Source organism: Pituophis catenifer, unplaced genomic scaffold (assembly GCF_029215685.1).
Source record: "Pituophis catenifer annectens isolate HBS135680 unplaced genomic scaffold, rPitCat1.0.hap2 SCAF_3, whole genome shotgun sequence".
Lineage (NCBI taxonomy): Eukaryota > Metazoa > Chordata > Lepidosauria > Squamata > Colubridae > Pituophis > Pituophis catenifer.
Window position 1 is genome coordinate 200,111,504 of NW_027256883.1, and position 144,179 is coordinate 200,255,682.

Here is a 144,179-nt window from a genome sequence, read left to right on the forward strand (position 1 = left end):
TCAGATGCTTCCTTCTGGTGTTCCAGGATGAATTTAGATACCTCCTAAAGCTATTTATAAGAATAACCTTTTCTCTCAACTGACAAGACAGTAATTTCTTCAAAAGAAGAATGGTTTTGTTTACACACTGAACTTGCAAAGAAATACTGGGAGGTGATATGCTCAGCCTGCCAAATATTTTTTTCAACATAGTTTCCATTCCCGACTCCCTTCCAAACTTTAGACAACCCCAATAGCTAGACGTATTCCCTTCATTTGACTGAGAGATGGGAATACTTCCTCTGCCCTTTCTCATTTCCTAAAATTTTCTATAGTTCCACAACAGCATGAATCACTTCCCCCTTTGTATCAAGGTGCCATTTGGCATTGGAAGTGCCATTTTGACTACATAAACGTCAGAATTTAGAGTATTTGTTATCAGCATGGATGTGTGTGTATTTGTGTGAAACACATAACTTAAAGGTTTCAGGAAAGTAAAAAATAATGCCCTTTTATCATTCCAAATGTAACTTAGGATGCTGCTACATTTATATCCTGCTTTATATCCTTGTCAGCCTTGTGAGGTAGTCCAGACAAAAAGCATACTCAGAAGCACTTTATTGTAAGGTTATATTAAGAGAATCTTGCAAATCTGAAAATACATCTCACCCCAACCCTGTCTTTATAATATAAGAAACTAGGAAAGGCCCCTTCTAAGATGTTTGCATGCCAAACAAATCTTACTTCATTCTTTGATAAAATGACAAAATTAGTGGGCCAGTGAAATGCTGAGGGTATAGTATGCTTGAATTTCAGTAGATCGCAACCTATTTCTTGATACGATAGAAAATGTGGATAGACCGCATCCATCAGATGAATTTGTAGCTGGCTGACAAACCACACTCAATGTGTAGTCCTCAATAGAAACCACATCTATGTGGAAGGAAGTATGCCTTGAGGTACTATCTTAGCCCCAGTACTCTACAACATCTTCATAAATGATTTAGATAAAGAGGTAGAAGGGGAACTCATCCAATTTGTAGACGATATCAAACTAGGAGGATTAATCAACATTTTAATATATAGGCTCAAGATCCAGAAAGATTTTAACAGACTTGAACACTGGGCCCTACTCAACAAAATGCAATTCAGTGGTTAGAAGAGTAAGGTACACTTAGGCAAGAAAAACCAAATGCACGGGTATAGAATAGGTGGAACCCAGCTCAATCGTAATAACTGACAGTTATCCACTATCCACTAAGTCCTAGTGGTTGACCGCTTAAATGTAAGCCAGCAATCTGCTACAGCTGTCAAAAAAGCCAATGCAGTCCTTGGTTGCATCAACAGAGGGATAGTATCAAGATCACATGAAGTATTAGTACTGCTATATACTGTCTTGGTAAGACTACACCTGGAATACTATGTTCAGTTCTGGTCACCAGAATACCAAAAAGATGTTGAGACTCTTTTCTGGAAAGAGCAACAAAGATGATCAGGGGGCTAGAGGCCAAAACAGAACAAACAGTTGCAAGAACTGGGTATGTCTAGTCTAATAAACAGAAGGACCAGGAGTGACATAGCAGTCTTCCAATATTTGAGAGCTGTCACAAAGAAGGGGACAACCTATTCTCCAAAGTATCTGAGGGCAACAAACACAACGGATGGAAACCTATCAAAGAGAGAGATCCAACCTAGAATTGAGAAATTTCCTGACAGAACAATTAAGCAGTAGAACAACTGGTAGTAAGAGCCTTGGTAGTACAGGGGTTTAAGGCACCCTGTTATTAAGCTGGTTATTAAGACCAGCTGCCTGCAATTACTGCAAGTTCAAATCTCACCAGGCTCAAGGTTGACTCAGCCTTCCATCCTTTCTAAGGTAGGTAAATTGAGGACCCAGCTGTGGGGGCAATAAGCTGACTTTGTATAAATATACAAAAGGATGAAGGCTATTGCTGAGCACATTGTAAGCCGCCCTGAGTCTTCGGAGAAGGGCGGCATATAAATCAAATTAAAAAAAACAAAAAAAAAACTTGCCTTCAGAAGTTGTGGGTGCTTCAATACTGGAAGCTTTCAAGAATATATTCCACAGCCATTTGTCCAGAATGGTATAGGGTCTCCTGCTTGGGCTAGGGTTGGACTAGAAGACTTCCAAAATCCCTTCCAACTCTGCTATTCTGTATTCTGCTGTGTCTTCATGCTTTCTGCAGACCCAGGTGCCATTTGTCTGGCCATGGTCTAATACATGGATCTTTCTCCTGTCTCTCAAGTCATCCCCACATATTACATTCCTCCAACACATACAGACACATAGAGAGAGAGAGAGAATAACAGAGTTGGAAAGGACCGTGGAAGTCTTCTAATCCACACACCATCAACTCTGTGAACTAGGCTGGACTAAGAGCAGAACTGTCCCAAGGGCAACCAGGGAGCTTCTTGTCCACGTAACCAATTTAATTAACAGGTGAAGGCATTCATGTTCTGCAGCCAACTTCATAAGATGAGTAGTCTGGCTAAGGTTGATGTTGAACCCTAAGGTACCACCATAGATTTGCTTTGGTAGCTCAAGTAGACTTGAATGTTGGGATTTCTTTTCCCAATTCCCTAACTGTCACAGCACACTAGATATCTCCTGTAGCTCTGGCACTATGTGAGATATCTGTGGGGTATGAGCATTTTGAGACATTATATACTCCAAACCAGGAACTGGTTTGCAAATGATACAATTTAAAGAGTCTTCAAACTTGGGAACTTCAATTCAACATTCTGGGAGTTGACGGCCACATATCTTAAAAGTTCCCAAGTTTGAGAATCACTGATCTGAAGGAATTGAAAGACAAAGGAACGGTCTACATAAGCACTGAGTAATTAATGTCTTCCTGAGCTGAATGCATATGCTAAGTAATTAATCATGAGGAGAAAATCTGTTCACTTTAGGAAGGCAACAGTGCCAGCTGTTGCATCTTGTGCTTGACCTACAAATGATATTGCAAGACCAATAATATGTACCAAAAGTTACAAGCCTGGGAGGGCAAGAATCGCTTAATCTACATTAGTGGCCTTTTAAGCAGTGTGCAACCGCCGCCAAAAAAGGCTAATACAATCTTGGGTTGTATAAGCAGGGGCATAGAATCAAGATCATATGAAGTATTAGTACCGCTTTATAAAACCCTAGTAAGACCACCACCTGGAATACTGCAACCAAACACCAGAGGGCAGGACAAGAAACAATGGTTGGAAACTAACCAAAGAGAGAAGCAATCTGGAATTAAGGAGAAACATCCTAACAATGGGGACAATTAACCAGTGGAACAACTTGCCTCCAGAAATCATGGGCGCTCCATCACTGGAGGTTTTTAAGAAGAGACCAGACCAGTGATGGTTAATCTTTTCGGCACCGAGAGCTGAAACTGGAGTACGTGCGTGCATGCGTGCTGGAGCACTGTAACCCAGAAGAGAGCAGCTGGCCAGGGCGCATGTGCAGCGGCCAGCTGCTCTTCCGGGTTCTGTCATGAGCATGTGCGCTGGCTATCTGGTCCAGTGCGCATGCACACCAGCAGCTTCTCTCTTCTGGATTCTGGTGCATGCCACCTCTGGCAAATGTGCCATAGGTTAACCATCACAGGATTAGACAGTCATTTATCTGAAATAGTATAGGTTCTCCTTTTGGAGCAGAGGGCTGGACTAGAAGACCTCCAACGTCCCTTCCAGCTCATTCTATTCTATTCAAGCAACTAGATTATTTTTGTAGGTATTACCATACCTCAACTGCAAACACCTGAATGCTCACGAGATGGCAGTAAGAAGACACTAAAACTCTCTTTGGTGTCATTCAGGGCCACTCAGCTTTTTGTAGCCCAAATATGCTATGCCTGTTTTTTCCAAAACGTGTATTTATGATACTGTATGTAATACAGATAGTCTTTGACTTACAACCATTCGTTCAGTAACCAGAGTTACAATGGCACTGAAAAAGGTAACTTACGACCATCTTCACACTTACGACCGTTACAACATTCCCATATCATGTGATCAAAATTCAGAGGCTTGGCACTCGGCATGTAGTTCAGTGGTGGGTTGCCCCCGGTTCACACCGATTTTATAGAACCGGTAGTAAAACCAGTGGGAGGCTCCGCCCACCGACCCCGTCGTCATCAAAACGCTTCTGTGCATGCACAGAAAAGCACACACGCGCGCAGCCCTACTACAAACCAGTAATAAAGGTAAGTAGAACCCACCCCTGATGTAGTTATGACAGTTGCAGTGTCCTGGGATCATGTGATCACCTGTTGTGACCTTCTGACAAGAAAAACCAATGGGGAAGGCAGATTCACTGTTTCACGTTATTAACTAACAACTGCAGTGATTCATTTAACAACTCCAGCAAGAAAGGCTGCAAAATGGGGCAAAACTCATTTAACGATTGTCTTGCTTAACCACAGAAATTGTGGGCTCAATTGTGGATGAGGGCTACCTGTACAAACTCCTAAAAAGTGGAACATAAAAATGTAACAAACCTGGGATCAGCTGGGTACCAATGTTCAGCAAATGCTCATAGATAGTAAAGGCCCTTTTTCTGTGCAGACATTTGGGGCAAAATTCGGCTTGATTCCGTACAATGCTTGGAAAGAGATTTCATCATACAGGTATGACCTGTTTTACGACCACAATTGAGTCCAAAATTTATGTTGTTAAGCGAAAAAATTGTTCAGTGAGTTTTGCCCCATTTTACGATTTTTCTTGCTGCATTTGTTAAGTGAATTACTGCAGTTGTTGAACTAGTAACAAGTTTGTTAAGTGAATCTGGTTTCGCCATTGATTTTGCTGAATGTAAATCATAAGACCATGAGGATGCTGCAACAGTCGTAAGTGTGAAAAATGGTCATAAATCACTTTTTTCAGTGATGTTGTAACTTTGAACATTCACTAAATAAACTGTTGTAAGTCAAGGACTACCTGTATTTATAAGGCTGGTTTCATAGTTCATGATCAAAGCATTTTAAAGTGGCCTAGTTTAATATATTCAATCCATGGAATAATGAATTTTAAATCTTTTATCAATTGTACATTCTGTATTTTATTTACTGGCATTTTATTTACCATCCACTATGTCCTTTTTCTGCTGTCTTTTATTGTAGTCTCTCATTTTGTTTCTTATTTTTTTTTTAATAAATGAAAAAAAAGTGTTTAAAAGCACATAGACACAGACAAATAACAAAAGAGTTGTGGAAATCAGCAGAACCCATTTAAAAAACTATTCTGGCAAAGATCTAAAACTCAGCAGGAATGACAGTTGCTTTACATCTTTAGCATCTCCCATTAAAAAGGTCTCCAATTGGGATGCTGGCTGGCTACAAATTCTGGAAATTTCTAGCCAAAGGATTGGCACAGAATCGAAGGCCAATGAAGAATGGGACAGAATTATTGGGGAAGCTGGTCTCAGATTGTGCCCTGTCATTTTACCCATCCAAATAAGGTAAAGCAAGATAAGGAAATGAAAAGAAAATTGACAAATTCCATGTGAGCTTTTAATGAGTGTACTCATTAGACATGGGCTGCATATTGAGCAGATCCTGTAGAGAAATTGAGAGAAGACCTTGGGGAAGATATGAAAGAGACATTAAAGGAGGGGAGAGGGAAGAAGCCTTTAAGGAGGGATTTGAAGATGATATTACACTCTCCAGAGCAGTGTTTCTCAATGGGGCAACTTTGAGGATGTGTGAACTTCAACTCCCAGAATTCCCCAGCCAGCATTGCTGGCTGAGGAATTCTGGGAGCTGAAGTCCGCACATCTTCAAGTTGTCAAGGTTACGAAATACTGCTCGAGAGATTGAAGTGAGGGTGAAGAATGTAAAATAACTCTGTCTTGTGTCAGGACTGGAAGCCATCTTTTGCCTTGGGCCTTCAGGCCTGCCATATTTAGCACTGTGGGAAACTGGGAGGGGGGGTTGTATGGAGCAGGGGAGATATATAGTCATAACAACATTCCTTTCTCAGAGAGTCAAGGACATCTTGCCCTGCACCTGTAAGGGTGTGACTGGGAGGCATCTCCAGATGGGACGGTGCTTTTATTGGACCATGTGATGGACATGTGGGTGCTGGGCAGGGACTTGGACTTTCCTTTGGGTGGGGAAAACCTGGAAGCTTTCACATTCGGGTTTTCCCAGATTGCCAATATGACATCTCCAATAAAATGGAACTTTGAGATAAAAGAAAAAGAGGAAACAGAATATTACGTAGTATGGGAGAAATGGTATGAATGGCTGGAGGAGAGAGATAAAAGGCAAGGAAAAATTAAATAATGATTGAAATAGGAGTAGAAGTACAGTAACAAATATGAGGAAACAAAAACTGTAGAAATAAAATTGTGTACACGGGTATTTATATGTATTTATGTAAATAAGTAAATTAATATTAGAAATATATGTACAAAAGATACATTAGAATAAGGGAGGAAAAAAAGTATGAGTAAGAAATTAGTTACCAATGCGAAATGTTGAAAAGGAAAAATTGTGAAAGCTTTCTTTTTGTTTTTTAAAAAAATGTTTAATAAAAATATTTAAAATAAAATAAAATAAAATGGAACTTTGAGGAACTTCAAGCCTCGGAATCTTCTTTCGTTGGGGGGTGTTACTTGGAACCCTGACACCTTGATTTTTGTTTTGACAGATTTTGTTTGAACAGGCATTCAAGATTCTGTTAATAAATTTTACAACAATAATAAAGCAGCATTCCTAGAATCCCTGCCATGTATTTCTTGACCTGGCCTACCTCAAGGCTTGTTTCTCCCTGTTATGACCTCATCTACCAGGTCTTTGGCCAGCCATCAAAATTATACCTAAAACCAATGGGATGCATGAATTTAAGGAAAGCTGCTCTCTCAGAAAGAAAATCTCAAAAAGCCTCATTTTCACTGTTCAAGAAGCGCTTTCTGGCATTTCAGGAGATAATAGCATCCCTCTAGCTTTTGGGACAAGAATAAAAATTCTCAATTTGTGATAACATTTTCTCCTTCTTCCAATGAGTTTAGGATGATAAGAAGCATCACTTCATTAGGCTAAACAGGAATTGTCCAGTGGGGAAATTCAGCCGGTTCTATCCGGCTCAGGAGAACCGGTAGCGCCGGCGGCGGGAGGCTCCGCCCACCACCCAGATGTCATCACGTCCAGTTTTTGACCCTCTGTGCATGCGTGAAGAAGGAGCGCACGCTCACATTTGCAAACCGGTAGCAAAGGTAAGTGGATTTCACCCCCGGAATTGGCCCCAAAGATCCATTTCTCCAGTATGATCTGGGAATAAATATCATATTTTTCTGTGTATAAGATGATACTTTTTCTGGAAAATGTTTACCTAAAAATGGAGGGATGTCTTATACATGGGGGGCTGGGAGGAGAACCGTGGTTGCAAGACTGCCAATACTTTATCTCTGCAAACTACCCTCACAAGCGAAACTTCTGATTGCAGAGACAAGCTAACAGGTTTCCTCCAATCATGAGCCTTATGTAACTGATATCAGCTCATGCTGCAGAGAGCGTGTACCCAGTGCCCACATGCAACAGGCAGCGGTAATGTCAGAGCGTTCTGAACCCATACAAATTAGTGGTGGGTTGCCCCCGGTTCACACCGGTTCTATAGAACCGGTACTAAAACCGACGGGAGGCTCTGCCCACCAACCCCGACATCATCAGAATGTCTTCTGCGCATGCGCAGATGAGCGCACGCTCGTGGCCCTGTTGCAAACCAGTAGTAAAGGTAAGTAGAACCCACCCCTGATACAAATGTCAGAAAACAAAAAAATAGGTACCGGTAAGCAAATGTCTTACTCTGCAAAATAAATGTCTTCTATTTAATGTTTAAAGTATTGATTTCTGAATTTTGGGTAAGAAAAATAGGGGACGTCCTAAATATGGGGGGCGTCTTCTAGATGGAAAAATATGGTAAGTGAACATGACGCTTCCTCCTGGCCTCAATGGTTCAAGTGATGGAGTTCTTGACTGAGTATGGGACGTTAACACAGCCGCTACAGCTTAGCATGATTTGAAAAGAACGTCACCGTAGGTTGTCCACCAAACCTTAGGCTTCAAAGACTTATACGGTGTGACCTCTATCCAATGGATGAAGGCCTCTTGTAGCCTTGTAGAAGACTTCTGATTGGTCAACCAAGACAATTCTAGCTTGACTCACCAGTGAAGAAATGACACAGGAATTCTGTCACAAAGGCTTGTGCAGAGGCTTGGACTCATCCACCCTTTGGAGATTTTCCACAGCTGCAGCTGGCGCTGTGCCTGCAGCCGGCAACACAGCCATGACAAGGAAGATGCTCTTCTGATTCTCAACTTGCCCATTTTGGTTTTGTTTTTTCCCCTTACCAACCATGGCCGTGCCGGGGGACAAGATGTACAACAGTTGCCTCCCTTTTGGTGAGACCCATCAGAAGCTCTTAGCCACCATTCTGATTGTGTTGGGCCTTTTTGCTTTACTGGAATATGCCGTTAAACTGATTGCCTTGGTAAGCAAAATGAATCAGGTGGGTGTTAACGCATGTCCTCACAAGCTGGATGGGCTGCAGGGAATATTTGACCTTCTGAATTGTGGGCATTGGGTGAGCATCACTGGGCATTAAGGCTTCTATGAGCTTCTCTACTGGATCTAAGAGCCTCTTCTGAATATAAGCTTTTCTGCTGAGATGCTTCTTCTCCAAAGCAAATGATCATAGTTAAAACAAGGTTTCTTCTTTCCTGAGTGATGGTGGTGAAAGCGTGAATTAGGTCTAGGTTTACAAGACAAGTAAATAGTGAGCACTAAAGATGATCAAGCTGCAGCATGTTCCAACAGGAAGCCAATTTGATTAATTCCAGAAAAAAAAAAATACCGTATTTTTCGGAGTATAAGACGCACCTTAGTTTTTGGGGAGGAAAATAAGAAAAAAGCTGATTGGCAGGTGGATCGGCCTCCCGGAATATCCCCAATCAGCTGTTCTCAGAGGTGAATTTTAGCAACAGGTTCCTTGGTTGTGAGCTTTGTGCCTTGTTTTTTTTTTCTGCCTCTGAAACTTCTGAAACTTCCGGATGCGCTTTAAGGTGTTGGTTCTCACCTTTAAAGCGCTCCATGGCTTACGGCCAGGGTACCTACGAGACCACCTGCTGCTACCGATAACCTCCCACCGGCCAATACGGTCTCACAGAGAGGGCCTCCTCAGGGTGCCGTCGGTCAAGCAATGTCGGTTGGCAGCCCCCAGGGGGAGAGCCTTCTCTGTGGGGGCACCCGCCCTGTGGAATGAGCTACCTCCTGGAATACGACTGATCCCAGACCTCCGTACTTTCCGTAAGGCCCTGAAGACTTATTTATTCCAGCAAGCCAGCCTAGCCTAAATGGTTTTTTAATGGGAATTTTTAAATTTTATAGACTTGGGGTTTTAAATTGGGAGGCCGATTGATTTAATTTATTTTAGCTATCTTAACTTTTGTATTGTATGTATTTTAATTTTGGCTGTCCACTGCCCTGGGTCCCTTTTGGGAGAAGGGCGGTATACAAATTCAATCAATCAATCAATCAATCAATCAATAAATAAATAATAAACTCTGTTTCAGAAAAAACTTTTTTTCCTAACTCTGAAAGCCTCCGAAACAGAGCTTCAGAAAAAAAGCCTCCGAAGCTCTGTTTGGGGGCTTCTTTTCTGAAGCTTCATTTCTGATGCTTTTTTCAGCCTCTGAAACCTTCCTTTGAGAAGCTGGGCGGGGCTACATTCAGAGTATAAGACGCACCCAGGTTTTCACTTTCTTTTTTTGGGGGGAAAAGGTGCATCTTATACTCCGAAAAATATGTTAAGTAGTCTCAACCTGATAGCTACTGGGATAAGATATCACCAGAACAGGGGTGTCAATGTGACGTATCAGAACTTTTTTTCTCTTCACTAAAATGGGGGTGGGGGTGGCCAATGCATGATGTATCCAGCCCGTGTCACAGCTTGACACCCCTGTGCTAGAAGATCAGCACAGTAGACTAGAATGGGGAGCTAAAGAAACTTTGCAAGATGGCAATGAAAACCACTTCTAAATGGCTGCCAAGAGGGCAAAGGGGACTTGAAGTCCCAAGTATCAAGTTGACAGAACAAAGTTTTACTTTTTAAACAAACAATAAGAAGAAAAAAGGGTTCTGCTAAAAAGGCCTGTTATAAAGGTTTTCCTTACAAAGAAAATCCTTGGGGAATTGCCTCAGAATCAAAAGAAATGAGACATAGACGATACAAACACAGATCCCCAATAATTCAATTTTCTAAAAAAACAAAGCCACTCAGGACTGACTGACTACAAAGTTACCTATTACACTTGGCTTTCTCCTATGAGAGTCAGAGGGACGTACATTTAATATTAGTGAGAGTATGTTAGCCTTTAAAAAAGGGACGAGGTGGCTCAGCGGCTAAGACGCTGAGCTTGTCGATCGAAAGGTCGGCAGTTCAGCGGTTCGAATCCCTAGGGCCGCGTAATGGGGTGAGCTCCTGTTACTTGTCCCAGCTTCTGCCAACCTAGCAGTTCGAAAGGACGTAAAAATGCAAGTAGAAAAATAGAGATCACCTTTGGTGGGAAGGTAACTGTTCCATGCACCTTTGGCATTTAGTCATGCCGGCCACATGACCACGGAGATGTCTTTGGACAGTGCTGGCTCTTCGGCTTTGAAACAGAGATGAGCACTGCCCCCTAGAGTCGGGAACAACTAGCACATATGTGCGAGGGGAACCTTTACCTTTACCTTTACGTTAGCCTTTCAACAATTACAAAAACACTATTCCTTTAACCCACAAAAAGCTTCTAACACAGCAGGCTTCTATTTGTCAGCATTTTGGCCCTGCAAAAATGTGTATATGAATTAAAGTGACAAAAAACAGACCTAGATAAAGGAGAGGAATATAAATTGATTGCATTTATACAGCTGCCCAACTCAGAGAGACAAATAGCAGATCTGGGTAAGGGAGGAGAATATATACAGTATTTATTGATTTATTTATTACAGGGATTTACCCAGCCGCTGAACTCAAGAAGCATGGGCAGCATACAAAAAACATTAAGCAAGAAAAAAAGAATCCCAAAGCGTACATCGTTTGTAAAAATAATTCAAATATGCAAAATGACGAACTGACAGAATAGATTAAAACAACGGATGCTATAGGGCATGAGTGTCTAACCTTTTGGCTTGCCTGGGCCACATCAAGTGAAGAGGAATAGTCTTGGGCCACATATAAAATACATAATATAGTTTTATAATATACAATCACATAATGTTAAAACTTTATGATCTTGTGGGGTCACATTACCTGAGATCCATGGTGGCATGTAGTCCGTGGGCTGTGGGTTGGCCGTGCCTCCTGTAGGGGATTCTACTCATCTAGACCAATGTTGAAATGTAAAATTTGTTACTACCAGTTCTGTGGGCATGGCTTAGTGGTGGTGGGGGTAATGTGACTGGGTGGGTGTGGCCAACTTTTTTTTTTTTTACTTTTAAAAGCATTTTTTCTACAACCTTAAGAGGTTGCAGAAAAAAATGCTTTTAGAAGCCTCTGACAATCAGGCAACTCAGCTGGGATCACCAGAGGCTTTTAAAGGCATTTTTTTTTTCCTAGAACCTCTTTGGCCGGAGGTTGCAGAAAAAAAAATGCTTTTAGAAGCCTCTGGCAATCCCAGCTGATCCGCGCGATCATCAGAGGCTTTTTTTTTTTTTTACTTTTAAAAGCATTTTTTCGGCCGAAGAGGTTGTAGAAAAAATGCCTTTAAAAGTAAAAAAAAAAAGCCTCTGATGAATGCACGGCTCAACTGGGCATGGGGGGGGAGGAGCAGGGATTTTTGCTACCGGTTCTCCGAACCACCTGCCACTATCACTACTGGATCCAGCGATCCAGTCTGAACCAGGAGCATTTCACCCCTGATCTAGACCCAAATGTCTAGGAAGACCGCAGTCTTCACTGCCTTGCTAAAGGCAGCAAAGATGGAACCAATTGTACATTGGAGAGAAGACAGTTCCATTGGAAGGTGACAACCACACAAAATGCACATCACTTTAATATCATGACATGGCAACCCTTAAAAATGAGGGGACCAGCACCATGGCATCCCCAAGGGAATTTATGGTGCAGGCAGATAATCTTCTGAACAGATGGTCCCACAGTTATCCCAGTCCTATATCATGGAGGGTTTAAGGTGATAACCAGCACCTTGAATTGCATCCTACTGGAATGCAGCTCTCGGAGCAATCATGTTACATGGGTGTAATGACCTGTGCCCATAAGTACCCAGGCTGCTGCATATGAACCCCTGGAGGCTTCTAAAGGACCATCAAGAGCAGCCCCACATAGAGAACAATGCATTAATCGAATCAGGAGGTAAATAAGGCATGAGTCCCTATGAGCAAGGTCTCCTGGTGTCATTTATTTGTAAAATTTATTACACGGTGTAACTCTTATCCAGGCACTACTAGACCCAGATTGAATTCCTCTTCACCAAACTGCTGTCATGGCCCAATTCTAGGAGCCCTATAGCTGTTGAAAAACTAAAAGTAGAAATTTCAAAGATGCTTTTTCAAGAGGCAACTGGACTTTCTGGTTTTTCTTTGAAGACGTTTCGCTTCTCATCCAAGAAGCTTTTTCAACGCTGAAGAAGCTTCTTGGATAAGAAGCGAAACGTCTTCAAAGAAAAACCAGAACCTCCAGTTGCCTCTTGAAAAAGCATCTTTGGGACAACCATGACCTGGAGGACCAAGAATCTCCATAGACATAAATGTAGAAATATGGGAGAATCCAAACTGTGATTTCCTGAATTCCCCAAGTTTTGAAACTACATAATGACTCTTGCTAATGACTCTTCTTGATAAGTAGAACAGGTTGTGAGTATTCATTTAGTAGGAAGCTATGAGGAACCTTTACTGTCTCAAATTTGGGACAGCCACTGATACTCAGAACAGCAGTGTCAAGCAGAGGGATAAACAGGCCAATTGCAACCCATGCATTGGGTTTAAAAGGACATATATAGAGAGAGGCATCCTGCCCCCGAACTACACTTTCCAGCATCCCTTCTTATACGCTATACTGTTGGGGAATCTGTGGATTGTAGTTGAATCCCCAGTCCTATTCTGGGCAGTTGTGGATGTGGTAGTTGTGTCTATATGCAATGACTAATGTCTTTAGGATTCCATATTGGTTACTTTCACCGGTATCCAAAAGAATCTATATTTTGTCCTTTTTATTAGAAGATGGTATTTGCTTTCCACCCAGGCAATGAATAGGAGGAGGAAGCCTTCAGGAATGTCCAACTAAAGCATGGAAGGCACCCTCTGCCAGGCCACCCATAGACCAGCAAAGGCCTGTTCCCTGGGCTGCCCATTCTTCCTATTCCAGCTAATTCTCACGTTATAATTGCAGGAGTTCAGGGCAGTCACCTAGATGGAAAATAACCACAGCATCATCTCATATAATTTGACTTAAGTTCTTCCAATTTTACTCAAGAGGATCAGAAAATGTGGTTGGGGGTCTGATGAGCAATGAACCATTGGGGAAGACCCAAACTATTTCAGTATGTTAAGTTACTTAATTTAATGCCGTATTTCTCTCTCTCTCTCTCTTCAGTTATGGATTACCTTTCCCCCATTCCTGAGGAAAATATATGATTTTTTCTTCAAGAAAGGTATTTTATAGATGCATAAAAAGTAGGAGGGAAACAACCAAATTCCCTTTTTTTCCCCCCCAGCCAATTCCTTTTTCTTCAGCCTTCACAAATCACCAGCTAAACTCACATATGACACGGAGTTGTAATGAGCTCTAGTTGGTTTTGTTTTAACATGCTTGCACAAAACCACACAACCATAGCTTATTCAATATAGTATTCGGTAAACTTGGCTTAATACAAGCTATGAACTAGGTCACAGAAAACTGGAGTAATTCATAATCAAAAATACCAAAAGATCCTACTCAAAGAAACAGTTGTGGAGTGAAAACTCTCAGTAAATTATAACATTACTTTAACCATGGGTAAAGCTAAGGAAAACCCAAGATGAGGGGTCCTTGGTGCTTTGAGCTTGGTTGTTTTCTTGCAGACCTTTCATTACCCAAAATATTAATCAGAGCTAATAATCCAGCCATCCACTCTCCACTACAGAACACAGAATTCTATAGAAAGGCCTCAACTATAACAACAGGTGATGTCAATGGCCTGAATTTTTTTTGTAGCCTTAGAAGGAACATTTAAAACGGCTAAACTTCCCAGAGGCCCAAGAAAACTTCAGACAAACTATCATTCCACAGACAGAAGGAGATGAGAACAGGATCGATTTACAGCAGAGGATAGAGAAGCCCTCAGAAGCCTAAAAAAAGGGCCAGACCAGTGGTGAAATTCAAATTTTTTTACTACCAGTTCTGTGGGCGTGGTTTGGTCGGTGTGGCCGGTGTGGCAGGGGAAGGATACTGCAAAATTCCAATTCCCTCTCCACTCCAGGGGAAGGGTACTGCAAAATCCCCATTCCCTCCCCACTCCTGGGGGAAGGATATTGCAAAATCTCCATTCCCACCATTCTCTGGGGACAGCCAGAGGTGGTATTTGCCAGTTCTCTGAACAACTCAAAATTTCCGCTACCGGTTCTCCAGAACCTGCTGGATTTCACCCCTGGGCCAGACCATCATTATCCTACCAGCAAACCCTGAACCACGATTATTGTGGACAGATCATAATATCTACAAAAAAACAAAAAACAAAAAAATTAAGACTACTATTACTGGTGCTTTTACCTAGTTTGGGTAATGAAACATCTGCAAGAAAACAACCAAGCTCAGCGACAGCAGCCTCATTTCACCCCCTGAGCTGAAAATATTCCTCTTTATTGAAAACCCAAAACGATCCCACCCTTGAACTGAAAACAAAATTGAGGCATCCTGGGGAACTTGGCAGAAAACAATGGCCAACGCATGTTTGTGTCACCATTAGGTGTAATGCATTAGGGAAAATAACCTGAGGGCCTTTCTCTACTGCTGATACAAAGAGCTGTTGCTTGAAATGGCAAAACAAAATTAGGCAGCTATCCCTATTGCTGATCCCCATCCTGCCTCTGCCTTGACTCACTGCTGAACTGTGCCATCCTGATTTTGCCTCTGCCGTGTGATAAGCAGGAATTGGTTGATTCCGCGGGCTTTGCTCTTCTCCTCCTGCTTACGTCCACCAATCATGGGGCTGCAGAACAGGAGAAATGTGGCTGCAGGACCCTGTCATCTTCAGTCTCCCCTTCACCCCATTCTGGATAAAGCTGGCTTGTTTGAAAGAACAAGAAAAATAGGTCAGAGTAAATAAGGCAGCTGAGTCATAGGGACGCTTATTTAGAATGCTTCCATTCACATCCAAACACACACCTTTCTTCAGATAGGCAACAAATGCCAAATTCATGGGTATTTTGGCAATGGGGGGTGGAGGCCAGGAGGGTTTGGTCCTGTTCATTCCATTGTTACTATTTTAGCTATGTCCTAAAATGGTAACGGCTGTAGATTTAAAGCACTTATCACACAGCCAGCTGAACAATGTAATGCTACTAACATCATCATGTTTCTACTCTATGGAAGTAGAATAATGGGGCAGATGAGGCTGGTCAGGGAGTGTGGGGGTGGAGGAGCTCTTCCCATTAGCCTGAAAGAGTAAAGTTTAATTCCAATCCCACCCACAGTTGTTCACGTTGGACAATGATTGGTGACAAAGCATAATAGATCATGCACAACTTCTATCTGAATAGGGGAAAATACTGTTCACCGCACAGCTAAGGATGGCCTACAGTTGTCTCACTCATGAGCCAGAGAGAAGATTGGAAAAGTTCTAGGGGACAAAGCAGTGGTGGGATTCAAATAATTTAACAACTGGTTCTCTGCTCTAATGTGACAGAGTGCTGTCTGTCACAGGGCGTGTGACAGACAGCACTCTGCCTCTTGCACCCCCTTGGGAGCAATAACGGGCCGTGGGGGGGCTGCCCCCCCATACCCCATTTTGGGCCTTGTAGGCCTCCCTGCAGCCCCCTGGGAGCCAAAATGGGCTGCAGGGGGAAGGGTGCCGCACCCTGCCCCCGCACCCTGTTTTAGGCCTAGTAGGTCTCCGTGCAGCCTCCTGGGAGCCAAAACGGGTTGCACGGGGAGATGTGCCACCCCCGCCCCGTTTTAGGCCTAGTAGGCCTCCCTGCAGCCTCCTGGGAGCCAAAACGGGCTGTGGAGGGACTCCTGGAAGGGGTGGGGCTGGCCAGCCAGCGATTTAACAACCGGTTTGCCCAAACCGGCCTGAACTGGCTGAATCCCACCACAGGGACAAAGCCAAGGGAAAAAAAGGATGTTTGACAATGTTGATGTTGTGGTTAGGTGCAAATGGGAAATGGCCTTAAGATTAGATTGTGAACTAATTGTTAAGATCCACTTTTTTTGCCACACTGATGTGCCTTGCAGATGTTTAGACCACAATGCCCATCCTAGCCAGCTGACTGGTTAGAACAACAAAATAAGCACATGAGTGATTCAGAGAGAGTGAATAAGGAAGTATCTACATTGTACTTGCTAATTTCCCATGGTGGCTCTCATAGCCACTTTCCAGAGTCAGCAATTAACCCCATAGCTAGGGGTCATCGGTATAGGAGGTGGCTTAGCACATGATCCCGCCAGGTCCAGGGAGATCCCTTTGCTGAGCCTATGGATCAACTGTGGGTTTGTTTCATGTTCTCTTCACTGTTTTTCCAGAGAATTCTAGGAAACTCATCTTTCCTTTCTCCCCACCCCCCACCCCCATCTCACATTCATTGCTTCCATAATAGGTAAAATAATAGGACTAGCTCTTGACTATTGCTCGGTCAAGAATTCAATAAATTGTGGGTACAAAACAGAGTGAGCCACAACTCTATCAGGCAAGCTCCCAGAGATTCTGGGAGATGTAACTGAGCAAGGATATTGCTGAATTACGCCTCTAGCTATTCCAAAAGTGCTTTTTTTTTTCCCCAAGAGACAACTGGACTTTCTGGTTTTCCTTTGAAGACATTTCGCTTCTCATCCAAGAAGCTTCTTCAGCTCTGACTTCCATTTCCCACTATCCTGTCAGAGCTGAAAAAGCTTCTTGGATGAGAAGCGAAACATCTTCAAAGGAAAACCAGAAAGTCCAGTCGTCTCTTGGAGGAAAAAAAAGCACCTTTAGGACAACCATACACCTCTAGCTGTGAGATGCCTTTCATGATTTTTCTTGCCCTTTTTTGAGGTTTTTAGGCTGCTTCTCCTTGGTTTGCAGGCAGTCGACTGCTCAAAACCATGAAGATTATCTCCAGCAGCAAGAGGCTATGGAAAGAATCAGCCCTTTTCAGGAGCCAGAAAAAGTCCTCAACCCTGCGCTTCCGTTGCATTGTAGATCCTGTGAAAGTGACTGTGAAAATCGGCAACCCCCACGAGTCCAAAGCCTTCTCCACTCAGCTGGGCAGGAAAAACAAGGCCTACTATTCTGGGGAATGGTCAAGCCACCATGACACGGATGACAAGAAAGCCAGTTGGCACAAGAACCAACACCTCCAGGACAGCCAAGGAAGCTCCCACCTATCTGACCCCGAGACTCCCCAGCCGGCGTGTCCTGTGGGATCGGTTGCTTCCTGGGTCCGTTTCAGCTTCAGCTCGCCAGTACGCACCCCTGACACGGTAAACAGTTCGGCCAACTATGGCGTTTTGGCAAGGAGCCACCAAAGGGCCACGGGCGATAAGCTGCAGAGTTCAGAAGTGACAGGAGGTAGTTCCCACGGGCAACGCTTCTTGACACGCTCTGTGGGCCTAAACACAGATGGGCCTGCTCCCCACCACTTAACTCAGCCCCACGAGCCCTTTCATCATCCAAACAGTGAGACCAATTTCATCCCCAGCCCAATCTTACCTGGTCCCCGGCGGGTGCTGTATTCTACCTATGCTCCAGATACGGCATCTAGGACCCACCTTAATGCTGAGGAATATGTCTACCCACATTCTCCCAGAGGTCATCAGCCCCGTCTTGGCCTAGAGTGGCATCAGCACTTGCCAACAGCACAGCAAGCAGAGGTCTATGTCTATCTGGTCAGTCCACCCCACCCTAGAGCAGAACACCGTCCTGAGCAACCCAACCAAGCATTCCCAACCTCTCAGGCCATCTCCAGGAAGGAAATGCTGGAGAACAGAATCTCCCTTAACCAAAGCAGGGGTGGCAGCAATCAAGGCCCTGCGGTCCAAGGGGGCAGCGATTCCAATAAGCCACGCAAAAGCATCTGGGAGAGAAAGCGCCAGAGAAGATCACTGCAGCCAACCTCAGACCATGAGAAGTTAGTAGGGAGCAACGGTGGAGTTAACATCGGGACCCATGAGCCGTTTTCTCATAGCCCATCTCTCTTGGTTGATAGAGGGAAGGAAGGTCTTGATGCAACTCCACCCAACATTGCCAGCTGAAGATACCCAACGGTCCTTTAGGGCTCTGGAGATCAGGTGGAATTCTTGAGGAAGAAACAGCCTTTCCTGCTGCTTCCCTCAACACTTTGGCGCATATCTGGGGTCATTAAAATAAAGGCAAAGCACAAAGCATTTATGGAGTGTAATTCATAAAGCACCATATTGGTCTGGTAAAGGTACAGAACCTGTCCTGTTGATAGGCTAATCCAAAATGATAGCCCAGATCCTCAACAACTAGGTCCCAAAGGAGCTTCCCCGCTCCCCCCTCCCCGCCCCCAGGAGGCAACTGGACTTTGTTTTTCTTTGAAGATGTTTATCATCATCTGAAGGCATCATCCATCTCCAGTCTACAACACAGTTCTTTCAACAGTTCCAAGTAGGCTCCACACCCGTTTGCACCATTCAGGTGACCCTGATGACACAGATAAACCTCCAGGTGGCCTTAACAACTCGACTCGCTAAAAGAATGCAAAAATGGCCAGCTGTCTACAAGGTGTATAAATCTTTCCATTCCCCACCATCCAATCAGAGCTGAAGAAGCTTCTTGGATGAGAAGTGAAAACTCTTCAGAGAAAAACAAGAATGTCCAGTTGCCTCTTGAAAAAAAAGCACCTTTGGGACAACCATGACCTGGATGACTGAGAATCTCCATAGGTCCTTTGTTGCAGAAGTTATTTGACGGAAAGGGAGACTTTGAAGGTTTTAAAGAAATAATAATAACCTCCTCTCCAACTTGTAAAAACATACGGAATCCTGCTGTATTAGGCTAAAAGACAATCCAACTCAGCATTGTGTCTCACACTAGTCAACCAGATGCTTTCAGAAAGCTCACAAATATAGGCAGCAGGATTAAAAACCTCTCCTCCATGGGTGCTTCTCAGCTGCTGGTGTTCCAGGAATGCCTATTTTTAGAAGGGAAAAAATAGAATAACAGAGTTGGAAGGGACCTTGGAGGTCTTCTAGTCCAACCCCCTGCTTAGGCAGAAAACCTTACACCACTTAGACAAATCCAACATCTTTTTAAAAACTTCACAACTTCTGGAGGCAAGTTGTTCCACTGATTCATTGTTCTAACTGTCGGGAAATTTCTCCTTAGTTCTAAGTTGCTTCTCTCCTTGACTAGCTTCCATCTATTGCTTCTTGTCCTACCTTCAGGTGCTTTGGAGAATAGCTTGACCCCCTCTTCTTTGTGGCAGCCCCTGAGATATTGGAAGACTGCTATCATGTCTCCCCTAGTCCTTCTTTTCATTAAACTAGACATACCCAGTTCCTGCAGCCATTCTTCATATGTTTTAGCCTCCAGTCACCTAATCATCTTTGTTGCTCTTTTCGTGATATGAAACAGGTGTCAAGATCAATAGCTACATGCAGCCCCATCTCGCTTTGAAATCAGCAGATTCCACTTGACCATAGAATTTTAACTTCTCTTTATTGATCCTACAACTGTCCACACCATCAACTAACCCTAACTTCTAACTTTGGGGAGGGGAGGGGGAGGACTCTATCCATGTTTTCTACAGCACAGGCTATTTTGTCCTATCTGATGCAGAACTTCTCACATCACCAAATAGAGGTGCTTTCTGATGGATATCACTCATTGCTGGCATGCATAGAACCAGAACAACTGAAGCTTTTATTTTCTACCAGAATGAGAAAAGGGAGTTCTATACAGTAGTCTTGGTTTAGTTTTTGAATGTAGCAAAATAAAGGTAGTCCTTGACTTATGACCACAACTGAGCCCAGAATTTATGTTGGTAAGTGAGAAATTTGTTAAGTGAGTTTTGCTCCATTTTCTTGCCACATTTGTTAAGTGAAATCACTGCAGTTGTTAAATTAGTAATATGGTTATTAAGTGAATCTGGCTTCCCCATTCACTTTGCTTTGTCAGAAGGTTGCAAAAGGGAATCATATGTCACTGCAACCGTCATCAATACGAGTCAGTTGTCAAGCATCTAAGTGTAAATCACATGACCATGGGGATGCTGCAGTGGTCATAAGTGTGAAAAATAGTCATGTCACTTTTTTTCAGTGCCATTGTAACTTCAAACGGTCACTAAATGAACTGTCGTAAGTCGAGGACTACCTGTAACACACATTTCTGTTTAAAGATCTGCATGGAGTCTCGATTGCCAGATTTCCTAACTGAGCCATATATTCAGCTGTCAGAAGTTGGCAGTTGTAAAATGAGGTTGGGGGATGAAGCCAAGGAGATTCTCAGCTGGATACTCCTAAGTTAAAATTGTTTCTTCCTAGTGGAACTGGTGAAATCACCTGCTTCCCTCACATTAAGAAGGCCAGCAAGCAAAGAAACCACAGGGCTCTTTGATTTTCAAATGAAGACATCTCAAATTGCAGGAACCATTATTGGTCCTCTGTGAAATGGCCCTTGGTGGCACATTCCAAATCAGATAATAACAGACATGAGATACAGAATTCAGAAGTTCTGATTTGTCATAATGCTACCCCTACATATTCCCATACCCAAAAGTCTATACCCGTGATGGCGAACCTATGGCACAGGTGCCAGAGGTGGCATGCAGCGCCCTCTCTGATGGCACGTGACCATCGCTCCAGTTCAGCTGTGTGCCCCTCCCGCCAGCATGCTGCTCTTTAAGTCTCTGCCGTGCATTCCACAGGGGGGGTGCATGCAGGGGGGCCATGCGCACATGCATGGGGGGGCACATGCATTGGGCCGCACACACATGCGCAGGGGGGGCTGGGGCATATGTGCAGGGGTCATGCACACATTGCATTTTGGGGGTTCGGGCGTGTGCACATTTATGCGTGTGTGCGCACACTGGGCATTCGGTCCAGAAAAAAGTTAGCCATTACTGGTCTATACTCATATTCTACTACATCTGCTCATCTGTCTTAATTCTAGGTAAGTAAACATACCCAACTAAGCAGTAGATTGCATCCATCCATCCATCCATCTTTTTTATTTATTCAGAAAGCTTATAAAATTCACCTTTCTTTTCATATACAGGTAGTCCTCGACTTACGACCACAATGAAGCCCCAAATTTTGGTTGCTAAGTGAGACATTCGTTAAGTGAACTTTGCCCCATTTTACGAACTTTCTTGTCGCAGTTGCTACGTGAAACTGGCTTCCCCTTTGACTTTGCTCGTCAGAAGGTCACAAAAGGGGAATCACAGCATCTTGGCACACTGCAACCATCATAAATATGAGTCAATTGCCAAGGGTCTGAATTTTGATCACGAGACTATAGGGATACTGCAAAAGTCGTAAGTGTGAAAAAAATGGTCCTAAGTCACTTTTTTCAGTGTTGTTGTAACTTCGAACAGTCACTAAATGAACTGTTGTAAGTCGAGGACCACCTATACAATTCAAGGTGGTGAATATACCTAATACTTCTTCCTCTCCTGTTTCCCCACAGCAATCATGTGAGATAAATTAGGCTGGGAGAATGACTGGCTCAAAGTCACCCAGATGGTTTTTCATGCTAGGCTAGGATCTTAAACCACTATACCAAACCGACTCTCGTTTTGCAGCATGCCAGCTTGTCAATTTGTTAATTAAAGTAATTTAAAGAACTAAAAAAACAGCAAAGGAGGGGGGTCCCAGGGAGATACTGGGATACCACCCATAATCAGTCAGTTCTTCCGTATGTTCAGTATGGTTTATTTTTCCTAATGTCTTCCCTCCATCTTTAGAGGACTTCTCCAAAAATAGAATAGAATAACAGAGTTGGAAAGGACCTTGGAGGTCTTCTAGTCTAACCCCCTGCTTAGGCAGGAAACCCTACACCACTTCAGACAAATGGTTATCCAAACTCTTCTTAAAAACTTCCAGTGTTGAGCATTTACAACTTCTGGAGGCAAGTTGTTCTTCTGATTAATTGTTCTAACTGTCAGGAAATTTCTCCTTAGTTCTAAGTTGCTTCTCTCCTTATTTAGTTTCCACCCATTGCTTCTTGTCCTACCCACAGGTGCTTTGGAGAATAGTTTGACTCCCTCTTCTTTGTGGCAGCCCCTGAGATATTGGAACACTGCTATCATGTCTCCCCTAGTCCTTCTTTTCATTAAACTAGACATACCCAGTTCCTGCAACCGTTCTTCATATGTTTTAGCCTCCAGTCCCCTAATCATCTTTGTTGCTCTTCTCTGCACTCTTTCTAGAGTCTCCACATCTTTTTTACATCATGGTGACCAAAACTGAATGCAGTATTCCAAGTGTGGCCTTACCATCTACAAGGAAATTTCACATGTTCACAGCCCCAAATTCTAACGCTAGATCTCTTTCCTAAAAAGGAATGTAAGACCATAATGATGTAATAATCCCAGGGGCAGCAGTTATGAACTCCACGACGAGATTTAGTGGGAAGAACATGAGATCTAGATGAATGCTAGTCTCCAGGCTATGAGGCATCTTGAAAAAAGGTACTCTAAATCCTTTTCGGTTTGAAGCAGCAGCCATGCTGTATCCAAAGGATTTTTCTTTTTGTCTCTGCTTTTCTGATTGCCTTGAATGCACTATGCCCTTTGAAATCTCAATGCTGCTGCTATAAATAATGATGGGGGGGAAATCTGGTTTGTGAACTAGAAAGAGAAAAAAAAAGCATTAAAGAGATCTTAACTTGATTCAGCTATGCTGCTTCTGAAGAAACTGGTTTCTTCATCCAAACACAGTCATTTCAGGCTATAAATCCCAGGAAGGTAGATTTAAATGAAAAATTATAAAGATTTGCAGCCATGAATGTAAGTACATTATAAGCACTCTTTTCTGCTGAACACAAAGTCCTAGATTTCTGCCACACAAACCGTGCATTATGCAGATGTGTAAAACTAAGAACTACAGTAATTTGACATGGTTTTTAGCCTGTCTCAAAAGTCTTTGGCAAGCAAACTATTTAGATCTCCAATTAAACATTGTAATCTGTCCTTCCCATAGCAGAGGAAAAAATAACCTCTATGATCTCTCCATGTTGGGATCTTGGCAAAATAGAGAAATTGTTATTTTCTTCTAAGATGTTCCCCCATCCACCCAGGTCAGGGGCGGGTTTCAAAACCAGTTTGCTCGTGGGCGCGCTTGCAGGACACTTCTGCGCATGTGCAAAAGTGCCCGGGTATGCCTGCAGAGCCTCCCGCCACTGCTGCTACCAGTTCACCCGATCCAAGGCGAACCGGTAGCAACCCACCACTGACCCAGGTCCAGTTTACCTAATGATGTCCCATATCCAAATTCTAATCAAGATTTGAAGCTGTGCCCGATTTTTACTTATCCTTTTACTCATCCATATTCCAGATCCCATAGCTGCCATTTTGTAACATGCATAAGGGCAGGATCATCCCAGGAAATTAAAATTGCAAATTAGATTTTTTTTTTATAAGTCGTGCAAGGCAATAACTAACCAGAGCCTCCATATTAAGTTAGTTGGTTAGTTTAGGTGCTCCAAGTCTGTTCCATCAATGTCTGATGCAGTGGTGGGTTGCTACCGGTTCTCCCCGGTTCTTGCGAACTGGTTGTGAAAATTTTGAGTAGTTCGGAGAACCGGTAAATACCACCTTTGCCTGGCCCCGCCCCCAATTTATTCGCTGCCTTCTGAATCCCAGATGATCGGCTAGAAGGAAAAAATCAGGGCTCACTTGACAAAGAAGAGCAAGTCCCAACTAATCGGCTAGAACCGATCTGCTCCTTGTAAACCGCTCGGTGGTGGTAGATTGACAATTGAGGCCAAGCTGCCTGAAAGCGGTTTCTGATGCTCTCAATGGTGGCAGATGCAAAAAACTGTTTAAACTCTTGCCACGGCACTTCAAAGGGTTGCCCTACAGCTGATCAGCAGTAAAAGGCAGTGTGGTGGTAGACCAGTGTGCTCCAAAAACAAATGGGTAGACCGGTATGGCTCTGCAAGCAGTTAAATGCCTGGTAGACCAGTACCTCTGCTAAATCCTAAAGAATTGTTTGTCACATGACCATCAAACCACGCCCATAAAATAAGCCACGCCCACAAAACAGGTAGTAAAAAATTTTAGAACTCACCCCTGGTCTGATGGCTGCAACTTTTCTTTAAGCTAGACAAAAGAAAATAAGTTTGAAAAGTATCTTCCCACAAACTAATGCAAACGGTTCAAGGCAGTAAGCCATGTATCACACTAAGTCATAGTTTCTTAATCATAGGTTTGAATTAAGCAAAAATGAGTTGACACAAACCACTGAGTGCAAAAGCTGTAACTTACAAAAATGGCTGGACATTACAAGTGGAACAGACTAAGATAAAACTAAATGTGTTCTGTTACTGGGTTCATACATCAGGCTAAGCCAAACAGCAGCTTGGATTTACACACAATCAACCACATCATTTAGCAATGCTAAGTTTAGTCAGTGCTCAACATCGTCCGTTTTTTTTCCTAGCCAGGTGTGTGCACTTAGGTCATGATTACCTTGTGGTTTTAGAGCACCGTGTGAACCCAAAGAAAATTAAGAGGAAGTGCTATTCTCTTAAAATAATTTTGGGTTTCTCTCTCTCTCTCTCTCTCTCTCTCCCTCCCTCTCTCTGTGTTTGTGTGTTTCTTAAAGTTCACATGATGTGAACTTAACGTGATGTGTACTTTACATGAATCACGTGATGTGAACTATCATTAAGTGTTGTACTTTATGATTCTTGATGAACGTATCTTTTCTTTTATGTACACTGAGAGCATATGCACCAAAGACAAATTCCTTGTGTGTCCAATCACACTTGGGCAATAAAAAATTCTTTTTTTTAAATTTTTTTTAATTGAAATTCCAACATTTAAAAACACAATACAAAAATACAGAAAGAAAAAAAAACATAGAAAAACAACAAACCAAAAATTTTCCACTAATAACAGCTTTTCTCTATCGGTATCTCTATCATAATGTACGTATTTACAAAATTTCTAATTCTATATATCTCTATCTTATATTACATCCTTATTTATATTTACAGTTACTTCTGTTCGTAGTTCAATTTCACATCTTATATTTCTTCAACAATTTTTACCTTCTACATATTATATTTAACAAGTTATCTCTTATTTTTTTCCGTCTCCTCTCAAGGCAGGAGTTCTATCAAATTTGGAACAGATGGCCAATAAAAAAATTCTATTCTATTCTATTCTATTCTGTTCTGTTCTGTTCTGTTCTGTTCTATTCTAAATTCTATTCCATTCCATTCCATTCCATTCCTATTCTATTCTATTCTATTCCATTCCTATTCCTAATTCTATTCCATTCCTATTCCTAATTCTTTCTATTCTATTCTGTTCTTTTCTGTTCCGTTCCGTTCCTATTCCATTCCATTCCTATTCCTAATTCATTCTATTCTATTCTATTCTATTCTATTCTATTCCATTCCATTCCTATTCCTAATTCTATTCCATTCCATTCCATTTCTATTCCTAATTCATTCTATTCTATTCTATTCTATTCTATTCTACTATTCTATTCTATTCTATTCTATTCTATTCTATTCTATTCTATTCTATTCTACCATAGTAAGTTTATAAATAATTGCAGCTCTTTAATGCCAAGCCCTATAGGAAAAATGAGCTTTGGGCAGCTTCTCCCTTCGTAATTAATTTATAATTAAAATGGCAAATAAAAAAAGAGGGGGGGGGCAGAAGGCAGCCTCTCCTCGCGATCCCCGTCCCGCCAAAATCTCCCTTTGACCTTCTCCAAACGCCACCGTTCTCTTGCAAATATTCGGCATCACGATTTCCGCAAAAATCCACCCCGCCCCCCTCATCTTTCATCTACTTTATCAAAAAAAAAAAAATTGATTTCAAACAAAGCCTCTCCTAAGGCGGTTTCCACCGGCGGGCTTCTCGACAAAAAAAAACACCACAAACATTTGCTTTGCAAAAAGTGCATTTCTTAGTCAAATTAGGCGCGCCTTCCCCGCCTCTTCTTCTCCCGCCTCCTTGCAAATGGCTCGGCTGATTTCATATTCGCGAAGGGGGAAAGGAGACGAGCGGGCTCTCGCGGTGGCTGCTGGGGAATGTAGTTTCCGCGGGAGAGTCCGGGATCCGCAGGCGGGAAAAATCCAACCGTTCAAATCGTTTTCGGTTTTAAGCTGTAGGTTGGAGAAACGTCCCACTACTTGTTCAACGTGCTGACATGATCTGGCAGGCGTATAAAGTCAATTGTCTCCTTTTTCCCCCCCTGTTCACATAAACCAGAGGTCTTCAAACTTGGCAGCTTTAAGACTTGTGGACTTCAACTCCCAGAATTCTCCAGCCAGCTATGCTGGCTGGAGAATTCTGGGAGTTGAAGTCCACAAGTCTTAAAGCTGCCAAGTTTGGGGACCCCTGACATAAACTCTCGTTCCACAAAAGGGAACTCTTCTTCAACCTTATAAAATGTAAATCTGATCGAGGAGAGATTCAACCTAGAAATAAGAAGAAATTTTCTGACAGTGAGAACAATCAACCAATGGAACAGAAGTTGCCTTTGGCAGTTGTGGGAGCTTCATCACTAGAAGCTTTCAAGAAGAGACCGGACAGCCATCTGTCAGAAATGGTGTAGGGCAGGGGTCCCCAAACTTGGCAGCTTTAAGACTTGTGGACTTCAACTCCCAGAATTCTCCAGCCAGCATAGTTGAAGTCCACAAGTCTTAAAGCTGCCAAGTTTGAAGACCTCTGGTGGAGGGTCTCCTGATTTGGGGGAGGGGGGGTTGGACTAGATGACCTACAAGGTCCCTTCCAACTCTGTTAATCTGTTAAATCTGTGTAACTCTACATAAATCTCCTCAGAAGGTTCTCATGACCATTTCCTGCACCGTCTCCTTAATCTATCTTGTGAAATAGACAAGGCTCAAATAGCACAGAGGGCGACTTGCAGAGGATTAATGGGGGAATTGTGTCAAATGGCCAAAATTGGCTTAATTTTTCAGGATTTTTTTCCCCCGTTTTATTTTTTTTCTTCCATTTTTTTTTCCTGCATCAGTTCTATTTTAGAGCATAGAGTTTGATTTACCAAGGAACCTCTGTGATCCAACTTGGGCACCTCACGGAAACACGTCAGTGAAGTTTGTGTGTCATCCAGATGGGAGTTTTTCCTTACAGTGAGGACAGTTAACCAGTGGAACAACTCGCCTTCAGAAATTGTGGGTGCTTCATAACATTCTTAGAGACTCTTCCCATCCTGCTTACAATCTTTTTGGACTGTTGCCTTCTGGCAGAAGATACAGAACAATTAAAACTCGGACCACACGTTTTCTGAATAGTTTTTATCCCAGAGCTATAATTGCACTCAACAATGAACTAAAGGGCCACCATCAGTGAGCTGTTGGACAGCATTACTTGGTCTGTTGTGTGGATGTTTGGGTGGTTTAGGGGTAGGGAATTTGTGGTGGGTGGGGGGGTGTTTGGGAATTGTTATGTATGTTGGACCTGGTCTTTGGGTGTTAAGTGAATTTTGTTGTAGGGATATACTGTGTATACACGTACAATGCAGGTACAATGCAGCTACTTATCTTTACTACCGGTTCGCAATGGGGCTGCGCGCGCTTGCTTCGCTTGCACACATGCGTGCTCCACGCAAGTGCAGAAGCTTCTGCACATGCGCAGAAGCATTTTGGTGACGTCGGGATCCCGCCGGTTTTACTACCGGTTCTATAGAACCGGTGCGAACCGGGGCAACCCATCACTGGTACAATGACAATAAAGTTGTTGTTGTTGTTGTGCAACCCATCACTGGTACAATGACAATAAAGTTGTTGTTGTTGTTGTTGTTGTTGTTGTGCAACCCATCACTGGTACAATGACAATAAAGTTGTTGTTGTTGTTGTTGTTGTTGTTGTTGTTATTATTATTATTATTATTATTATTATTATTATTATTATTATTATTATATACACAAAAATGACAGTATAAACAACAAATGAGATAACCATGCTGGATTTCGTATCACAAATCACTAGTCGAACAACTTCCCAAGCGTTTAGGACTGCGTGATGTATCGGCGGATTATGTCAGGAGATCCCAGTATTATTATTATTATTATTATTATTATTATTATTATTATTATTATTATTATTATTATTTAATCTTTAGTGAGATTCACAGCCTTTGAGGCTGGTTAATAGCTCAGCAGCTCGAGTCCTAACCAAGGACCTAGGAACTGTTAAGGTATCATCGGAGGATGTAAGCTGTTCCGAGTAAGGTGGTGTTTTGTAGAGTCAAAATGTTCAAGTCCGGCAAATTTAGAATTTCTAAATAGCGGGGTAGCCCTTTGGGTATTGCTCCAAGGGCTCCAATTACAATCGGGACAACACACCATTTCTTTTTCCACAGTCACTCAACTTCAATTTGCAAGTCCCGGTACTTTGTGATTTTTTTCTTGCTGCTTATCTTCAATCCGTGCATCACCAGGTATTGCAATGTCAATGAACCATACTTTTTTCTTTTCAACTATTGTTATGTCAGGTGTGTTGTGGACCAAGGGCCTGTCAGTCTGAATCCTAAAGTCCCACAAGATCTTGAGTTTCTCATTCTCTAAAACTTTCTCAACCTGATGTTCCCAGTGGTTTTTGCTGTACTCAAATCCAAACTTCTGGCACAATTTCCAGTGAATGATCTTAGCAACACGGTCATGGCGTTGTAGGTAGTCAGTTTGTGAAATTTTGCTGCACCCACCCACCCACCCATTTTATTATTATTATTATTATTATTATTATTATTATTATTATTATTATTATTATTATTATTATTATTATTATTATTATTATTATTATTATTATTAATTATCATCATCATCATCATCATCACTGGAGGTTTTTAAGAAGCGACTAGACAGCCACTTGTCTGAAATGGTATACTTGAGCAGGAGGAGGCTGGACTAGAAGACCTCCAAGATCCCTTCCAGCTCTATTCCTTCTATCCTAGCTCGGCCAGGAGCATTTTAAGAGTCTCGTGCCCATTGCCCTTGACCGAGAGCGGCGAACTACGAAGCCCAGGGTCCTCTGCGGCTGACTCTCTCTCCCCCCCCTCCCTCCTCCCGGCCAGAGCATGGGGAGGCGTGGTTGACTCTGGGGTGGAAGCGGGCGGACGGCGGGGAGGGGAAAAAAAAAAAAAAAAAGAAGGATGGGTACAAAGCCCGCTGGTTGCATCCGCCAGAAATTACTTTCGCCCTCGGCGGCTCGGCGCGGCGATCTTGGCGGGCGGTGCGCTTTTTGCAAAGGGGCGCCGATGCTGCTGCTGCTGCTGTTGTTACCGCCGCCGTCTCAGCCCGTGCATGGGACGCGGGGCTGCCGGTCCGCTCCGTAAGCCTTGCGCCCGATCTCCCGGGGGAGCAGGTTTGCCTTCCCCGCCGTGGCCCGCGTGCCCGAGAGCCACCAGCTGGGCTGCGTAGCGCTTTTTCTCCACCCTGGAACTTTTCCCTCGCGTCTCGGTTTCCCCGCGCCTCATTTGGATGCTTTTTCCAGCCTCTCCTCTTCCCCAGCACCCGCCGCCGCCGTCGGCGTTTTCTCCTCCCAGAGCGACAGCCTCCGCTGGTCCCGCCGCCGGGGTTGCTCCGCCATGCACACGGTGCAAAAGGACACTACCTTCACCAAGATCTTCGTCGGGGGGCTGCCCTACCACACCACCGACTCCTCGCTGAGGAAATACTTCGAGGTCTTTGGGGACATCGACGAAGCCGTGGTCATCACCGACCGGCAGACGGGCAAATCCCGAGGATATGGCTTTGTAAGTGCGCGGGGCGGAGGGTGGAGCGGGATCGCTGGCTGAGGGGCCTTTTCCCACCCCGGACTGTCCCATGAGCCGTCGGACTGGCCAGGCACTTCTAACAAAGGGTCCCGCGGGGGGGGGGGTGGAAACCTGTGTGGCGACGTTACTGAGTTGCCTTTTTCCTGTAGGGATGATTTGATGCTGTAACCTATCATCCCCAGCTGTGCATGTCGGGCTCGCGCCTTTTTGCACATCTGTACCACCTGCCCTTTGGATGATGAAAAAAAAAAAAAACTGATTGGTCCAGAACATGGCAGAAAATGCCCTCTCTGAATCTCCTCTTCAGCTCCCCATCTGGGTTTAAGCAACCGCTTTCTTCCTCCTTTTACTTGGCTTCCCTCTTTACACCATTTAGGAAAACATCACTCTTTTCTTCTTCCTCTTCCTCAGTCGTGGATTTGAAGCAAATGGCCTTTTCATTGTGAAGGGCTTGTACATACAAGAGATCCCTCAGCTTAACTCAGTGTTTCTCAAGCTTGGTAGCTTGAAGATGGGTGGACTTCAACTCCCAGAATCCCCCAGCCAGCAACGCTGGCTGGGGGATTCTGGGAGTTGAAGTCCACCCATCTTCAAGCTTCCAAGCTTGAGAAACACTGGCTTAACTGGATCACATTTTCAGCCTGATGAATGCTAACTTTGTTCTGTTTTGCTGTGGCTTAGTTGTCTTGTTTCTTTGTGGCTTGGTTTTGTGAACCCACCTCACCTAGTTACGACATCTAAGATGGTTATAATGAACTCAGAGAGTGAATGCAATCTGTACAGGTATAGTCCTCAACCTACGACCACAATCGAGCCCAACATTTTATGTTGCTAATTGAGGCCTGTTAAGTGAGTTTTGTCCTGTGTTACGCCTTTTCTTGCCACATTGGTTAAGTGAATCGCTGCAGTTGTTAAATCAGTAAAACCGTCGTTAAGTAAATCTGGTTTCCCCGTTGACTTTGCTTGTCAGTAGGTCGCAAAAGGGGTTCATGTGACTCCGGGACACAGCAACCGTCATAGATATAAATCAGTTGTCAAGCATCCAAACGTAAATCATGTGACTCATAGGGATGCTGCAACGATCATAACGGTGAAAAAACGATCCTAAGTCACTTTTTTCAGTGCCGTTGTAACTTCGAACGGTCACTAAAAGAACTGTTGTAAGTCAAAGACTACCTTTACTTAGATTAAACATGTGGTCTGAACATAGACACATGTTTCTGAGCCCTGACTGGACCGTGTTTCTTGTAGTGAACTTTAAGCAGGTAGAAAGGGAAGGAGGAATGAAATGTAAAACATGAGAAAGAATACATTGTGCGTTAAGCATCCCCAGAGCTGCAACCGTCTTTTTCAAGTTTTCCGAAACGGATTGAAATGAGTCTCTAGAGAATGAGTTTCAAAAGTGCCTGTGGTTGGCATAACAGAGGTAAGATGAATCATTGATGCCGGGTGGGGTAGAAGAGAGAATTGGTGAAGATAGTTGGCTGCCAATTTTAAACAGAATAGAAAGTTGAACAGTTGGATTCAGCAATGGCTGTTCTTGAGATTCTTTGGAGATCAGAAGCAGCTCCCTAGATCTGAAGGGTTGAATTCAAAACTGCTGTTTATAGTCTCTCCAGGTTCCATTTAATTGTAGATCAGAATTATTGTCCGCAATAATAGGAAGGAGACCTGATGACAGAGTGGGGCAGTTTGGTAGTCTAGTAAGTTTCTGAATAAATAGAAATATTTGGTTCATTGCTGTATCATCTACAATCAATATATGCAGCCCTAGGAGCACGGTCTATCTTCTGTGAGGAAGTTGTCTTCTGAAATATAGAGTCTTATGAAGAAATTCCTTCTGATGTTTCCAGATAGCAACTGAACTCATTTTGCAGAACGGTAAAATGATGGATCCCTGGGCCTCAAAACTGGACAAAGAGATGGGATAACGTCAAATATGGATTCTTTGTGATGGTATTCGCTTGGAAATTAGTACTTTTCTTCTTTTGAAAAATAGAAATGTAACTGTAAATTGCTGCTTGCTGTCCCTGATCTCTGAACAATTGAAAGACATTTTTTTGTGAGACGGGATGACTTTATATCCTCCTTGTTGCAGTTGTATTCCAGTTTTGTAAACACTGGGGGTGTCGCTCTTCCATATCTCACAACTGTCAATTCTAAGCCATGAAGTTTTTGTGGATACAACGCTGTACTGAAAATAGGTTCCTTGCCTGTAGCGGCTCTTAACCATTTTCCACTACTGTTTCAAAAAAATAAATAAATTACAGGATAGGAAATAAAAACTGTCTCCAAAGTGAGTTCTCGATCATTCAAAATGGTTGGATGGCAACTGCTTATATATTACTGTTCTATCTCTACATTGTTGAGCCTCCAAGGAATTAATTCCAAGGACAATTCAACCAATGGAACAGAAGTTGCCTTCTGAAGTTGTGGGAGCTTCATCACTTGAGACTTTCAAGAAGAGATTGGACAGCCATTTTGTCAGAAATGATGTAGGGTCTCCTGCTTGGGTGTGTTGAACTAGATGTTCCAACTCTGTCAATCTGTTAATATCAGGAAAGTACACTGCTCAAAAAAATAAAGGGAACACTTAAAACAACACAATGTACTGTATTTAGACCCTATGGTGAGGGAGAAACTCCGTATGCCATGAGATGTTAATTTGGGGAAGAAAATACGTCTGTCCTTTCAAATATATAAGCAAATACAGGAAATCTTATTTGAATAGTTTGTTTGGAGGCTACAGGGATATTCCTATTGCTGCTTTCTAGGATATATTTTCACCTTTTTGAAGAATCTACAGCTTGGAGATTTCCTAACAGCCTCCCACCCAAGTACTATCTGACTCTCCTTAGGTTTTTGATGTTGGCCAAAATAGCCTGGTATTCTCACCTAGCTGAACAATAAGAAGAATGGACACTTTAATAGCCACTAGAGTATTAGAACAAAAGTTTCTATTGGAAGTTTTTCTCCTTTTCTCCCTGGGAAGAAGGAAACAAAAATAGCCAACCCTCAGAAGGGAGGAAGATGCTAAATCTGATTATTGGAGAAGGGAGGAAGTGTAGGAAGCCATAAACAGCCAGTAACAAAGGTTTGCTAGAGAGGAAGGAACGTATACCATACTTCAGTTTAATTCCAAAGAGACAGTAACAATGCAAATGGTTGACTATTTTTTTGATAATTAAATCATGACTAAGGAAGCACTGAGATAACCTAAAATCAATTTGCAGATTCAAATGCATCACAAAGAGGCACAAACACATGCAGAACGCGTTTAAGCTCTTTTTTCCCTTAAATGCACTATGTAAAACAATTGTAGTCAGCCAACACAAATACTGTCACTTGCTTTTGATCCAATCCAGGACAGAAGTATGAAATCTGTTAATGGGTTTAACTATATAGAGAAACTGAATGAAAAGTAGCCATATTACAAACATCGGCCTCTAGTATCTTTATTTACAAGAATGTCTCTGGACTTCCCCTGAGCATTCCTAGAAATTTTTTTAAAAGTTAGGTTTTCTTTGCCCTGTGATTTCTTTGGAAGGGTGTCATCTAGCAAATTCTCGTTACTCTCTAATCGTATGTTGATCTTTTTTCCTAGCAAAGATCAATGTAAAATTAGAGAGTAAAGAGAGTGGCAGGGAGTATCTTTCGCAGTTTACCTTCTTGGTAAACCAGTGTTTTGTGACTGGACATGTCCACCTTGATGGTCATGTTTTAAACAGGCAGGCCCCCCTCCCTGCAGCTGCCATTTTATGAGCGCACCTGTGACATTCTCTCAAACTTCCAAATCTGCCTACAGAAATGGCCACAAAGTCTACCCTTTCCCTCTTCCTTGATCAGCTATAAGTCTATAATTTCACCTACTTCTTCCTTGACATAATAACACCTGAAAAGTCAGATCTTATATGATATTGCTATCATTATATTTCCACATAATTATTAGCAGTGACCAAACTTACCTTTATTGTGAGCATTGTAGCCAAAGGCCAAGTAAAAGAGTGTCTTATCGATAGACTTACTGGAATGTGGAAAGCAAGAATGAAATTCTCCAGAATATGGAGTTTGATAGGAGATCTAATTTTTTTTCAATAATGCTAAACTATTGACCTTCACACCTTTCTGCTGTGAATTGAAAACCTGGCTATTTATGTCCCCCGGCCTGGACTGATGGGGTAGTATATTTTAATTTTTTTTTTAAAAAAAAAACTTTCTTGATTTTTATGTAAATTCATTGTTTTTAACAGTCACTTGGTTGACTGTTGTTGTGAGCCGCCCTGAGTCCTTGGAGATAGGGCAGCATACAAATTTTATAAAATAAATAAATAAATAAATAAATAAATAAATGCACTGACTGCTGGCTGAGTTTCTGGGGAAAAACTCAAAAGCATGAAGGCATGAAATGTGTAATGACATGGAATATCCTAGGATAGAGCAACTATGTTTTGCAAGCAGCACTTGCAAAGAATGTGCTCCACTATGCTGTGTTGTGACTGTCCCCTGGAATTTTTTTTATAGAGCAAATGCTCTCAATCAGTCATTGGTGTCAAAGGGCAAGAGACCGGTTCTTCCATGCATGAAGAGAGTACAAATTATGGTGATGTACTATCCCAGGTTCAGAAATAGCACACGTGTAGGCATGAGTTGTTTGGAATGTGCAGAAGGAGACAAAATGTAGCCTTGGATGCTGCTGTTGGGCTTCTCAGAGGGTTTAATTACTGGAAAGAAGATGTAGTTAGAAGAGCTTCATTCAAGGAAGCATGCTGAATTAGGAAGGTGGAGCAGACTGCAGCATCCGTGTTGATCCCTTCCCCATGTTGTTCTATATTTTCTCTGTTGATCTTGTCCACATAGTATGTAACCTGGTCAAATGTCCTAGTTCTGCAGCTTATAGCCCCAGTAACTGGATCGAAAGTTGATATAGTGCAGGGGTATTAAACTCAAGGCCTGCTGGCCAGATCCGGCCCACAATGTGGTTGGATCCAGCCTGCGGGGCCGTCCTGGTCTACCCAATGCGAAGAGGAAAGATCGGGCCAGCGTGGCTTCGGCCCAGTCTACCCAGTGCAAAGAAAGATCAGGCCAGTGTAGCTTTGGCCCAGTCTACCCAATGTGAAGAGGAAACATGCCAGCAGTTTGGGGAGTGGTATCAGGCTGGCCACACCCATCCAGTCAGCCATGGCCACCCAATAGGCCATGCCCCCCCCCCCTGAGGTCAACCACAGCCCTGATGCGGCCCTCAGTGAAATTGAGTTTGACACCCGATATAGTGGGACTACAGAGCCTTCATCTGTTTTCTTCAGGAAATGCCTGCTAACCTATCCAAGGTTGTTGGATGCTTGTTCATTATTGGCAACATTTTATCACTCCTCATCAAACACCTCTTCCCAATAGGCATGGCTTGACCATGACTGTTGAGTCAATCGGTGCTTGAGAGGGGTGACCCCTGGGTGCTCTCTGGTCTTGACAGAAAGTTCAGCAACATAAAAGCTTCTTTGTGTTCAGCCAGTACATATTGCCAACTCTTCTTCTTATCACAGTGTTTCTCAACCTTGGCAACTTTAAGATGCGTAGTAGACTTCAACTCCCAGGATTCCCCAGTCAGCATGGTGTCTTAGCAGAACGACTCGATAAGGGTTGTGAAAAATTGCCTACTTTTGTTCCAGCAATAATGTTCATACAATGTAACTGGACCAGATGAATGTAGCTTAACCCTGACAAACTCAAGGCTGTTGGGGGATTAAAATAAACTTTCTCCCACCCCACTGCTGACTGAGATTGCTGTGATTGTGTGACTCATCCCGCAACTGATTTGATTTAAGTGTGTTCTGCAGAAAGAGAGCCAGCTTGCTAGCAATTCCGAAAGGAGCATTCCCACCCCCCACCCCCACGCCTTCTTAAAAGATGCTGGGGATTGCAGCTAAAAAGGCTTTTTGTACAGTTCATCCCTTGTTCTGATTGTTTTCTTAAAACTCCTGACCAAAAAAAAAAGATTGTGAAGAGGAAATCTGTTGTTAAGAGCAACAGGTGAGGCTCAGTTTCCTGACCAGCAAATGAACTCTCTTACCTCACCCCATGCAACTGTAAAGTTCCAACGATTAAAGTTTCACTTTCTTGTCTTGCTGGGGGAACTTGTATCTTGGAATGAATAATGAAGCAATTTGCTGCTCTTCAGACCTACCCAGTGGAGGATACTTAATCTACTACAATAGGGGACGGATGTGTGCTCTGAGCTTGTTGTTGACTCCTAAAGACTTCCTGGACTACTATTCTTGGCAAGTTGTTTAGCAGTGATTTTTCCCTTGCTGTCTTCTTTCTAAGGCAGAGAGAGGGGGACTGACTAAGGTCCCCCAGCTGGCTTTGACCCTAAGGTGGAACTAGAGCTCACAGTCTCCTGGTTTCAAACTTTGTGCCTTAACTATTACACCAAATTGGCTGTCATACCTAAATAGCACTAGCAATAGCTCTTAGACTTATTATATCGCTTCACAGTGCTTTACAGCCCACTCTAAGCAGTTTACAGAGTCAGCATATTGCCCCCATCAATCTGGGTCCTTATTTTACCGACCTCAGAAGGATGGAAGGCTGAGTCAACCTTGAGCCGGTCAGGATCGAACTCCTGGCAGCGGGCAGTGTCAGCCCTCCATACTGTATTCTAACCACTGGACCCCCAGGGCTCTTTGAACCATCAATGTTTTATTGATATCATTTGCATTTCAACAAGTGCTTATGTCTTGTTCATGCAGGACCAGCCATAAATCACGGTTTATAAATGTAATGCTTAAGTTATCCATTGTGCTTAGCTCAGATCAGTGATGCACATATTAAGCAATATGGGGACCCAGGCAACGTATTATGCTATAAATGTCCTTTTTAAAATTCTAGTTCTAGGAGCAGACCATATGGTTTTAACTTCTAATTTATTCAAATTTGGCTTGGATTTCTCAAAAATAAATTTTAGCAGATTAAATTTCCCTTATTTGCCTCATCACAATCTTTATTTAATAATAATAATAATAATAATTTTATTTCTATACCGCCCTTCTCCCGAAGGACTCAGGGCGGTGTACAGCCTGTTTAAAAACACAAACAAAACAACAATATAAAATTTAAAATAATTAAATAAAGTGGCTCAGATTTAAAACCCCAATAAATTTAAATATCCCAATTTAAAAGCTATTGTGTTGTTAGTCCGGCCTGGCGGAATTTAGTATATTATAATAATCTTACAGATATAGTATATCTTGATTTCCACAGATTATTTGACAAAGTAACTCATGACATTCTGCTGGCAAGCCAGTCAAAGTGAATGGCTTAACCAATAAATGGATGTATACTTGGCTTTAAAAGCATATTCAGAGAGAACTCATGAATGTTAAACTGGACTAAAATATTGACTAATGTCACAAGATACTAATCAGGTTTCACTAGCTTTTTCAGATCAGCCAAATCAGGCTCAAAATAAGCTTTTAAGATATATTTGAATTGTTTTACCGTGTTTCTCCGAAAATAAGACCCTGTCTTATATTTTTTTGAACCCTGAAATAAGCGCTTGGCCTTATTGCCATGCGCTCAAAAGCCTGATGGGCTTATTATCAGGGGATGTCTTATTTTGGGGGAAACAGGGTAGTAAATCATAGTTTAGCCACTACAGTTGAAGGTTTGAAAATCATTTTGAGCTGAGTAATAAATTCCGCTCGGCAAACCACAATACAGGTAGTCCTCAGTTTAGAACCATTACTGAGCTCGAAATTACTGGCATAAGTCATTGTGGTCATAAGTAAAAAGATCACATACATGGATCCATTTTTTTGGACACTTTTTGGTGGTGGTTAAGCAAATACCATAGTCATTAAGTGATTCCTTTTTACATAATGGGCGATTTTTGTTGGAAACTAGAATTAAATGCCGGAAACCAACCCGCACCCCCCAAAAAAAAGTCAGAAATCATAGTCATGTGACCGTAGCATTGCAAATAGCCATAAAGGTGGCCATAAATACCCAAACCACAAGGGATGCATCCATTATAACCTCAAGAACAGGTCATAAATACCTTTGCAGGAGGGGTCCATTGTAAACTTTGAACAGTCATTAACCAACCAGTTGTAAATTGAGAACTACCTGAAGTCCAAAAGAATGTATAGGTGTTTCAGGTCACAAAATAGTATTGTAATTAAAAATGAAGGAACTTTCATTTTCTCAGGGGGTCATACCTACTGAATCAAAAAACTTGAACTGCATTAGATTAACATCACCTTAGAATAGAATAGAGCTAGAAGGGATCTTGGAGGTCTTCTAGTCCAGCCTCTTGCTCAAGCATACCATTTCAGACAAGTGGCTGTCCAGTCGCTTCTAAAAAACCTCCAGTGATGAAGCACCCACAATTTCTGAAGGCAAGCTGTTCCACTGGTTAATTGTTCTCACTGTTAGGAAGTTTCTTCTTAATTCCAGACTAATCCCCTTGGTTAGTTTCCAACCGTTGTTTCTTGTCCTGCCCTCAGGTGCTTTGGAGAATAATTTGACCCCCTCTTCTTTGTGGCAGCCCTTCAAATACTGGAATACTGCTATCATGTCACTCCTAGTTCTTCTTTTCTCTAGACTAGCCAAATCCAAACCCTGCAACCGTTCTTCATATGTTTTAGTTTCCAGGCCTTTGATCATCTTAGTTGCTCTTCTCTGAACTTTTTCCAATGTCTCAATATATTTTTTGTAGTGTGGTGATCAAAATTGGTTGCAGTATTCCAGGTGTGGTCTTACTAGGGTTTTATAAAGTGGCAAAATCACATGATTTTGATTCTATGCCTCTGTTGGCTATTGCCGCAAACTGCTGGCTCATCTTCAAGTGATCATCCACTGTGAGGTCCCTCTCACAGTTACTGTTTTTGAGCCAGGTCTCATCTAATCTATAATTATACCTTTGGTTCTTCCTGCCTACATGTAAAACTTTACTTTTCTCCACATTAAAAATTCATTTTGTTGGATAGGGTCCGTTGTTAAAATCTGTCAAGATCTTTTTGGATCCTGAACTTGTCTTCTGGGTGTTCCTGTCAGATGATTACTGGTAAACAGTGTCCAAAGCAAGCCAATATTTACATGCACGGGGGATAATCAGGTTAAGATAATTTTCTTAAAAAGCCAAACTGGGATGGGTATACGAAGACCTGTCTGGTTACAATACTGTGTTCTGTCAAAATGGACTTTTGTGTTAAATGTCTTTGATCTTTGCATAGTTTTTGACATTAACTCATTGCCACAACACTACAGTGAACAGATTAGTATGGGTCTTATCTGCAAGTTTTCATCAGAGTTGATCTGGGGAGGTCTGAAAAAATCAGGGTGGTGGGTATAAAAATGGGCAGGGCTTTGATCATGCTGTAGCACCCATCACCTTGGGTTTAATTTTCTTTTTATTACATCATATAAGACTGTATAATTTACAAGAATACCTACCAAGCATACACAGAGACGACTCCTGTGGACTCCCTGATTCCACCTTATTTGAGGGGAGGTACACCTGTGCCATACCAACACTGTATATGAAAAAAATGTAAATTTTACATTTATCCAACGTAAAACCGGTTATGCTTTAATTTTAAGGTTGCTTTTCCTACATCTTGATTTTAATTGTTGCATACATCCCTGTCCGATCCATTTGGAGTGAAGTTGTGCTACGCATTTCTAAAACAAAATCTGTGCTTGATCTGTATTTCTACAAAGGGAAATTGTCTGCTTCTTTCCAGGTCACCATGACTGACAGAGCTGCAGCTGAAAGAGCTTGTAAAGATCCCAACCCTATCATTGATGGGCGGAAAGCAAACGTCAACCTAGCGTATCTGGGAGCAAAGCCAAGGAGTATTCAAACTGGTGAGACCAATAGCTCTTCTCTTACCGTCACTTAAGTTATTTCATCTTCCATGCCAGCATTTCTCAACCTTGGCAGCTTTAAGATGGGTGAACTTCAACTCCCAGAATTCCCCATCTTAAAACCTGCCAAAGTTGATAGACACTGTTTTATATGGAGTTCAGTAGAGACAATCCAGTATAGAGCTCTAGCCTGCATTTTTCAAGAGGCAACTGGGCTTTCTGGGTTTTTTTCTTTGAAGACGTTTCGCTTCTCATCCAAGAAGCTTCTTCAGCTCTGACTTGGATGGTGGGGAATGGAAGGATTTATATTCCTTGCAGACAGATGGTCATCTGCATCCTTTTAGGGAGTCCTTGAGGCCACTTGGAGGTTTATCTGTGTCCTCAGGGTCACCTGAATGTGGAGCTGCCTTGGACTGTGTTGTAGATTGGAGATAGATGATGTTGTATCCCTTCCCCTTTGTTGAGAGGGAGCTGTTCAATTTTATTCCACTCTCATGCTTTATGCGGCATTCAAGTAAATCCTGCAGTCTTTTCTTCCTTGTTTTCTACTGTCAAGATTTGGCAGTATCCAAAGCCACAAACTGTCTATCAGTGGCTATCAGTGGAGGTGCTATTATGGAGGTGCACTGCAGCAGAAGCCCCAATAAATAGCCACAGATTAGGTTCAGACATTGCACTAAGCCATTGTTTCTCAACCCCAGCAGCTTTAAGCCGTGTGGCCTTCAATTCCTAGAATTCCCCACCAGTATAGCAATAGCACTTAGACTTATATACCGCTTTACAGTGCTTTACAGTCCTCTCTAAGCGGTTTTATATTGCCACCAACAATCTGCGTCCTCATTTTACCCACCACGGAAGGATGGAAGGCTGAGTCAACCTTGAGCCTGGTGAGATTTGAACTGCCAAATTGCAGGCAGCCGGCAGGCAGCAGAAGTAGCCTGTGATACTGCATTCAAGCCACTGTGTCACCATGGCTCACCAATATGCACTCAATACAGCTTAAAGTTGCTGAAGTTGGGAAACTCTGCACTAAGTTAGGGGTACCCAACCCCCAGGTCATGAATCGGTGCTGGTCCATGGCTTGTTAGGAATTGGGCTGCACAGGTGGAGGTGAGCGGTGGGTGAATGAGTGAGGCTTCATCTTTATTTGCTGCTGTTTCCCAGTGCTAGCATCACCACCTCGGCTCCACTTCAGATCAACAGGCATTAGATTCTCATAGAAGTGTGAACCCTACTGTCAACAGCACATACGAGGGATCTAGGTTGCTCCTCCTTGCCCCTCCCTGGTCTATGGAAAAATTGTCTTCTACAATGCCAGTCCCTGGTGCCATAAAGGTTGGGGCCCGCTACACTAAATCATTATGGAGTTTTCCTGTTTTCTGGCCTAGCTTAATTGATTTATTGAAATATTTATAACTTGCCATTCTGTGTAGGAAGTTTCAAAGTGATGTACCAGAGGATTCAAAATGCAACCTCCATCTACAACCGTAATTTGCGAAATACAGTCAAAAATTGTATCACTTTGTATGAAGCAGACCACTGTGGATTGTTCAATAAGCATGGTTAATAATCTTGGTTTAGCTTTGTGCATTGCTGACTGGATTTACACACTTCTCTAAGCCATGGTTTAAGTAATCCAAAGTAGCTGGATCTACATATGTACATACATACCTATTATACTGTTCCTTTAGGGGATAAGCAACATTATTCCACGCACAGAAAAAAAGACTAATAAAAAGTAATAAAACAACAGAAATTAAAAACAAAAATAAAATAGAAAGCAACTCAATCTAAATTACACCTTTATATTTTTCTATTCTTGCAAGCCATCCTTACATCCATTAAACCTATAAAGGTAAAGGTTCCCCTCACACATATGTGCTAGTCGTTCCTGACTCTAGGGGGCAGTGCTCATCTCCGTTTCAAAGCCGAAGAGCCAGCGCTGTCCGAAGACGTCTCCATGGTCATGTGGCCGGCATGACTAAACGCTAAAGGCGCACGGAACGCCGTTACCTTCCCACCAAAGGTGGTCCCTATTTTTCTACTTGCATTTTGTACGTGCTTTCGAACTGCTAGGTTGGCAGAAGCTGGGACAAGTAACGGGAGCTCACCCTGTTATGCAGCACTAGGGATTCGAACCACTGAACTGCCGACCTTTCGATCGACAAGCTCAGTGTCTTAGCCACTGAGCCACTGCGTCCCATCACACCTATATATTGATATCAATATATAGGTGTGATATATTGATATCAATATATCACCATTATATATTGATTCAAACATTCCCTTTTGTTCCTCAAATGCCTCAGTTCTATGTTTTTGAGAATCGCATCAGTTCCATCCCATGACACAACTTTCTCCAGCTTCCCTTTCATCTTGACTCATTAATTTTTCATACGTTTGTTTTGCAATTGGATTCTTCTGCATTTTTTCCTGCAATGCCGCATTTCATGTCCTTCATGACGGGACATGTGCAACTGTATGTTGGCTTGTAAATTAGACCGTAGGTGAGAGATTCTAGCTTACATAGATTAGTATGAGTGTGCATGGTATAAAACTGAGCATTGTTTTCACTTGTGCAACTTGCACTTGTTCCTCATCTAGAGTCACTGGGTTGAGATGGGCAGCTATAGAGATTAAGTTTAAGTAAAATACTTAGCAAAATTGACATGTGTGTCTATACTGTTAGTAGGGAACGTTGCCTGTTGTAAGGAATGAAGCTGGTACGACTTGAGAAACATTTCTCAGATGATAACAGAAGAACAGGAGCCTTCCAAGTCATCAAGAGAATAGGCAGTATCTTTTGAATCAGAAAGTTTGGAGTGAAAAACCTAGAATTTTAACCCAGGAGCATAAGATTTATACATATTTATTGATTTCTGAGTCTTGAAGTGGATATCTTTTGCTTATATGTGACTTTGTTCTTATTGGGGGAAAAAAGAAGCTAATTCAGCCAAATCATGTCTTAATGCTTTCTACTGAGTAAATTGTTTCCTGAATAAGAGGTAATCTATCTGGAGAGCTGAGTTTTATAGTTGAGCCTGGCATGAAGCTTAACAGACTTGAGACAGGAATGATTTAAGACTGGTAACTTAGTATGTATCTTTTTCTCTGTTTTACTAACAAGCATTATATGAAAGCTCAGTTGACTAAAATCATGATAGGGAATCAAGAACAATGTTCACAAAAACAATATCTGGAATTTATGCTTAAATAGCAAAGCTAGACAAGTATTTTGTAGCAGTTGACCAAAGTCAGATGGTAGAAAGGGATGTGAATGTTCCTTTTTTCATTTTTGGCCAAGCTTTGTCCTTTTTTTTGGTTTGCCTTAGTCATAATTGGTCATGCCATCCAAAATGGACACATTCAAAGCAAAGCAGAAATTGGAATAAGTGCATCATCCCCATGATCTTATCAATTTGATGCTTTAAAATTACTCTCCTTTAGATAGTGTTCTTGCTAGGTATAGGCAAACATTTCAAATTTAAATTATCTCACGCTCTCTGTTTTTAAGTACAAACCAGTTGTTTCAGGTGTGACACAAAACTGGTTTTTTTAGCCCTTTTGACAGGCATCAAGATTGACTGTTGTTCTGAGCATGAAACTCTGTGGCAAACTTGAAATGTTTCCAAAATAATTGAAAGGGCTGTTTTGTGCTCAAAACAGGGTGCTTTGAATTTGGGGAGAGTTCAGTTTGCAATGCTTTGCCCATCCTTCATTTGCTGTTCAAGAGAAATTAAAAACCCGTCAAAATTCCAATGAGATGCATATTTTAAAACATGCACGTATAATTGATTTTCCACAACTTGCAGAGCTAGTGTGCAAATTTGAACTGGTGAGGGCATGTCACAAGCACTTTCACAAAATGGCAGCCACAATGAGCGAAACCAATCACCTATCACTCATTTCTTGGAAGGCAAGCTGTCTGGATTGCTTCTACCAATTTATGTAATTTCCCAGAATCCTCTGCACCACTTCCTCTTCCATCTTCTTTCTCCTGGTGGGGAGAGCAGGCACATTTCCAAAGAGAAGACAGCCTAAAAGTCCTGTCAGTGTATTTTCCAAGAAAGCTTCTCCAGAAACATTCCTGGAAATGATGATAATATTTGAGTTGGCATTTTGCTTTGATGCATGTTAGCTTCTCACTTAATTTCTTAAAATTAAAACAATCTTACTTTTGACTTTTCCCCCACTAGTAGATGAACACACATCCTAGCACAGTTTTGAGCTGTAACCAAGCTACCATTTTAATTTCTTGGAACGCCCCTTGAGGGGGTGAGAACTTATTTGGACTCTGGTCAAAAATTGAGAAAATAACCTAATTTGACTCTGCTGGCATTCATTTATTTAAAAAACACAGTCCAATCATGTATTATATAAAGAAATGTCAAGTAATTACAAAAAAATGAAATGCAAGTAAAATAAACTCATTTTCGGAAAGACCAGAGACCGTGCAAAAAGTACACCCCATTTTCACGTAGTCCCTGCAGCCTCCAAAAATTGTGTTGAGAACCAGGAATGCTTCTGAAAATAATTGTTGGGTGTTGGGGAATGTTGGTGTGTCACCCAAAACAGTGTGGCGTTTCATCTTTGACACACGCGTCATAGGGTCACCATCACTGGCCTAGCAACATTAAGGTGAGAACCCATGGGCACCAGTAGGAGGAATTGAAGGAACTGTGTATGTTTAACCCAGTGGTGGTATTCAACCGGTTCGTACCACTCCGACCGACCCAGTTGTTAAACTGCTGGGTGGCCCTGCCCCTTCCAGAAGTCCCCACGCGCCCTGTTTTGGCTCCCAGTTAAGTGTAGGGAGTTCTACTAGGCCCAAAACAGGGTATGGGTATGCAGCGCCCCCCACCCATGGCCCGTTTTTGCTCCCAGGAGGCTGCAGGGAGGCCTACTAGGCCCAAAACAGGGCACGAAGGGGTGGCGCCCCCTGTGGCCCATTTTTGCTCCCAGAGGGTGCTGCCTGTCACACCCATGGCCACGCCTACCCAGCCGGTCATTAGGGCAGAGAACCGCTTGTTAAATTATTTGAATCCCACCACTGATTTAACCTCAAGAGTGAAGGGGGATATCATATAACTCATTCTTCAAATATCTCTGCTAGACAGAAGAACATTAGAACTTTTTGATTGTTTCAGATGCAGGACACAGAATAATAAATTTAAATTTCAGTATCAATTGAAATATCTTTGAACCCAGAGAGGTGCTGACTTTCTCTTTTTTGGTGTGGACTTGATGGAGACTTTAATTTGGATTCTTGCATGAAGCTGAGGGTGGAATTTTGTGGATTCAATAGCCCATCCCCTTCCAACTCTATGTTTCCATGTCCCATGGAAAGTAATAGAGCTTACTGCTTCATTAATAAAAAGTTCCCTCCTGTGAAGAATGCTAAATTGTGAGGTTCCTGAAAACAAGAGGATTACTGGAAATTTCACACTTGTAAATAAAGCCAAAATGAGGGGAAATGATAGATGCCGATGGGAATCAGCAACAGAAATCTTGAGCCCTGCACTTCAATTTAGATTCTGTTTCCTCGTTTTCTAGCATTGTGTAAGAAATGAAATAGAAACTGCAAAGGTATAAGCTGAAGATCTTAATTGCTTTAAAAAAAGAAAACAGAAAGTATGTTCAAATATATTTTAGCGTGTGCAGTATATTTGAATATATATCTGCAATTTTGAATATGAATTAAAAATAATTGTATTGCAAAAACAGAAAGAAATTTATGCATAAAGATGCAAATGATTTCAATTTGTATACAGAGTTGAAAAACTACAGCCAAATATTTTCCAATTAGGTAGGAGTGGTTTTGTATAAATCAGGTTCATGTCAGTGTTGCATTTATCTACCAAAGAAAGGGTCATTTATCTGAATAATACTCTGTTCTGCACAATTTCTTCTTTAATCATCTTTTTAAAAAATGTACAGAAAAAATAACATCAGGCAGATTTTGAATATGGTTTTCTGCAATACATGGATTTTTCTCCAAAGCATAACCAGCTCTTCTCATGGTATACATTAGTTAAGTTCACAAAACATACTAAACCTGATTACTGTACTGAATTAAATTATTTTTGTTGGTGTGCACAGTTTGCAGAACTATGAGTTAACACAGTGGATGGAGTTCACATCATAGTAAATAATTAAGGAAAACCTAATTAAGAGTGAGGCTAATAAAGCTTAGGCTGTGATTTAGGTACATCTCCGCAGTACGTACTATTTCACCCAGGGGACGATATTTTTGAAACTTTCTTTGCCAAAAATAGAGAAGACCAAAGAAGACCCTATTTTGAATTAAAACACTGCAATAGTTCATACCGAAGTTATTTTTAAATGTTTATTACTCTGCTTCCAGAAGGTGTACCACAAGGAAACAAAGATGTAAATGTAATACAATCTCAAGGTGAACATTAAGAGAATTGAATTTAATCACAACCTAAATAAATAAATGAACTGGAGGCACTTGAGTAGAAAATAATAAAAGATGCAAATGTGAACATCAATCTGGACGTTTGGGGAGGATTGGTCAACTGCAATACCATTATTCTACTCCAATCATGTTGTGTAAGAGAGGATGAAAAATTTTAAAGAAAGGGAAGACATGCAATATTATTATACATCTTTCTAGCACAGTCCAAAACAGCTTAGTGCATTCCAGGGGTGAAATCCAGAAGGTTCTGACAGGTTCTGGAGAACCAGTAGTGGAAATTTTGAGTAGTTCGGAGAACCAGTAGCAGAAATTTTGAGTAGTTCGGAGATCCGGCAAATATCACCTCTGGCTGGCCTCAGAGTGGGGTGGGAATGGAGATTTTGCAATATCCCCCAGGAGTGGAGAGGGAATGGGGATTTTGCAGTATCCTTCCCCTGGAGTGGGGAGGGAATGGGGATTTTGCAGTATCCTTCCCCTGGAGTGGGGTGGGAATGGAGATTTTGCAGTATCCTTCCCCTGCCACACCCACCAAGCCACACCACACCCACCAAGCCATGCCCACAGAACTGGTAGTAAAAAAATTTTGATTTCACCACTGGTGCATGCTAACAATTGAATATGTGAAAGTGATAAAATGCACAGTCCTATAGTTGGGTTACACTGTTGAAGAAGCCGCCAAATTGCATGATTTAGTTTAACTTTCCTTCAACTATTTTTTCCCCAGGTTTTACCTTAGGGGTGCAGCAGTTACATCCAGCTCTTATTCAGAGACCCTATGGGTAAGTGGAACTTTTCTTTTTAACTGTGTTAACAACCAATCTGGGTACGAATTCACAAAGCATCAAAGAAAGAGGAAACAAGCTCTGGATTACAAAACCCATGGTAGTATGGCTACAGAATCTCAAACAAGAATTCCTGATCCTCACTTAGAATATGAAGCAGACTTTTGGAAAACTTGCTTGGATTGGGTGATTTATTTGTTTATTTGTTCATTCGATTTGTATGGCTGCCTATCTCAGCAATTGACTGTTAATAATCTTAAAATACATTAAAAACTAATTTTCTTCCTGATACAGCTCAAGGACACGGTTTCTATTTCTCTGGTTCTCTTCATTATGTCCGAGAAGTGTTATGGTGACAGATCTTCTGTAAGATTGTTCCACGATCTCCACTTTTGCTAAATTGAATTCCTTTATTTCATGAGTGTAGGTGGAGATGAAACAGAGCAGTGGTTCTTACCCTATCTTGGGAAGCAGAGCAGCTAGATTCATACATGTTTATTTATTTAATCAAATAAAAAAAATTGAGAGTTAGACATTATACTAAGCTCTCATATGTTTTGTTATTTATTTAGATAGAATGAATGTGTAATGTGTAACCAGTAGGTACCCATCCAGCCTTCCCATAATGCTTCCCACATGACGAGTCTAAGATTGGATTTGATCAGAGCCTAAAATCATAGTTTAATTATTGTTTATTTGAATGAACCATGGTTGACTGGATTTATACAGGAAAAAATAAATAAACCCATTCACATCATGGCTTAGCTTTTAATGCCCACATATCTCATGCAAAATGATTGCATTCACATAAAATGCTAACCCTTAAAGTGGCTTGTTCTACTTTAGCCTAACATGTTATATCCTCCCAACATGAAAAACCTAACCGATCGATGTTTTTTCAGCCAACTCATACCTTAGCCTGACATGCAAACCCATGCATTTGAACTTCTATCTTATCTCTGGAGTTGAAACAATCCTTTATAAGATTCTCTGAGATTGTGTTTCTTATGGACTACAAGACCTTAGGCAGGTCTCTTGTCCAAGGTCCTTGTCCCATAGGACTACGGTGTCTCTGGGCTTGAGGCACCTAAAGACCTCTTACAAGGACATGCCGTGTGAGTTTTATATAAAACCCAACAAAAACTTTTGTTGTTTGTTTGTTTGAGTCCTAATTTAAATGGTGCCGATGCAGGAGGCCTTGGCAGCGGGTTGCATCTCATTGCTTTGGGCCCCATGTGACAATTCCGGGCCAGAGAACAAATTGCATTCAGATAGTAAATCTAATATTCAGTGAAAAGAAACATTAGGTCAAAAATTGATTCTGGACAGATGTTATACAGGACTTGAGGAGTTTATAGAAATCAGCTATTGTCTCCACTTTTCAATAGAATATCCCAGTTCCCTTTGGTCTAAAGCATCCTCTTTTTATACATCTAATAGGATCTGGCAGCTGCTTTGGAAAAGCCAAGAGTGCTTAGAGACAACAATAGCAACTGTCATCCTAACTTCATTTAACTGTTTAATGATTGATGTAATTCTCTGAATCGCTTCTCTTTAGCTCTCCAGCACTGCGTTTCTGAAAATGGAAGCTTGTGGGTATTTGTGTGTCTTTTAAAGAATTTGGGAAAATTCGGTTCTCTTGGGGAGGGGTGGGGGGAGAAAAAACTTTGGAAGGCTGGTTTCTGATGGTTTCAGAAACAATGGACCATTTTTTTCTTTGCCAAGAGGAATTAATATTTAATCTCCTCTGTGTCTCCCCCCCCCTTCCCTCCTCCAAAAGCCCACACATTGACTGTCTTTAGAGCTTCCCTCTCCAACTTTCCTGCTCTGGATTATTCAACTCTTCTGAGTTTATGATTCCAGTGGTGGTGATGTTTTTTCTCTCTCCTCTTGCTGGTCTGGTGGCGACATAATAGGGAATTAATAGGGAGCCATGGTGGCACAGTGTTTAGAACAGAGTATTGCAGGCTAACTCTGCTCACAGCTAAGAGTTTGACCGGCTCAAGGTTGACTCGGCCTTCTCTCCTTTCTAAATTGGTAAAATGAGGACCCAGATTGTTGGGGGCGATATGCTGACTCTGTAAATGGTTTAGAGAGTGCCGTAAAGCACGATGAAGCGGTGTACAAGTCTAAGGGCTATTACTATTGCTAATATCTGTATGGTTTCTATAGAGGGTTCAAACAAGTTTTTCCACACCATTGTTAATGCTAATTTTGGAATCCTCCTTTTATTCTGGAATAAAAGTAAGAAATATTTTTTTTTCTTATTCTTAATAACCAAGTGTGTGTCTTCTTATTTTTAGCAGCAGCAGCATTTTTGTTCAGTAAAGTCTGTTGCAACCTAGAACTAAGGAGAAATTTCCTGACAATGAAAACAATCAGTGGAACAACTTGCCTCCCTCCAAAGCTGGAGGTTTTTAAGAAGAGATTGGACAACCATTTGGTTGAAATGGCATAGGGTTTCCTGCTTGAACAGGAGGTTGGACTAGAAGACTTCCAAGTCTTCCAACTCTTGTTATTCTGTTATGGTGAAAAGGTTGTTGAAAATTATAACAAGAGCTCTGTTCAATTAGAGTAGAATAGAATAGAATAGAATAGAATAGAATAGAATAGAATAGAATAGAATAGAATAGAATAGAATAGAATAGAATAGAATAGAATAGAATAGAATAACAGAGTTGGAAGGGACCTTGGAGGTCTTCTAGTCCAACCCCCTGCCCAGGCAGGAAACCCTACACAACTTCAGACAAATGGTTATCCAACATCTTCTTAAAAACTTCCAGTGTTGGAGCATTCACAACTTCTGCAGGCAAGTTGTTCCATTTATTAATTGTTCTCACTGTCAGGAAATTTCTTCTTAGTTCTAAATTGCTTCTGTCCTTGATTAGTTTCCATCCATTGCTTCTTGTCCTGCCTTCAGGTGCTTTGGAGAATAGCTTGACTCCCTTTCCTTTGTGGCAACCCCTGAGATATTGGAAAACTGCTATCATGTCTCCCCTAGTCCTTCTTTTCATTAAACTAGACATACCCAGTTCCTGCAACCGTTCTTCATATGTTTTAGCCTCCAGTCCCCTAATTATCTTTGTTGCTCTTCTTGGTGCTTTCACTTGGTGCTTTCTGTAGCTGTGTTTTTGATAGCCACATTTCTCAATTGTTGATGTTTCCTAATTCTACAGTTCCTCTGAAGAAGCCTAGACAGGCATTTGCACAATGACTTTGCGATGTTGAATCCTGACCTGTCTATGAATATGTGCTTTAAATTTATAGTGCCCAGAAAAAAAGAGGAACAGTAAGATGCTATGAATATGAATCTTGCATTTGTTTAAAACTTCATTTTAGAGCCGCTTTTTATGGCATATTTCTTATTATGGCAATAATAAGAATTGGCTCAGTCCCAATTTTGAGGGCTTTGGTTATATAGCTGATGAAGCAGCAGTGGCAAGAGGGACCTGCAGAGTAAGAATTGTAGTAAGAGGGGAAAATACAGGTCAAAGGTCACTGTAATTTCCAGTCTACCCTGAAATCATCTAGAAATCAGGTGCTGCAGGTGGATTTGTTGGTGGGCAAACATAGAAAAGGGGAGAGTGTTTGATGTTGGTGAGAAGAGTACTTACAGAGGTAGCTTGCAGGACCGGAAAAACTTGGGGAATATTGTAGAAGACCTAAACTCTATTTAATGAAAATAGTGCAAATCTATTCTCCATCAGCAAGAGTGGGATGAATAGGCTAGCCTTCCCTTCCTTGTATGACCTCCATGGATAAAAGCAAAGATGGCATCATGGAGAGCTTCTTCATAACTTTGAAGGCTGAAGATTCATCACCTGCAATCCCATTCAGAGTCTCCAGTGATGACGAAGAGTAGCTTGCTTACCTCCTGGATCTGAGAGTTTCTGTAACTGGACAATCTAGTTAACATTTGCAAACAGCTTTTTCTTTCCCTTCCTGCAAGCATTTTGAATCTGTTTGGTGAGTCTCAGTCTCTCTCCCTCCCTCCCTCCCTCTCTCTCTCTCTCTCTCTCTCTCTCCCTCCCTCTCTCTCTCTCTCTCTCTCTCTCTCCCTCTCTCTCCCTCTCTCTCTCTTTCCCTCCCTCCCTCCCTAGACTTACGTTCGCAATTGAGCCCAACTTTTCTATTGCTAAGCAAGACAGTTGTTAAGTGAGTTTTGCCTGGTTTTACGGCCTTTCTTGCCATAGTCGTTAAGTGAATCACTGCAATTGTTAAGTTAGAAACACGGTTGTTAAGTGAACCTGGCCTCCAAATTGACTTTGCTTGTCGGAAAAAAAATTGCAAAAGGTGAACACGTGACCTCGAGACACTGCATCCGTACATGCCAGTTGCCCAATGTCTGAATTTTGATGACATGACGTGGCGATGGTGCAACGTCCTTAAGTATGAAAACACCATTGTAATTTCAGACGCTCATTAAATGAACGGTTGTAAGACAAGGACTATGTTATATATATTTTTGCAACTGAACCCAGGATACATTTAGTTAAAAGAGTCTGCATTTTGCTTTTTCCATCAGGAAAATAGTATTTTACTTGGTTACAGCAATAGAGTATGTACTGTGTTTCCCCGAAAATAAGACTGGGTCTTATATTAATTTTTGCTCCAAAAAGTCCTTATTTTCTGGTTAGGTCTTATTTTGGGGGAAATACAGTACTAAATGCATCCATCTGGCTGACAATCTTAACTGGGGCTTATTTTGGGGGTACGGCTTATATTACGAGCATCGTGAAAAATCATGCTAGGGCTTATTTTCCGGTTGGGTCTTATTTTCAGGGAAACAGGGTAGCTTGGCATGTAAATTCTTTAAACTAGGATCTTCCATGTTCTTTGTAGCATACCATACAAACCAATTCCAGTGTAGATACCACTTTAAAATGCAGTCATTTGTGAGAGTCCGAGAAGAGCAGCACTTTTCTAGCAAGATTCTATGTTTAACTGTACTGTATACAAGCTACGACTGAATGGACTATGTGGTGAATAGCTCTACTGCTGCTCCTTGTTTCTAATGATTAATGGTATGACAATGTGATAAGGGTGACTCTGAGCAAAGAGCAGGCATAACCGTTGCGTAACCATAACAATCATTTCCTTCAATAGCAGCTTTCATTAGCTCCAACGTATACTTTGAATGTAAATAAATAAAGCAATAATCAAGCTTTCTTTACAACACCCTGGAGAATAGAATCAGGCGGTCATGCAAATCCTGCCCCATCGGCTGAATGAATCCCAGAAATCCCATTCATAACTGGACTTCCAGCATACTGCAGAAAGTTGGACAGGGTGATCATTGTGGTTCCTTTCATTTCTATGGCTATGTGCATCTTCAAAGTGCCAAGAGTGACTTGAATTTAATTTGTCCCATTTCTAGGTCACTCAACTCTCAGACAACTCTTCCTTGGAAGCTTTCAAAGCACACAGAGACTCCTGTACGCTAGTCATTGTGGCCACCCCAAACGATTAAATAACAGGGCAGCCAACCTAAGCTATTCTTTCAGAAGGCTTCTTGGCATGAAACCTCCCAAGGAAGACAGGGAGAAAAGGGATTGAGGAGGATGAAGACTTTGGAAAAAATAGCTGAGTTGAATCCCTGAAGATTGGCTGGGCTGCCCTGACAGATGGCTTTAAGATAAGAAGAGCCATTTTAGCTGAGGGCAGAAAAGGAATAGCCGAGGGGAAGCACTTACGTAAGAAAAATGTGACAAATAACTACCAATAGCTGTATTTCCCCCCCAAATGGTGTGATTCCTTTTTAAAGCTGTCCTACTTTTTAAGAACCGTATATAGTAGTAAATAGATTGTGCAGTGCTTCAGATAAGTTTCCAAAAAAGTACTTTGTTTGGAGCATATGGGGACCAAACACAGCACCTGTCTGCATCTTCTTAAGTCAGCTGTAGGATTGCACAGCTGCCAGGTGATTCCAGGAAAAAAGCCCAGCTACTATAACAAGTTGCAGACCGATACTACATTTGCATTCCTGTGGGATCGAATCTGAAAATCCATAGTAGCAAATTCTTCTTCTTCTTCTTCTTGTGCCATATCCGTCATTGGATGTTGGCGATCATGTTGGCGATCCTATTTTTATCAACAGCCGCACGAAAAAGTTTTGTTGAGTTTTGTCCAAACCAGCCCCTTAAATTTTGGAGCCATGACATTCTTCTTTTGCCTGGACCTCGTTCTTTCAGTCTTTCTTTGGAGGATTAAGTGAAGGATGCTGTATTTTTCTGGGTGTCGCATCACATGTCCAAAATATTCTAACTTTCGCTTTTTTATTGGTTTTGATTATTTCCCTTGGCTTTCCCAGGCAGTTTATCACCTCCTCATTTCTGATTTGGTCAACCCAACTTATACGTAACAGCCGCCTGTAAATCCACATTTCAAATGCTTCGAGTCTCTTCAAGTGGCTTTCTGTCAGAGACCAACTCTCCACTCCGTAGAGCAGGATAGAAAAGATGCCGCATCTGACAAGCCTGATTTTCAATTTTAGGCTTATGTCGTGACTGCAGAAGACGTTTTTCATTCTTTCATTGAAGAATGCTGTTTGAACTTTCTCTATCCTTGTCTTTACTTCACTGATCATGTCCCAGCTTTCATGTAAATTAGAACCAAGGTACTTGATCCTTTCAACTTTTTCTAGTGGTATTCCTTCCGAAGTTATCAGTGGTAAATTAGTGGGTTGTTTGCTGATGACCACGGTCTTGATTTAGAGTAGCAGCAGCAGCAGTAGTAGTAGTAGTAGCAGTAGTAGTAGCAGCAGCAGCAAATACCATAATATATTTATTCACTGAAAAAAGGCTTCTCCACCCTTCACTTCACTGGATGACACAGGATGACAATTCCATCACTTGATACTTTTTTTTTAATCGCATCCAACTACAATACACTTACCATAGCAGAAATTACATCTGTCCCTTGATCTTTTTTCTCCCAGTTTCTTTTTCATCTCTTTGTCTCTACTTCCAAGCACCATTTGGCTTCAAGTGCGAGTAGACCCAGCTAAAGCAGCTGCCAGGATGTATTTGCACATGATTGCACAGATTGTTCAGTGTGAACAACAGTCAGCCTAAATAAGGCAATCCTAGAACATGCTGAGAATTCATACATGGTTGTGGACAGATCTTTCTGCTCACAGGTTCAAGATTAGGGTGTCAGGGTTTTGACGGATGCCCTAATTAAATCATGAGTCTCGAGCCAAGCTTCAAAAGAAATCCAGTTATTTATTAGGAGCTTCATGTTGGCATGTTCCCAAGTGAAGCCAGTTCTGACCCTATGTAATTTACACTCCAATTATGACCTTGTTTCCCCCCTCCCCCCAGGGAGTGTCATCAATCACATTCGCAATGGAGCAATTTCACGGGTTGTAGAGGTCACTCCCCTTGGCTGCTGTAGGTAACCTGGGATACAGCCTTGAGAGAGATAAGTGTGGAATGTTGCTGCTGTGCCATTTCACCGGTTTCCCATCCCCCCCGGCCTATGGCAACTCGAGAGCAGGCCAGGGATGCTTTGCGAGTTGACATAGGTATTGAAAAGGGAAACAAATGCTCTTTGAAGGAAAAGTGCACCAGCCTTCACCTGGAGCTTATCACTTGTGGATAGGCTTGGACATATAGTAGGCCTCAACATACAATCACAATTAAGCCCAAAAGTCCTTTTTCCCCCCAAAAAAAGCAATTGGACTTTGTTGGAAAAACAAAGTCCAGTTGCTATGAAGGTTCTCAGTCATCCAGGACATGGTTGTCCAAAAAAATGCTTTTTCCAGAGGCAACTGGGCTTTCTGTTTTTTCTTTGAAGACATTTTCGCTTCTCATCCAACAAGCTTCTTCAGTGCAAAGGAAAAAACACCTTTGGGACAAAGCCCAGTTGCCTTTTGGGGGAAAAAAAAGCACCTTTGAGACAACCATGACCTGGATGACTGACAATCTCCATAGACAATTGAGCCCAAAATTTCTGTGGCTACACAAGACAGTTGAGTTTTGCCCTATTTTACAACCGTTCTTGCCACAGTTGTTAAATGAATCACTGATCTGGCTTCCCCGTTGACTTTGCTCGTCAGAAGGTCGCAAAAAGGCGATCACATAACCCTGTCATAAATACATGCCAGGGAACTGGCATCCAAATTGTGACCATGTGACCATGGGGATGCTTCAGTGATTGTAAGTGTGAAAAATGGTCATAAGTTTTTTTTCCCCAGTGCTGTTGTAACTTTGAACAGTCACTAAACAAATGGTTGTAAGTTGAGGAGTACCTGTATTCTTGTAAGGGAGCTTAGCATGTTCTAGAAATGATTTGTGACTTCCTTCTTGGATGTGTTTTGACTTTCCAGTTGAGCCAACAAGCTTGGAGTTCCCAGGCAATCTTCTTTTCAAGGACTAACTGCGTCTTTCCTTTTTCTTCTTAAACTGCTTCTTAGGTCAGCCAACATTGGCTAAATATGCCCACCTTCTCAAGTACATTTGTACATATATACACTTATAAGTTTACTCTCCTAGCATGTAATTAAGGATTCTTGCAACTTTTTTTCTATTCCTGTATGCAGAAAACTTCAGTGCATGAATAAGAATTGTTCAGGCATATATTTATGTCTGTATAAGAGACAAAGTGGCTCAGTGGCTAAGACTCTGAGCTTGTCGATCGAAAGGTTGGCAGTTCAGTGGTTCGAATCCCTAGTACCCCATAACAGGCTGAGCTCCCATTACTTGTCCCAGCTTCTGCCAACCTAGCAGTTCGAAAGCACTTAAAAAACGCAAGTAGAAAAATAGGGACCACCTTTGGTGGGAAGGTAACAGCGTTCCGTGCGCCTTTGGCATTTAGTCATGCCGGCCACATGACCACGGAGACGTCTTCGGACAGCGCTGGCTCTTTGGCTTTGAAACGGAGATGGGCACCGCCCCCTAGAGTCGGGAACGACTAGCACATATGTGCGAGGGGAACTTTTATCTTTAAGAGTGTGCACATAGCCACAAATACCCATACGTATGCCTTTAGCAATTACCTTTCTAGATTTTAGACAACCACTTCCCCAATCGAAACCATCCCAGCTTCCCCTTGGGCCACTTGACGGTGTTTGTTATAAATTATTTATTGGTTGCTGAGAGATGAATGGAGGCAAGAAAGCGGGGGATATATCATTAGTATGTATCATTTGGATCAGTAAACAAGAATTTCGCCACATTCTGTTCCAGCAGTGGTTTAATTGTGAGAAATGCAGATTGGCAAGGCCCGTGCCATTTGCTTGAGCAATCTCGGTTACTATGGTGCCTTTTTTTCCTAGCAAAGCATCAAACATTCCCTTAGCAACGTAGACTTGGCAACGGGCTCTATTCTTGTCCAGTTGGGACAATTGGTAATACATAGGCTTCAACATTAAACCAACATTCCTTGAACTCCCCTTCTTCAGTCTAGCAAAAAAAAAAAGATCAAAATTTCTAAGCATTGTATGGGTACAGATCTTTTAAAACAACCGTTAAAACAAATTTGTTAAAGCGATGTTTTTCGTGCGTGTGCAAGTATGTATAAGGAAGGAACCAGATTTTGTCTCTTCCGAGTCTACTTACTCATCCCATTAAACGGATATAACTCTTCTCTTTTGGAAGTCCCTCCGATGCTTGTTTTCAAACAAGGGCTCAACACATTCATGATTCCAAAGAAAGACAAATGTGTGTGTAAAGGCGGAGAGCTTAGTTGACAGATCAGGGTGGTTGCAATGGCTGGATCTTTTTGTCAGTTGGTAGATTTATTTGCTGCATAAAGTGATATTGTTGCAATTGTTTTATCATTAATCAGTAGGAAATAGAAATACTGGAAATGGAGCTCTTAACTTTGTTGTTAGTTGCGAAGTCGTGTCCGACCCATCGCGACCCCATGGACAACATTCCTCCAGGCCTTCCTGTCCTCTACCATCCTCTGGAGTCCATTTAAACTCATGCCGACTGCTTCAGTGACTCCATCCAGCCACCTCGTTCTCTGTCGACCTGTTCTTCTTTTGCCCTCAATCTTTCCCAGCATTAGGCTCTCCTCCAGTGAGTCCTTCCTTCTCATTAGGTGGCCAAAGTATTTGAGTTTTATCTTCAGGATCTGGCCTTCTAAAGAGCAGTCAGGGTTGATCTCCTCTAGGACTGATCAGTTTGATCGCCTTGCAGTCCAAGGGACTCGCAGGAGTCTTCTCCAGCACCATAGTTCAAAGGCCTCAATTCTTTGGCGCTCAGCCTTCCTTATGGTCCAACTTTCACAGCCATACATGCAACTGGGAAAACCATAGCCTTGACTATATGCACTTTTGTTGGCAGGGTGATGTCTCTGCTTTTTAGAATGTTGTCTAGATTTGCCATAGCTTTCCTCCACAGGAGCAAGCGTCTTTTAATTTCTTGGCTGCAGTCCCCATCTGCTGTGATCTTGGAGCCCAGGAAAATAAAATCTGTCACTACCTCCATTTCTTCCCCATCTATTTGCCAGAGGGCCGGATGCCATGATTTTAGTTTTCTTAATATTGAGTTTCAAGCCAACTTTTGCACTCTCCTTCTTCACCAGCATCAAGAGACTCTTTAGTCCCTCTTCACTTTCTGCCATCAGAGTGGTATCATCTGCATATCTGAGGTTGTTGATATTTCTCCTGGCAATCTTAATTCCAACTTTTGATTCATCTAGCCCCGCCTTTCTCATGATGTGCTCTGCATATAAGTTAAATAGGCAGGCTGACAGTATACAGCCTTGCCGGCCTCCTTTCCCAATTTTGAACCAATCAGTGGTTCCGTGTCCAGTCCTTACTGTTACTTCTTGACCCGCATATAGACAAGAGACAAATAAGATGATCTGGTACTCCCATCTCTTTAAGAGCTTGCCACAATTTGTTGTGATCCACACAATCAAAGGCTTTAGCATAGTCAATGAAGCAGAAGTGGATGTTTTTCTGGAACTCCCTAGCTTTCTCCATGATCCAGCATATGTTGACAATTTGATCTCTAGTTCCTTTGCCTCTTCGAAATCCTGCCTGTACTTCTCGTAGTTCTCGATCCACATACTGCTAGAGCCTAGCTTGTAGGATTTTAAGCATAACCTTACTAGCATGTGAAATGAGTGCAATGGTGCGATAGTTTGAACATTCTTTGGCATTGCCTTTCTTTGGAATTGGAATGTAAACTGACCTTCATATCTCCAATTTTCTTGAAAAGATCTCTGGTCCTCCCTATTCTATTGTTTTCTTCTATTTCTTTGCACTGTTCATTTAAGAATGCATTCTTATCTCTTCTAGCTATTCTCTGGAATTCTGCATTCAACTGGGTGCATCTTTCTCTTTCTCCCTTGCCTTTAGCTTCCCTTCTTTCCTCAGTTTTTGCAAAGCTTTCTCAGACAGCCATTTTGGTTTCCTGCATTTTTTTTCCTTTGGGATGGTTTTAGTTGCTACCTCTTAGCTCTTAACTAGGTAATCTAAATTCTGAGGAGAGTAGGAAGTTGGCCCCCATAGCAATTTCCATACACTTATTAGCTCCTTGTAGATTCTGGTTACATGTTAGGAAGAAGCTTACTTAAGAATAGTGTGATGATGAAGCCAATTACTAACAATGGGGCCCTTCTTTCTTTCATTAGATATCTTCAAGCAAAGGCTGTACAGTCATTTTCCAGAAATGCTTTCATTTGGATTCTTGTAGTGATCAGGGACTTGGACTTGATGATGTTGCTACCTTATTCCAACTATGATTCCATAAAAACCAACTACAGTATTTTAAGTTGCTTTTCCTACTTGCTGCATGTGTTGGGCTCTATCATCCCATTTTCCCTGCTAGAGTATTGATTGGTTATGTTTCTTGAGAGATTTTGAGCGTTGTTGTCCAATACTTTAGAAATGATTAATGTAGCTTCTGTAGACAGCATTACTCATAATGGTAACTTCTTAGTGTTGCAGGTTCAAAGGAAAGCTTGCTACCAACATTTTTGATTGAACTCTGTAGTTATGTTCATTTGTTGTTGTTATTGTCGTTGTCGTCATCATTCTAATGTGAAAGTTCTTTCTGAAGTGCAATAGACATAAAATAATGAGTGAACATTTGCTTTTTGCTATTCATTTACTGTATATAAACTGTAGAAGGTTTGCCTATGGAGATTCTTGGTCATCCAAGTCATGGTTGTCCCAAAGGTGCTTTTTCAAGAGGTAACTGGACTTTCTGGTTTTTCTTTGAAGATGTTTCGCTTCTCATCCAAGAAGCTTCTTCAGCTCTGACTGGATGGTGTAGAAGGGGTTGTAGCTCTGTGGCATGTATAAAATAGTAGATTAAGAATTCTAGAAAGTAGTGAAAAATCATAAAGCCGGTGGGCACATTTGAAATTTTCAGAAAATACTGTAGATATATTCATAAAACGATTGTTGTAGATGGCTTGCCTCTGTATAAAATCACTGCAAATAGCTCTAGTTCATATTTCAATCCTTATTCTTATATCTAAAAGCAATACAAGACCCCCAAAACATCCAGAGATGTAGGTTAAGCTATGGGAGAGTGACTGGACCAAAGTCAGAGAGAAACTATATTAAGCTAAAAGAAAATCAGTTTTCTGGGACCTAAGCACACCATCTTCAAAATGCAAAATAATCCTTTTGATCTCTTAGGCCTCCTTTTGCTCTTCAGTTTCAAGAAGAGAGTCTAATTCTCAGAGGTTCAGAGTGAGTTCAAGGAACAGCCACAAATACCAACTGTTTGCTCAACAAATCCCCCATTTTCCAGAAAATGGAAAAATACTAAAAATATTAATATTTCTAAAAATGCACATGTACACATATGTGCACAAGTTCTACACTCATCTAATTCTCTCCTTAGGAAGATTCAGTCCATGAATCTAAAAAAGAAGATTTGCTGGTGATAATAAGTGCATCTATACCAGGGGTGTCAGAGTCGATTTCATTGAGGACCGCATCATGGTTGTATTTGACCTCAGGGGGTGGGAGTGGCCAGAGTGGTGATGTCACTTATGTTGGGGGCCACTGTGGCGGCCCTAGAGCTTTGCCAGAGAAAATGGGCTCCCAAGCTGCATTTCTGGCTGCAAAGGCCTCCTGCAACCCTATGCCAGCGAAAACGGAGCTCGGGAGGACCGCAGGCCAGTCCCTCACTGTTTCCAGGGTGGCCCCATGGGCCAGATCTAAGCACCCCACAGGCCAGATCTGGCCCGCGGGCCTTGAGTTTGACACCCCTGATCTATACCAAAGTAGAGGGACCACTAAGTGTTTTGTTTATATATCGAGGTATCATGTTACTTCTTCCAATTCCTGTAAGGTGGAAGATAATCACATAGTCTTGTCCTCCTAATGTACAGCCACATAACTGATCACATGGAGAACATGTTCATACATGCCTGGGAGACTCTGTGGCCCAGGGGGACAGAAGAAGCACCGTTTTCTTAGAGGATAATGCATGCAAAGAAGCAGGTAGAAACCATTATGACATTGTAGATTGTAGATAAATTTGGTGGACGTGGAGGAGTCCTCTCCAGTTAGCCTTACCATTTTTTTAAAGTCCATAACTTCACTGAAAGTCCCATACCCTCTTGCTGGCTGGCTTGTTTTATTGGGTTTAAGGATTAAACGTCTAGTAAATAATTTAGAAAAGGGGTGGAGTAAGAACTGTATGACATACTTGGCACTTTGCAAAGTGCTTTGTGACTCAGAGAAAATCTGTTGTGACATTTCATACCACTAAGAGAAGTGATGGAAGCTCAGTCATGCTGTACTATGGATATAGCCAATAGCCAGGCTTTTGATTAAAAATGAGCCACAAAACTGGTGGCCTAATGAAGCCTTGGAAGCTTAAGATAAGATGAATGGTATGAGCATATGGTTGGGCTCATCTGCTTATAAAGAAGCTTGGAGGAAAAGGGGAAGGAAAGTACCCACAGAAAGGTCCAGTTGTATGTGTCAGGCAATGTGACCTACCTGATTTAAAGTGTTTTAGATGTTTCTTAAAGTTAATGAAATAAAGTTAAGTAAATAAAGTAGAAACTGGAAGGCTGCAGAGCGCTAGCACCACTCTTACTTTCATAAATATCTCTTAGCCTTATGACTAAACTATCTTAAACCAAATAGTATTATTCATGCAGTTGCGCTTATTTGTAATGATTCTGAAGACTGAAACAATTACTTCTTGCCATCCCTGGCAAATGAGGGCCTTTTATTTAGTTTGCCATTCCAAGTTGCTCATGCTTAAACTGAAGGAGTCAAATTTTCTTTCATTGCATTACCATCAAACTTGCAGTTGGTTCAGCATTATTTATTTTCAGGCCATTGGAAGCAAGATTTGAACTGATTGTCTTAACGCAAGGCTACTTTGTAATGGCCAACATCCAAAGCTGTGTAGTCACTACATTCTGCATTGCATGTGCTAATTGGGAAGCCTTTTGCAGAACTTTCCAGAAGGAGATATCTGGATCAAGTCAGATGCTACTGAAAGACAAAACCGAAAGCCCAGTTCCATAGCTTGGAGTCCATATTCCAATATCTTGAAGGAAGAAGGATTGGAATATAAATAGAAAGGAAGGAAGGAAGGAAGGAAGGAAGGAAGGAAGGAAGGAAGGAAGGAAGGAAGGAAGGAAGGAAATAAATTACGATTAACTGCAATTAGACGTTTTGTTTGGAAGTGTACCCATTTGCTTACTCTTGAAGTAAAAGGATTGCAGGATAAGAACTTTACCTATTTGCCTTCTAGCAAATAGGTATTTTGTCCACATGTATACCTCCTTGCCCAGAAAAGGTGCACCATTTGAATAGATTTCACATCCACACAAACCATTTTGTTATAGAACAGATAACATGTTCTCAAGAGTCAAAAAAAGGATTGTTGCTTTGTCAGAAAATCCAGTGGTAATAAATGCCCAAAAGAATCCCAACCTTAGAAATGGAAGTTGGGATTGTACTACATGCACAAGTTGTTTTGAAAGAAGCTATAGCAACCATCAAGATAATGCACAATGAACCCACATAAAGCATCATAAAACCTAAAAAAACTTGCTAGCCAGCCAACATAAAATATTAAAATGGCAATCAAACCACTAAAAGCTATTAAAAGCACATTCTTAATAGGCTTTCTGAAAACTAAGGCAAAGTCTTTCTGATGGAGACTTCTCAGGAGTTTTCATTTTCAAAGCTGTAATACAGATATTGAAATGTGAAGATGAGATGTGAATTACAGGTAAGTATGAGCTAGAAATAGGGATGTGGTGGCTCAGTGGCTAAGATGCTGAGCTTGTCGATCTAAAGGTTGGCAGTTCAGCGGTTTGAATCCTTAGTGCCGCATAACAGGGTGACCTCCCGTTACTTGTCCCAGCTTCTGCCAACCTAGCAGTTCGAAAGTATGTAAAAAATGCAAGTAGAAAAATAGGGACCACCTTTGGTGGGAAAGTAACAGCATTCCATGCGCCTTTGGCATTTAGTCCTACCGTCCATATGACCATGGAGACGTCTTCGGACAGCGCTGGCTCTTTGGCTTTGAAACGGAGATGAGCACCGCCCTCTAGAGTTGGGAACAACTAGCACATATGTGCGAGGGGAACCTTTACCTTTATCTTATGAGGGAGAAAATAAAGAGTTGAGGGATTGGAAGAATTGGTCCAGTCTGAGGATGTATTAGATCTTCTGTCAGAATAGCCAATTGCTGAAATGTGTAAGATACTAAATCTTGAGCTCACCAGTTTTTTAGGAAACTGAATTTAGCTGAACTAAATCACTTCTACAACTTATACAGGAGCTCTCTGAAGGACAGAGATTGACACCAAGCCCTCATAAATCAGAGTATACAGTACAACTTTTTTTCAGACTTCAGGGCCCTGCTTGGTATTCAGGGCCATGCTCAAGGTGGTACAGTAAAACAGAAGTAGATTCAACTAATGGGAGTCAGAGCACATACTAGCTTTAATTCTCTAATACAGATCAAATTAGTTAATCATTTTTTACCTCTAGCTCACAAAAAAATGAAATTGTAATGACAGCTTTTGGAGGGCTATACCAAAGTATTGGGCGGGGCCACATGTACCCAAAGTCTGCACATAACAAGCATATGCCCTACTATTAAGATACTCACTCCTAATCAACTAATCAGCCCATTGTTACAGGCCCGCTCAATCTTCATTTGTGTGAATTTTCTTTTCAATTAAACAAACAAACAAACAAACAAAAGCAGATGGGACATAGAAACTGGAGCTTGGCAAGGGAAGTACTTCTGGGCCAAGTTAGTGAAACAAATTGTAATTTTGTTCATGAGTTCCTGTGTTTGTGGGAGGATTCTTTTTGCATGCATACAAGAGTATGTATGTGTATATGTGTGTCAAAAAAAGTCAGTATGGTTACTACAATTACAAAATCAAAGTCACCATCTTGACTTATTGATGTGCCACCTCCTCACCCCCACCGATGATCCAGGTTGCACAGGTCTGTTTTGTAACTTCAAACATTGGAGTAGAAGGAGTGGTGATGATAACACTACATTTATAGACATGGAAGTGAAAATGTTTTCATCTGTTTGTTCCTCCCTCTCCTTTTTCTCTCTCCTGTGTCGTAACCTTGGCTTTGTTGCAGTGTTACAAGATCAACTTCCTCCCTTGGTATGTTTTCTCTCGAACTCTCCTTTGCTATGCCCCATCTACTTCCTGTTTAAGTATACCTTAAAAAAATAATAATAAGCCTCAGCTATGATTAAAGTGGAAGGTTTAAAGTCATGGGCGACTCTTTTTCAGAGATGTTGCAATCAACCATTAAATAGCCACAGAGAAATGGATGGTTCCTCCACTAGTATCAACTATGAAAATGTCTGGTTTCATAACTATCTTCTTAACTCTATGGTGGTGTCCACATTTGAAAATTATTTTTTCTGCCTCTGCAGACTGGAAGAGTCAACTCTATTTATTCTCTTCCTTCTTAGAAAAGGGGATAAATGCTCCTTCCTTCCTTCCTTCCTTCCTTCCTTCCTTCCTTCCTTCCTTCCTTCCTTCCTTCCTTCCTTCCTTCCTTCCTTCCTTCCTTCCTTCCTTCCTTCCTTTCTTTCTTTCTTTCTTTCTTTCTTTCTTTCTTTCTTTCTTTCTTTCTTTCCACTTGGCTGACAAACTGTCTCTTTGCCTTTGTATTTTGTTGTTTCATGCGGATTGTATCTTCCCTTTGGTTGCCTAACAACCTTTTGTAAACTTCCTAGAATCATTTCTGATTCTTCCTGCCTTTAATGTGGCTCAATGCTGCAGTGGATAACCTGGATCTAGAAATGAAACGTTGAAACTTCTGGCTGGAGGGGAGGGAACGGATCTACTGTACTGATGAACTGAAGTATATATTGTAGCCCTCCTTGTAGGCGTAGCCTTGCACATGTTGAATTTCCTAAGAAAAAGCTGAGTGTGGTTGGAAAGGTTTCGGTGGTTAAAGGTTGGAGAAAAGGGAGACGTTTCTAGGATTAAAAAGATGGCAGAAGAAGAATGAACATGAAGAAGAATGAGAACTTGGAAACTGCACAGATTGTATGATGCCCTGATGAGTCACACACACTTCAGGGCCCTGTTATGGGCCAATGAAAGAATCAAAGCTGGACACAAATCAAGGCCTCAGAGGATCCTCTATCCTTTGCAGAGAACTTCAGGTCCTTAAACCAGAGTTTTCATTTTAAAGCCCACATGTATCTCCCTGCCTTCTTTCTCAGACTGGTGCTCTTCCTGTGCCTTGAATTCTATGCAATTCCTATCCTTTCAGGATTTGAAGAGACAAGTATCTAGCAAAAGGCTGACCCCAGACGTTGTCTGGCCTGTGGCAAAGTAGCAAATGCTACCCTATGTTCACTCGTGTCAAATCACTTACATGTCTTTGCCTAATCCTGGCAATAAGTTAACTACAGGGAGTCCCCAACTTTCAACCACGGGTTCCCATGGAAGCTTCATGACACTGCAGGGAGTAGGGCAGATATAAGAAACAGCAGCACTCCTGCATTTAGAAGAACCCAAAGAATTGTCCAACACTGTTGACTTTCTTGGAACTCTGAGAATGTAACATCTTAATAAGTATCACACTTACTACATCCAACTTCTCTTTCAGAGTCATAAACGTTGTGTTCCTTAAACATGATTCACAGAAAAGCCCAAAGCATGTATTTCAGTAGAGAGAAATTCCTCGATAATGGGCTCTAGCATGAGTCCAAAAGCTCAGAAGAGTAAATCTCTGGTTCCAGTGACCGCTCCATCAATGATGGCTTTCAAAAAGAGATTGGACAACCATTTGTCTGAATGGTAGAGGGTCTCTTGCTTGAGTAGGGTGTTGGACTAGAAGACCTCCAAGATCCCTTACAACTCTGTTATTCTGTTTAATTATGGACTGTGGCTTTGACTAAAAGTAGCATGAATGCAATACCAACAGCACTTAGACTTATATACCACTTCACAGTTCTTTATAGCCCTCTCTAAGCAGTTTACAGAGTCAGCATATTGCCCCCAACAATCTGGGTCCTCATTTTACCCACCTCGGAAGGATGGAAGGCTGAGTCAAACTTGAGCCTGGTGAGATTTGAACTGCCAAATTGCAGGCAGCCGGCAGTCAGTAGAAGTAGCCTGCAGTACTGCATTCTAACCACTGCGCCACCATGGCTCAGTGGAGGGCAGGGAGGGAGGGAGGGAGGGAGGGAAGGAAGGAAGGAAGGAAGGAAGGAAGGAAGGAAGGAAGGAAGGAAGGAAGGAAGGAGAGGGAGGGAGAGAGAGAGAGAGAGAGAGAGAGAGAGAGAGAGAGAGAGAGAGAGAGAGAGAGAGAGAGAGAGAGAGAGAGAGAGAGAGAGAGAGAAAACATGCCAGAAGGCCTTATATATTCCACTTCTTCAGTTAGATGCTTGGAAAATATATGTACTGGCTATTTTAGAAATGGAGTTTAAATTTTCTATAAAATTAACTGATCTTAAATTAAAACTAGGTATGTCTTATTTTTGTAGGTATTGCAAGTTTCCATGAATGTATATATCCTGTTGTTGTGTCTTGTTGATTTTTTTGTGCGTCATCCAGCCCTTTAACTCCTGTCTCACCTTGAGTGTGGCCATATGCCGCCTTCCTCGTCATGTTCTCCTGGTAGCAAGAGAAACCTGGCATGAGTTTCTACAACAAACCTCAGTGGTTCTAATTTTAGGTTTGAGTATGTTTCTTGGTATGTGCTTGAACTGTTTGTGGTCTTGGCCAGGAGTTAATCAGTAACGCTGTGAAAAGCTCCCAAGCTCCCATTCAGAGGGTAGATCTGATGTGTGTTGACTGTTTCAAGATGGATGTTTTGCATAATTGCATTTCAGATGAAATGCTCTTCTGGCGTTTAGAGTCGTTATCTCTGGCTGCCTTGGATTCCCACACGCTTTAAACAGAATTGCAAAACAGAGGAAGTTCATACTTTCATTTTCAAAACATGAAAAATCAAAGAACAGCCTTTTCAGGTATCAGTCTTGTACTTTTAACACATTATGATGCATCTTTAATAATTTAGCCAGAAGATAATTTCATCACAAAATTGGTGTGTTCTTTGGTCAGAAAGAAACATAAAACTCAATCAATTTAGCATATCAATATATTTTTCTTCACCCAAACATGTAATCCAGACTTAATTCCAATAATTGCTCTTCTTCTAGGAAACTTCTGGCTTGCCATTTCTGTTTGATAATTTATTTTCTCCAGTTTAAGGCTTCCATCAACCCGCTTTTCAATCAGGAAAGGTTTGGGATTTGGGTCACATTAAATTAATATCTATGCTTGATGTAAGAAGAATTGTAAGTTTTATTCTAAGCATAGGCACTGGAGATAACATCCATTATTCCTAAGAAGCATAGCCAGTGGTAAGAGATGCCAGGGGTTGTCATACAGTAATATTTGAAGTGCTGCAAATTATTTAACTTGGTTACAAGGTTTGCTTGATTAGGGGAAAAGATATGAAAATCATGTTAGGGCAGTATCTGAATTGCTATGGTTAGGAATGCAGAACAGAAGCTAGATTCAAATTGCTAAAACAAAATGGACATCCTACACATCTAACACAAAGGAGGTGCGGAAGCTTTCAGACACATAAAAATATGTTTATTATGTGGAATATAATTCTAAAGAAATTACGGAGACATTCCTGGGCACAAATAGCTTCTACCTTTGGCTCTCTCTGGCTTCTCTATTCCTGCAGCAGGCTAAATATAAATTTGTTTAAAGTGCAATCCATATGAAACCAGCGGTCTCTTAAGGATGAATAAAGCAATTGTTTCTGGTCTAAATTAAGTCTCCCACTACCCCATTCCTTAACAGTATTTACGGCTTAGTTGCCAACATTGGTTATTAATGGCTAAGGGCTGCTACTAAATAAGATGTTGAAACCACTTTTGAAGCTACTGTATTTAACAGAATAACAGAGTTGGAAGGGACCTTGGAGGTCTTCTAGTCCAATGCCCTTCTCAAGCAGGAGACCCTATAACATTTCAGATAAATGGTTGGCCAATCTCTTCTTAGAAACTCCAGTGTTGGAGCACCCATAACTTATGGAGATAACTTTATAGCAAATCGAGGTCATTCTTTTTTATCATTTAGGACAGCGGCAGAATCAATTTCAGATTTTTTTGTGGGGAGGGTTGTATATGTGTGGAGAAATATTATAATCGAGTAGTATAGTTGCAATCAGTTGTCTGTGATGAAAAAAATCTAAACCGGCTTACCAAATTCTGGGTGTCCACCAGATGTCAGGTTATTAGAAGGTTCTCTTGGGCAGCCCCAAATCCTTGAGAAAAGCCTTTTATACAAAAATCCATAGAACTGCAAAAGTGTGTTCCCTGATCTTATGATTTTGAGCACTATTACATTCACTTGGTGACCAGAGCTGACAACTCCAGACATCAGAATCACACTTAATACTGGAAAAGCCTTCTTAGAAGAGCCATGCCCAATCTGGTACCATCTAAAATCTTTTGCAACTTACTTCCAATAATTTTCCTCTTTTCTCCTGCTTTCTGGAAAGTTTGGAAGTTGTAGCCCTAATACTTTTGGGATGATGTCATATTAGGAATGGTTGACCTCAGTGGTGGGATTCAGCTGGTTCTCACCACTTTGGGAGAACCGGTTGTTAACTTTCTGAGCAGTTTGGCAAACTGGTTGTTGGACGAAATCATTAGGGCAGAGAACCGGTTGTTAAATTACTTGAATCCCATCACTGGTTGACCTGCAGAGATGCATGCAGCATGGATAATAAACTGCTCAGAATCGTAACAACAGGGAACAATCCTTGTGCAGTTTTGTGAGTTCTCATATAAATGGCTTTTCTTAAGGATTTGGGATGGCCCAAGAAAACTGTGTGATAAATGCCAAATTGGTACAGATGAAAAAATATTTCTGCCTCATCTAATGATTCTTGCCCATTGAGATGTGTGTGTGTATATACATACATACATGTGTGTCTCTGTGTGTGTGTCATGTAGAATGTAATAGATCCGTGATGGCGAACCTATGGCACATGTGCCACAGGTGGCACATAGAGCTCTTCCTGTGGGCACGCGAGCCGTCGCCCCAGCTCAGCTCCACCGCATATGCGCACGTGCCTCCTGCCTGCCAGCTGATTTTCAGGTCTCTGCCCGCGCATTCGCGGGGCATGTGGGAGATACACGGCATGCGTGAACGAGCACGGCGGGGTCACACATGCATTGCATTATGGATTATAAATGCAGGGAGGCCTACTAGGCCCAAAACAGGGCACGGTGGGAGTGCAGGGGAGGTTGCGTGCTCATGCATATGCGCTGGGGGGCAGGGTGCATGGGGGGGTTGCACACGCATTGCATTATGGGTGTGGGGGCGTGTGTGTGCTTTCAGCAAGCGACAACAAAAAGGTGAGCCATCACTGTAATAGATTGTACATATTAATATATATTGTATGCAGCTGCCCAAAAAGCCAATATAATCCCAGGCTCCCTCAATAGAGGGGTAGTATCAAGATTACATGAAATGTTGGTGCTGTTTTATACTGCTTTGGTAAGATCATATTTGGAGTACTGCATCCAGTTTTGGTCACCATGATGTAAAAAAGATGTGGAGACTCTAGAAAGAGTGCAGAGAAGAGCAATTAAGATGCTAATTTTACTGGACTGGAGGCTAAAGCATATGAAGAACGGTTGCAGGAACTGGGTATGTCTAGTTTGATGAAAAGAAGGACCAGGGGAGACATGATAGCAGTCTTCCAATATCTCAGGGGTTGCCACAAAGAAGAGGGAATCAAGCTATTCTCCAAAGCACTGAGGGCAGGACAAGAAGTAACAGGTGGAAGATTATCAAGGAGAGATCCATTCTAGAATTAAGGAGATATTTCCTGAAAATGAGAACAATTCATCAGTGGAATGGTTTGTCTCCAGAAGTTGTGGGTGCTCCGTGACTGGGGATTTTTAAAGAAGAGATTGGACAGTCATTTGTTCAGATTGGTACAAGGTCTCCTGCTTTTGAGGCAGGGGTTGAACTAGAAGACTTCTGAAACTCTGTAATTCTGTATTATCACTTTGGTTACCAAATACTGAAGAAGCAGATAGGGCTTCAGACAATTGAAGTAATACGTTAAGATCTGTGCAGTAATTGCATGAGTGATACAAAGAGTTTGGCACAGATAAGTACCATTTAATGGCATTTGGAAATCTGAAAGTAGGTGAGCCACAGAATGGCCACTTGGACAGAAGAGCTGCTAAATTAGTCGAAATATACCATTTAACCAGAAAACCTACTAGTGAAGATGTTCTCTGCCATTCCTTCTAGCCCCCTGGGATGCCCCTACCTCCACCAGTCTATTTTTAGCCATTTCTTCTGAAAAGGAATTAATAGAGCATAACGTGAAATGCTTAGCTACACTCAGTTACCTCTCTTTCTCTCTTTCTCTCTCTCTCTCTCTCTCTCTCCCTCCCTCCCTCCCTCCCTCCCTTTTTTTTTCTTTTTTTTTTTGATGCCCTTTCAGCTGAAACCTGTACAGGTCTCGGCCTGTAGAGGAAGTAAGAAGGGTGCTTGCTTGGTGATTTCATAAAAATAGGAATAGGGAGGCAGGAGGAAGAAAATTGAATAGAATAAGCATTTCATGCTTGACAACAGATGACCCCTGAAATCACTGCTGTCCTGCAAAAAAAAAAAAAAAAAAGCCTTTAGCATTGTGCCAGTGCATGTCTAAATGTAGAATACTTGACAACAGCCTGACATGTTACATAAACTTGAAAAAGGCCCTCCTATCATTCAAGGCAGAATAAATTAATCTGTGCCTATCAAAGAACAGACTATTACCTCATAGATATTGCAAAGATATATATATATATATATATATATATATATATATATATATATACCCTGTTTCCCCGAAAATAAGACATCCTCTGAGCACATGCGCTAAAATAAGCCTTCCCCTGAAGATAAGCCCTAGTGACGGCAAGAGGAGCCCCATCTTGTTCCATGTGCCTCAAAATAATAAGACCTCCCCGAAAATAAGATCAAATGCTTATTTCTGGATTCAAAAAAATATAAGACAGGGTCTTATTTTCAGGGAAACACGGTGTATCTCTCTCTCTCTCTCTCTCTCTATCTATCTATCTATCTATCTACCTACTACTACCTACTTATCTATATATATATATATATATATATATATATAGGAATAATTTTATACAGGATTAGAAGCTACACAATCAAAATCGAAAATTTAAGGAAAAAAGTACGAAAACAGAAAAGAAAAAGTAAGAAATTGTAAAAATCAAAGAAGAGAATGAAACAACCGGAAATAAAAATATCTAAGGAAATAAAAATACCTAAGAAAATTTCTAACCTGTTTTGCAGCAGTTACAAATATACTGTGGAGTCCTCGGTGCTGTCTGAGTTTGGTTGTTTTCTTGCACATGTTTCATTATCAAATCTCGTGTGGTGTTAGTGGTGTGGGGTTTGCAGTCTGTTTGTATACAGTGGCTAGCTATGTCAGTGCTTGTTGTGAGAGTGTTGTTTTGGTAATTCCTTGATTAGATTGGTGTTTACTGTTTGATTATTTGTCTTAGTTGGTAGTTCCTTGACTGAGGTATTGTTTAGTACTTGATAGTTGGTCTGGTGTCAAGCCCTGCTTATTTGGGTGCTGATTGTTGGCCAAGGAGGTGTTCTAGTCTTTTTGTTTCCTTTTTAGTTTTTTCAGTTTCTGATGATTGACTGTAAACATTGTTTATCTCTGTGTGCCTGCCGACAGCTGATTTGTCTGAGTACCAAGCTTCCAGAAAATCCGTAGCGGTTTTGGACTTAGTCTAGGATGTTCAGTTTCCCAGTTGAAAATACAGGTAGTCCTCGATTTTTCTACTATAATTAGGACCAGAATTTCCATTGCTAAGTAAGGTGGTTGTTAAATGAGTCATGCCTGATTTTACAAACTTTTTACAAACATGGATTGTTAAGTGAATCTGGCTTCCCCCGTTGATTTTGCTTGTTGGGAAGAGATCTGATCATTCATATCTTTCTTAAGTGGCATCTATGGATGTACATAGCAATTCATTGTCCTAGCTAGTCCTGGGGACACTTGTGGTTTGCCATGATCTTTGTGCTGCCTGGTATTTCTACAAGTGGTCCTCAGCTTACAACCATTCATTTAATGACCATTCAAACATATAACAGCACTAAAAATCATGAGTTAACTTATGACCAGTCCTTGCCATTGAAACCAGCGCAGCATCCCCCCAATCAAAATCTGGGCGCTTAGCAACCAGTGTGTATTTACCAAGTTTTGCAACATTTTAAGATCATATTATTATGATTAACGTATGGTGTTGTTACATTAGCCAGGACACCACAATGCTATTGCAGAGTAATAATTTGGCTGCCAATTTACCAGCTCTGTTGAAGGACATGGTCGTGTGCTTCCCAAGGTGTGCCACGGGAGGGCGAGCTGGCTTCGCACCAGAAAGAAAGACGAGTGCTTCTTCCTGCAGCGTCATCCTAGACCCCCTCCCTCCCCAGAGTGGCCTAGCAAATGGGCATCGGAACCAGGAAGGTCCAGACCTGGCAGGAATCTGACTGTCTGCACGGAGCACCAACTCGTCTCCCCACCGATGTGGTACCTATTTATCTACTTGCATACAACATGCTTTCGAACTGCTAGGTGAATAGAAGTTGAGGCGAGTGACGGGAGCTCACTCCACTACACAGTGCTAGGACTCAAACTCGAGGTCATATGATTGCCATTTGCAACCTTCCCACCAGCTTTTGACAAACAAAGTCAATGCTGGATTCACTTAATAACCATATGATTCACTTAACAATGGCAGTGGTCTGCTTAACAATGCGGCAAAGCAGATCATAAAGTCGCGCACAATTCACTTAACTTGCTTAGCAATGGAAATTCTGGTCACAATTGTGGTCATAATCAAGGCCTGCCTTGTGCAGGCTGGGGGATTCTGGGAGTTGAAGTCCACCCATCTTCAAGCTACCAAGGTTGAGAAACACTGTACTACATACTTATCAGAAGGGTTGGGTTTGTCCAAACGTTAAGCCGTCTGAAAAAGACGATCAAGGATTAACAGTGAAATTTACCTTTGTTCAGCATATGGAGCAAATGGGCTTGCTAAATCATTAAATCATAAATCATAAAATTGAAAAAATGAGAAAAAGAAAAGAAATTTGGACCCCAATGTCGAACCACCATGTAAACCTGAGTTAATCACCAAGAATTTCCTTTCCTTTTTAGCCTCTCAAAGTCTCCTGAAACCATGAGATGGGCACTAAATAAATGTAGTAGTAATAATAATAATAATGTTCCCAAACTTTCCAAAAACAAATGTCAGGAACTCATGAGGGCTTTCTAGTGTCATCATTTGCAGAACAGATAATAATTAAACATCCTCTCCCTGCATGTGTTAATGATGATCACTAGGGCCCCAATTTGAATGGAACTTGACCAGTGGTGGGTTTCTACTGGTTCGGTCCGGTTCGGGCGAGCCGGTAGCAACGATGGTGAGCTGAGAGTGAACCGGTTCTCTCTGACGGTTAGGTTGGCCCTCCCGCCCCCCCCTGCGTTATACATGTGGCAAAGCGGATTGCAGCGTCTCAGGTGTTCCCTAATATACTGCGCTTGCATGAAGCGAACTAGTGGTAACACCGGTTGAAACCCACCACTGAACTTGACTGACGTAAAATGAAGGAATCAAACAGGCTGAAGGAAACACCAAGGTTTAAAGAAATCCATGTGGCATTCCTGTTAAAGAGTAGTCTCTTTTGGTGAACATGTGAGGAACACCATGTCTGCCTGTCTATCATCTGTCTATTATCCATCTGTCTGTCTGTCTGTCTGTCTGTCTGTCTGTCTGTCTGTCTGTCTGTCTTTCTATCATCTCTTCTGTGCCACCCATCTTGCCAAGGTGATTCTATGTGGCTAACTGTCCTGCAATCATAATACCATTTAAAACATTAAAATATTAATACAATAAATATGAACATACATTTAAACATTCAAAGGAACTTTTACTTCAGAATACTTCTGAAGCCGTTGGCTGATTGTAAGTGTGAACAGGAGCTTCTATGTTGCATTATTCATGGCCCATGTCTTTCTAAGAATATATCAAGTCAATTATTCCGTGATTTCAATCATCTTTCTTATTTAAACCTCAGCTGTGTTGTTGCTTTCCCGTATCGCAGTTATGGCTCGACTTACTGTTTAGAGCAGGGGTGTCAAACTCGATTTCACTGAGGGCCCATCAGGGTTGTGTTTGAACTTGGGGGCCAGTATGGGTGTGGCTAGGGTGGGCATGGCCAGCTCGACGTCACTCATGTCGGGGGTGCCTGTGGTGGCCCAAATGCTCTGCCAGCAAAAAAGGGCTCCCGAGCTCCTGTTTTCGGCTGCGACGGCCTCCTGCAATTCTCTGCCAGCAAAAATGAAACTCGGGAGGGCCACACATGGCCCTCGTGAGCTCCATTTTTGGCTGCGACAGCCTCCAGAGGCACCATGGGCCAGTCCTTTCACTGTTTCCAGGGTGTCCCCGCGGGCCAGATCTTAAGCACCCCATGGGCCAGATCCGTCCCCCAGGCCTTGAGTTTGACACCCCTGATTTAGAGAAACAATCTGATTATACCTCTTTCTCTTTCCTCTTACAGGCTGGCCCATCATTTTATCTACCCTCAAGCAATTGTTCAGCCCAGCATGGTGATCCCAACTCCTGTCCAGTCCATCACTTCTCCTTACATAGACTACACAACTGCAAGCCAGGCCTACTCGCAGTTCACCACTGCTGCCTACGACCAGTATCCCTACGCTCCTTCTCCTGCTGCTGGCTTTGTGGGATACGGGTACACGGGCGCCGTTCCTCAACCTGCCACGGCTGCCGGTCTACCAATAGCAGCACCCACAACTTTTGTGCAGTATCCAGCGACACAGCTGCAATCAGACCGTATGCAATAGAAACCTATCTTCGGAAAGGCCTTTCTGGCTATGAAGGAATGCAAAGACATGGAAGGGGCCGAGAAAAACAAAGGAGAAAACAATAATTAATTTTTTTTTAATCAAGCTTTTGTAAAAAAAAAAAAAGAAAGAAAAATTGATCCTATTAGGAAAGATGCATATCAATACCTAAGCTATTTATAGTGTTACAGAATTTTTGAAAATATCCTTGCAAAAAAAAAAAAGACTTATAATTTACAACGAACGTTGGAAAATCTCTTTCTCCATCTTTCCCTCTCTTCCTTTTTATCGAGACAGATATTATTGCAAAGATGGACTAAAATGACTCCCCTGCGCTTAAAAAGGAAAACTGCAAACTCTTGAACATTTCATGGCAGTTCATTTCATCACCAGCCATTTTCTGCTTTATTACTTAAGTTGCTTATGTGCCATCCGATTCTTGCCATCTGTTATTTAGCCTTGTTGCAAAAGGTATTTGGAGAATACATAAATGGGGGGGGGGGAGGAGCAAATTTTGGGGTTCAAAGGGTGGGAGGATCCTTCCATTAAAAACTTTGTAATACTCAAATGCCTTACAGGAAAGAAAAAAAAGAGCCTATTTTAATATTTATTGTGATCTCTCTTTATTCACAGGAGCTGTGAATTGCAGGTGAAAAATATAGTAATATCTGCCTTGTCTAATACTCACACTTAAATTATTTGTGTGTTGGGGAGTTCTAAATTGCTTTCAACATGCAAAAGTAATATTGGCTTTAAGGACGGTGCAATACTCAAGTCGATGCACTGTATTTTTTCTTATTTGTAATTGTTACTCTTTTAAGATTATCTCAAAAAGTTTTAGGTATATTTTTAAAAGCAAGAAAAGCGAGGAGAAAAAAAATATTGAACACATTGTCTACTTTAATAGATCTTTTGTTTATGATGCTGCAGGTCTAGAGAAATTTTACAGTATTTATATAAAAGCTAAGCGGGGTCTTTGACCAGCACTGTTTTAGGCAAATGTCAGGAATAAATCTGAGCTCTGTTATGGTGTTACACACTTGAACAAGAGAGTTGAAAAAGTTACATTTTGACACCCAGTGAGTGGTGCAAAGTTCTGAATAGGTAAAAGGCAATGTAAGAAGTGCATTTTTATGAAGAAGAGCAATAAACTATTTTGAATTTTAAGATTGTGTTGTGCTTGGCTATCTTATGAAAAATCTGTTGGTTGGTGGGAGATATCTGTTGGTTGCTACCTCATTGGACTGTATATTCTGATCCTGTATATCAGTGTTTCTCAACCTTGGTAGCTTGAAGATGGGTGGACTTCAACTCCCAGAATCCCCCAGCCAACAGCGCTGGCTGGGGGATTCTGGGAGTTGAAGTCCACCCATCTTCAAGCTTCCAAGGTTGAGAAACACTGCTGTATATCTTGGATTAGACTGTCTATGGAGATTCTCAATCGTCCAGGTTATGATTGTCCCAAAAGTGCTTTTCAAAAGGTGTAGTCATAATTTGAGGGCTCCCTGAATGCTATTCCGGTTTTTATATACCGTAGTGGCCAAAATTGTGGAAACCTTTTGGGAAAAGTATATTTTCTAAAACTAGCTAATAACACCACTATTGTTTGGAGTAGTACCATAAAATTATATATCAATGGAAAGAATAATTTAATCAAGAATGCAATGCAACTTTATAACTTTTCATAACTTTTATGAAGGATTTGATATTAGAATAGCAGTTACAGTTTAAAGAAGAAAAGTGAAACACGTAGAAAAAACGAGATATACAAAAGTTATCAGCATAGAAAAAAAACAAAATATACAAAAATCATCACCATGTCAGTTAATAGTTGGGTAACCTTTTAGCATGAATTACAGCCTTACAACGTCTTCCCATGGAGTGAACCAAGTCTTTTAGTTCTACAGCTGTTACAATGTGAAACCAAGATCGAAGGATTGCTTCTATTAACTGGGTTTTATTGCTGGATCGCTTCTGACTAACAAGTTTCTTTAGTCGGCTTCATAGATTTTCAATTGGTTAAGGTCTGGGCTATTCCCAGGCCATTCCAGCAGTGGAATATGATTATCTTGAAACTCCCAAAAAAGTGGTCTTATTAGCCATCAAACCTCAAAAATACACTTTTCCCAAAAGATTTCCACAATTTTGGCCACTATTGTATTATACTAATGTTTTTTCAGGTCCAACCAGTCTCTTCGATTTGATGCAGAAATAGACCAACAATTAGAACAGAGCATCAGTTACAGGCTGTAAAGTTCATCCTACCTATAATACACATTTTAAAAGAATCTCCATAGCTCGGTTGGGGTCCAGTGAATTTGGGGGAGGGAGGCAGTTTTTACAACAGGAGAGCAGTGAAGAGGGAAATTTCTCCATGCGTTTTGTTGCTGGGATATTTTGATGGATGGGATTGTCAAAAGGCCATTCATGATGAACAGGAGGAAGATTATGCTGGAATGAAGAGAACAATGTAGAAGGAATGCTTATCAGGCAGTAACAGGGCATTCTGGCAAGGGCCTGAGATGGTTGGCAAGCGAGCCAGCTAATGGCTGCAGAGGAACTGTTGGTCAGCAGAGCTTCAAGTCATAACTTTTCAACAATTCTCTGGAATGGAAACTCCCAGCACAGCCTGGGCTGGCAAATAAAATGTGCTTTCATTTTTTTTACTTTAATCAAGATAAAATCTCCAAATCACGTCCAACTCTTGGAGACTTCATAGGCATAATCCTGCAATTTTCTTCCAGGGATTTTGATTTTTCATGACTTATGCTTCTCAGTCTGCGGTCCTGGGATTTCCTAATAGGTCTTCCAATCGAGTACCAACCCTGATTACTTCTAAGTTCATTCAAGGTTGTCTAGATCCTGCTGCTTGATGAGACAATAATGTTTTATTGTGGGTCTTTAAAATGAACATTAATAGATTTGCTTAATTGACACAAAAGTGGGGTGGAGAGAAATTGCTAATACTTCAGAAGTGGGGCTCAAGATTCAAAAGAATTTTGATAGACTTGAACGTTTGGCCCTATCCAATCAAATGTGGGGATAAATGTAAGGTTCTGCACTTTGATAGGAAAAAAAAAACCAGAGGAACAAGTACCAGGTATCACCTTGTTTAGGAGTAGCATTTGTGATCTGTGGTTTCTTTTTCTTTTTTTTTTATTGAAAAAGTTTTACAAGTACAAATTTTCCCATTCCCCCCCTCCCTCCCTAATCCTCCCTAGCCCTCCCCTCCTCCCATGACTTCCCCAAGGTGAAATCCAAATCCAAATCATATTGTATCATCATACTTTACCGCACATCTATTCTACTCCCTGTGTACTATACATTTCTACATGACATTGAACTATTCTATCCCCTGTATACTATACATTTCTATACAACCTTCAACTAAAAGCTATCTGGTACTTCCTAGTTTGATATTTATTCTGCACATAATCTATCCATTTCTTCCACTCCCATGCATAAGTCTCTTGAGTCCGGTCTTTTAAGTATGCTGATATCTTTGCCATTTCTGCAAAACTGGCCACCTTCAAAGTCCATTCTTCAATAGTAGGCATAACATCTGTGGTTTCTTAACAGAATAACAGAGTTGGAAGGGATCTTGGAGGTCATCTTGTCCAACCCCCGCTCAAGCAGGAGACCTAATACAATGCCAGACAAGCTGTCCAGTCTCTTTTTAAAAGCTTCCAATGATGGAGCACCCACAACTTCTGATAGCAAGCTGTTCCACTGGTTATTTGTTCTTACTGTAAGGAAATTTCTCCTTAGTTCTAGATTGCTTCTCTCTTTGTTTAGTTTCCATCCATTGTTTCTTGCCTTGTCTTCTGGTGCTTTGGAAAATGGGCTGACCCCTTTTCTTGCATTCCCTCAAATATTAGAATGCTGTTCAACCTAATTTGTAGTCTTGGTAGACCACAAATTAGGATGAGCCAGCATAGTGAAGCAGCTGTATGAGTTTGCATTAATAGAGATATAGTATCAATTTCATGGGAAGTGACAGCATTGCTCCATACTGCACTGGTCAAAGCACACCTGGAATGTTGTTTCTAGTTCTGCCACCATAATGCAAAAAAGGACAATGAGGAACTGGAAAGACTGCAAAGAACAGGGGTTTGGAAGCTAAATCCTACAAAGAGCAATTGAAACAACTTGGCATGTTTAGCCTAAAGGAGAGAAGGGAGACATGATAGCGTTATCAGAGTTTCTTGCAGAAATTAAATCCAGAAAGCACACACAGGTACACTGATTCAGCAGGATTGATTTAAATAAGAAACTTCTTTATCTACAAGAATATATATACAATACCAACAGCAGAGAACAGTTTCATTTCAGTTCACAGACAGGTTCAGGCAGATCACAAGGCAGGAGAGAACAGTTAGTTTCATTTCAGCAGACCAGACAGCATGCATAGACTGCTTAGTTTCAGTTTCAATTCTCTGCACAGACTCAGAAGCTGCAGACTAAGACATGCCCTTGCTCCAGTCTGTCTCAGCTCCCAATTGCCTGACTTAGTTGCTATGCCTATTCATTGGCTGACCTTGTTACCATGTCTCTGCCAGTTCATGAATAATCTGACAAGCGTACTTCCCACAGAAATTTCATAGGGAAGAAGCTGTGAATTTATTCCCCGTAGTGTTGGAGGCTTAAGCAAGAAGTGGTTGAAAGCTCTACAGTGAGAGATCCAACCTTGAAATAGGAAGTAATTTCTTGTCTATGAAGCAATGGAGCAGGCTGTCTCCTGAAGTTGAGGGTGCTCCATCAATGGAGGTTCTCAAGGGAAAACTGGGGAACCATTTGTCTGGTATGAAGATACCTGCACTGGGCTGGGTTGGACTAAAACACCCCCAAGATCGCTTCCGACCCAAATAATTTTATGATTCTATGTGTTATGACTATCTTGTATGTCACAGTGTTTACAGCATGACTACTATTTTGAGACAACCCAGGAGCAAAATACAGTACACAGAGGTCTTTCTTACAAACAGTGGTTTATATACACGTCATATATATATATGCATACATGTGCTAAGCAAAGCCAGACAATCAATCAGTCTTCTTCAACTCTACACGGAGAACTACAATGCATACACGAGGAGAGAGATACATGAGGAGAGAGAGAGAGAGACGCCCTCTAATGGCCTCCCTTATATAGACAGCTTCTTAACCCGGTTTCTTAAAGTGGCAGTAACCCTGCTGACTCATCCTCAGTCTTAAAGGGCTGGTCAGCTTTAAATCATCATTACCCTGACATTGTAAATAAAAGTGCATTCATCAAGAGGATTGTTTCTCAATTTCTCCTTGGTTGTGAAGGAATGTTTGAAGTGTACTCTCTGCCATCCACAGAATGTGATATTGTTAAAAAAAAATAATGCAGAAGGATCTCCATGACCAGCACCAAACCTGAGCAGCACCCCCAGAGAGAAAACACTAACAAAACTCCCTCTATTCTTCTCTACCCTCTTTGTATCCTGTATACTTTCTCGATTTCTCGATGAGCAATTTGGTTGTTCCAAACCAACCCTCCCATCTTTATAAAAAAAAAAAGCCTACTGAAATAATTTGAATTACAAAACTAATTTAAATGAAATGCCTCTCCTAGAGCAACAGGGGGAAGAAGAATAGTGTGTGCCTAATTTGTGCGTGTGCCTGCCACCAGATCGTGCCTGGAAGTTTCTGCTTTCTGCGATAGAATACTCTCGTTCTTATCTGTCGTTTTCCAGCTCATCGTAGGATGTGCCTGATCTCTGTCTGGTCAGGAGTTATAACATGAACAGACTAGCTTCTTTTAATTAATCAAAATGAGCATGTAAAAGGCAGAAACAAACAGCAAGGTAGTTGTCAGTCTGATACATGGCAGAATAATTCTGGAAATGATCATTTGAAAAAAATGCTCTTGGGGTCTAGAAGTAAATGCAAGATGGGATACTTTGTTACTGAAGATAGTTCTTGACTCCTCCTCCTCCTCCTCCTCCTCCTCCTCTTCTTCTTCTTCTCCGCTTCCTCCTCCACCTCCTTCTCCTCCTCCTCCTCCTCCTCCACCTCTTCTTCTTCTCTACCTCCTCTGCCTCCCCCTCCGCCTCCTCTCCTCCTCCTCCTCCTCCTCCTCCTCCTCCTCCTCCTCCTCCTCCTCCTCCTCCTCCTCCTCCTCCTCCTCTTCTTCTTCTTCTTCTTCTTCTTCTTCTTCTTCTTCTTCTTCTTCTTCTTCTTCTTCTCCGCCTCCTCCTCCTCCTCCTCCTCCTCCTCCTCCTCCTCCTCCTCCTCCTCCTCTTCTTCTCCTCCTCCTATGCCACCTTCTCCTCCTCCTGCCAAATCCATCATCGGATGTCGGTGATCATGTTGGCGATCCTATTTTTTTATTAACAGCCGCACAAAAAAGTGTTGCTGAGTTTTCCCCAAACCAGTCCCTTAGGTTTTGAAGCCATGACGTTCTTCTTCTGCCTGGACCTCCTTTGCCTTCAATCTTTCCTTGGAGGATTAAGTGAAGGATGCCGTATTTTTCTGGGTGTCGCATCACATGTCCAAAATATTCTAACTTTCACTTCTTTATGGCTTTGATGATTTCCCTTGGCTTTCCCAGGTGGCTTATCCTTGACTTACAACCATTCATTTAGTGACTGAAGTCACGGTACTGAAAAAAAGTGACTAATGACCGTTTTTCACACTTACAACCTTGTTCCCATGATCAAAATTGGAGCACTTGGCAACTGGCATGAATTTAAGACAAGGGTCACATGATCACCATTCGTAAGCTTCCCAGCTGGCTCCTGACGAGCAAAGTCAATGAGAGAAGCCGGATTCACTCAAGGACTGTGTGACTCATTTAACAACAGCAGTGATTCATTTAACAACTGTGGTTAAAAAAAAAGGTTGTAAAATGAGGCCAACTCATTTAACAACTACCTAGCTTAGCCATGGAAATTTTGGGGCCAATTGCGATTGTAAGTGGAGGACTACCTGTGCTTTTATGTTTTAAAACTTCCAGAGTACAGGTAGTCCTCGACTTACGACAGTTCACTTTGTGACCGTTCAAAGTTACAACGGCACTGAAAAAAAGTGACTTATGACCATTTTTCAGACCTTTGAAGCATACCCAGAATCATGTGTAAAAAATTCAGATGCTTGGAAACCGGTTCATACTTATGACCGTTGCTGTGTCCCAGGGTCATGTTGCGACATTCTGACAAGCAAAGTCAATGGGGAAGTCAGATTCATTTAACCAACGGGTTACAGACTGATCAACTTCAGTGATTCACTTAACCATTGTGGCAAGAATGGTCATAAAATGGGGCAAAACTCATTTTTGCTTGGTGGCAGCCTTGGTGCTAAAGTGCTGTTAAGTAGCACCACCTGCCTGCAATTACTGCAAGTTCAAATCTCACCAGGCTCAAGGTTGACTCAGCCTTCCATCCTTTCGAGGTAGGTAAAATGAGGACCCGGATTGTGGGGGCAATAAGCTGACTTTGTATAAAAAAGAACACCGCTTAGGGGAGGCCGAAAGCCCTACTAAGCAGGTATACACAAAAGTATGAAGGCTATTGCTTAAAAGCATTGTAAGCCGCCCTGAGTCTCCGGAGAAAGGGCGGCATATAAATCGAACCAATAAATAAATAAATATAAATAAAAAATTTTAACAAATGTCTCACTTAACAACAAAACATTTGGGCTTAATTGTGCTCGTAAGCCGAGGACCACCATTGTTTTTCTTCTCATTTGATTTCCTTAGTTTTCAGTTTCTTTTTCCATTTCTTCTTTGTTTCTTTGCTCTAAGTTGTGGGAGCTTCATCGCTGGAAGCTTTCAAGAAGAGATTGGACTGCCATTTGTCAGAAATGGTGTAAGGTCTCCTGCTTGGGGTGGGGTTTGGATTAGATGACCTACAAGGTCCCTTCCAACTCTGTTAATCTGTTAGTTAAAGTGGATTATGCATCTACCAGCCCTTGATAGGTTATAGATAGCTACCATGTGTTAAAAGGGATGTTCTGAGAAGAAAAAGGAAAGGCAATTTTGCATCTCCTCTTACCACTGCCCAAAAAACCCCAAAACAAAAGCAGAGAAGAAATTTTTCCAGTTCAAGAAATATATTTTATTTCCCTTTCCAATTTCCCCTTGCAATAGCTTTATCAACAGGGGAAGTTGGAAGAAACGCCTATTTAGAAAAAGAGGAAATTCGGTAGAGAAAGAAACAGCAGTGCTATAAATCTCCCCTGCCGTGGATGTCTGCAAGGTATGATTAAAAAAATCAAGGTGGGAGTCATTGAATCTTCGCCTGTTTTTATGTCTGTATCATTTGAAATGTAATGAAATGCTACTACGAATTTTACTGCTGATAAATAATAATAATAAATAATATATTTAAATAAATATTTAAATAAATAATTTAAAAAAATCGTGTGTTGTCCCGATTGTAATTGGAGCCCTTGGAGCAATACCCAAAGGGCTACCCCGCTATTTAGAAATTCTAAATTTGCCGACTTGAACATTTTGACTCTACAAAAAACCACCTTACTCGGAACAGCTTACATCCTCCGACGATACCTTAACAGTTCCTAGGTCCTTGGTTAGGACTCGAGCTGCTGAGCTATTAACCAGCCTCAAAGGCTGTGAATCTCACTAAAGATTAAATAATAATAATAATAATAATAATAATAATAATAATAATAATAATAATAAAAAAATATGCAGCAGGGGTGAAATCTAAAATTTGTTACTACCGGTTCTGTGGGCATGACTTGGTGGTGGTGGGGTAATGTGACTGGGTGGGCGTGGCCAATTTTTTTTTTCTTTTAAAACCATTTTTTCTACAACCTCTTCGGTGAAGAGGTTGTAAAAAAATGCTTTCAAAAGGCTCTGATGATCCCAGCTGAGTTGTCTGATCGGCAGAGACTTTTTTTCTTTTAAATGCCTCTGACGATCAGGCAACTCAGCTTGGTTCGTCAGAGGCATTTAAAAGAAAAAAAGGGTTTTTTTCTTTTAAAAGCCTTTGATGATCCCAGCTGAGCCACACGATCATCAGAGGCTTTTTTTTTTTACTTTTAAAAGCATTTTTTCCGCCGAAAAGGTTGTTGAATTGAAGACTTTAATTTCCTAAAACTTCCTTTCCATTTGTATAGCACGTTGGGGGGAAAATTTTTTTCTTTCTTTACTATTGATTTTTGTATTGTTTTTTTTTTCCTGTTATTCTTTAACAATAAAAATACAATAAAAAATTAAAAAAAAATGCTTTTAAAAGTAAAAAAAAAGCCTCTGATGATTGTGCAGCTCAGCTGGGCGGGGCGGGGGCGCAGGGATTTTTGCTACCGGTTCTCCGAACCACCTGCCTCCATCGCTACCGGATCGGGCGATCCGGTCCGAACCGGGAGCATTTCACCCCTGATATGCAGTGTTTCAGATGTGATTTAGGAAAAGGTGTTTGGGAACCTGCAGGACTTAATGAGCAGCTCATTAAAGCAGCTGTTTCTTTATCCTAGGATTCTGCATTGCAAAAATCAGTACAACCACTAGATGGCAACTAGTGCTATGAGTTTTCTGGATGTATTTGCTGCCACCAGTGGTGGGTTGCCCCTGATTCGAACCGGTTTGCCAGAACTGGTAGTAAAACCGGTGGGAGGCTCCGCCCACCGATCCACATGTCATCAGGAAGTTTTTGCGCATGTGCAGAAGTGCGCGCGCACATGAGCAAAGCAATTGCGCGCATGCAGTCCCGTTGCAAACAGGTAGTAAAGGTAAGTAGAACCCACCCCTAGTTGCCACCTACTAGTCGCATAGGGTTTCTGCAGCCCAGATCTTGTAGCCCAAATACACCTGGCTCTGCTTATTCCTTTCTCATATTATTCTCTGTTGCAATATTTTCAGGATCAGACTCAATAAAGATAATAGAAGTTAAAGATTTAAATATATTTCTCTTTAATCATAATAGGCATTCTATATTCGCTGAATATTCAAGATAGAAGCAAGGAAAATGGGGAGGATGGCTCCTTTTATATACAAGGGGTGGAGCCAGGAATGGGAGTGGTAAATTATGAATACATTAAAGTCCAAAGAATAAGTTAACCCCTGATGTTCCATATATACATTATTTACACATTAGAGAATAAGGCATTTACATCTGACAAATCCCCCTCTAAATGCCGGTTCGTTATACAACACCAGTTACATTCAGATTCAGGACAATATAATACATATAATTTAGAAGTTAAATATTTGTGTTGTTTAGAAGGTAAGGGTTTTGTTAATATGTCAGCTAATTGTTCAGAAGTATCACAATGTATTGCTTTGATGAATCCGTCTTGAGATAGTTGTCTCACGTGCTTAAATTTTATATCAATATGCCTGGACCTTTGTCCAATTGCATCGGATCTAGATATTTCAATGGCCGCTTTATTGTCTTCATGCATAATAAATGGTAAAGTAGGTTTCTTCCAAACATCTGTGATCAAATCATTGAACCATACAAGGTTATTTGCAGCTTTAGACAAGCAAACATATTCCGCTTCTGTGGTAGAAGTGGCTACCAGTTCTTGTTTACCAGTATACCAGTAAACTGGACAATCGTTCAATAGAAAAACATAACCAGAGGTACTCTTTCTGCATGATGTATCACCAGCCCAATCTGCATCAGCATAACAAGTAATTTTTGGTTCTTTGTCATTATTGGGTTCCAATATTAAACAAAAATCTAATGTACTTTTCAGATATCTTAAAATTCTTTTGACAGCTTCCCAATGATACAAGGTTGGTTTGCTAACATATCTTGACAATAAATTGAGAGGTAATGCAATATCTGGCCTAGTCCAATTAGATATATAAAGGAGTGAACCTATAACTGATCTGTAAAATGTGTTGTCTTTAAACTCAGGGGAAGATTCATCATTGTTTCTAAGAAAATCAGTTTGCATAGGTGTGTCACATGTTTTGGCATTATTTAAGTTACATTTGTTTAGGAGTTCAATGATTTTATCTTTCTGAGTAAGTTTGAATCCCCTTTTAGTTTTGTTAATTTGTACACCAAGGTATTTATTCACTCTACCTAGTGATTTCAATGAGAAGTGTTCGTTTAACTTATTTACAAAGATTTCCCTGCTTTCTTTATGCTTTCCAATATATAAAATATCATCCACATAAATTAATACAAATTCAATATGATCATTACTCTTTTTTACAAAGAAACAGTTATCAGCAGTGGTGGCGTTGAAATCCATGGTCTTAAGTACTTTTACCAAACAATCGTACCATCTTTTGCCAGATTGCTTCAATCCGTACAGACTCTTATTTAATAACCAAATTTCGTTCTTATTAGTGTATTGACTGTGTGGTGCTCTTACATATATTTCCTTGTCTAATTTTGCATGTAAGTATGCAGTCTGTATGTCATATTGAAACACGTCTAGATTGAGTGCAGATGCTACTACAAGAGCTGTTTTGACACTCTCTGTTCTCACTGTGGGTGAATATGTGTCAGTATAGTCTTCTGGATATTTTTGTGCATAACCTTGTGCAACTAGTCTGGCCTTGTATAAGGTATTACCTCCTTCTAAATTCTTAATTTTATAAATCCACCTGGTACCTATAATTGTTTTATCCTTAGGTGCGATCGCAGGTGTGAATACATTTAATCCTTGTAAACTTTCCATTTCTTTTTCCATAGCTAGTTCCCATTTTTCTCTTTCTTCACGGGGAAGTTTCAATACTTCCTCATATGTATTAGGTGTTATTTGTTCTCCATTCATATGCATAATATAATCTTTGTATTTATTTGGTATTTGGTTTCTATTATTTCTAATATTTCTTTCAGGTTTGCTATGGTTGTCATGCAAATATCTGGCTTCCTTTTTTGTTAATGTGTCTGTCTTTATTTTATGCTGACTATTTGTCCAAGTTTTGGTTTTGTTCTTACTTTTGTTAATATTTTGATTTTCTGTTGTTCCTTCCTCGCAAGATATATTATCTTTGCTTTTATTAGGAAAAATTTCATTAAGGTGCAACTTAGACCAATTGGCCTGCTCATGAAACACAGCTGTTCTGGATACTATAAATTTGTTATTATTATCAATGAATCTGTACCCTTTGGTTCCAGTTTCGTATCCCATGAATCTTAATCTCCTGGATACGTTTTCTCCCTTTCTCCTCAATTGTTTAGGTATGTGCACGTCTGCAGTAACTCCAAATATGTGCATGTGTGCTAATTTAGGTTTTCTATTGTACATCACCTCATATGGTGTCTTATTCACAATACTGGACCATGTTCTATTTTGAGTGTAATTTGAATAATGTAAGGCTTCTGACCAAAATTGTTTGCCTAAACCAGCATCCTCTAATGTGCATCTAATCATGGTTTGTAGTGTGGAGTTCTTTCTCTCTGCAATCCCATTTTGAAATGCAGAAAATGGATTGGACGTGAAATGTAGCATCCCTCTATCCTTTAACCATTGGGAGAATTCTTTAGACATGAATTCACATCCCCTATCTGTCATAATTTGTTTTATTCTGATATTATGTTGTGTTTCTATGCGTTTGTAGAATTCCTTAAATTTCTGAAAGGTTTCATCCTTGTGCTTTAATGTGTAAACAAAACCATAGCGACTGTAATCATCCACTATTGTTAGGAAGTAACGTTTTCTATAGGTAATTGATGGAGTTAATGGACCAACTAAGTCCATATGTACCAAATCAAAAATATTGTTAGTTGATCTGTTAGATTTTTTTGGTCTGGGACTGGTTTTTAGTTTGGTGGATTTACATACTGAGCATTCTAAATAATTTTCACAATTTTTTATTTTTACACCTTCTGCGTGTTCAGTCATTTTTTGTACTACAGGAAAGCTTGCATGTCCTAACTTCCTATGTAAGATGTGAGCACACTCATCATGAATTGGTTTACCTATTTTTGGTTTCTTCTCATTGTGTGTATTTTTGTTATCATGAGTTATTTTACATTCATCATTGTCACTGTTACTGACATTTTCATCATCTGCTTCAATACAATCTTCCATATTTGAATCAATGTTATGTAACCATCTTTCTTTGGTTATCAGATAGGGTAGACCCCCTTTTATCATCACAGTGCCTACATTTGTTTTGTTCTTTTCTATTGTTGCTTTCCCCTTTGAGAAAACTATATTGATGTCAGATTCTCTGCTTAGTTTTATAGCACTTAGTATGTTGTGAGGTATTTCTGGGATTAATAATACCCCCTCTATTTTCCCTAAACCAGGCAAGGTCACATTTCCTCTGCCTAATACTTGAACCTTTTCTTGATTAGCTACCTTTATCACAAACTTATCTTCTGTAAATGAAGATAATATACTTTTGTTGTTAGTGGTGTGATTCGTTGCACCAGAATCAATAAGCCAATTATTGTTCTCATCTTGTTGTGTTTTGGTGCTGTCTTGTTTATTTAGCCCATTTAGTGACCCAGATTTTCTCTCTTTTGAATTTTCTCTACCCCCTCTACTTTCTCTGTAATTTGGTGGACTTCTATATTTGTGTCTATCTGTGGAAGATTGTCTGTAATTGTATTTGCTCCTATATTCTGGCCTATGTCTCTCCCTTGGGACTTTGGGACAGTCTCTTCTACTGTGTTCCCTGGATCCACAATTGTGGCATCTAAAGGCCTCATTATATTTATCTTGAAAGACTACTTTCCTAAAAGATTTGTGTTCTGTTTGGTTACTGGAACGATTTTTTCTTGAATTGTCTTCTGCTATCAATTTGTTAGATAGACTTTCTATTGATAAATATCCCAAATTAATGGTATCTAAGTGTGACATAAAGCTATCCCATGATGGATCAAGTGAATTGATAATAACACTTTTCATAGTTTGATCTGAAATCACTTCCCCCCTCAATTGCAGCTCAGCTCTTATTTTGTTTAGATTTATCAAATGTTCACTTATAGAAACCCCTGGTTTCACTCTAGAAGAAAAGAAATCCTTAGACATTCTTGTGGTTGTGGCTACGCTATCGCTGTGAAATAGATTAAACATGCATTGAATTATTTCTGATACAGTTAGGTTTGGTTTGATGCTATGATACATTGCAGGAGACACGCTAGAAATTATTATGAAAAATGCTCTATGATGTAAACAATCTATTTTTAAAGTCCAAGGTCTTCTTGGAGGACTAGTTATAAAGAATAGTAAATTTTCTTTCATAAAAATAACCTGAAGCTGTTGGTACCACTCTTGTAAATTAATGCCATCAACTCTAAGTTTTGGGAAGTCACTGGGTAAGTTCCCCACATTATTTTGTCCATTACTTACAACCTGAGGCAGTCCGTGGTCTCTCAAGTGCAGGAAATTACAGAACGGCATTGGGATGCTTGTAACGAGTCTGCGCGGTTCTCTGGCCAGTTCAAGTCTTTCGGGGCCGTCTACGTAGTTTTGCACATGCGCGTTGCTCATTTCTTCTTTGGCGCCGTTGTGGAAGGTTCTCTCCATTTCAGCTCTCTCGATCCGCTCCTCTTCAGATGAGTCGGTCTCTGGCTCGGTTTTTGGGGCTTTGGTGATGGCGGCGGTTCTTCTCTTTCTCTTGTGTGCGCTGGCACTCGATTCTGTCTGCGGTGTAGGACGGAATCGGCATGGCTCTCTGGGCTCGGGTGTCGTCGTTTTCGAAGTCAGAATGGGAGCGTGCAGGTCTTGAGTTGTCGGTTTGATTTCTTGCTTCTTCGTTGATGTCTTGGAAATTTTCAATCTTGGCCCAAAAGCAGCAAAAAGTGTTTTCATTGCTGACTTTACTTGAGACTTTGTTAAATCGTCTTCACTTTCTGATTTTGGTTCATCTGAAGAGTTTGAGACTTCTTTTTCACTTTCTTCGTCTGATAGCGTTTTTCGCGCCAGAAATTTTGAACTGAGCGTTTTGATTGGCTCTGCTTCACTCTCTTTTGAAGTTCGTTGAAACCAAGATGGCTGCCATTCAAAATTTCGCGCGGGGTCACATCTTTTCTTTTTTACAACTATTTTCTCAGTAGTCATTTCACTCACAGTTTTTTGATCTTTGGGTTTTTCTTTAATGATGTTTTTCTCTCTCGCTGCTCCGCTGTTCCTCAGCATCTCCTGGAGGTCCGCGATGAGGCTTTCATCATTCTTTTGGCTTTTTAGTATTTTTAATATCTCTGACCTGAGTTCGTTATTTTCTATCTCGATTTTTTCCTGGTCGTTATTTTCACTCATCAGTTCTTCTTCTTCAGTGGTGTATTCTTCGGATTCTCTCGAAATCGCATTAGTGGATTCGTTGATCATCTCTTGATCAGTTTCTATTTCTTTGCTGTAGGCCCTGGTGTTGGGCCTATCTTTCTTGGACATTTTTAATTACTTATTGAGTCAATTAACCATCCTCTGCTACCAGCTTGTTGCAATATTTTCAGGATCAGACTCAATAAAGATAATAGAAGTTAAAGATTTAAATATATTTCTCTTTAATCATAATAGGCATTCTATATTCGCTGAATATTCAAGATAGAAGCAAGGAAAATGGGGAGGATGGCTCCTTTTATATACAAGGGGTGGAGCCAGGAATGGGAGTGGTAAATTATGAATACATTAAAGTCCAAAGAATAAGTTAACCCCTGATGTTCCATATATACATTATTTACACATTAGAGAATAAGGCATTTACATCTGACATTCTCATATTGTTTAAATTAAATATTCATATTATTTAAAGCTCTCTCTCTCTTCCCTCCCACTTTTTAACCACGAGTGAGTAAATGTGTCATCTGTTTTTAAAGACAATGCAAATAGCTGTTGTCATTGTCCATTCTTGTCACATTACCAGGAAATTCCTAAACACCTACTTATACCCCAAATAGAAAAAACATTGAGAAGCCAAATCAATGTTAAAACGAAGACAAATATTTAAGAAATTAGTTTTTTCTGTTTTTTCCCTCCTTTTTACTACTTGAAATTCATCTGATAGCCTTCCTCATTCGAAGTTCGGCCTCCACATCCCACAATTAGCTGTAGGCCTTTCTAGAAACCGAGTTTTAATTTGCATGTAATTCAGCAAATGTTTTCTTGAATAAGGCCTGAAGAAGAGAAGCAGCTTTTTCCATCTGTCTCCACCAAAATAATACGCAGAAGAAGATATTTCTTATTTATTTGCAAGATTTATATCATTTTGGGCAGGGGGGGGGAATTAAAGTTTTTTTTATTTTTAAACATACATCATTATCATCAGTATCATTGCACGGACAGTGTGGTGTCTGAGTATCATTCATTTTGATACAAAACCAATATTTATACAAATAAAAATTACTACATTAATCAAACTTACGTGGTCTAATGTTATAATACATATTTATATCAGCACATATTCCTTCATTTTTCAATTATTCAATATTTGCTACATCCTTCTAATAGTCATAACATTATTCTTGGGCATATCTGATATCATCCTTTTTCAAAATCTAATCTTAACCTCTAACATTCACTTTAAATGTGTTATGTAAAAATATGTATAACAATATTCCCCGTTTCTAATTTCTTACCTCTATTCTAATTCTCAGTACAGCCAATCTTATTATTATTATTTTTTAAAGGTTCTTTCTATCCATCATCTCTCGCTCTGTTGGAAGTTTCACTTCTTCTCTTTTTAACTTGCCTCCCATACTCCCTGATATAAAAATGATTTTTTGAGTAGAAGCACAAAGTGGAATTTTGTCCTGGAACCCTCAAACTTATAGCCAGATTTAGTAACTGGATTCACACATTGCACTAACCCATTGTTTGCTTAACCATAGTATACCAAAGGCACCACAACTGACAAAGCTCACTTGAAACCAAAGGAAATTATATCACATGAACCCAATCTAGGCTTTGACCAACATGTGAAGGAGAAAGGCTGTTTATGCTTCGTTTTAGATAAGGAAGTAAATATATATTGGACTGATGATACATCTAATGAATGTTGAAATAGAAGAGCAACAAGAATGATTAAGAGCTGAGGTGGCGCAGTTGTTAGAGTGCAGTACTACAGGCGACTTCAGTCTGACTGCTAGCTGGAGTTCAGCAGTTCAAATCTCACCAACTCAAGGTTGACTCAGCCTTCCATCCTTCCGAGGTGGGTAAAATGAGGACCCAGATTGTGGGGGGCAATAGGCTGACTCTGTAAACCGCTTAGAGAGGGTAGTAAAGCACTATGAGGCGGTATATAAGTCTAAGTGCTATTGCTATTGCTATTAAAGGACTGGAGGCTAAAACATACAAAGAATGGTTACAGGAATTGGGTATGTCTAGTCTAATGAAGGGATAATAATTAATTATATAATAAATATAATAATATAATATAATAAATAAATAAAGGGACATGGTGGCTCAGTGGCTAAGATGCTGAGCTTGTCGATCGAAAGACCGGCAGTTCAGCGGTTTGACTCCCTAGGGCCGCGTAATGGGGTGAACTCCCATTGTCCCAGCTTCTGCCAACCTAGCAGTTCGAAAGCATGTAAATAGGGACCATCTTTGGTGAGAAGGTAACAACATTCCACGTGCCTTTGGCATTTTGTCATGCTGGCCACATGACCATGGAGACGTCTTCGGACAGCGCTGGCTCTTCGGCTTTGAAACAGAGATGAGCACCGCCCCCTAGAGTCGGGAACGATTAGCACATATGTGCAAGGGGAACCTTTACCTTTACTCTAATGAAAAGAAGGACTAAGGGTGACATGATAGCAGTGTTCCAATATTTGAGGGGCTCCTACAAAGATGAGGGGGGTCAACCTATTCTCCAAAGCACCAGAAGGCAGGACAAGAAACAATGGATGGAAACTAACCAATAAGAGAAGCAACCTAGAACTAAGGAGAGATTTCCTAACGATGAGGGCAATTAACCAATGAAATCGCTTCAGAAGTTGTGGATGCTCCATTACTGGAGGCTTTCAAGTAACAACCATTCATCTGACATGGTAGAGGATTTCCTGCTCAAGCAGGGGGTTGGACTAGAAGACCTCTAAGGTCCCTTCCAACTCTATTCTTCTATGTTCTGTTAAGTTATGTTTGCAGAAGACATTCACAAGAAGAAAGTGTTTAAAGGATTTGACCTCCAAGCTTGCCAGGTGAAAACACAGATAGATCATGCAGAACAACATTTTGGTCCCAAGTGCCAAACAGAGCTCGGAACTGGCATTTGCAACAAAGAAATTAAACCTCTCTGCCAATGTCGTTTGGCTACTTTCACCCAAAAAGTACAAAGCTGTTGAAAGGAAAAGCAACTCTGGCTGAAAGGATAAAGCCCAGGGCTGGGGGCGGGGGGGGGGGGGGGAAGGGGAGGGAGGATTGGGGGGAAGGAGAGGAGGAACAGAAAGAAACAACATTTAAGAAGAGAAAACATTTTTCCAAAACCTAAAGCCGCCCCCTTTTTTCCCTCTGTTTTATGTATCGCCATGCTGACATTCTCTTAGCAACTATGCCTTTTGTTTGCTAGGATGAATTGCACAAGTTTTGCAAGGGCACATCAGTTAAGCGGGAGACACTGAATGCTGGCTTAGAAAATCGCCGGGGGGGGGGAGAAAAAAAATTGCAGTCTCTGCTATGAAAGGCCATTTCAGTTTGCTTGGAGCATGCAACCTAATTTTTAACTCCTCCCTCGCTGGCTATGAAAGGGCCATCAACTTCTTGTTTTGTACATAGCTGATTTCTTTCTTTGGGAAAGAAAATACCCAGCTTGACCCAAGAATGGGATGGAAAGCTGCAAAACGGGCATGATGCTACTTATGAGCAGGGATGGATATTTAAGGAGCATTTAATAGAGGGAATTCTTTGGTTTTTGTTTTTTTTAATCGAGGTGCATAATTTATGGCTTATGCCTAATTTTCATTAGCTTCCTGCCTTAGAATCGAGAGGCAGGTTTTAGCCATTCGTGGTTAGAGGGGCTCTGAAGCAGGAGTGGGTTTTACTTACCTTTACTACCGGTTCGCAACGGTAGTATTTATAGACATTACATATTTGTGTGCGTTTCTGATTTCAGTTCTTCAGTCAGTTCTTTTTCCCCGTTATAAAACTGTACTCTAAATACTTGTATTTGCCTTGTTATATAACATACAGTATGTGTAAAACCTACTCTTGCTTAAATTTGGTTAAACGTCTGTTGTGGATAAATACTGTTTATTGTTACTACATGTTCTCCAACTTTAAGTTCCCAGTTTTCTTTCTTTGGTAATGTCTCTCTTTTCCAGTGTTGTGCTAAATTTATCATTACAGTAATAAACATGCATTTTAGTAAACTGTGATATTTTTTGTTAACAGATTTTGGAATTGTGCCTAAGAAGAATTATGTTTCATTTCAAGTTTGATTTCTAAAGTTTTCTGAGTGGGTGTCTTTCCACGTTTTTTTTTTTTTTATGTGTCCGTCACATACAGTAAAGGGTTCCTTCTGGCTCATGACATTTTCAACAGGAATGATTTATATTGGCGATTATTGACAGAGTTATATATCATCTGTAATACATTTAATATGTTTTCTCTTTATATATAGGGACAACTCTCACCCTTTACCCTCCTACCATCATGAAGGATCAGTGGTGGGTTTCAAATTTTTTTACTACCGGTTCTGTGGGCGTGGCATTGCTTGGTGGGTGTGGCTTGGTGGGTGTGGCAGGGGAAGGATACTGTAAAATCTCCATTCCCACCCCACTCCAGGGGAAGGATACTGTAAAATCTCTATTCCTTCCCCACTCCAGGAGAAGGTTACTGCAAAATCCACATTTCCTCTCAATCAGCTGGGACTCGGGAGGCAGAGAATAGATGAGAGCGGGGCCAGTCAGAGGTGGTATTTACCGGTTCTCTGAACTACTCAAAATGTCTGCTACCGGTTCTTCAGAACTGGTCAGAACCTGCTGAAACCCACCTCTGGGGAAGGATATATAGAAGTATAGTCAGCTGCACAAACAGGCTGAAGAATAGTTTTTATCTGTGGACTGTCAGACTCCTGAATGAGAAATAACATCATAATTATGTAGTATGATGGACTGCAGGGCCGGCACAACGTGTAACATGCTCACACTGGTGCAATAGGACTGGGTGTTTTGTTAATATGATTTATTGGGTTAGGGATTTCCTGTCTTCACTGTGAGTTGTATTGTGTTGGGGGAGGGGTGCGCTGAGGGAGCTCAACCAATCTCATTGTATATATGTTGTGCACTGACAATAAAGATTTGAACTGATATCTTGGGGTAGATTTTACAAATTTATTCCATAATTCTTCCCATTGTTGGTTTGTGACTGTTTCTTTAAAGGTTTGCATCCATTTCATGATGCCATTTTTAATTTGTTCTACCTCTGTGTCACATCTGACTAACACACACATATACAAACACCACATATACATTCTATCTATCCTATTTACCTACCTACCTACCTACCTACCTATTATCTGTCTGTCTGTCTTAGTGGAAGATCTTGATTCATTTGAGCATTATGTGTGTTCTTTGAGAGGGCACTAGGGATCTTTTAATATGCAAATCTGAATCATACTAAAAGTACACAATATAACAAAATGAAATCTCTGGAGTGTCAGGGTTCCGGCAGATGCCCTAATTAAATCATGAGCCTCCCGCCAAGCTTCAGAAGAAATCCAGTTATTTATTAAGAGCTTCATGCCGGCACAGACCAGGTGGAGCCAACTCTGACCTTAGTTAATTTGGGCTTTGCCTCTGACCCTGTTTTCCCCTCCCCCCAATATGTGTCATCAGTGACATTCCCCAACAAAGCAATTTTGCGGGTTGTAGAAGTCACTCCCTTCCAGCTACTGTGGGTACATAAAATTATCTGCCACAATGTCCTTCCTGTCAATGACACTTCCGCTTCAACCACAACAATACACAAGCAAATAATAGATACAAACTCAAGGTAAACCACTCCAAACTCGATTGCTGAAAATATGACTTCAGTAATAGAGGGGTCAATGCCTGGAACGCACTATCTGACTCTGTAGTTTCTTCCCCAAACCCCCAAAACTTTAACCTTAAACTGTCTACTGTTGACTTCATCCCGTTCCTAAGGGGTCTGTAAGAGGCGTGCATAAGTGCACCAGCGTGCCTACCATCCCTGTCCTAATATTCCTTTTTACTTACTCTTTTTATGTATTCAAATTATGTTTATACTTTTACCTGTTATCTTATATATGCTTGACAAATAAACTTATGATTATGATTATGAACAGACGGAGGTTTGACCTCTCCTTGAAACATCCAGAGAAAATAATTTCCATCTTCTCGCTGGATAATTTTATCCTATTGCCCAGTATAATACATATTATTATGCCATAGAATAAATTCCATTAGAAAAATGATTTAACAATACCTTTCTGGCCACTGCTATTACATTACTAGAATAGCACTGATCAGAATATGATAACTTTTTGGAAAAAAAAGTCAGAAAAAGCTATATAGGATAGAGTGGTATTCCATTAAAGGGAATTAAACTTTTAAAAAATAGCAAGAAAAGCACTTTAGCGTTGATTAAAAGGACTGTTGGTAAGATGAGTTGATGTACTGGCACTCACTATGAAGACCGTATTGTAAGTCACTGTAAATCTACCTGCCCATTATGATGTGGGATTTATTTGAATGGGAAAAAGACCAAACCTTAGCTTGTACTTCTCAATAAATATGCATTGGACTAAAATGCACTTCGGTCATCTTTCCTGCCTTTTTTTCTCTGCACATTGATCATCTTTGTTACTCTAAGACATGTAACATATATTAAAACATTTTAACTTTGTTTGTCACCAACTATAAAACTATCGCAATCATTCAATAAAAAAAAAAACCCACCTATATCACCAAGATTACTCGTATCCTTTGGAAAAAGAGAGTTGACATGAACTCTGTTGATTCTGGTCCTTGTACAATTTTTCATGCTTTATTTTTTGCAAAGGTTCTGCAAAATAGGTAAAGGTAAAGGTTCCCCTTGCATATATGTGCTAGCCGTTCCTGACTCTAGGGGGCGGTGCTCATCTCTGTTTCAAAGCCAAAGAGCCAGCACTGTCCAAAGACGTCTCTGTGGTCATGTGGCCGGCATGACTAAACGCCAAAGGTACGTGGAATGCTGTTATCTTCCCACCAAAGGTGGTCCCTATTTTTCTACTTGCATTTTTTACGTGCTTTCGAATTGCTAGGTTGGCAGAAGCTGGGACAAGTAACAGGAGCTCACCCCGTTATGCAACACTAGGGATTCGAACCGCTGAACTGCCAACCTTTCAATCGACATGCTCAGCATCTTAGCCACTGAGCCACCGTGTCCCTGGAAAATACGAAGGGTTAAAAAAATCATGTTTTCATTCCATTGCTGGCAATAAGGCTAGAAGAAGTCCATGGTGGCAAAAACAGAAGACCAGGAAACAGTTTAAAGAGAGGTGGGTTGCAAGATTACAAATTTGTTGCCAAAAACTGAAGTCTCAAAATGAGGAGGAAAGAGTGTGAAAAGAGAACCATTGCTAGCACTTGCTGACGTGCTAAGTTTTGCTAAGATTGCTGTATACGTGGAAACTCTACTTCAGAGATGGATCTTTGCAGATCTTTCGTTTACGAATAAAACTTATATCCAGCAGTTCCCATCATTGATTGTCTGGAATTCTTCCCTTCCCTGGAACTGTGATGGACAATAATTTGCCTTTAACAATCTTTTTATCTGTGAACTTAATTTAGGCATTTGCAAACCATTCTTTACTTAGAAGTACAGTACACAAAGAAAGAGGGTCAACCTATTTCCCAATGCGCCAAAAGGAAAGGCAAGAGGGCATGGATGGAAACTAATCAAGGAAAGAAACAACCTAAAACTAAGGAGAAATTTCCTAACAATTCGAGCAATTAGCCAGTGGAATAGCTTGCTTTCAGATTCAGAAGTTGTGGATGTTCCAACACTGGAGGTTTTGAAGAAGAGATTGGACAGCCACTTATCTAAATGTTATAGGTTCTACTGCTTGAGCAGAGTGTTGGACTAGAAGACTTCCAAGGCCACACCCAACTCTGTTGTTCTGTAATCCTGTTAAGTATTCAATATTTTAGGTGTCAATTTTAGAATTTTTAGGTGTGAATATTTTAGGTGTGAATTTTAGGTGTGAATTTTTGGCTAATGGATACATCTGGTATTTTACAAACATGTTATGGGCAATCTTAATTTCTCAGTTTCCAACTTAATTTAACAAACCCCTAAGACCGTGATGGCGAACCTATGGCATGCGTGCCAGAGGTGGCATGCAGCGCCCTCTGATGGCACGTGAGCTGTCGCCCCAGTTCAGCTCTGCTGCGCATGCGTGCACACCACCCGCCAGCCAGCTGCTCTTCGGGTATATGCTGCGCATGAGTGGGGGGGCAGGTTGTGCGCGGTGGGGGGCCTGCATGCACAGGGGGCAGGGGGCATGTGGTGGGCGCATGCATGGGGGGGCAGGGGGCATGCAGGGGCACACTTTGGGCACTCGGTCTGGAAAAGGTTAGCCATCTCTGCCCTAAGATATACTTGGAAAGGTGTTCCATGAAATATCACAATTCCAAACTGTTTTGGGCTTTCAACATCATACACCTAGACCTGAACTTGAACATGTTGGCAACTGATGATGTTCTTTTATAACCAGTGGTTGTACCTTTTCTACCGTAGGTTGCTTACAATCTTGCAGCTGCATTCTTTATGGTGTATCCACCTTTGAAGGGTCCTCAAGGAATAGTGTTTGCAATCAGAAATGCATGCCAACTACATCTGGTATCTAAATATCTCAATTATTTATCTTGCAACATTTCTAACCTGCCATACTCTCAACAGACTCTAGCGAATGGATAGTAAAATAAAATAAAATTAGGGGACTGGAGGCTAAAACATATGAAGAATGGTTGCAGGAACTGGGTATGTCTAGTTTAATGAAGAGAAGGACTAGGAGAGACATGATAGTAGTGTTCCAATATCTCAGGGGCTGCCACAAAGAAGAGGGAGTCAAGCTATTGTCCAAAGCACCTGAGGGCAGGACAAGAAGCAATGGGTGGAAACTAATCAAGGAGAGAAGCAACTTAGAACTAAGGAGAAATTTCCTGACAGTTAGAACAATTAATCAGTGGAACAATTTGCCTGCAGAAGTTGTGAATGCTCCAACACTGGAAGTTTTTAAGAAGATGTTGGATAACCATTTGTCTGAATTGGGGTAGGGTTTCCTGCCTGGGCAGGAGGTTGGACTAGAAGACCTCCAAGGTCCCTTCCAACTCTGTTAGTCTATTTCTATTTCTAAAAACAATACAGTTGAAACAATCTACAGTTTCTGCCTAAAAACTACTATACTGCCGCCATTCAGCTTGGACCGAGTTCACAAATGAAATGAAATTGTTATAACATGCTGCAAAAATCTAGGAGGGTTGGAGTTGCATATGATCAAGGACACAGCCACTGAGATTAAGATGCTGGACCAAGAGCAGAGACAATCAAATTCTAGTTCTCCCTTCAGCATTGAAGCCAACTAGGAATCATGCATTTCTTTGGGAAATCAAATGATAATTTGTTCACGTGAAGTGTTAATACCACTTTATAATGCCTTGGTAAGGCCACACTTGGAATACTGCATCCAATTTTGGTCGCCCCATGTAAAAAAGGCATTGAAACTCTAGAAAGAGTGTAGAGAAGAGCAACAAAGATGATTAGAGGACTGGAGGCTAAAACATGAAGAACGGTTGCAGGAACTGGGTATGTCTAGTTTAATGAAAAGAAGGACTAGGGGAGACATGATAGCAGTGTTCCAGTATCTCAGGGGCTGCCACAAAGAAGAAGGAGTCAAGCTACTCTCCAAAGCACCTGAGGGTAGGACAAAAAGCAATGGGTGGAAACTAATCAAGGAGAGAAGCAACCTAGAACTAAGGAGAAATTTTCTGACAGCTAGAACAATTAATCAGTGGAACAACTTGCCTCCAGAAGTTGTGAATGCTCCAACACTAGACATTTTTAAGAAGAGATTAGATTACCATCTGTCTGAAGTGGTGTAGTGTTTCCTGCCTAAGCAGGGGGTTGGACTAGAAGACCTCCAAGGTCCCTTCCAACTTCCAACTGGATATCTATCCACCAATCCACATTGGCCCAGTGTGGTAGATCACACTCCATAATCTTCCATGAAAAGACCTCCATTCTGCCTTGGATTGTTTTGGGGTGGTGTTTCTCAGCCTTGACCACTGGAAAGTGGATGGACTTCAACTCCCAGAATTCTGGGTGACTGGCAGGATTTTGGACTCTATGAAATGCAGAAGCTTTTCCAAATGCATTTTAAAAAAACAAAAAAACAAGCAGGCTAAACCATTTTCAGATAAGGCTGTCAAGAGCAGTGTTTCTCAAGTCCCAGAATCCCTTCACTAGCTTGGAATTTTGGGAGTTGAAGTTCATTCACTTTCAAGTTATCAAAAAACAGTGCTATGGGGCAATAGCAATAATTAGAATAATAATTATGTCCATGGCTTATTGTTATGTATATATCAACCTTCCTCAACTGACACCCTCAGATATTTATACAGTAGTGGCCAAAATTGTGGAAACCTTTTGGGAAAAGTGTATTTTCTAAAACTAGCTAATAATACCACATTTGTTTGTAGTAGTACAAATTATATACCAATGGAAAGAATAATTTAATCAAGAATGTAATGCAATAACTTTTATGAAGGGTTTGGTTTTGGAATAGCAGTTACAGTATAAAGAAGAAAAGTGAAACACGCAGAAAAAAATGAGATATACAAAAATTATCCCCATAGAAAAAACGAGATATACAAAAATTATCACATCAGTTAATACTTAGTTGGGTAACCTTTAGCATGAATTACGGCCTTACAACATCTTCCCATGGAGTAAACCAAGTCTTTTAGTTCTGCAGCTGTTCTAATGTGAAACCAAGATTGAATGATTGCTTCTATTAACTGGGTTTTATTGCTGGGTCACTTCTGACTAACAAGTTTCTTTAGTCAGCTTCATTGATTTTCAATTGGGTTAAGGTCTGGGCTATTCCAAGGCCATTCCAGCAGTGGAATATGATTATCTTGAAACTCCAAATAAAAAGGTGGTGTTATTAGCCATCAAACCTCTAAAATACACTTTTCCCAAAAGGTTTCCACAATTTTGGCCACTACTGTATTCTGATTACAACCAGGGGTGGGTTCTAAATTTTTTTACTACTGGTTCTGTGGGCGTGGCTTGATGGTCATGTGACAATTCTTTAGGATTTAGCAGAGGTACTGGTCTACCAGGCTTTTAACTGCTTGCAGAGCTGTACCAGTCTGCCAATTTATTTTTGCAGGCACTGGTCTACCCATTTATTTTTGCAGGCACTGGTCTACTCATTTGTTTTTGGAGGCACCGGTCTACTACCAAACTGCCTTTTACCACTGATCAGCTGTAGGGCAGCCCTTTGAAGCACCGTGGAAAGTGTTTAAACAGTTTTTCCTTATAGCCCATCAGCTGGGACTCAGGAGGCAGCAATAGATTGGGGGTGGGGCCAAATAAAAGTAAGAATAACGTGGGGGTGGGGTGGGGGGGGCGGTGGGCAGTGGGGGTGAATCGGTTCGGTGACGTCATATTGTCACTGCTACCGGCTCGCCGGAACCAGGTGGAACCGGGCGGAACCCACCACTGATTACAACTTCCATTCCCCTCGGAGCATGGGCCTAGCACTTTCGATCAGTGGAGGATAAACAATGGCAGATAAAATGAATAGGACTGGCAGGCTAAGCAGAGCCTTTAGTTTGTAAAATCCCTTCGTTTGCTAGGTTATACAGTAGTCACAGCCAGTCTCCATCTGGTTTTGAGCAGTAGATAACTCCCTTGACCTAAAACTTTCTTTTTCTCCCTGAAACCTCCCCCTCTTTTTGCAGAAATTTCCACTTCCTCTTGATCTGACCAGTAATTTATTTTTGTAGTGAAATGGCCAAATATAGATATACAGGGAAAGAAGTTTTTATTCTTCTTTTATTTATGACATCAGGAGCTCACCATCTCCCTGCCTCTCTTCTTGAAAAGTCTTCCTTGGCCTTGCAAACTAAAGGTGGAAGTGTCAGCGTTCCAGCAAGTCCCCAACTCCAAGTAAAAACTCCGACGCAGGCATTTTTCAAAGTTCCATTTATTAGAGAAGGTGAACTGGCACATCTGGGAAAACCCAAATCTGAGAGTTCCGGGTTTTCCCTCAGTAAATCAAAACCCCAAATCCAGCCCCTGCACCCATCAGTCTGTCACATGGCTCAATCACCATCCGTCCCAACTTGAGCCATCCCTGCAACCGCTCCTCCTCTAGATGCATAAACACCATGACCTTGACCGAAAGGAAGAATGCTATTATGTCTAACTACAATCACTCCTTTAAATCCCCCCTCCTATTTTCCCAACCGCAAGAAGTTGGCAGTGGGGAAGCATCTGGTGTTAATATGGCTTCCAAAGCTGACAAGAAGGTTACTTGTCACTCTCAGCCAATGTGTGCTCTCTAAAGCATTGATTCCCAACTTTGGCACCTTGAAGATCTGTGGACTTCAACTCCCAGAATCTCCAGCTGGAAATGGAATTCAAGAAAATGAGGAACGCTGCTCAGACTTATCTGAGAATTTGAAGGTGTGCTTGTGTTCTCTAAAGCAGTGTTTCCCAAACTTGGCAATTTGAAAATGTATGGAGTTGAACTCCCAGACTTCCCAGCCAGCAAGGGAATTCTGGGAGCTGAGAAACACTATTCTAAGACAGACTTACCTGAAAATGGTTTAGCCCACTTGTTTCCAAAAAAATTGTATTTTGGAAAAGTCTCTGTGTACTCAGTAGAGTCTAAAATCCCTTTTCCATTAGGTCCCAAGCATCAATGTAACAGCAGGAATTAACCAATTGCCAATTCAGTAATTCTTTCTTTTTTCATATGTGGTTTTTCTTCTTTATAAGCCTGAAACTGGTCCATCACTTCACAAAGTGAATTATGGAGTAAATTGGGCAGAATGTCAGTTTTGGAAGCCATTTTTTTCTTTTAGCTTCCTAACTGCCACATATATTAGCCTGGGAAATTGGGAGGTTTTTTTTTTTTGGTTGGAGCGGTGGAAGAATAGCCATAACAACATTCCTTGCTCAAGGACATTTGTCTGCACCTGGATGGGAGTGACTGGGGATTGTTTCCAGTTGAGCCTGAAGGATGGATTGGACCATGTGATGAACTTGTAGATGTGGAAGCAGAGTTGTGAACTTTCAACTGGGTGGGGGAAACCGGAAAGCTTTCAGATTTGGGTTTTCCCAGATGTGACAACATGGCATCTCTAATAAAATGGAACTTTGAGAAACTTCAAGCCTCGGAGTTCTCTTTCGTTGGGGGTGTCTTTGGAATTCTGACACAGAAGCAGCTTTCAGAGCAAAAGATGTTTTTCTCTCTTGTACTGAAAAAAAAATTGTGGGGCCAAAAGACTCCTGTAGATTCCCCCCCCCATAGCACTTGTGATTTCTTTCCTTGGGGTTGAGTAACATCCTTTTTTAAAGAGGAGGAATCAGGCCCATTTGCAACCATATCCCCCTCCCCAAATACATCGTAGATAAGTAAAAATAGCATTTGTGTTTTTCCTGTCCACTTGTGTTCAAATTTAAGGGGTGATGCTCATCTCCATTTCTTAGCTGAGGGAGCCAATGCTGTCCGAAGACATTTCCATGGTCAGGTGGCTGAGGTGCATGGAACGCTATTACCTTCCAAACAAAGTGGCACCTATTTATCGATTTGCATTTGCATGCTTTCAAATTGCTAGCTATGTAGGAGCTGGGGCAAGTAATGGGAGCTCACCCTGTCACATGGGGCTCAGGTCTTGAACCTCTGCTGTCAACTTTCCAGCTAACAAGCACAGCATCTTTAACCACTGAACCATCGTGCCACCCATGGGAGCAAATAAAATGGCATTCACTTGTCTGGAAGCAAAAGTGGTTTAATTCCTTTCTCCCTCACCCTTGAAATTTACTTCCACCACAGAAAAGCACCTTAATGTCACAGAATAACATCTTTGTAGGAATCAGGGCAGCGTCTCTATTCCTATCCTAATTCTGGTTTCACAAGTGGTATCAGATATACATCTGCTGTTGTTGCACCATAAGCCTACGGTATATAGCTGCCATGTCCTCTCTCAATATTCATCTGAGGAACTGTTCAAGTTTATGAGCCATCAGGTTCACCTATCTTCCCCCAACTTGATGACTTCCAGACAGGGGGTGAAATCCAGCAGGTTCTGAAGAACCGGTAGTGGACATTTTGAGTAGTTCGGAGAACTGGCAAATACCACCTCTGGCTGGCCCCAGAGTAGGGTGGGAATGGAGATTTTGCAACATCCTTCCCCCAGGAGTGGGGAGGGAATGGGAATTTTGCAGTATCCTTCCTCTGGAGTGGGGTAGGAATGGAGATTTTGCAGTATCCTTCCCCTGCCACGCCCACCAAGCCACATGATGCCCACCAAGCCACGCCCACAGAACCGGTAGTAAAAAATTTGGATTTCACCACTGCTTCCAGATGTGTTGGCCTACACCTCCTAATACTCAGCCAAAGGCAATACAGACTGAAAATTGTGAGAACTGTCATTTAAACACACTTAAAGGCTACCATATCAGAGAGGGTTAATCTACAGCAGGGGTGTCAAACTTCCAGGCAGGATGCGTCACGCGCTGGCCACGCTCACCCCCGTTTTAGCGAAGGGGGAAAAAGTTGAGATATGTCACGTGATGAGTTTGTGAGTTTGACACCCCTGATCTACAGTGAACAATGAAGCTGAATCTGCCTGTCCAATGAGATTGGGGAGAAAAGGCTTGCTAAAGTCCCACCAGCAAGAGAGTTCCATCTCCAGGGATCCTGTAACAAAGCCTTCTCAGTGGTGGCCCCTTCCTCTGGAATAAATTGACATATCTTGGATCCCTACCTCCTTTGTAGATTCCTCTTAAAATAAGCAGCTTTGACAGAACACTGAGATTTAACCTATCTCTGATGGAGAGAGTTGATACTGCTGTTTCAAATTTATATGATTGTTATTCTGTTGGGTCCTTAATTCCTTTTCTGGTTATTGTATGCTGCTCTATGGCTGCAGGAATAGAGCAGCATAGAGAAAATTATAGAAGAGAGGGGGAAGAAAGGAAGGAAGGAAGGAAAGAAGGAAGGAGAGAGAAAGAGAAAGAGAGAAAAAGAGAAAAGGAAGAAGGAAAGAAAGAAAGGAAAGGAGAGAAAGAAAGAGAGAAGGAGGGAAGGAAGGAAGGAGAGAGAGAAAGAGAGAAAGAGAGAAAGAGAAAAAGAGAAAGAGAAGGAGAGAGAAGGAAAGAAAGAAAGAAAAGAAGGAGAGAAAGAAGGAAAGAGAAAGAAAGAGAGAGAGAGAGAGAAGGAAGGAAGGAGAAAGAGAGAAAGAAAAAAGAGAAAAAAGAGAAGGAGAAAGAAGGAAAGAAAGGAAAGAAGGAGAGAAAGAAGGAAAGAGAAAGAGAGAGAGAAAGAAAGGAAGGAAGGAAGAAAGGAAAGAAAGAAAGAAAGATTTTTTTGTAGATTCTGCAGGAATACTGAGGCAGATTTGGGATCACTTTTTGAGCTTTGAAAGCAGAATGGAACTGAGCATCTCAGTCTACTAAACTTTCTTTGTTTAAGGGTTCTAATTTCATATGCCGCCTACCCTTAGTCATGTGAAGGTCTGCCAGTAAAGCAAAAAGATCATCAGATCGTTTAAACTATTTAGATTGGGGCTGTTTTTTCCAGTACTATTTTTGTAACAATGCTAAGATTAGGCAACTGGGTAGAGAAACTAAAAAAAAAATTAAGCTGTGCCATCTGCTATCATTTTGACTTCATGGAATTCTCCAATGATCCTTACTGGGAAACACCATCTCTTCTCTCTCCTTCCCTCCCTCCTTCCCTCCCCCTCTCTCTCCCTCCCTCTCATTCTCTCTCCCTCCCTCCCTCCCTCCCTCTCCCCCCCTCTCATTCTCTCTCTCTCTCTCCCTCCCTCCTTCCCTCCCCCTCTTTCCCTCCCTCCCTCTCATTCTCTCTCCCTCCCTCCCTCTCCCCCCTCTCATTCTCTCTCTCCCTCCCTCCCTCTCTCCCTCTCTCTCTCCCTCCCTCCCTCCCTTCCTCCCTCTCTCTCTCTCTCTCTGATGGGAAAATTAAGGAGGCAAATTGACTGAGGTCACAAAACCACTGAATCTACCTCTTGGTTACAATGAAAGCATCCCAATCAGAGTCTCTCTCCTTGAACATATCCAGTGAAAGGTAATTCAGCCCTTCTCTGGTTCATCAATACATTTTCTCATCCTACACACTCATCCCACACACTTTGTTAGATTAGGATAGGCAACTTTTCACCCCCCTTAGGGTGAAGGGGGCACACGAGTTTTTGCTGTGTGTAGGTGGTATAATGAACACTGCAACAGACAAGGCAATGACAGAACTAGAACAAAGATTATGGGATTTTTCTTTTCTGTTTTGGCTTTGCTTTTAGTAGAAGGGGTTGGGAAGGGCCACTGAGAACATGAGAGTCCAACTCCTTTCTCAGTGGAAAAATCTAAACACAAATAGTCCTTGACTTATGATCGCAGTTGGGACCAGAACTTCACTTCACTCCAATTCAATTCTATTAAAAAACGAGTTTGTTAAGTAAGTTTATTTATTTATTTATTGGTTCAATTTATATGCCGCCCTTTTCCGGAGACTCAGGGTGGCTTACAATGCGTTAAGCAATAGCCTTCATACTTTTGTATATACCTGCTTAGTAGGGCTTTCGCCCCCCCCCAAGCGGTGTTCTTTTTTTTTATACAAAGTCAGCTTATTGCCCCCACAAACTGGGTCCTCATTTTACCTACCTCAAAAGGATGGAAGGCTGAGTCAACCTTGAGCCTGGTGAGATTTGAACTTGCAATTGCAGGCAGCTGATGTTACTTATCAGTGCTTTAGTCTGCTGCGCCACCAAGGCTCACCCAGTTTTATGAACTGTTTTGCCACAGTTGTTAAGACATTAAGGGAATTTGGCTTTGCATGTTGGAAGCCAGCTGGGAAGGTCACAAATGCCAATCCTATGACCCTGGGACAGTACAACTGTCATAAATGCATATTAGTTGCCAAGTTCCTGAATTTTGATCACGTCGCCATGAGGATGCCATGATGGTTCTAAAGAGCCTTGGTAGTACAGTGGTCTAAAGTACCCTGTTATTAAGACCAGCTGCCTGCAATTACTGCAGGTTCAAATCTCGCCAGGCTCAAGGTTGACTCAGCCTTCCATCCTTTCTAAGGTAGGTAAAATGAGGACCCAGTTTGTGGGGGCAATAAGCTGACTTTGTATAAATATACAAAAGAATGAAGGCTATTGCTTAGTGCATTGTAAGCCGCCCTGAGTCTCTGGAGAAGGGCGGCATATAAATCAAATTAAAAAAAAAAAAAGGGCAAGGATTGGACTATTCTCAGGGCCATCGTAACTTCAAAAAGTTACTAAACAAATAGTCATATCTGAAGATTGCTTGTAAAACATCCCAGATAAATGGCTGCCTACTTCTAACTTCCCAGGGAAGTTTAACTACACATAGGAATGCAAAGTGCAGTTCCTGACTTGGAAAGTAAGATTGTGGGTCACTGACACTTAACTGTAGCCCAAAAAGATGCTGGGGACAAATCTTTGTTTCTGCCATGTTCCAGAACTCTGCAGATGTCTCCATATTGTTCATTTCATTCCCAATCCATGAGCAACACAGGATTAAGTTGTGATGGTGGTTTCTCCCCCTTAATCCAATACATCCAGGACAGTGTCAAACTATGTAAGGTCTGTTAGGCTTTGTTACTTGTTAGTAACCTATTAGTAACTAATAGTTTGAGGGAAAATTAGGCCCCCTAGGTCAATAACTAGCTACAGAGGCAATAGAGCAGGAGTGAAATCTACTTACCTTCCTTACCGGTTCGGAAGTGCACGTGCCGTGCGCGCATGCTCGCTTCACTTGCGCACATACGCATCACATACACACGCACACCTTCTGCACATGCACAAAACCTTCTGGGCATGTGTAGAAGGTAAAAAAAACATTACTTCCTGGTTAAAACCAGGAAGTAATGACACTTGGGCGGCGATCGCTACTGGATCGCCAAACCACAGGGAAAAATTGCTACCGGATCAGGCGATCCGGTCCGATCCGGGAGCATTTCACCCCTGCAATAGAGGCAGGAAATGAATTCACAATGCGAGCAGCGGCTTTTATGCTAAGATAGTTTTCTGCCAACTCAGAGATTGATGGAGAACTTAAAGATGGATGGGGAACACTTTGACTTAGCAAAGGATGGGGAAGAGCTCTTAATAAAAGTTACAGTCAGCAAACCGAGCAAACTTTAGCTTTAGGTGTTTTTATATAGCCCTGTAGCAACATGATTGGGGGGAAAAATGCTTACCATTTTGAGAATGACGATCTGCAAAAACAGTAGTGTGAAACCTTTAATAGACATGAGATAAGAGAAAAACACTTGCCCTGCCCACATATACTCTTGCCCAATGTTTCTCAACATTAGTAGCTTGAAGACGTGTGAATTTCAATTCCTGAAATTTAACTGAGGTCCACACAAGTTCAAGCTGGTAAAGTTGAAAAACACTGCTCTAAGCTTATATTCTGTATTCTAGGTCTATTGGATCTGGGCTGTCAATATCTTCATGACCACAAGAGGGCAGCAAAGTGATAGTGACAACTCCTAATCTTTACCGCCATCTATGGGTTGCCTGGATCTTTGCAACTCACATCCTGCAGCTTTAAAGTCTACCCACAATCAGGGAAGGGATTGGCAACAAGGGCTGCATTCATATACTCAAACAAAGACACAGCCTGCATTTAACTAAACTTGGTTGACTATAAGTCTGTAGAGATTCTCAGTCATTCAGGTCACGGTTGTCCCAAAGGTGCTTTTTCAGGAGGCAGCTGGGCTGTCTTATTTTTTTCTTGGTTGCCTATAGTATGCCTGTACGTGTTGGGCAAAGTCCGTCAGTTTAGTTTGTTTAGCATGGTGTGGAGGTAGAAAACAAATAAGTTGAATAAACAAGTTTTGTTTGTTGTGTAAAAACAGTAGCTGAATTTAGAGGGAAACTAGACAGGTTTGTCTAGTGCCCTGGCTTGGGATGGGGCAGGGAGTGGGTTGGATTAAAATCTGAAGAAATGTGTTTCAAAGCCATACATGACCATGCTGACTGTTTGGTCCACCAGCAGCCTGCGGATCTGGCAGCGGAGTCGAACAGCGATGAGGCTGAGGAAGAACATGGGCCAGTCCTGGAGGCTGGGGAAGGCCCGGATGAGGGCTCTGTGTCGGAGGCAGAGATGGGGCCAGGGCCATCGGGGAGTGATGCACGGACTTCGGAGCCTCCAGAGGCTGACAGTAGAGAGGCAGAGGAACAGGATGAGCCTGTTCCTAGTGCACATATAAGAAGAGCTGCCAGAAGGCAGGAGCAGCTAAAGCAGAGAGGACGACTCAAGAGTAGGGCCAAGAGATGATTGGCCTCTCCCATAAGGCTTAAAAGACCAGCAACGGTTCTTGGGCTTTTTGTCGGAAAACAACAGTTGAGAGATTTGCTTTGTGTTTGGATGTATTTCTTTCTTGTCAGCATCTTCTGTTCCTGAACTGTTGCCAAGAAAAGCCTTTGGCAGTTTGCCTAATTATCCCAAGGTCAGAGATAAACTGAAGAATGGCGTTTTGAGGACTTTGCTTTCATTTAATTTGGAATACGCTGAGAATGAGTTAATTCTCAGCTGTTTTAATAAAATCTGTTTGTTTTTTGGAACTGTTTTGCATTTAATATTAACTACGTGGGCCTGGGTCACAACACTGACTTCCAACTCAGCACTGCCTCTTCATTGAAGATAGTCCCCAAGTTCATGGTGAGACTTGTGATGAGAAGGAGCCACCTATACATCTGAACTCTTAAACATGTAATCCACAAAAACAATTAATACCATTTTAACAGATGCCATTCACAAAACATTTGCAGGTGATCACAAAAAAAACCAAAAAACATTCTGAGGTCCACTGAGGTTTAAGCAGTCACCTTCCCTCTTAACATTTTTTTTCACAGAGAGGAAGACGCTGGTTGCCGTTAGTAATACATACTGCAGCCTGTCTTTTGAACTGACGGAAGACATAAATATTTTCCTCTCTATATTTAGAGATTTGCTTTGACCGCCTGGCCCTGGGGAGTTTGTGCAACCATCATGGACACAGCACTGTGCTCCGCTCCACTCTGATTATCAGCTTCTCACCGCAAGCCTCTGGGCTCAGTTGCTAACAGCCGAGGGGCTTTGGGAAACGATGTTCCCCCTGCTGTTGGCTCAGACTAACTGAGCAGAAACTGAGCATCAAAGCAGAAGAAGGGGGAAAAAAAGGGGGGGAGTGCAAGATGAATGCCGTCTTTTGTAGGGGGTAGGGTGGGGAGGAGGCTATCAACATTTTTTTTAAAAAAAAAACATTTTTGTATTTTAGATCTGAAAAACAAAGTGGATGCAAATTGTCAAGAGGGTGGTATTATCTAAAACAGGATGTTCAATCTTGTCAGCTTTAAGACCTGTGGACTTCAACTCCCATGTTAGCTGGGGAGTAGAGCGGGGGTGAAATGCTCCCGGATTGGATCAGATTGCCCGATCTGGTAGCGATTTTTTCCTGTGGTTCGCCGATCCGGTAGCGATTGCCACCCAGGTGTCAATCTTCTGCGCATGCCGGTAAGGAAGGTAAGTAGATTTCACCCCTGGAGTAGAGTAGAGTAGAGTAGAGTAGAGTAGAGTAGAGTAGAGTAGAGTAGAGTAGAGTAGAGTAGAGTAGAGTAGATTAGAATAGAATAGAATAGAATAGAATAGAATAGAATAGAATAGAATCTGGAAGGGACCTTGGAGGTCTTCTAGTCCAGCCCCCTGCTCAAGCATTAGAGCATATACCATTTCAGACAAGTGACTGTCCTGTCTCTTCTTAAAACCCCCCAGTGATGAAGCATCCACAACTTCTGAGGGCAAACTGTTCCACTGTTTAATTGGCCTTATCGTTAGGAAGTTTCTCCTTAATTCCAGGTTGCTTCTCTCTTTGATTCTGGGAGTTGAAGTCCAAAAGTCTTAAAGTCACCAAGGCTGGGCACCCCTGATCTGAAATGTCCACACACACACCACCTTCCCTGCTGGTGGCCTGCAAAAGGGTTGGACTTCAGTTCCCATTAAAACAAACTGCACTGTACTTATCCTGATACTTCTTTCTTTTTGGCAGGTTGTAGCTAACCGAAGGAACCGTTTTAGCATAATAACCATTTTAAGTAATATTGCCGATGGGTTGAGCTCCTCTGAAGCTTTTTTTCCCCATCTGAATTGCTGTTGCACTCCCTAATAAAACTGGCACCTGCGTTTCTCCTTGCATCGAAAGAGATGAATAGGGCACGTTCCCTTTGCTTTGTGGACATGTCTCAACCTGCTTCCTCACAATAACGCATTTTATTCTGGTGCTTTACCCACCCAGCTTCTTTTCATGCTGGCTGTGCCTTTGACATTTATTGTTGAGTCTATTTACCCAGAAGCGGAGCCAAAGATTCTCTAAGAGGAACTGAACAATTTGTTAGAGGCTTTAAGTAAGTTAATTGACCCCAGTGTGTGGTCTGGGTGATGGATGACTGGTGCGTGTAGCGTGTGGTCTTGTATGGTGACTTCCACCTTTGCGGGAATTGGATTTGACAGAATCCTGAGGCATTTTGAGTACAGGAAGTCCGTGACTTGCAACTGTCATTCACAACTGGTCCTCACCAGTGGTGGGATTCAAATAATTTAACAACCGGTTCTCTGCCCTAATGATTTCCTCCAACAACCAGTTAACCAAACTGCTCAGAAAGTTAACAACCGGTTCTCCCAAAGTGGTGCGGACTGGCTGAATCCCACCACTGGTCCTCACATTTATGAGGAGTAGCATCTCTACAGTTACTGGATCAAAATTTGGTACTTGGTAACTGGCATATATTTATGATCGTTGCAATGTCCTGGGGTCATGTGAATGCCATTTGTGACTTTCCCAGCTAGCTTCCACAAGCAAAGTAAATGGAGGGGGGAAGCTGGATTTGCTTAATGACAGTGTGATTCACTTAACAGCTGCAGTGATTTGCTTGACAACCATGGCAAAAGAGGTCATTAAGTTGGATGTGATTCACTTAACAATTGTACTGCTTAGCAATGGAAATTCTGGATATAAGTTGAAGACTACCTATCCCCGATTTCATCTCTGCTCTAGAGAACACCATGGCAGCAACTATATTTACAGTGTTGGAAAAACTCTTTATATATCTACTCATTTAATTATTTATTTATCCTCTTATATCAGTGTTTCTCAACCTTGGTAGCTTGAAGATGGGTGGACTTCAACTCCCAGAATCTCCCAGCCAGCAGCGCTGGCTGGGGGATTCTGGGAGTTGAAGTCCACCCATCTTCAAGCTTCCAAGGTTGAGAAACACTGCCTTATATGAACATCTCACGGTTGAATATTAGCAAACATTTTTGTTCATATTTCATATCAACCTGCATAATTTGAAGGACGGTTTAGCTCATGTATGTATTCATAAATGGCTGACCTCATTTGAGTGAGCTTGGTAAGGGCAGGGCTAATTGGAAGACATTTCATGCGTTTTAAGATTACTTCTGGTTTGACTTGGATTGTCTTGGTTTTGATATTCTGATTAGTTTACAAAAGACCCCGTAAAATTGGGCTGCCCTGATTAACAAAGGGAGGAGCTTAGCTTTAATCTTCCATTTATAACTTATGTTCTGACCCAGCTCCCCAAACACGACAAAACCCTCTGTAGTTAACTCAGTTATTCCTTTATTAGGAGCGGCAGCAGCCCTGGCAAAAGTCTCTCTCTCACACAGCAGGCTAACAAGTCTGTCCAGCAGGAAGATGAATAGTTATCTGCCACACCTATTCATCTCTGCCCCCTGCCTTTTATCCCCAGAGCTAGGGTGGGGCTTTTCTAACACCGGGGGCTCTTCCATCCCAAGGATCAGCCCACAGATTTCCATTGCTCTCCTCCCCGCTGCCTTCTGTGCATCCGCGCATCAGGCACTGGACCCAGCTGTTTCTCCTCTTCCACATCAGCCACCTCCAGACCTGGGAGTTGTTGACTCTCCATCTGAGGGCTGAGGGATGGCCCAGGCTCCACCTGTCTCTCTTTCTGACAGCTCCATTCCCTCTTCCCCCTCGGAGCTCTCAGGTTGCACTGATGCTGGCCCTGACTCCTCCTCATCAGATTCGGCTGCTGGAGCAGGGGTGGGTTCAATTTTTTTTTACTACCAGTTCTGTGGGTGTGGCTTATTTTGTGGGTGTGGCTTGTAGGTCATGTGATTAGGTGGGCGTGGCTAGCTGGTCAGAGTCATTTCTGGAAGGTCCTCGCACTTACGACCAGTCCTCGCACTTACAACCCGACTCATTTGTTTGCTTTTAACACTGATCAGCTGTAGGACGGCCCTTTGAAGCCCCGTGGCAAGAGTTTAAACAGTTTTTTTTCCCTCTAGTCATCAGCTGGGACTCAGGAGGCAGCAATAGATTGGGGGTGGGACCAAATAAAAGGTAAGAATAACGTGGGTGGGAGGGCGGGGGGGGGAGAACCGGTTTGGTGACGTCATATCGTCACCGCTACTGGCTCGGCCGAACCGGACCGAACCGGGAGGAACCCACCACTGTGCTGGAGGGGCTGGTGGCCGAAAGGCCACAACTTGCTTCAGCTGTGTGCAATCAAGGGGTAGTGAGTTTAAATGGTTAAGCATGCCACATCCCTTTGCCTAGAGGAGAAAGGGTTTATCCATCTGTCAAAACTTGCTCCCCCTGGGCACAGAAAAAAGGAAATGGGGTTAAAAGAGTATAATTTTTTTTTCTCCCCATTTTCCTATCCTTGGTAAAAAATCTGATGCTATATTATTTTGGTACTTTTGTTTGTGTATTAATCTTTCCTTTCCTTTTTGTGACTTAAAAGTAAAAATAGAAACATTCCACACTAGATTTCCTTCTTCAAGCTGGCATTGAACAGGAGTAACGTCATTACTTCAGCCTGTTATTAAATGCCAACTTGGAGAAAGAAACCTAATTCTGCTCACTGTTCTAAGTTCCATCAGTTGGCGGCAATGTAATAGAATTGGTTTTAAAACATTTACGATTTATATGAGAACCCTTAAATCAAACTTAATTAAATGGACTATTTTGTTCAGTTTGACGTTCTTGCAAAGAAAGGGCGTCCTGGTTTATACAGACACAGGTTTCAAACATGATCCTGTGACCACCTCCTTCAAAAAAGGGATAAAATTAATTCTGTGCAAATATGACCACTGTTGAATGTAATGGTATGTGGGAATGACCTTGAGAGATAGGAGGAAGGACTAAAGCCAGCGGAATAGTTCGAGAACAGAACAGAACAGAACAGAATAACAGAGTTGGAAGGAACCTTGGAAATCTTCTAATCCAAGCCCCTCCTCAGGCAAGAGACCCTAGACAATTTCAGACAAGTGGCTGTCCAGTCTCTTTTTAAAAACCTCCAGGGATGGAACATCCACAACTACTGAAGGCAAGCCATTCCACTGGTTAATTGTTCTCACTGTCAGAAAATTTCTCCTTAGTTCTAGATTGCTTCTGTCCTTGATTAGTTTCCATCCATTGCTTCTTCTTCCACCTTCAGGTTCTTTGGAGAATAGGTTGACCCCCTGTTCTTTGTGGTAATCCATAAGAGGCAGCTGAGCCTGCAAAAGAATTGTGGGCATGGCAAACATCTCAGCAAGGATCCTCCTTAATTTATTGGGTTGTAAATTGCTGGGTCAATTATAGTCTTTAAAGGATGATTGGGGGTACAGAGTTGTTTTCCTTTCAGTATGCTTTGACATCAAACTTTAAGTCTGCTTGAAAAATACTTAAAGTCCAGTAACATTCCATCTATTTACTCATGTCCTCCCTGGCCCTGCCAGACTTTGATAAATGCTAGGACAAAGACTGGATTCCCAAGACATACAGAAACGCAAACACTATTCTTCCTGTTTAAATGTCTTGTGCAAACCTAGCCATAATGAGTTTTGCCACAGCAAACTGCAATATCAAGCCAATATTCTAGATCATTAGAACATTTAATGAACATTCAATCTAGCTCCGCATAATCTTAGACCAGTTGTATTTCAGTCTATCCTACCTCCAAGTCATGGTGTGATGAACAAAAAATGATATAGGGCAGGGGTGTCAAACTCGATTTCATTGAGGGCCGCATCAAGGTTGTGTTTGACCTCTGGGGGCTGGGGTGGGTGTGGCCAGAGTGGGCGTGGCCTGCTTGATGTCACTCATGTCAGGGGCACCTGCGGCAGCCCAAGTGTTCCGCGTGCAGCCCTCCCGAGCTCTGTTTTCGCTGGCAGAGGGTTGCAAGAGGCCGTCGCAGCTGGAAACTGAGGTCAGGAGCCAGTTTTTGCTGGCAGACACACCGCGGGCTGGTCCTTCACTGTTTCCAGGGTGGCCCCATGGGCCATATCTAAGCACCTCAAGGGCTGGATTCGGCCCGCGGGCCTTGAGTTTGATACCCTGATGTAGGGGGAAAGGCATATTTATAACTCTAATACCCTTGGAGGAAGTATTATATGAAGAATACCCCACTAACCCTAAACCATGATAGACATCATGCCTTGGTCATGCTGAATTGGGTTGAACTTATTTTCTTTGTTATATTATGAAACACCCAGAATCATTTGGAGTTAGGAGGTACCTAAATCAGATAAAGTAAACAAAATTAACAATGGAGTCTGTTGTACTCTCTAGTTTTCCTGCAGACATTCTATTACCCAATCAGGTAATAGCTTCAGTACCCGTAGTTGAAAGGGGTTTGAGCTCTATTTTTATAGAATGAGTTGCCCTGCCAGTGTTGGTGGGAGTGTTGTTTTCTTTTTGACAATTCCTTGATTTGGTTGATGTTTACTGTTTGATTGTTTTGAGTTGTTAGTTCCTTGATTGGGATATTCTTTGCTGCTGGTCAAGTATTAATCTTGGTGTTAGTTCCTGCTTATCTGGGTGTTGATTGCTGGCAGGGAGGTGAACAATCAAATTAATAATAAGTTGTTCAAGATGGTGGCAAGATTTCAGAAGTGGTTTGCTATTGCCTCCTTTCTAGAGCCTTGAGAGAGAGAGAGACTGTCCCAAAGTTCACCCAATTGACTTTGTGTCCAAGAGGAGACTAGAACTCCCACTCTCCTAGTTTCTAATGCAATGTCGGAACTTTAATATCAAACTAAATGAAAAGAGCCTCAGGTCTTTTAAACCTGGGGTCTCCAACCTTGGCAACTTTAAGATTTGTGGACTTCAACTCCCAGAATTCCTCAGCTTTGCTGGCTGAGGAATTCTGGGAGTTGAAGTCCACAAGTCTTAAAGTTGCCAAGGTTGGAGACCCCTGTTTTAAACAGTTCAAAAAGGATTAAATTTTGTGTGTGGTGGAAGCTGCATAATACTGTAAATTCAGGGAATCAGGGAAACATCAATCTGCATTTTTTGCAGCATCCATAACATGCTGTCCCCCAAAGAGATGCTACCATCAATAAGAGAATGCAGTCACCGATCAACTATTGAATTTCAAGAAACGGAAGTGCACTAAGATGCCTCTTTTTCTTCTGTGCTGTATTGCTTCACACAGTTGCCTAGCACAGTTTGAGAAAGCAAGCAAAGGCTTTCAAGACAAGCTGTTATTTAGCAGATGACATCTGTGTAGATAAGATTGGGAGCAGGTGGTAGAAATCTTCCCATCTTGACTGTAAGAACGGCAGTAACTTATAATCAACATTCCCAGCAACTATTAGTTTATGAACAGGCCGATTTCTCATGGAAGACATTTTGTGAGAGTGTTTACAACATGTGTTTAATTTCCAGATCAACCCAAATGAATAGGGCACCCTACACAAGTGATGGCAGAAGTCCAGGAATATTCAGCATACTGTTTTTACTGTAAACTAACAGGATACGTCAATAGATACAGATGGTAGACCCAAACTCAGAGTTGGTATCACATACGACACAAGATTTAAAGATTTAACAGTTTGCACAACTTGAAATTAATACAGATGGGCTTACAAAAGGATATTATTCAAACATAACTGTGACAATATCAATCTAGGATAGGGATGACAATCTGCAGATTATGGGTTGAGTGTAGTCTCAAGAGATTGCAACACTGAAGTTCAATAACAGGTTGATTCTCAGTTTTTCTGTGTTTCAGTTTTACTCATTTATTTATGCAGATGTAGTCCAATTCCACAACCATTAAACACCCCCCCCCAAACATAATTCAGTTAATAGCACTACATGAGATCATAAAAGTTAAAACCACTCATAGAAGAATTTGAGAGAAATACACAAAATGCCAAAACAACAAAGGTTCAGCTCAAAGTTTGGGCAAACATTTGCATCTTAAATGATGCTTTGTTGTTGTTAGTTGCGAAGTTGTGTCTGACCCATCACAACCCCATGGACAATGTTCCTCCAGGCCTTCCTGTCCTCTACCATCCTCTGGAGTCCATTTAAGTTCATGCCTACTACTTCAGTGACTCCATCCAGCCATCTCATTCTCTGTCGTCCCCTTCTTCTTTTGCCCTCAATCTTTCCCAGCATTAGGCTCTTCTCCAGTGAGCCCTTCCTTCTTATTAGGTAGCCAAAGTATTTGAGTTTCATCTTCAGGATCTGGCCTTCTAAAGAGCAGTCAGGGTTGATCTCCTCTAGGAATGACCGGTTTGATCGCCTTGCAGTCCAAGGGACTCGCAGGAGTCTTCTCCAGCACCATAGTTCAAAGACCTCAATTCTTTGGCACTCAGCCTTTCTTATGGTCCCACTTTCACAGCCATACATTGCAACTGGGAAAACCATAGCCTTGACTATACGCACTTTTGTTGACAGGGTGATGTCTCTGCTTTTTAGTATGCTGTCTAGATTTGCCATAGCTTTCTTCCCCAGAGCAAGTGTCTTTTAATTTCTTGGCTGCAGTCCCCATTTGCAGTGATCTTGGAGCCCAGGAAAATAAAATCTGTCACTACCTCCATTTCTTCTCCATCTATTTGCCAGGAGGGTAAATCCACCCTTCTATATACTGGGGCCAATAAGGGGTTGGCTCTGGGTGATCTGATGGCTTCATTGAGTCGTATGCCTGGAGCCTAAAAACAATTACAAAATAAAAAATAAAGTGTATCCCGCAACAGGGGAAAAACTGCTTCAAACATCAACATTAGTACTTCCATACGAGTCAAGATGGAGGATGTAGTTAAGTGTGCACCTACTTATTAGCTAGGTGGTCTTTCTTATATGCAGAGATCATTTGGCAAGAAGGACAGATCTTTAGGGCAAGACTTATGCAATATTTTGCATAGACCTACAGGAATTTGGTTGTTCTGTCATTATTCAACATGGAAAAAAAACTGCAGATGTAGGACATAGGGTACTGGAATAGAAATACACGCAAAGCAGGAGCCAGCATTGCAACTAGACACTCTTGATCTAATTCCAGTCCATATTTAGGCAGCCTGTGTTAATTGATTGAAAAGCTACAGAGAACTCAGGGATGTCTGCAGAAGTCAAAAGAGCCTCTGTGGCCACATGATCAAAGCACACCCACCCCTTCGCTTTTTTTTTTTTAAACAGATGACCCCGAATGCAACCCCAAACATAGACTAAATTCAATAAATATTAATAATCTCTCTTGTTGCAGTAACAGCTAAGTTTTGGCTTATATTAGTGGTGCAGCAGTTAGCATAAACAGAAATGTTCTCCGGATTCCATTAGGCAGAGGTGGGGAGTTCAGAAAGAGGAGTCAGGAGAGGAGACCGAACAACTTAGGCTGCAAAATATGGGTTTTCTTGCTCTTTGCTTAGCATTGCAATTTGGCACAAAGCTTGAACAAGCTTCTTTTTGTTGCTTCTTGGGATTTTGGGAAAGCCAAAGTATTTACAGTGAAAAGATAACTATCCTAGTCATTTCCTTCAATCAAGTTTCTTCTTCTTCTTCTTCTTCTTCTTCTTCTTCTTCTTCTTCTTCTTCTTCTTCTTCTTCTTCTTCTTCTTCTTCTTCTTCTTCTTCTTCTTCTTCTTCTTCTTCTTCTTCTTCTTCTTCTTCTTCTTCTTCTTCTTCTTCTTCTGATTCCAGGTGCTGGTTACCACCTTTAAAGCGCTCCATGGCATAGGACCCGGGTACCTTCGAGACCAACTTCTGCCACCAATAGCTTCCCACCGGCCAGTTCGCTCCCACAGAGAGGGTCTCCTCAGGGTGCCATCGGCCAAGTTATGTCGGCTGGCGACACCCAGGGGGAGGGCCTTCTCTGTGGGAGCCCCAGCCCTGTGGAATGAACTGCCCCCGGAAATACGTAAGATCCCCGACCTCCGGGTATTTCGCTGTGCCCTGAAGACCCTGTTGTTCCGCCAGGCCGGGCTGTCGACATGATAATTTTAAATTGGGGTATTTTAAATTTCTGGGGTTTTAAATGGAGCCAAATTTATTTAATAATTTTAAATTTTAAATTGATGTTGGTCTTGTGTTTTTAAATAGGCTGTACACCGCCCTGAGTCCTTCAGGAGAAGGGCGGTATAGAAATAAAATTCTTCTTCTTCTTCTTCTTCTTCTTCTTCTTCTTCTTCTTCTTCTTCTTCTTCTTCTTCTTCTTCTTCTTCTTCTTCTTCTTCTTCTTCTTCTTCTTCTTCTTCTTCTTCTTCTTCTTCTTCTCCTTCTCCTTCTTCTTTCTTCCTCCTTCTCCTCCTCCCCCTCATTCAACCTTGGCAACTTTAAGACTTGTTGACAAAGAATTTCAGAATTCCTCAACCAGCATGAGTGTTGAAGTCCACAAATCTTGTTGCCAAAGTTGGAACAAGAACAGAATAACAGAGTTGGAAGGGCCTTCTAGTCCAACCTCCTCTTTGTGGCAGTCCCTCAAATATTGAAATACTGCTATCATATCTCCCCTAATCCTTCTTTTCACTAGACTAGACATACCCAATTCCTGCAACCATTCTTCATAGGTTAGACACCCCTATTGTAAATTATCATGTTTTAAAATTGTGCTGAGTCACCTAAACCTATTCATAATATCAATTGGCATGAATTGCTGAAGTTATCTCTTGAATACAATAATCAATTTATCAAATTAACAGTTACTGGTCATACCTATTTCTTATGCGTTGAAACTAACTAGCTAATAACTTGTCAAAGTTTACTCTTAATTATATTCTCATAATATATAATGCTATGTTCAAACATTACTATTATTTGTAATGTAATTTTTGCTAGAAACATCTTTGCCCCAACCCACAGCTCACAGCCATTGTAATTGGTTCACATATACATATTTATGTTTTGTATTGATTCTATTTGCATACTCTTTACATTTCCTCCCTATTTTTGTTCTTGATTTGCAGCCATATATTTTTAGAAAATATATTTTAGGTACTTTGAGCTTATTGAATTTTTTCCTGTTGGATCTTCTATGCTGTGGCATTTCATACATGTTTTATGTTTAGCTGAGTGTGGGATTCTGGGATTTGTAGTTCATGAACATTTGGAGGCCCCCAAATAGAGGCCTGTTACCATACATAGAGATTAATTGCCTATAAAAGCTAGACAAGTCAGGTTTTAGCTTAGTAACCCTGTTAGTAGGGATTATTTGGGCCAATTGTGTTGCATAATAGTTGTCATTTTGCTATAAAATTGAGAAATCCATAATTAAGGCCTTACCTGCTCTGTAAGACATGACACAGTTAATAAAATTAAGAGATTTTTTTTTAAAGGACAGTTTTATTCAAAGGATAATTAATAGGTTAGCCGTCATTAGTCACCTTACTCACGTTAATCAGAAAGCAATAAAAGATGCTGAACCTATTTGCTAGGAATAGCTTTGTTGCAAATGTCCCTTTTCATTCTAATTAATTATGCAAAAGCACCAAGTCATGTTTTTTGAAAGCCTCTCATTGAAATCTGCATTTGCAAGGAATGATTAAGTATGTTCCAGCATTATATGCTCCGTTCAAATGGAGGATAACCAGATATCCCATGGAAACAGTACATGTGACTGAGAATGCCACCCCAGAATCCTTGGCAGATTTTAGAAGTTTCTTGGCAGACTAATTCAGGGGTGGGCTGCTGGGGGTTCGCAGGAGTTCGGGAAAACCTCAAGCTAAGATTCTGTGCACTTTGGAGAACCCCCAAATCCCACTCCTGGCTGGCCCTGCCCACCCCGCCCCACCCTTCCCAGGAGTCCCCACGTAGCCCGTTTTGGATGCAGGTAAGTGCAGGGTGCACGCAAAGGCTCAGGACACTGAAAAATGGACCTACTGGAAGTTCGGGCCTATTTCTGGCCTCCAGAGGGCCTCCAGAGCCTGGGGAGGCCGTTTTTGTCCTCCCGGTGGCTCGAGGAAAGCCTCCGGAGTCCGGGGAGGGCAAAAACGCTTCCCCCTACCGTGGTGCAGGAGGACGACTAGGCCACGCCCACCATGGCCACACCAACCCAGCAACCGGACAAAGAACCCCTTGCTAAAATTTTTGATGCCCACCCCTGGATTAATTGTTGCTGGACAGTTTTATTTTTTTCCTGAAGTCCAATTTGAAAACCATTTTCTTTGCTAATCAGCTAAGATTAAGTGACTCTTGGTTATCATAGGGTCACTGTGCTTATAAAAAGAGATCACACACTAACAGAAAATGAATGAAAATGAAACAAAGGGCTATCTTGACAATCATATTTGGAGTTTCTCCCAAAAGTGAAACATGTGAGTGGCATTTTTGTGCTGCAATCCATGCTTCTTCCAGTTACTTCTAACTTTATCAAGAAGATCTGCAGGAGGAAGGATGTGTCAGGATGGAGAATGAGATGCACAGTTTAAGCTCCCCATCTTTCGGTGTGTCACAGGCGTTTGAGTGTGTAGTTGCAGATGCATCTTGAATTTTTCACTACCTGATACTTCATGGATATCCCTGAATTTGTCTATGGAGATTCTCAGTCATCCGTGTCATGGCTGTCTCAAAGGTGCTTTTTCTTTTTCTTTTTAAATAATTTTTATTACAATTTTCCTTTACAGAACTCTAGTACATAATCAACAGACTGTGTCATTTTTATATACTTCGGATCCACATTCCATACAATATATACATTATATGCATTCAATATCTAATCCTCAATAGCCTTATGTATATTTCCAATTTTTATTTCTATTATCTATCCAGGTATACCATTTTTCCCAAACCACATAAAATTCTGAATCATCTTTTTCTTTTAGTTCTAGGGTAAGTTTATCCATTTCGGCACATTCATATGAATGATCTGAATGATCATTCTGAATGATCAATCCCTCTGGTGGTGTATTGCGTTCCTTCCAGTATTGTGCGAATGCAATTCTTGCCGCTGTTAATATGTGTAGAATCAAATGTCTTATCTTTCTATCAAGTTTTATTTTAAGTATTCCCAGGAGAAATGTTTCCGGATTTAGTTCTATTTGACATTTTATTAGCTCTTGTAACCATCCTTGTATCTTAGTCCAGTACTTTTTCGCTTCAGGACATAGCCACCAAGCATGAAAGAAAGTACCTTGACGTTGGTTACATTTCCAACATTTTGGGTTTTGATTCAAATACATTTTAGCCAGCCTTGCTGGGGCTAGGTGCCAATGGTCAAAGGTGCTTTTTCAAGAGGCAACTGAACTTTTGAAAGTCCAATTGCCTCTTGAAAAAAGCATCTTTGGCATATCCCCGAATTATAGATCTCTATATGATACAGAAAGTTGGAATCTTTCTGTATTCGTCAGAGATGGCTCGGGAGTTCATGGCTTCCATGACAGCTATGGACCTGACCCAGTTAATTCATGGCCCTACCCACACAGGGGGAAACACGCTGGATCTGGCTTTTGTCTCTGGACAGTGGTTGAGGGATCTTGATATAGGGGATATAGTTACTGAACCCTTGTCATGGTCAGATCACTCTCTCCTTCGTCTCGACTTTCAAACCGCTGCACCCCGCCGCAGGGAGGCGGAGCCAGTCAGATGGTTCCGCCCCAGGCGCCTGATGGAACCTGACAGATTCCAGACGGAGCTTGGGCCATTTCCTGAGGTTCTGGCACACGCCTCGACTGGAGACCTGGTGGCCGCCTGGGATAGGGCGGCTGCTGGTGCTCTGGATCGGGTCATGCCTTTGCGGCCTCTGACCCGGCGCCGATCTCAATTGGCTCCTTGGTTTACCGAGGAGCTGAGGGAGTTGAAGCGCCGGAAAAGACGCCTAGAGAGTAGTTGGAGGGCCAGTCTTCTTGAATCTGACCGGACACTAGTAAGATCCCACATTAGGAATTACTTAGTGGCGATAAAAGCAGCGAAATGTAGTTATTTTGCTGCTCTTATTGCGTCATCAGATAATCGCCCGGCCGCCCTCTTTAGGGTGACCCGCTCCCTGCTCCACCAGGAAGCGCGGGAGGACCCCTTGGAGGGTAGAGCCGAGGATTTTGTTCAGTATCTGTATGACAAAATCACTCAGATTCGGGAAGATTTGGACTCCGACTGGGTAGTCTCAGGGGGAGAGACGGGGGCAGGTCTTGAGAATGTTATCTGGGATGAGTTTGATCCTGTGACCCCTGAGGACGTGGACAGGATTCTGGGTAGACTGAACGCGACCACTTGTTTATTGGACCCGTGTCCTTCCTGGTTAGTACTGGCTTCCCGGGAAGTGACACGAGGCTGGCTCCAGGGGATTATAAACGCTTCGCTGAGTGAGGGTGACTTTCCCGCCGCCTTGAAAGAGGCGGTGGTGAGGCCTCTCCTCAAGAAGCCTTCCCTGGACCCGGCAATGTTGGTAAATTATCGTCCGGTCTCCAATCTTCGCTTTGTTGCGAAGGTTGTTGAGAGTGTGGTCGCGCAACAGCTCCCCCAGCACCTGGATGAAACGACGTATCTGGATCCGTTCCAGTCGGGCTTCAGGCCCGGGTACAGCACGGAAACGGCATTGGTCGCGTTGGTTGATGATCTCTGGAGGGCTCGGGACAGGGGGTGCTCCTCTGTCCTGGTCCTGTTAGATCTCTCAGCGGCTTTTGATACCATCGACCATGGTATCATGCTGCACCGGTTGGAAGAGTTGGGGGTGGGAGGCACTGTGTTGCGGTGGTTCTCCTCCTTTCTCTCTGACCGGTCGCAGTCTGTGTTGACAGGGGGACAGAGGTCGACCCCGAGGCCCCTCATATGTGGGGTGCCGCAAGGGTCGGTCCTCTCGCCTCTCCTGTTCAACATTTATGTGAAGCCGCTGGGCGAGATCATCCATGGTTTCGGGGTGGAGTACCATCAGTACGCTGACGACACCCAGCTGTACATCTCCACCCCGGATCACCCCAACGATGCCCTTGAAGTGATGTCCCAGTACCTGGAGGCCGTACGGATCTGGATGGGGAGGAACAGGCTCAGGCTCAACCCATCCAAGACTGAGTGGCTGTGGTTTCCGACGTCCCGATATAGTCAGTTGACGCCATCACTGACTATTGGGGGCGAATCATTGGCCCCCATGGAGAGGGCGCGCAACTTGGGCGTCCTCCTGGATTCACGGCTGTCTTTAGAAGAGCACTTGACGGCCGTGACCGGGAGGATTTTTCATCAGGTTCGCCTGATTCGCCAGTTGCGTCCCTTTCTGGATCGGGACTCTTTACGCACGGTCACTCATGCCCTTGTCACCTCCCGCCTGGACTATTGCAACGCTCTCTACATGGGGCTCCCCTTGAGGAGCACCCGGAGGCTCCAACTGGCGCAGAGTGCGGCCGCGCGGGTGGTAATGGGAGCGACATGGCGTTCCCATGTAACACCTCTCCTGCGCGAGCTGCACTGGCTCCCGGTGGTCTTCCGGGTGCGCTTCAAGGTTTTGGTTACCACCTTTAAAGCGCTCCATGGCTTAGGACCCGGGTACTTGCGGGACCGCCTACTACCACCAATAGCCTCCCACCGGCCGGTACGCTCCCATAGAGAGGGGCTCCTCCGGGTGCCGTCAGCCAAACAATGCCGACTGGCGGCCCCCAGGGGGAGAGCCTTCTCTGTGGGGGCACCTACTATCTGGAACGAGCTCCCCCCAGAGATACGGAGGATCCCGGATCTGCGCACCTTCCGCCGCGCCTTAAAGACCTTACTATTTCACCAGGCCAGCCTGGCCTAATTTTCCCCCTCTTTTATAAAAGATTTTTAAAATTTTAAATATCTTTTAGTATTTATATATTCAATTTTGAATTGGTTTTAAAAGTTTGGGGTTTTAAATTTGTCGGGGCCAAAATTATTTAATTTGATTTTATTCTATTTTTTAATATTTTGTATTGTATGTGTTTTTATTGTCTGGCTGTGCACCGCCCTGAGTCCTTCGGGAGTAGGGCGGTATAGAAATCTAATAAATAATAATAATAATAATAATAATAATAATAATAATAATAATAATAATCTAACATGGCCTTTGAGACTCCATGCTGGTCCATGGAAGTTTTATTTGAAACTTAGCCCCCTCTACCCTGATGTCCACTCCTTTAGTGGGAAATTGTCCAAAAGTGTTACCAACATATTATTAAAGATATAGTTAACTGGGGTTTGGCTTCTTTATTGCTTTGTTGGCTTGCAGTTGGCAGCCACAAAGATTACACATTAAAAAATGGGTGCAGCTTCACACTTGACAACAACAACAACAACTACTACTACTACTACTATTACTACTTCCTCTTCCTCCTTCATAAGACATCCACAATCAAACCTTATGAATCCACTGGGAATAGTATAAACAGGTTGTGTGTGTGCATAGGTGAGGGTGTGCAACACAGGTGAAACAGGGCAGGAGTGGGCTTCAAAAATTTTACCAAGGGGTTCTCTGCCCAGTTGCTGGGTGAGCGTGGCCATGGTTGGTGTGGCCTAGTCGGCCTCCTGCACCACAGTGGGCGGTGGGGGGGGTGTTTTTGCCCTCCCTGGGCTTCGGAGGCTTTCCTTGAGCCTCCGGGAGGGTGAAAATGGCCTCCCCAGGTTCCAGAGGCCCTCCAGAGGAAATAGGCCCATTTCCGGCCTTCCCGAACTTCCAGTAGGCTTGTTTTTCACCTTCCCCGAGCCTCTGCGCGTGCCCTGCACTTACCTACATCCAAAATGGGCTGCGTGAGGACTCCTGGGAGGGGCTGGGCGGGCTGGGCAGGGCCAGCCAGGAGTGCGATTTGGGGGTTCTCCGAACTGCACAGAATCTTAGCTAGAGATTCTCCCGAACCACTGCGAACCCCCAGCAACCCACCTCTGAAACAGGGGCAGGACTACAATCATTCCATCACAGCTACCCTCTTGACTTTTGTGACTGTCTCTCCTTCCTGCAGATTTTCTGCCTCGTGGGGGCATATACAGGCCATTCTCAGTAGTTGCCCAAAGCCAGTTTGATCCTTAGGCCAAAATATGGTTCCTCCTGGCTCAATCTCTTTTATCACCACACTTTGGTTTTCCTTCCAAATCTCATATGAGATCTTGCAACGTTATAATATTGTCAGCCAAAGTAACTAAGATCTCTTGAAGTTTCTTCACTTTCTAAAGAAGTAGGAATCATTTGTAAGATTTCCCCCCCCAACCCCCCCCCCAAAACCATTGAGTACTCTGCTCCCAGAAACCAAGAATGGATATGGACTCTATGTACCTTCACTTAATTTTTCCAACCACGATTACTATGGGAGGAAGAAGAAACAAATCAAACCAACTAGATCCTACCTACACCTGTTAAATAAATCAAGCAAAAAGGTGAAACCGCAGGTCTTGCAAAATTATTAAGCATTGCGCCTTTTTTGCCGCCTTGCTTGGCTGTTGGTTAGGTGTGCAAACAATTCTTTGGGACTCTGCACAGGTGCTGTTTTCCCTTTCTTTTGAGGGCTTGTTCCTTCACAAAACCGTTAACAAAACCTCCAGAGTTAGTTGCTATTTATTTATTGTTACCTGGGCCTGCTTTGTTAATGGTGCCCAAGTGGGCAGGTGGTTTGTTCTCCTGATCGTTTGTCAAAGGAGACGTTAGTTGTTTGCCTACCACATCTCAAGTCGGTCACAATTGCATAATGAAGAGTCAAATGGACTGTGCCAACTACTCATTTTTTTTCTCTCTGCAGAATTTATTCCCATCTTTTGATCTTAAAGGTCTTTACAATGCTTGTTGGTTTAGCTTTAGTTTTACTGCTTCTCTAATTTAATTTCCTAAATTTCCTTGGCTTAATTCCAACCAAAGCAGAAGAATTTTGATTGCCTTATCCCCAAGAAAAGGGATTTTAGGGAATCACTTTTTGGATGATCGAATTTAGTGGTTTAATTTTTAATGCAAACGGTCAGGAGGATTGAGGATTTTGGAAGGCTGGTTATCACGATTCAGAATATGTCATCAAAGTCTATTTATACTATTCATTCCAAGGATCAATCAATTAAACAGGCAAATGTTTCGATTTTTGGTTTTTCTTTTCTTGATGGATCATTAGAGTGAATTTGTATCATGTTCTTAAGATGGCATAAAAATATTTAAGTGTAATATAAGTAGTCTTCTAGTTACAACTGTAATGGAGCCTGCCCATAATGTTCTTAATGGTCACATGACCAAACTGATTTTACAGAATATGTGTTTGGGTACGTCTAATTCAATGAAAAGAAGGACTAGGGGTGACATGATAGCAGTGTGCCTGTGCAAGAACATGTATTCTATTGGCTGTTGTCAGACTTCCCTGGGACCATGTAGGGGTTATGTAGGAGTCATAGCTGGCTCTATAGGCAAAGTACAAATCCTAGGTCCGTGATGGCGAACCTATGGCACGTGTGCCAGAAGTGGCATGCAGAGCCATCTCTCCAGGTACGCAAGCCATCACCCGTTACTCTTCTGGGTTCTGGTGCGCCGGCCAGTTGTTCTTCACGCACATGGGAGCGCTGGAAATCGGAACAGCAGCCACGCAGTGCGTATGTGCACACCAGGTAGCTGCTCTTCCAGCTTCCGGCGGGTGCATGTGCACCGGCGACCTGGTCTTCTGGTTTCTGGCGTGCATGCACACACAAAGACCAGCTGGCCGGTGCACATGCGCCCGCCGGAAACTGGAAGATCATCTTCTCGGCACACGTATGTGCACCGGGCAGCTGCTCTTCCGGTTTCATGCACACGCTGGAAACCAGAAGAGCAGCCACCCATTGCGCTCATGCGCACAGGGCTGCTGCTCTTCCAGGTTCTGGCTTCCGGCACACGCACAGACACACACGTTCCTGTTTCGGTACTCAGTGCCGGAAAGGTTCGCCAACACTGTCCTAGGTGTTGAGCTATGTTTGGTTGAAGTTTGGATTGCTCTGAGGGCGATGCAATAATTCCTATTGTGGCTTAATAGCTTTGTCCTGTGTTGGATCTTGAGTGCGGGCTAATCCTACCATTCTGCCTTTGCTTCAAAATATCCTGTCTTGAATGGATTACCAAATTTACATTTCTAAAAGGTGCCCTCCTCAGTTTGGTTTCTGAATAGGCTGGCCCAATCTTTCTTAATGGGCATCTAAATGTCTGCTGGGGGCTACTAAGACTGAGTCTGCTTCCTGCCTCTAAAAAAACATGTTTCTCCATTTCTCATTTAGGGAAATACAATATTCTGCCTTTTTAATATTTCCTAAAATATTTCATTCTTCTAGGAAAGGGGTGGGTGCTAACTTTCTACACTTGTGATACGGGGTACAGGCAAGGAGAACGTTGTCTATACCCCATATTACAGGGCTGTGGGAATGATATAAGTTAGATCGTGGCTAGCCCTCCCAGTAATGGATATGGATAAGAAGATGAAGATTATACCTGAGCACACAGAGAGTATTTTTTTAAAGCATAATCAGTTGCACAAACACTAGGACTTTAAAGGTGAAGGGTGTGTTCTTCAGCTCGGTTGCACCTGCCACTTCAGAACATTAAACCAGGATGAACTGTCTTGGCCTGCAGCCTGTGAATTGCACTGAATCCACTGAATTACACCCAATGATGGGCAGGGAGCCAATGCAAAACCACCTTAGCACAAAGACAGCCGAGAGGTCATGCGTATGGCTGAGAAAGAGGAACCTTAAAGAAATGCCATTTAGAAGAAGCACTATTTGGAGTTGGGGGTCTCCAAAAGGGAAGAACCCCAGGACTGCCTGGGCAGTGGGGAGTGGTGGAACTGGGGAATTCCTTGCCTGAAGGGAAATTGGAAAAGGCAATTAAAGGACAGAAACTTTACCTTTGCTTTGTTTCTTTGCCACTCCTTCAAACGCCACTAATGCAGCTGTTTGTCTAGCAAATAGACCTTTCCTCTTCCTCTCGGCTGACGAAAGCCAAGGCCAGTCTGGCTATAACTTCCCTCGGCTGCTCTTTTGTCACCAGGAGGCTGAGGTTTTAATACATTATTGGATGGTTCCAATGCAAAAGGCTTCCCCAACTACCAGGAGAGATTCATTCATTCTTTCTTTCTTTCTTTCTTTCTTTCTTTCTTTCTTTCTTTCTTTCTTTCTTTCTTTCTTTCTTTCTTTCTTTCTTTCTTCCCTTTCTCTTTTTCTTTTTTCTTTCTTTTTCTTTTCCTTCCTTCTCTTTTTTCTTTCTTTCTTTTTTCTTTTCCTTCCTTCCTTCTTTTTCTTTTTCTTTTTTCTTTTCCTTCCTTCCTTCCCTTTTTCTTTTTCTCTTTCTTTCCTTTTTCTTTTGTTTCCTTCCTTCCTTCCCTCTTTTTCTTTTTCTTTCTCTCTTTCTTTTTTCTTTCTTTCTTATCTTTCTTCTATCTCTTTCTCTTTCTTTCTTTTCTTTCTTTCTTTCTTTCTTTCTTCTATCATCTATCTATCTATCTATCTATCTATCATCTATCTATCTCTTTCTTTCTATATCTCTTTCTTTCTCTTTCTTTCATATTTCTTTCAGCTCTCTCTCTCTCTCTCTCTCTCTCTCTCTCTCTCTCTCTGTGTGTGTGTGTGTGTGTGTGTGTGTTTGTTCTGGCTCCTGCTACTAAGGGGACAGCACATAGGGCTCCTTTGGCAAGGGCTGGTGGGTTCAGTATTGGTCTGGGCTATGCTTCTCCCAGCAATTTGAGTTGTGCCTTCAGTGCCTGCATTGCAATAGGATGCCATGTCCATTGGGAGAGAGTTGTGCCATGTGTACAACAGTTAGGTTGCTACAGATTCCACTGAGAGCCTGTGCTCAGCCACCGGGTGACTGTCTCCCCAGCAAAGGGAATCCCCTGCCTTTTGCCTATATATGGTCTGCAAGCAACTAACTCTATGACTATCATGGAGTGTTTGTGATCCTTCATTCAGCATTGTTTAAAGAGGGTGTTTGGCATTGGGCATTGTGTGAGATTCTTGTTAAAAAACCTGGCACCAGGCATTGTTTGACAGAGTTCGACATACCAAAGTCTTTACAAGAAGCACAGGGGTGGGATGATGGAGAGAAGCAGAAAAGGGATGGTGTGTGCGTTGTATGTCTGCTGCTTGCATCGTCCCATTTGCTCGCGGAGACTCTGCAACATTTAAAAGGATAGGCATCTTATTATGTAATCAGAAGATACTGTGCCGAGCTGCAGCTTCAAATAACAGGGCAATTAAGCTGAAATGGACATGATAATTTCCTCCCTGTTAACCCCTGTCTTTATTTCCGGCTCCCGTTTCAATTGCTTTTGTGGTGAGCATTTTTCCACTACAAAGCCCTAAGGGGAAACTTGCTTTTTAGAAAACATTTGTATGCTCTTAGCAGAAGAGGCATGAAAACCACCACCACAATAACAATAATAGGAACAATAATCCCAGGATTGTATGTTCTGAAAATTCCAGGGGTTCTTCAGTCCAACTAAAATGGGAATGCCAAATGGTGGACTTCAGGAGGTGTTGGGCAGCAAGTCTTGATTGCTGGATGATGTGTATTCAACTAAAATTTCTGGTCAATATTTCCAAGGAAAGGGCCCCATTGCATTCTTTATTTTAGTATTCTGCACGCAAGTTTAACCTGGTTATGAAGTGAGCCAAAGGTGACCTGAAGTGGTATTCAGCCAGTTCGCACTGGTTTGCATGAACTGTTGGCGGAAATTTGGCCAAGGTTGCTGAATCAATAGTGATGGCTGGCTGGCCACACCCCCGAACAAGTCCCCTGGTTGCTGCTCACTTGCCCCGCCCACCATGTTCATCGCTGCCATGTTCTTCACACGCGCGCATCCCATTGCCTTGCAAGTCCAATGGGATGCGCATGCACGAAGAACATGGGGGTGACAGCAGCAACTTTTTCCAGGACCTCCGATACCTTTTGGCAGTCTGCGGTCAGCAGCTGCCTCTTTGCCAGCCGCTTTCCATCAGCGTTGGCTGGCTGGGGGCCACCAAAAACTCCGGTCAGCTTGCTTTCCAGACTCTGGACTGTGCGGAAGGTAAGCAGCCCAAATAAAGAGGCGGTGGTGGAGGAGGAAGTGGAGCTAGGGGCCGCTAAAGGAGAGGAAACAGGGGCGACCAGCGAAGGGAGGGCAGGGGTAGATAGGTGGAAATTCCAAAAATTTTCCTACCTTTTCCTGTGGGCGTGGATAGATGGGGGAGGTCATGTGACTGAGTGGGCATGGGCATGAGTGATGTCAAGTTGACCACGCCCACTCAGTCACATGCCCCCTCCCCCCACCTAGCCACATCCACCAAACCGGTAGCGAAAATTTTTGAAACCTACCACTGAAGTGAGCCATTTTTCTTCATTTGCAGAATACATTGAATCATTATCTAAGGAAGTCAACTGAATTTTCATAACAGAATAACCAAGTTTAGCATGTTGGGCAAATGCAGGCACTGCAACAGATACCTTAACTGTATTGTGTGAACACAGCCACTGAGTCACACTGTTTTGCTTTTTTTTAACTTGGCACAGATCTGCTTCTGGGGAAAACCAATTATGGCGTCTATTATTGTTCCTTACTTGTTTGCTTATGTTCATTCAAACTGATGGAAAACAATGGTAGACAGAGCCAACTAATTATAATTCTGCATCCATCACAAATAATATTTCATATTTAGAATACCTCCATATGAATTGCTTTTAAATAAAGAATACGGAACAGAATACAGAATAACAGAGTTGGAAGGGACTTTGGAGGTCTTACACAGGAAAGACTGGGTGGCAGAAGATCATTGAGCCTGATGGGACAGTGCTTCAATTTCTCAGGTCAACCAGTCTCCAGATTTTCCAAGATCCTGCTCAGGACTGCAGTTGGCCCCTGCCTCTCTCCTAAACATGTCAGCATTATGCTCCCTCTTTTCTACAGAACCCTTATGTCTCCCCACCTAAAGATCCATTTAATCTTCCCAGTGGTGGAATTCAATTTTTTTTACTACCAGTTCTGTGGGCGTGGCTTGGTGGGCGTGGCAGGGGAAGGATACTGCAAAATCCCCATTCCCTCCTCACCCCTGGGGGAAGGATATTGCAAAATCTCCATTCCCACCCCACTCTGGGGCCAGCTAGAGGTGGTATCTGCCAGTTCTCCGAACTACTCAAAATTTCCACTACTGGTTCTCCAGAACCTGTCAGAACCTGCTGGATTTCACTCCTGAATCTTCCCACTATTTTGCACATGTGCAAATGTACCTGTCAGCTCTCCAACCCTCATCTTTGCAAACATCTGCTGATCTTCCCATCAGTCCACCCATCCTTTATCTTCCTGCCACCACCAGCTCATCTTCCTAGGTCACTTCTTCTCTCCCATTAACCTGCCCAGTCGTACCTATCTTCCCAGTTTTTCTTAATGCTAATTTTTTTCTAAAATTTTGTATTTTACATTCTTCACAGTCCCTTGAGGGATGTTTGCTCACCATTTTGGGAACCCTTGCTCTGGGAACTCCCAAAGAAAGGTCAGTTTCTCCCTACTCCCCATTCTCCTAGTTTCAACATGTATTTGAATAACAAGTTGAGAAACTTTTTTTACAATGTCATCTGCATCTGTTTAGGAATGCAGAAATCTGCTTTATGGTGGTTTGGACAGATGAAAATCAAGTTGAATCAGTGGTGGGTTGCTACCGGTTCACACCGGATCGGGCGAAACGGTAGAGGTTCTGCCCACCCGCCTGGATGCTTCTGCGCAAGCGTGCACAAGCAAGTGCACGCACACGAGCAAACCGGTAGCGACAGGATTTGGAACCCACCCCTGAGTTGAATCCTATTTAGCAGGAGTTCCTAAGCTTCAGATAAGGCATCTTTGAAAGCTGTACACTGTGATGTCCATGTTCTCTTGGGATAAGACGTGATACTAATGCAATTTTGCTCTGTCTTCAGAAAATGATTTTTGATCTTTCTAAATCCCATGGACCATCTCGGTCTTCGGGTTATAGAAAATGCAATTAGATTAATAGGGCCCAGGATAGAGAACTTCAGAGCAACATCTCAAGAGTAATAGATCATTTCACATTATGTAGCACTCGCTTGTAAATCTTTCGACTGCAGAATTCTGCAGCACACTGCCCACTTCGAATCTACATTGCTGATGAACTCCAGCAATCAGTGATGTTCTTTGTGGCACACTAGAAAGAATACATTATTTGGGCAAAGAACCTCCATGGCACTCAGATTTACTGTCTGTTTCTTCTTTTTCAGGCAGCTCAGCATAATGGGCATAAGGGCAACGTCTTCTCCTGAGAGATGCAACTATAAAGGGTTCAACATTTCAGTTTGATGTATTTCAAACCAGAGACCTAATTTCCTGTGAAGGGGTAGCCACTAGATCAAATCAAAAAAGTTCAGTCTATCACTCCATCACTCTCCTCAAGATCCTAAGTAGTGACGGCAGAGGATATTTTTTGAATGCAAATGCACCTAATCTGCATTTTCAAACCAATGCAAACTGAAACTTTGTTATCCATCAACATTTCTAATTCTCTGGATCTTGCAATGCAACTTGCTAATGGCTTAAAAAAACCCACAATATTAGCAAAAATTGACTGCAGCTCAAATTCTTCATGTGCAGAAATGGAAAGTTATGTTAATCCACACAATGGAAGAATGGATGGAAAAAGTGATGGAAGTCAATGCTTTTTTTCTTCCCTTCCCCTTTTTCCCACACCTCTCTTTCCCTTTTCTTTTCTTTCCACATTTCCCCACTATCTTTCTTTTCATTTGTACTTTATATACATTGATAATCTCAATAAAAGTTACATTTGAAAGAAAGAAAAAAGTTGACAAACTTGCTTATAGTCCTGAAAGTAATTTGAGAACATGCATCATTTAAGAAAGAACGGAGGAGGACTTGATAACATAGTATAGTTTGTGTCCTATTAAATAAATTATTGTGACTAGCTATGCTCACAATGGTTTTGCTTTTGAGATGGACAACCATTTTGTGAGAGTAGGAAGCAGATGTTCTCTAGATAACAAAAAGTTTCAGGGTCTTTGGCTCATGCAATGATGCTTTTACTACAAGAGACTTTTGAAACTCTTGTTAAGACACCTTTGCTCTTAGTCACAACTATTTGACCACTAATGTAGTCAGCAGATTTTCAACAGGAGTGGTCTTACTCAGGGATCTCAAGAATTAAAGCTGGCACCTTTAGCATGTAACCACTGGGCTACTACACATCTGTAGAAAATTTTGATAGTATTGAAGGATTAGATGGTTTCCCTATATATCAGGGGTGAAATCCAGCAGGTTTTGACAGGTTTTGAAGCAGAAATTTTGAGTAGTTCGGAGAACCGGCAAATAGCACCTCTGGCTGGCCCCAGAGTGGGGTGGGAATGGAGATTTTGCACTATCCTTCCCCTGGAGTGGGGTGAGAATGGAGATTTTGCAGTGTCCTTCCCCTGCCACGTCCACCACGCCTGCCACACCATGCCCACCAAGCCATGCCCACAGAACCGGTAGTAAAAAAATTGGATTTCACCCACTGCCATATATGCACTGAGGAATGGAACTATCTCTACCCATTGTCATTATATTTCATTCTTTTAAAAAAGAACCTGAATTTCAAAACTGCCTGAAGAAAAAACCACATCTAAAGCACGGGTGAAATCCAGCAGGTTCTGGAGAACCAGTAGCGGAAATTTTGACTAGTTTGGAGAACTGGCAAATACCACCTCTGGCTGGTCCCAGAGTGGGGTGAGAATGGACATTTTGCAATATCCTTCCTCCAGAAGTGGGGAGGGAATGGGGATTTTGCAGTATCCTTCCCCTGGAGGGGGGTGGGAATGGAGATTTTGCAGTATCCTTCCCTGGCCACGCCCAACAAGCCACACCCACCAAGCCACACCATACCCACCAAGCCATGCCCACAGAACAGTAGTAAAAAAAATTGAATTTCACCACTGAACTAAAATGGTTGTTTGAGTATAGGCTACATTTCTTTGAAAACAAGATCTCATACATTAATTGACTTGCTAGAAATTCCAAAGTTTTCTAATATATCTACAGCTCAAAGGCATTAAAATAAAATACTCAAAAACCACTCTCAAATTTTAAGCTATGGTCAGATTCGAAAACCATGTATTGGATTTAACCCAGAACTCAGTTCCAGAAACTAATCCCAGGATAATGGTGCATATTAATTATAAAGCAGCTTGGTGCTAAAAATACATACTTGCTGAAGAAAGGACTTTGATTTGCTAATTACTATTGCTTGGGAAACATACAGAGTAATTTATTATTATACATATGGCAGAAAAATCCTCAGCACCTGTTATTTTATCAATGCAAGACCAGGAGAATTTCTAACACATTACAGAGTTCTGTGATGCTATTAGTAGCAAATAGAAGATGTTACATTGTGCATCAAACACTACAAAAGATGCTCTTGGCTCCAACCTCAGTGTACAAGACAGATCAACTAAATGAGGAATGCCATCCAAATTAGGAAAGCAAGAAGGTGGATGTTTGCAAATGGCACTGGAATTTGATGAGATAAGAAAGGACCTGAAGAAATAAATGGTGCCTAAGGTTGAGAATTATATTCCAACCTTCATATGTAGGTATTCTACAGATATGCTGGACTTCAACTTCAGAGTATGAGGCTAGTTGAGAGGTCTCAGGGTTGAAGTCCAACATCTCTGATGGCTGTTGGTTGTAGCCAGGGGTGAAATCCAGCAGGTTCTGACAGGTTCTGGAGAACCAGTAGTAGAAATTTTGAGCAGTTCGGAGAACTGGTAGTGGAAATTTCATGTAGTTCGGAGAACTGGCAAATACCACCTCTGGCTGGCCCCAGAGTGGTGTGGGAATGGAGATTTTGCAATATCCTTCCCCCAGGAGTGGGGCAGGAATGGAGATTTTGCAGTATCCTTCCTCCGCCACGCCCACCAAGCAACACCCACCAAGCAACACCCACCAAGCAACACCACACCCACCAAGCCATGCCCACAGAACCAGTAGTAAAAAAAATTGGATTTCACCACTGGTTGTAGCTATAAACGATAGACTCCATTGCCAGCCTGAAGCCAAGTTGATTCAGATTTTAATCAAATCTGGCTATATGGAGATGGGGAAGGAGAGCCAGTTTGGTCTAGTGGTTAAGACTCCGGGCTAAAAACCAGGAGACTGTGAGTTCTAGTCCAGCCTTAGGCATGAAAAATCAGCTGGTGACCTTGGGCCAGTCACAGGGTTGTTGTTGATGGAAAATAAGGAGGAATGAGCATTAGATAATAATGTTCCCCACCTTGAGTTATTTATATAAAAATAATAAAGGTGGGATAAAAAAATATTTAACAGACCTATAACACTCACTGGAATAATAATGTTTTGTAGCTGCCAGAATTCTCCTTAAAACCTTAAGAGGTTGGTGAGAATTGCTACAGACATTTTATTTTCCTACGACTAACAACTAGATAGAATCATGGAAAGATCTAATTTTTTTCCTCTTGGAACAATGTGCTGGGTACAGCGTTGATCTCAAATATAATTTGCTTTTTATTCTGCCTTTCTATGGCTTTGAGCCTCATTTTCTGCTCAGCCAAGTTTCAAACATATTGGATTAATCTGAGCCTGACTTCTGATGACTTCATACACATGTCCCTATTGTTTTATTGTCAGTTACATCAATATGTGTGCCCGTGTTTTTTCCCAGGAAGCTTTTTTTTTTCTCCCAACTTTCCAGTCTCCTATATTCTCTGGAGCAGGGGTCCCCAACCTTTCGGACCTCAGGGACCACTAAATTCATAATTTTAAATCCCGCAGACCACTAATATGATCTGCCTAATGACCGTCTGGGTGGGCGTAGCTAGGTAGTCATGTGACTGGGTAGGCATGGCCAACTCAATGTCACTCACTTCAAGGGGCGCCTCACTGGCCTCAACTTGCCCCTCCCCTCCCAGCCTCTCCTCTACTGCCTGCCCAGGCTCCTTAGGGCCCAACAGGAAGCAGTTGTTGGAGCTAAGCAGCCACCATGAGAAAAAGTTGGCAAAACAACTGGCTCAGTTCAAATTGGATCTGGCCGAGAAGGAGGCTCAGCAGAAGCACCTCACTGAGGACTATGAGTATAGGCTTTCCAAGCAGAGGGAAGACCTGCAGGAGTGCAAGGCCAGGTACCGGCGCCTGGAGGCTCAGTGGGCTGAGATGGTCAGCCAGTTCCAGGCCATGATGCGGTGCCAGTGGAACAAGGCCCTCTGGCTCTTCACCACCAGCAGCACTTCCCTCCAGCCTTCGCTGAAAGCCCTGCACAAGGAGGCTGAAGCTGACCCCATGTCGGAATTTCTGTCCCCCTCCAACCCACACAAAAAGACTCCAAAGGGGGAGACTTTTGCAACAACACAAACGTTCATTGCACGTATTTGTCTCAGGGGCCGTAGTTTGAGGACCCCTGATTTAGTGCAATATAAAAAATGCAAATAATTTTTTTGAGGACCGCCAAAAATTTCTCACGGACCACCAGTGGTCCACGGACCACCAGTTGGTGACCGCTGCTCTGGAGAGCTTCCATCCAAATACCCATTGAATCCAACTACTAAACAGATCTAACCCAGTTAAGCATTTGACAATCAACTCAGTCTAGGTCATCTACTGATACTGTATGTGATTATACGGTATACTGCAAGTTATTTACTCTCAATATCTGGAATATGCTAATAATTGACTTGCCTTACAGCAGAGGTGTCAAACTCAATTTCATTTAGGGCCACATCAGGGTTGTGTTTGTCCTTAGGGGCTGAGGTGGGCGTGGCCAGGGTGGGCATGGCCAGCTCGATGTCACTCATGTCGGGGGCGCCTGTGATGGCCCGAGCACTATGCCAATGAAACGGGCTCCCCAGCTCTGTTTTCAGCTGCCATGGCCTCCTGCAACCCACTTCCAGTGAAAATGGAGCTCGGGAGGACTGCCCTCCCATTTTTACTGGCAGAGGGTTGCAGGAAGCCGTGGGAACTGAAAACGGAGCTCGGGAGCCCATTTTCGCTGGCAGAAGCACCGTGGGCCAATCCTTCACTGTTTCCAGGGCGGCCCCATGTGCCAGATCTAAGTACCCCGCAGGCTGGATCCGGCCCCCGGGCCTTGAGTTTTAACACCCCTGCCTTACAGAGTTGTAGCAAAGATTACTGTTAATATTTATGAAGAATCAGGACAGGATGGCGGCTTACCCAATGCTTTTAAAAAAGGACAAATGATGCTATTAATGCACGTAACATTCACTCTGCTAATTTCTATTAGGCATGTTTAGAAATAAATTGCTATAATTATAACAGAAAGACATCGTAATGGGCAAGTTGGTGATTATTTGCTCCCACTGCTGCTGATGGGCACTTTCAGACTTTCTGGATGTTGGCTGTTTACCCAAGCTTTGAAGTATGGTGGATGGGGCTCCCCTGTTTGTGATGTTTTTGTCTGCTTCGTTGTCAGGCTGCCATCCTGTAATTATTTTGTAGCTATATTTTATACTAGTTCTGTGTTTTTATTTTTTTTGAAGAGGGATGTTTTTATGTTCTGGTATGGTTTTGAGCCTCCCAGATTTCTTTGGAGTTGAACGGCATCCAGATTGATTCAAATAAAAAAAGTTTCTTATCTTTAAACGTCTATGGAGATTCTCAGTCATGGTTGTCCCAAAGGGGCTTTTTTTCAAGAGGCAACTGGATTTTTCTTTGAAGAAGTTTTGCTTCTCATCCAAGTATCTCATCCAAGAATCTCATCTCATTCAGAGCTGAAGAAGCTTCTTGGATGAGAAGCAAAATCAGGGGTGGACTGCTGGGGATTCGCAGGGGTTCGGGAGAACCTCTAGCTAAGATTCTGTGCAGTTCGGAGAACCCCCAAATCCCACTCCTGGCTGGCCCCGCCTATCCCACCCATCCCCTCCCAGGAGTCCCCACATGGCCCCTTTTGGATGCATGTAAATGCAGGGCATGCGCAGAGGCTTAGGGAGGGTGAAAAACATTCCTACTGGAAGTTCCAGAAGGCCTCCAGGGCCTGGGGAGGCTGTTTTCGCCTTCCCAGAGGCTCAAGAAAAGCCTCTGGAGCCTGGAGAGGGCAAAAACGCCCCACCATGGTACAGGAGGCCGACTAGGCCACGCCCACCATGGCCACACTCACAAGCAACTGGGCAGAGAACTCCTTGCTAAATTTTTTGAAGCCTACCCTGAGTAAAATGTTTTCAAAGAAAAAACAGAAAGTCCAGTTGCCTCTTGAAAAAAAGGACCTTTAGGACATCTTATCTTTAAAATGAAATGCATTAATAGGCAGGCCTTTAAAGAGAAGACTGTCATCTGTGAAGGGGAATAAATCATCCTTGTGGGTGGACATGAAGGGCTACAGTATCTAAACTGGGGATGAACAAGCTGAATTGCTCCATCCATTCATCCTTCCCCCCCCCTTTTTTTTTTTTGGTTAACTGACATGCCACCTATGCTAAATGGCAAATCACAAATAATTGTGGGAAATTTCACCACTTCTGGTGAAAATCCTAAAATAAATCCTAAAATAAATTTAATGACACCCCTCCCCCAGTAAAAAAAAAAAAATTCAAGGCATGAAAGAGGTCCGTGATGGCAGTCTCACTCCCTGCTGTGTTATCATTGCCTCACTGCCATGCCAAAAAAGGTTCAAGAAAAAAATGTACTCCTGGCTAGCAAAAAGATTAGGGGTCCTTGGTACTCTCTGAGCTTGGTTGTTTTCTTGCAGATGTTTCATTACCCAAAATAAGTAACATCATCAGTGCTAGTTTAGCAGTGCAATGCAAGGAAATAACCAGGCTCAGAGACTACCAAGGAATCCTCATTTCAACCTTGAGTAATATTCTCTTTTATTGGCAGAAAAAAGATTTTCTGCTCTTACAGGAAAGGGATGAAGCTGAAATAACTGATAGTCTGAGATGGGTTTGTATTTGAAGGGACCATGGAAAGGAAAGAGGGGGGAGGGCTCCTCAACTCAACAGCGTTCCTCAACCTGCCACCTTTCAGCACATGAAACTCCAAATATTTGGATTTTTGATCAACACAAGTGAAGAGATTTTGTTCAGGGATGAACAGAAGAAATCATACGAATTTGGAAGGAAAGCATTATCAGTATTATTTTGTTTAAACATAATATCTTTTTGGGGGAGGATAGTAATAGTGAAAAAGAATGATTATACTTGTATAAGTTATATTATAGAGAAAATGAATGATTTACCTATATTTAGGGACATGATTTGTTTTGAAAAGTTACATTAAATAATGTTATGGTTGAATTGTTATGAACTGGTGAAGAATTTATATAAGTTTATGGGTCAAAAGAAAAATATTGTGGATGTAAAAATTATGGACAGTGTAGATCATCCAATATAAGTTTATGGGTTAGAAGAAGGATATTACTTAAACTTTTATATGTTGTTTTAAATTACATTAATACCATATTAAAGAATGCTTTGTTGAAGAATAAATATAAACTTGTGGGGTATAAGGAAAATATAAATGGTGCAAGGGTTGAGGGAAGGTTTTTGACAATATTTTATATGGATATTATACAGTGAAGATGTTATTTGATTATACGTAGAGGATTTGTAGAGAATAAGATGAATAAGTTTATGTAAAGCTGCTAAGCAAGGAATGTTTTCAAGAAGAATTAATGTAAGTTTATGGGGTAAAAATTAAAAATAAGGTTTCTACAATATATTTTATTTGAGATTGGTTAAAATATTTTGTTAAGGTATTAATGTATGTAAGAGTTGGAGATCTGATGTTTAACTGTAGAAGAAAGAAGATTTGCTTATTATTGAAGAATGGACAAGAACGAAGTTGGATTGATTACTTTCAAGCAATAATTGGCTTAAATAGTTATATCTATAGATAGTTAGCTTATGTTTTTTTTTATGTTTGTTAAATGCTATACCCTGTATTTGCTCTGGGAAGTCAAGGCGGGGTGGGAGGGTTGGGGCAGGGGGGGGGGAGGAGAAGGGGGAAAATACGTGTAAACTTTTAAAAAAACTTTTCAATTAAAAAAACAACAACATAACAGTATAAGTTAGGAGATAAAGTTAAAGGAAACACTTAGAAAAGCTTCCATTCTGGCAGGGATATAATAGCACTAGCATTTAGACTTATATACCACTTTATAGTGCTTTACAGCCCCTCTCTAAGTCTTTTACAGCATATTGGCCCCAACAATCTGGGTCCTCATTTTACCGACCTCAGAAGGATGGAAGGCTGAATCAACCTTGAGTTGGTCAGGATCGAACTCCTGGCAGTGGGCAGAGTCAACCTGCAACATTCCATTCTAACCACTGCACCATCCTCAGTGGTGGGTTGCTACTGGTTTGCCCCGGATCGGGCAAACTGGTAGCAGCAGCGGCGGGAGGCTCCGTCCACCTGCCCGGATGTCTCTGCACATGCGCAGAAGCATCACACGCACGAGGGCGCACGCATCCACAAGTGAACCAGTAGCGATGGGATTTGAAACCCACTACTGACCACCACAGCTCTTATCTACTTTGTCTACAATCTACCCTTATCATCTTTCCATACATTTTTATGATTAGCACATAGCTGACTTTCTACAAACTGTTTTAGCCCTGGAGTTTTCCCTTATGATCCTCAAGCTGTCATCATTCATAACAGCAGTTTTATGGACTCTACAGAACTAGCGACACCAGCTGCATGGTAAGCCCTCTTCTCTTTCATGTCTTTTCATTTTTTATTTTTTATTTTTGTAACAAATGCATTAGAAAGGCAATCTTCCTAGGGTGACCATGAGAAGATTCTCGCCATGCAATGATGATTCATGCTTCTCCAGTGCAATTATCCTTCTAATGAATATTGTATCTGACACATTCTTGGGCCGAGCTAAAATTTCCCAGATGCAAAGCAAGAGTAGTCAGGAAGGAAAAAAAAAAAGAAACAAAAATTAGATCAAGGCTGAAGACGTTTTGTGCCTGAAGTCTGCACTTTAAAAAAAAAAACAAACATAGTGATTCCTCCACTTTCCAGATGCCAAGGTGCAATTTTCCAATTTTCCTCCCAATTTTGGAAAATTATATTGCTGATTCTTCAAAGTTTGTGATAAATTTCAACAGTAGCAGAAGAGCACCAAAAAAGTGATTTTGGTGGAAAAGGGAAAAGGAGGTTGGGATAAGCAGCATGTAAGTGGTCATTTGCCAGTTGACCAACAGTTTTACTGGGTGTGGACATTCCTGGTCCAAATTACCTCCACTCAATCCTTGTCCAGTCATGCTCTCAGAATTCTTCCACCTTCATACATTAACCTTGGCACTAAAAAGTCTGGCATTTTATAGAAACATCTAAAAGGTGATGCACCTCCTTTATGTCTTTTTTAAAAACAGATTAACAGAGTTGGAAGGGACCTTGTAGGTCATGTAGTACAACCCACCACCCAAGCAGGAGACCCTACACCATCCCCGACAAATGCCAATCCAATCTCCTCTTGAAAGGGTCCAGTGATGAAGCTCCCACAACTTCTGAAGGCAAGCACTTCCATTGGTTGATTATTCTCACTGTCAGAAAATTTCTCCTTATTTCTAGGTTGAATCTCTCCTTGTTCAGTTTCCATCCATTGTTCCTTCTCTGGCCTTCAGGAGAATAGCTTGACCCCCTCCTCTCAAATATTGGAACACTGCTATCATGGCTCCCCTGGTCCAGTAGTGGGATTCAAATCCCGTCGCTACCAGTTCGCTCGTGAGCGCGTGCGTACTTGTGCCACTTCTGCACATGCACAGAAGCTTCTGCACATGCACAGAGACATCCTGGCGGGTGGCCAGAACCTCCTCCTGCCGCCGCTACAGGTTCGCCTGAACTGGGGCGGGCGAACCGGTAGCAACCCACCACTGCCCTGGTACTTCTCTTCACTAGACCAGCCATGTTTTAAATTAAGGAAACATGTTTTAAATTAAGGAAATTAGAACATGCTTTTTTGTGGATTTTTTATTCATTTAATCCACTATTGGTAGCTGTTCTGGCTGGCACAAACTCTTAAAGGTCTTCCTGCTGCCCAGCCCATCACTGTATCCTTCTGCACTAGATATAAGACTACTATAAAGTCTGCAATGTAGGCAGAGATGTTCTCAAGGTATTGCCTCCCCCCAAAAGTAAGTACTTCAATGATGCAATCAATGGTGCAATCCCATTTTATAGGTACATCATGAAAGAACAATGAGATACGTGATAAATTTGCTTTAATAAATGGACACCTCCAGAAATCAAGCCTCTAACCTAATTGAAAAGCACATTTTTAGATCCTTAAGTGATGGCTTATTTCTGGGTTCTCAAAGCTTTCATTGAAAGAGCAATGAAATCATCCCTTCAAAAATAATCTTCAAATCGCATTCTTGGATCAATCTGATGCATCAGATTAAATCAGTTGACTTTAAATGATTCCAAAGATTTAGTGACTTTGAATGCACACACACACACATTTTATTGAAATAAATTGATTCAATTATTTGAATTGCAATTTTAACTTAACTTAGTTTTAATCTTTGAATCAAATCACAAATTGGAACTCTTTTAAATGAATTGTGGGTTCAAATTGGATCTTGGGTGATTTGCACACCACTGGCCTATTCTCTCTTTTGAATGCTTCCTAAATCAATTTTGACTTCAACTTTGAGTGAGTCAAAATCACAGTCTTAATTCTCCTGCAGTTCACTTTCCACTTTTAGAGATTCTAGCAGGCACTCTTATAATTTGAGATGATCCACTTCTTTGGATGCTTGAATTCACTTCTCTCTTCTATTCATCCTGCTATTCTCTCTCTGCTGATCCTATTAGAAGAATTATGGGGGAAAGTATCATTCTAGCAATGCATCTTGGAACCAAAATCAGAGTAACAATATTTATACCATGAAATTAGGATATAATATACTTTCCGGAAACTAAACATATATATATTTTTTTAAAAAAAATTGATTTATATGCCGCCCTTCTCCAGAGACTCAAGGTGGCTTACAATGCATTAAGCAATAGCCTTCATACTTTTGTATATTTATACAAAGTCAGCTTATTGCCCCCACAATCTGGGTCCTCATTTCACCTACCTTTGAAAGGATGGAAGGCTGAGTCAACCTTGAGCCTGGTGAGATTCGAACTTACAGTAATTGCAGACAGCTGGTGTTAATCACAATGCTTAGTCTGCTGAGCCACCAGGGATAAACATATTCATCCCTCCTCCTCCTTCACAAACTTTTATTAAAGTGGGAAGACTGGAAACATACAAATACTTGATCCTTCTTTGGTATCAGAATAGCTGTAATAAAGGATCGGATCAGATTACCCCCCCCCCCAATAATTAGCCTTGCTTACTCATGTG

The 144,179-nt window shown here is 41.8% G+C and overlaps 1 protein-coding gene across 1 annotated transcript; it reads left to right on the plus strand.

Annotated features, from left to right (window-relative positions):
* Positions 1 to 29,725: 29,725 nt before the first annotated feature.
* On the plus strand, positions 29,726 to 75,036 carry RBM38 (RNA binding motif protein 38). Its single transcript, XM_070940075.1, has 4 exons — positions 29,726 to 30,090; positions 39,852 to 39,975; positions 47,139 to 47,193; positions 74,281 to 75,036. The coding sequence occupies exons 1-4, from the start codon at positions 29,923 to 29,925 to the stop codon at positions 74,582 to 74,584; spliced, it is 651 nt and encodes a 216-aa protein (XP_070796176.1). The 5' UTR covers positions 29,726 to 29,922; the 3' UTR covers positions 74,585 to 75,036.
* Positions 75,037 to 144,179: the final 69,143 nt, after the last annotated feature.

Coding starts and splice junctions, on each gene's coding strand:
- RBM38 (XM_070940075.1), top strand. CDS start 29,923: ATGCACACGGTGCAAAAGGACACTACCTTCACCAAGATCTTCGTCGGG. Junction 30,091..39,851: donor AATCCCGAGGATATGGCTTT/GTAAGTGCGCGG, acceptor GCTTCTTTCCAG/GTCACCATGACTGACAGAGC. Junction 39,976..47,138: donor GCCAAGGAGTATTCAAACTG/GTGAGACCAATA, acceptor TTTTTTCCCCAG/GTTTTACCTTAGGGGTGCAG.